Raw genomic sequence first — 144179 nt, 5'->3', positions numbered from 1 at the left:
GCAGCGGCCCTGGGGGTGCCGATGTGACATCCAAATGGCAACATCTGAGGGATACAGTTTACAACATGGCCTTGTCGGTGTTTGGAAGAAGAGCTAGAAACATGAACGACTGGTTCGAAGCTAACTCCAATGAGATGATTCCAGTCATTGAAAAGAAGCGCGCTGCACTCCTGGAGTACAAACGCTCACCGAGCCAGAGTACCCAGCAAGCACTTAGAGAGGCCAGAAGAACAGTACAGCAGACAGCCAGGCGCTGCGCCAACAACCACTGGCTCCAGCTATGCAGCAGCATCCAGACCTGTGCCGACTTTGGTAATCTCAGAGGAATGTACGAGGGTATGAGGAAGGCATTAGGACCCACCCAGAACAAGATGGCACCTCTGAAATCCAAATCTGGTGAAGTCATTGCTGAACAGATGGAGCGCTGGGTTGAGCATTACTCCGAGCTGTACTCATGCGAGAACGTTGTGGTTGACGCAGCCCTCGATGCCGTCGAGCTCCTACCAGTAATGGACGAACTAGATCAAGAACCAACTGTGGATGAACTGAAGAGAGCCATCGACAGCATTGCATCAGGAAAGGCCCCTGGTCAGGATGGTATACCACCAGAGGTAATCAAATGTGCCGCGGACACACTCCTGGAACCCCTACATGAGCTACTGTGCCTGTGCTGGAAAGAGGGTGAGGTTCCACAGGATATGTGCGACACTAACATTATAACCTTGTATAAGAACAAAGGAGACAGAAGCGACTGCAACAACTACTGTGGAATCTCCCTCCTAAGCATCACTGGTAAACTGTTTGCTCGCGTCATTCTTGGCAGACTCCAGAAGATTGCTGAGAGGGTGTACCCCAAATCACAGTGCGAATTCCGCGCAGAGAGGTCTACCGTTGACATGGTCTTCTCTCTAAGGCAGCTGCAGGAGAATAAAGTAGCACTGTTCTTATTTTTATGATTGTATAGTATTGTAACATGAAGGAAAAATATCCAGTGATTTTTTGCGGGGAGTCAGGAAACAGTCAGAATGTTTTAAATTAAAATTAATGGGAATTTCATTTTCAATTTATTAATTTTCACCTAACAAACCATTTTCATAAAATGAATTATGTTCGTAAATGGAGGAATAGGTGTACATTTTCAGAAAAACAGTGGGCTATTGGCACCTAATAAGCACTTGCCATTGCCACTGTTACAGTAATGGTGTGTGTAGACAACCTGATTGCACATCTCAATAACGCATGCAGATATGAATTTCACATGCAACAGTTGCAATTGGGTGTACAAATAAGTATGCAATTGCCAATGTAGATAGTATTAAGTATACAGGTTCCAGTGCTTTGTCTAGACATGTTTCAAAACAGGCAAGTAATGGGACTTCCATCCACTCTATTTGGGATACTTTTCCCATGTTTAATATGGTGACTCCCAAGCTGTGGTTTGTGTACTTTGAGTGATCTGAGACTCACTTCTTTGTGGTCCATGAAGAGCTTGTTGTCCACATGGTGCTGTCTTCCCTTTGCTTCCAATTGCAACATCCATCACAAACAGCAAAAACTTAAACCTTTTGCAGTGTACCTCTCCCACATTCTTCTAGGTGGCTGCAAACGAAAGGTGGGCCACCTGATTGCAAAAGGGAGGCATTGTGCGGCTCATACAGTGGTGAAACCACCAATTCCTGGCTCTGCCATTGACTTAGTGTGTAACTTGAGCAAATCACTTAGAGTTGGTCTCCCCTGACATTAGACACCTTGTGTTCTCTAACTCCAGCTCATGGGGCTCAGGCTGCATCTATTTAATTGTGGTATAGACATTCAGACTTGAATGGCAGCCTGAGCTCTGGGACCATCCCACCTCCCAGGGTCCTAGAACTTTGGCTTCACCCTTAGCCTGAATGCCTATACCTAATCTATGTCTCAGGTTCCCCAGATATGAAATGGGTATCACAGTATCTCCCTTCTCTCACCCTTGGTCTGTCTGGTCTGTTCAGAGGCTTTGGGGCATGGGCTGTTTCTCACTCAGAATATGTCCTTTTGTAGACATCGTTATGATTTATCAGGTTTATTACAGTGGCACTGAGGCACAGGGAAATCATGTCCTTTCTAGGCAACCAGCCATTGCCTATCTGCTGGTCTGAATGTACACAGCAAAGTTCTTCAGATGTGTATTGCCACCTAACAAGGCCCTTTGTCAGTCCAGTAAGCAGCACCCTCCCAAAAAGATAGTCACACTTCCTGTTGAGGTCTTCCCAGAAGCAAACATTTGAAATACAAATACTTAGACAATACTCAAATTTAAACATAAATATGATACTTGCACAAAAATTGGATATACAGCAGCTTATAACATAAAAAGTGATAAGATACAAAGGGTATTTTGTCCAAAACATTTCCAAGTTATGCATATTTGTATGAATAAACCATTCTCCATAAAGCATGGGGAGGGGTCCCATCATGGAGTGGCTCGTTCTTCATGTATGTATTTTTAACCAAGCTGCTGCCCTTCTTGTTGATCCATGTCCTATGAACATTACATAGGTAGAAGAGGACATCTAGTGGTACAAATATACAGTACTAGACAACAATAAGCATGAAGTCATTGTTCACAGCTATTGGCTACTAGATATTGTGCGCAATCTATTTTCACACTCATGGTCTCATTCATCATTGTGATGGGGTCTACAACCAAGTCAGCATATATTACAATTCAGAGAGAAACTAAAATCCCTGGGTGTGTCTGCAAAGAAGAACTTGTTAAAGGCACAACACGGCAGGAGAAGAATTCGAACAAGGGTGCCTGTGAGTGAGAATTCCAATGGGGAGACCAAGGGCCTCACCTGCTCCCTGTCTCGAGAGCGCTGCACAGATATAAAAATTTGGATCCGCAGCTGATCTGCATCCCCAAGAATCAACTTCTAGCCTACCTGTGAGCCACACTTTGTCTTTTATCTGTGTTCGCACTGCACCAGCAAGTGATTTCAGTGTGCCTCTCAGGAGAAAGCACCTGTGTGATTGTGTCCTGCCTTAGAGGTCTATGACCTAATGAATGAACACACTATTATTGTTATTATTATAATTTTAAATATCAATCTTATTATACGGAAGGCATCAGAACAAAGAGCCTTTTAATTACAACATGACACAATGTTTCAAGTCAATAATGATGAACAGTCACAAATCAAACTATAAAATAAAAAAGCTTCTGCATATTTAGCTTCTGACTTATAAAGTTGCCACCCTCGGGCCAAGTATACACTAGGCATTAAAGTCAATCGTAGATACACAATTCTAGCTATGGCAATTGCATAGGTAGAATCCACTTATTTAGGTGCTCTAAAGAGGATGGAGAGAAATTGTTCTCAGTGGTGACATATGGCAGAACAAGGAGCAATGGTCTGAAGTTACAGAAGGAGAAGAGTAGGTTGAATATGAAGAAAAACTACTTCACCAGGAGGGTGGTGAAGCTCTGGAATGCGTTGCCTAGAGACATGGTGGATTCTCCTTCCCTAGAGGTTTTTAAGTGCCAGCTTGACAAGGTCCTGGCTGGGATGACTTAGTCAGGGTTGATCCTGCTTGAAGCAGGGAGCTGGACTAGATGCCCTTCTAAGGTCCCTTCCAGCCCTATGACTCTATGATCTACAATTGACTTACCTGGCTGTCTTCACAGTGGGAGGGCGATGACAGAAATTATCCCATCAATGCCCCTTACTTCTCACACTAAGAGGGTTGGACTGTCGATCCCAGATAGTTCGATTTTGCACATCTCTACCAGGCATGTGAAATCAAACCCCAGAAGATTGACCCCGGCAGGGTCAATCTTCCATGTAGTGAAGACACACCCTCATCATTCAGCAAGCTCAGTTTCTTTGCACCAGCCCTTTGGCTTAGGTATTTACTGTTGTCCCCTGTAGCTGTTTATGTGTTGGGGAAATTAGCAGTGTGTTTCCATCCAGTGGCTGGGCAGGGAGCCTTCGCCTCCTTGTCCTGCAACTGTCAGTCTCCCTGCTCAGTGCTTCCTGCTGTGGTTGGCATTATTCCATTGAGATAAAGCCCCACTGAGGTCTCAGTCAATAAAGCTGTTTGCAGCGTGTGGTGTGGTGCTGAGAAGAAAATGCCATGAGTACTAACGCCATGACGTCCCTAGCCTTGGCTTGCTAGAAGATGGGAGTGGGTGGCAGTGGAAGTGGATCCTTTGATGATTCCCTGTTCTGTTCATTCCCTCTGGGACAGCTGGCACTGGCCATTGTTGGAAGACAGAGTACTGGGCTAGATAGATCTTTGGCCTAACCCAGCATAGCTGTTCTTGCATATTTTCTAGCCACCCACACAGGGCTTAATTTTTGCCAGGACTGAGCTCTGGCACTTCTTCAAAGCTAATGAAGCACTGCAGGGCTACATGGAGATTTCATTTCCCCTTGGCAGAAGTGGTGCAGTTGCACCATTAAATAGGTTTTTAGGCTGTATGTTCCCAGCTGCAGAGCTGCATCAATATACAGTGAGTGCTGCATACTGAGAGGTTTGTTCCTCCACCTTCTCTGGAAGCAGGATCTCAAAGGCCAAGCAGCAGTCTGCAGTTAGGACTCTCTGAGTTTGCAGAAGCAGCTGCCTCCTTCTCCAGCTGACCCGGTACAGCAGTAATGGAGTCTGTAGAAACTTCCTAAACTGCTTTTCTGCTTAACCTGCAATGAGCAGACGGTGGTGGGGGGAAGGATTTTAATGCTTATGTTGATCTATCTCCTCCCTTTTCTCTGTGTATAGAAACAGAAGGAGGAATATTTAGTCTCCTTCTGTGGGGAGGGAGAGTCACAGAGAGGGGTTAGAATGTATCTTCACAAAACAAACCTGCAGTTCTCTAGCACTTTGAAGACTAACAAAATAATGTATTAAGTGATGAGCTTTCGTGGGACAGACCCACTTCTTCAGATCTGGAAAATTCTGTGGCGGGAGAGAAAATGTAAAAATGGGGACGGGGGACAGACTTTGCTGTGTGTCTTGATCTGTCACATCTCTCTGGGAGCAGGGAAGTTTTGTATCTCTTTGACGTATACCAAGGTGTGATACGTAACCAGAAAGGGTTAAGCATCCTGCAGGACAAATGACTCAGACTCAACCTGTGGGTACATACTGGTAGATCATTTTCGTGTGTTTGCAGGTATATTGTTAGCAGTTCACAGTGTCTTCAAACTGGTTCTTGTCTATGCTGTGAATGGCAGAAAGCAATTACCTTATGTTAATCATTACAACTAATGGTGATGCTTAAGAAAGAGGCCTACAGTAATCTCTTGATTTACACAGAGGTTGCATTTACACAGAGGTTGCATAAACTGAATTTCGTGTAAATTGGGGGGGGGGGTTGTGGGAACAGGCAGCTGGGGGAAGTGTGAGGGGGGGAAGCCACACGGCTCCTGCCTTCTCCCAGGTGGGGCACACAGAGCTGCTTGCCCAGCGGTTTCTGAGGAACCGCAATCAGCTGTGTGCGAGTGGGGCTCCCCAGCTTGGGAACCTGGGGCACAGACAGCTGGTTGCAGCACCGGTTCCCCCAGCTGCGCAGCAAGCCTCTGTCTGTGTGCTGGGCTCCTCATCTGGGAGTACCAGCACTGCAAGCAGCTGTCTGTCACGGATGGCAGCCTGACTGGCAGCTGTTGCCCCTGACAGGAAACTGCTCCAGGCAGGGGCAGCAGCTTTGAGTCAGGCGGCTGTACCTGACAGCAGCGTTTTTCCTTGCTCCTGTCAGGGATGGCTACCTGACTCGAGGCTGCTGCCCTTGACAGAACTGGCTGCCACCACTGACAGGAACAGTTTCCTGATCCTGTCACGGACAACAAGAGTCAGGCTGCTGCCCCTGACAAAAGTGGTTTCCTGCTCCTGTAAGGGGTGGCAGTCGCGTAAACTCAAGACGTGCAACTTGATTACACGTATCTTGAGGGTTTATTGTATTTGGAAGTCTCCAGGATTGCCCATAGTTCATCTCAAGGCTCTGAACTGTGGAGGGAAGCCTGGAGCTATATAAAGAGCCTGGGGATTTGATCCTTTCATCTGACAGCTGCATAAAAATTCAATGGGGGTAGTTTGAGTCATAAGATTTGAGCTCCAGCTGGGATCTATCCTGAAATATGGACATTGGACAATAACCTACGGACTAAGGCCCAGCCTATACTAGACCAAAAAAGTGGATCTAAGATATGCAATTCCAGCTACAACAATTGTGTAGCTAGAATCAACACATCCTAGATCAACTTTTCTGGCTGTGCCCACAGTGGGAGGCTGATGGGAGAAACTCTCCCACTTACCCTTACTCTTTGTGGTAATAGACTGTAAAGCCCTGGTGTTTCGATTTAGTGCATCCCCACTAGGCATGCTAAATCAAACCCTAGGAGATTGACCCTGACGGAGCTGATCTTCTGGTAAGTGTAGACATGCCCTATTTCTATAAGAATTCTTTGCAACTACAAAGCTCACCCTCTCCATTATGAATCTGACCTTAGAACTGTACTCATGACAGTATTCAGATTGATCTTTTAACCAGCATTTTCTCTCTTTTCTTATTTAAGTACATTTTAGTTTAGTTAATAAACATTGGCCTGAAGTATGTATCTGCGATACGATTCAAAACATTCACGGACCTGGGAAGGTGCGTATCTGATCCTTTGGGATTGGCAGAACTTTATTTAACTTGGTGTCTCTGTGGAGGCCTAAGGCTGGATTGCTTTAAGATAACTGTGTTGTTGGTGTCTGGGTAACCAGTCAGGTATCATAGAGACTGTTTTGGTAACTCTAAGTATTGGACTATCCGCCGACTTTGGGGAGTGGCTCTCCCATTTTTTTGCAGCTTGTCCCCAATTGAATAACCTCTGTTGGTTCCCCTGGTCAGAGCAGGAATTTCATATCTGTAAATGGTCAGTGACCTGCAAACCTGGTGAACAACACAATCACATACACAACTGCAGATAGCTACAGATATAAAGTGGATATCTGTGGATTTGCAAGGCTCTACCTATCTCCAAATCAAAGCTGTTGGCCCAGTGGCATGGGCCCCTTGAAACAGTGAGACAGACTGGAAGTGTAAATTACAAAGATTGCCAGCCTGGGAAAGACTGGGGAGCTGGAGCTAGGGCTGCTGGGATGTAGCAGCACCCTCTGACTTGAAGTGGTTTCCATAATATGCAGGATTTACAATTTTGTTCAAGGGCTCTCGGCACCCCCACCTTTATAAATTGTTCTAGTGCCATTGGGAAAACCACCCAAATATATAATGTCACCAGCCTGAAGGCATGGAAGGAACAGGAGGGACTCTTCATCTCTCAGTTCCCTCCTGACCCCAAACTCAGGCCCGGTGATATGATGGTTCCCCAGTCAGGAAAGGCTCAAAAGCTGAACAGGAACAGCAGGTACATAAACTCATCAGAACTTTCCTCTCCATTATTTTCAGCCACACCTGGCCAGACATGCCTAGTAGGTCTGTCATGTAGGAATGGAACCCATCCAGAAAGTGCCAGAAAGCCTGTGAACAAAAAGTGTGCAACAAGAACTATTACATTGGTAAGAAGTGACTCAGGAGAAAACATAATTTGGGGTGGCTTTATAACTGTGCCTGATACTTTGATAAACCCGAAGGTCCCAAGGTCAGGACCCAGTGGAGTAGGTCAGTCTGGCCTTGTAGACTCCCCCGCCCCATGCTTCTTTGTAGTGTCAGAAACTCTGGGGGAGCAACTGAGATCCCTAAATCTATTTGCCTCAGATCCCTAAATGGCCCCCTCCAAGACTGGACTCACAACCCTGGGTTCAGAAGGCCACTGCTCAAACCACTGAGCTATCCCTCCCCTTTACAGAGAACTTATGGAAGACTGGTGAGGTTCCAGAGAACTAGACAAAGGCAAACACAGTACCTTTCTTTAAAAGGGGGGAACAAAGAGGATACAGATTTATAGACCAATCAGCCTGACTTCTATACCTGGAAAGTTAAGAGCAATAGATTATTAAAAAGCAATGTGTTGGCACCTGAGGATAATAAGGTAATGAGGTAATAAAGTAAGGTAATAAGATAATAAAAAATAGCCAACTGGGATTTGTCAAGAACAAACTAAACTTTTTTTTCCCTTTTTTGAAATGATTACTAGCCTACGCTATGGAAAGAGGCTATATCTTTGTGAAGCTTTTGACACAATCCTATGTGACCTTCTCATAAGCATACAAGGGATGCGTGGTCTAGATTAAATTATTTTAAAGGGGTGCATAACTGGCTGATGGTACATATTCAGTGCTAGTTATCAATGGTTCATTCTCAAAATGGGGGGATCTTTGTAATGGGGTTCTCCCAGCATCCATCCAGGGTTCACTACTATTCAATTTTTTCACTAATGACCTGTGTAACACAGTAGAGAGTTTACTTATAAAATTTGTGGATGACACTAAGCTGGGTGGAGTTGCTAACACTGTGGAGGGCAGGATTAGAATTCAAACAACCTTGACAATTAGAGAATTGGTCAGAAATTTACAAAATGAAATGCAATTAAAGCTATGCAAAATAGTACACTTTGAAAGGAAAAATCAAATGCACTGTAACAGCACAGTGGCCACCTCTATTTTAAGCAAGACATGAGAAGTAATTCTCCTCTGCTCTGCTCTGATTAGGCCTCAACTGGTGTGTTGTGTCCAGTTCTGTGTGCCACATTTCAAGAAAGACGTGGCAAAATTAGAGAGAATGCAGATTAAAGGTCTAGAAGACATGACCTATGATGGATGATTAAAAGAATTAGGTTTGTTTAGTTTAGAAAAGAGAAGACTAAGAGGGGACTTAATAACAGTTTTCAGGTACCTACAAGACTGCTACAAGGAGGAGGGAGGAAAATTGTTCTCCTTGACCTTTTGGTAGGACAAGCAGCAATTGCCATAAATTGCAGCAAAGGAAGTTTAGACTGGACATTAGGAAAAACTTCCTAACCATCAGGGTGCTTAAGCACTGGAATAAACTGCCAAGGAGGTTGTAGAATTTCTATCACTGGAGATTTTTAAGATCAGGTTAGACAAACACTTGTAAAGCATGATCTAGAGGGTGCTTGGTCCTCCCAGGAATGCAGGGGCCTGGACTTGATGACCTCTCAAGATCTCTTCCAGTTACAGTAGTCTATGATTCTGTGACTCAGCTCTTCAGACAAGACATGCACTGTCTATAAATGAAAAGGAACAGCCCCTCTCCAGGGTATACAGCCTTTAACTTGTCCCAGCTCTGGGTATTGGGTAATACTCCCAGGATTTTCTTCCTGGAGACACTGTCTTCTCATAAAGCTCAGTCTTAACAACCACTCAGGAGCTTCTTCTTAGCTTACCCAGACCCTGACTACATTGAGCTGTCAAGGATCCCGCTGCTCTTCTAGCCAGCCAGTAATCTGGTACTCCAGGGGGCACACCCTGCTTCCTTCCCCAGCCCCACTCCCCAAAAATGCCATGGTGAGGAGAGGCCTCAGCCCAGCAGTCATCAGTCCAGATCTCAGGGTCCTGGCTGCCAATCTCACACCTGCCTCTTAGCCCCCAGCCCTGTCTGGGCTCCTCTCCCAGAGACATGGCCCTGCTCTGGGCCCCAATGAGTAGAGGTAGGGGCTTGTGGGAAGGAGTGGGGCAGAGCAGAGGAAGAAAGAGCTGTGCCTGGAGAAAATGGGGGGTGTTCTAGGCAGCAACTAGCTACTGCTCTGTTCTACAACTCCTTTTGTATGGCCCTATTGGTCCCTGATTGGCTATTCTCTGTAGCCTCTCTCATTGGCTGATTCCCTGCAATCACTCTTGCCCACTTTGAGGACTTCTTTTCTGCTGCTCTCTGTGACATAGTGTGGCAGGACTCTAAGGCCTCCAGTGGGTGCCTCTGGTTCTAGTCCAATCTTTCACATGCATGAAGAGCACCTCTGGGCCTAGGCCAACCTGTCACACACACAAACACAAAATGAGGTTTGACTGGCTAGCCAGGAGCAGCGCTGAAAGAGATCTGGCGATAATGGATCAAAACTGCAATATGAGTCAACAATGTGATGCAGTTGGAAAATAGGTTACTATCATTCTGGGGCATCATAACAAGAGTGTTGGAAATAAGACTCTGGAAGTAATGGTCCCATTCTGCTAGTCATTAGTGAGACCTCAGCTGAGGTACTGAGTCCATTTCTGGGCAGCACAGTGAAGAAAAGATGTGGACAATTTGGAAGGAGTCCAAAGGAAAGCAACCAAAAGGATGAAACCTGAGCTATGGGGCAAGGTTAAAAAACCTGGGCATGTTTAGTCTTGTGGAAAGAAGACAGGGGGACTGATAAATTTTCAAATATGTTAAAGCCTGTTATAAAGAGGACAGTGCTCAGCTGTTCTCCATGTGCACTGAAGTAGGACATGGAGGCCAAACACTGACATATTCATAGCTTGGATCTGCCTGGCTTGCTTGTGGATTAGTGTTCCTAACATCAGTATTAGAATGATAGCAAAAGGTGCATGTTTGGACTCTGTTGAATGCCTGTGAGTTACTGCTGCATTAACCTTTCTTGTGATACCTGTGTTCAATATTGTAATATAAAATTTGAGAGGTTTTGTTGTGCGCCTCTGTGACTGTACGAACTGCCACCCAAGAGAGGGACATTGATTGGTGTAAAGACTTGCTCTTCAGCAGAAATTGATATGCCCCTTCCAACAGCAGAGATCAGTGGATACCAGACAGACTCTCATTGGATCTTGCAAGTGCAAACACCCTACCTTGCAGTTGAGAGTAGGAATCTCCATCATTGGAAATATTTAAAGGTAGGTTAGATAAACATCTGCCACGGATGGTCTGTCAACACCTGCTCCTGCCAAGAGGGCTGGGGACTGGATGCAATGACCCCCACAAGGTCTCTTCCTATTCTAGTATTCTGTGGTTCTAATTGTTCTGCTCCACTCCTTGTGAAGATGAGTCATGAAAGTGAACTCCCATCAAGTGAGTTTGCAGCTCAGCATAGGGTAGGAGAGGGATTAAAAACATCCCCGAACAAAGGAACTAAGCAACCCCTGTTTTCTTTCTCCTGCATTTGCTGTTCCAGTTTCAGCCTCCAGAGGGCAATGATCCTTCAAAAAATGGCACAAAAAGAAAGCCCTGAAAGGGAAGCCTCCCCTGTTGTTTACCAAGCAGCAGAAAAAAATTTAAAAAATAGAAAGGGTGGAAATAAAGCCAGGGAAGGGAATTGTCTGCAGCTGTTCATATTCTGTGATTAAATATTTGACCACCTCACAGGATCACACAATACTTCAACAGTCTCTCAGGGGTAGCTACGTTAGTCTGTAGCTTCACAAAAAAAACCCCAAGCAGTCGTGTTGCACCTTAAAGACTAACACATTTATTTATTAGGAAATGAGCTGTCATGGGTAAGACCTGAAGTTTGGAAAATGGAGAAAGGATAAGTCCCATCGCACCACAGGGAGAGCACATGTATTATCCCCCCTGGTGATTTAGCCCGAGATCTAACTCATCTCCCTAGATCTCAGGTTTTTCAAAGAGATGCTAAAAGCATTGTGTTCTGAACTTCTCATGCAATCTCCTCAACAGCTGGTTTGCAAGACACAATTGGTTTATGTAAAAGACAAGCCCAGCAAATTACCCTTTTATATTTAAATATATATCAACTATCCTATGTAAGCTGCTTTAGGAAAAGAGTTCCAAGGGCACCATTTCAGGAGGGCAGGGCAGGTAGCAGCCATGCATATCAGGGCACCACTTGTTCCTCCTCCTGGTCCCCTGACTGTCAGGGAGTAAGGGAAAAGTACATAGCTTGTGTGAATCATTCTTCTGCCCCCTCCCCTCCCCTCCCCAGCCAGGAGTGAGAGGCAAGTACACACAAGCTGTGTACCTTTCCCTTACTCCCTGACAGTCAGGGGACTGGGAGGAGGAACAAGTGGTGTCCTGGTATGCTTGGAAACACAAACAAAACCTCCTGAAACACAAAAGCTGTGTACTTTCCCCTCGCTCCCTGACAGTCAGAGGAATGAAAAGAACAAGTGGCATCCAAATACACAAGGCTGCTGCCCCCTCACCACTGTACATTTTGTCATCACTTACACCAGTGCAAAATGGGAAACAATGCTATGAACTCATAATGAGAGAGTGTAAATGTCCACCCGAGGTTCATAGTAACAGAAAATCAAGCCTAACTAATTCCATCCTCAAGGCTAAGATGTGTAACGGCTTTGGTTGCCTGCGTTTTGAATGTGCACCTCTAAAAGGCCTGATTTTCAGACATCACTGAGTACATGCGCTCTGAAAATTAGGCCCCTTTCTCAAACTGAGCACCCAAAAATCGGTCCGTGCAAAATTCTGGTTACTTTGGAAAAATTTGGCTGGGCACCATTCACCTTTCTACCTAAACTTATTGTTGCTGTCAGACATTACAGAGCCAGCTTCCTCAGTGGACCACTGGTATATTGTATTTGTACTGTGACAAAGCTCCAGCCATATCCCATGGGTCCTGCATGTGTAGATAGTTATTTTATGCCTCACAGGTGTGCTGGGCCCTCCATACTACCTTTTACTTTTTTCTGAAGGCCAAAGTCACAGCTTACTGAGCCATCCTCATCATTAGCACAGTAAAAGCAGTAGAGTGAACCCCTTTCGTAACCCTTCCTCTCTTTCCAGGAGTAGACTCTGTGTGGCATGGGAAGAGTTGAGGGGAAAGCCAGGCCTACCTACTACACCAGGTGTCCAGCCCAGGAACCCTAGGTAATGACAACTGATGGAGTATTTTCCATAGCCCCAATACATCAGCCTTTTTCCTGGGCCACTTCCTCGAACACTCCCCTAATACCTTCTCACTGGTACCTGAGCAAACCTACCAGCAATTTTTGCTCAACTCACCACACTCCCTTCACTCAACTCTCTGCCCGCCCCCCCCCCAAACCTTTCAAACTAGCACAGCAGGCCTCAATTGGCTGCAGGTACCCGGTTCGTCTTCAGGCTAGCTCTGGTACCTACCTTGACTGCATGGTAGCAGTCTCCAGCAGTTTATTCAGGGAAGAGAAAACTATCCACCCCACTTCCAGTAAATCTACCCTCCACCAGACTACTGTCACCAGCTGCCTTGGGTCTGTCTCAGTACACACATGTGTATAAAGAAATCTGCTACTTACTTGGGAACAAAAATACTGTGTCTACCTGCCACTTGTATCAGCCAGAATTTATACAATCAGACATTAAATCCAGATTTGTCTGCCGGCAGCTGCCCCCTCCTTAATTTCCTGGAACAACAAAAATGAATCTTAGCGTCTGAGAGATGCAGCATCAATACAAAATTCTTCGTCCTGGGAGCACAGCCAATCTCAGCTATAGCAACATTATGTGCCAAATAAAAAACCATGAGACTTGCTCAAAACAACAAGATGAAAGAAAAAAAAAGAACCAAATGATTTAATGTGGGTCTTTTATGTACTGTTGCTTTCTGAGCCTCGAGGACATACTAAGGTCATGTTTTCTGCTTTTCTCTGCAAACCTGAGGACCTGAAACATTTTTCCAATAAAAGCTGATAGTGCATCTACACTACAGACCGTATGGTGACATAGTTATGCCAGCCTAGCCCCCTAGCTTACATGCAGTCTGCACACACAGACAGTTTTTTTCTGTTGGCCTAACACTAACACCTTCCAAAACAAAGCCCTTTTTGCTCTGACCTGGTATAGCACAAGCTGCTTTAGCATACAGGGTAAGAGGGAAATCCTGCAGCCAGCTATGAGGGCGTAAACTGTCTTGGGGGCTGGCTGACTGCGGTGCTCAGCTTGGTTTGTGCCTTGACCATGGAGGGCTTGAGTCCTTCTGATGCACTGAGCAGGGGTCAGACAACATAGGGTCTGGGTTAATCTGGACAAGCATCACAGGAGTGGGACTGCGGGGGTGACTCAGAGCATCGCACAAGTTAGTTCTGTCTGCACTGCAGTGTGGACAGCAGGGGCGGCACACTGAGCTAACTGGCTATAAACAGCAACATTGCCATCACAACAGAGGTGAGCGGCTCACATGGGTCCCCAGGGCTTGAGCAGGATGGTTCTGGAGAGCTAGTCCACACCACAGTTACATGGCTGCAGGCAAACCCACTCAGGGACAGCTACATGTGTGGCAGTTATGCCTCCTGTGGCAGCTTGGATGGATCCAGAGGGAAACGCACCCCCTGACCCCAAAATCCTGGAGGGGGGACAGGCTAGGGACCAGCAGCTGGCAGGGCCAGAACCTGTGGGCAGCCTGATAGGTAGCAGTGAGGGGAGTGGAGCAATAGGGCTCTAGCCTGCCCTTGGGTTGCTAACTCTCCAGGATTTTAGTCTCCCGGAATTAAAGATTAATCTTTAACTAAAGATTACGTTGTGTGATGAAACGTCTGGGACTATGTCCGTCCCGAACTGGCAACCCAGCTCCGCCTCAAAAACGTTCGTCAGACCTGACCTGCGGGGGCAGTGTTCAGGATTGTGCTTTGAGATAACCTTGGTTGCCTCATAGAAATCTGCACACGTATAAACTAGGTTTAACGAGTGAGTGCAGGATTTACCTGTCATCTTGCCAGAGGATGCATGGATACCCATCACCATGGTATCAGGGCACATTCCATGTCAATGGATCATCATCCTGAGCTCCTAACAGGCTTCATAACATCTTCAGAACTCTCTGCTTCCTGGGCTGGGGCAGGCTTGTTGGTTTTGTTGTTATTGCTCATTATATTCCACAATTCAAAATGTTTATAAGGCTGAAAACAGGTGCCACAAAAAAGTTCCTGGCTAAAACCTCAAGCCCAGCTTTCACCAGCTTCAGGAGACACTGTGCACTAGTTCTTTGAAGAAGGCAACTCAAGTATTCAGGAATCAGTGCCCATGTTTCTTATTGCTGGTGGTGCTATAGTTCACAAGGAGTGACATTCCCTGCACAACTCAGGATCAAAGGGGATGTTCAAAATGTCACCTTGCCTTGCTAGTTCATCACAGGGTGGTGAAAACATCCTTGAGACGTTTCCAGCTCCCTAGTGCTAACTATTTTCCAAACACAAAACATGCCAAGTGCCTGACTTGTGAACCACCAGAGTGAAACCATTTACTGGCTGAAGGGCTGATTCAGTAAAGCTTCAGAGATTTAATTGCCTGCATGAAAGTGCTCAGAAGTTCCTTCAGATCTTTTTGAATCCAGACTATGGGCTTTCTGTTCACAAGCTGAGCTCTGACAGCAGGAGTCAATCTACATAAATTGGGTTGCAATAATCACATCTATGCCTTAATTGGGAATCTCTGGTGCTTGCTGCAGGTAATAAGGTATCAGAGCAAATATAGAACTTTGAGGTCAGTTTGAATTTAAGCGAAGGCTGCCAACATCTTCGTTAGTGTGGTTTGACTAGGACGAGTATTAAACTACGTAGGATTTTGATAGTAGTGACAAATGACTTTAGACCTCGAAGCTTTCTGCAGTCTACAAGCACCTAGACAGATGACAATACTGGCTCTAGTACATATATGCCTTTTCATTTTCAGAAGAATATTGAAATTGCTTCTTTGAATGTAAAAAAAAAAATTGTCTGAAGCTTCAAAATTAGTGAAGGATTAGTTAAAATCCTGGGATTTCAGAGGGGGAGTTACCCTGAGATTCCCTTTTCTTGCTGTGGAATGCCATGAATGAGTGACACCTGTAAGATGCACTGCCAGAGTTAGCACTGTGCTCAGTCTCTTTGTTGATTAGCAGAAAGCAGCAGCACTGAAGGCCAGAGGCGAAGATGGAATGGGGTCCCTGGCTCCTTGAGGTGGGTCCAGTGGTGGAAGGAGTGGGGCTTAGGGCAGTCAGCCCTGCCCCGCCTTCAGAGCAGTGCATGGAGCAGCAGCACAGCAACTGCCCCATTTGCCCCCGCCCCCTTCCCATGTTGACAGACCTGGGGGAAAGCGAAATATTGCTCCGACCTGCCAAGCTTTTGGATCCAGTCCACGGCCAACCGGGACCCTCAGGCCCTTACCCCAAGCTGCCTTCTGCACCCAGCCTCTGTCCCAGACCCCACAACCGCACCATAGACAAGTGACCGCTTACCAAAGCCTTGGAGTGGCCCCCTATCAAAAACTAGGGCCCACCCCGTTGGTGGTCAATGATGAAACACAGCCATCCCAAGCACGCTTTTTTTCTCGGCTGCATGTCTCCCAGAAGAGACCACATGTAATCCATTGCTGCATAAAAGGCCATATTATCAATGCCGAACACCTCCTAGCAGCATATTCCTAGCATGACTGAAATGCTAGCGCATACATACAATTGCTAGCAAAATCACTGCAGACATTCATGCCAGATGCTCCTTGTCATTGTAATGCATGATCTTCACCTGGGTGAACTGCATTTTTAAGGGCTGTCTGTCATAGCCAGTGACGCCATCATGGCACCAGCTGTACTCCCATGTGCTCTGACCTGCAAGGAGTAAGGCCATGAACAGACAGTGGGTTCTGGATAACCTGTCACTGAGGTCTAGATCCTAGGAAAACATGCGCTTCTGGGCCCCTCACTGGCCTGCTGAATTACATCCATGGATGTATAAGACACCTGCCTCACACAGCTGCACTAGTGAGTTATCCACCCAAGCAATGCAGTTCCTGCCATAAGGATGCTGCTTAGTTAACCCTCTCATAGCCAGACCATCCAGTGACTGGCTTCCACTGCTTGGACATGGCCCTGTTAGCCCTTTTGTGTCTGGCTACCTTGCAATGTTCTCTCTAATTTTTTCCATCGGTGGGGTGGAATAAATTTCAATGTGTGCACCGAGGCATGTGCGGATGTGCACTGCCGGCTGTGGGTGCTTTGCTAATCGGCTGTGTGGCAGCTGAATCTCTTCTGGGAGGCCGCCCAAGTGCTCAGCTTAAAGGGAACACTGCTCCATGTGTCCCTGCTGCTCCTCTGCCAGCTGCCTGCCCCCGCTGGAATTCTCTGGTGCTCTCCGTAACCTGTAGCACATCTTGAGGCTGTCTCTGTGGGCAGAACAGAAGGGAAGAGGCTGCTGGAGGAGAAGCCGGGCTGGTGGGCCCCTGAGGTACAGCCCTACCTCACCGCAGCAGTGAGGAAGAGGAGGACACTGCCCACTCATGTTAGGTGCAGTCACACTCCTCCACCCTGGCTGTCCGGCTCTGGGACTCTGGCACCAGTTAAAACTCCATTCACTCACATTTGCCCTGGTCACCCCATCAGGTGCTGAGTCACAGCCCTGGGCACTGGGTCCATTCCCCAGTCACACTTTCTGAACAGCGGGAGCCATGCCAGCCACCTCTGAGAGCCTGAACTCAGCAGGGGCACATGAAGGGGGCAATGGCAGGGGTCCCAGACCCATGCCCCTTGGCCCCTGAGCAGCGCTGGGTGGCATAACGGCAGAGCCCCTTTCCTGGGCCGAAGGGTGGCCAGGCCAAATCTGAGTGAGTGATGTGACGACCAGGTGCAGTCACATCACCTTTCTGCCACCAGGGGTTGTGACTCAGCACTCCGGAGCCACAAGACCAGTGGGCCTCTGCCCCCCCCCACATTCCTGATCACAATGCCACTCATATCTGAGCTGCTTAATCTCTCTTCCTTCACAATGGCTGGGAAGCCAGGCCAACTGTTAGTGGGTGAGGCTGTGACCATGAAGGCTGGGACTGTAAATGTGTCAGGGTCAACTGGAATTGCCATCCCAGGCTATTCAGGTTGGACCCCCCACCCCTCCATAATGTGAGCCATAGACACATGTAATTTGCCTCTGTGTTTACCTGCCCCTGCACCCCCAGCAAACAGATGCCCAAGGACTAGAGATGGCTTTCTGCGCAGGTCTTGATTTCACTGCATGTATTTTACCATGTTATGTAAAATGGGATGATTTGTACAAAGGTTTCATTTGGTTTGGCTGAAGGACATAACTGCTGATCAACAGAGCTGTTCCTCTCTTAATTAGAGGGTGCTTTGTCAGCAATAAATGCTTTCACATTAGTCATCTGTACATTGGGCTCCATCATTTATTTTGAGTGACTCATCCTCCAGGTTCTCCTCCCTACAAAGCAATATCTCCTTTATGGCGCAACAGTCATGGAAAATTTCACTGTCACAGGAAAGGCTCTTGTGGCTACCTTATTACTTGGCACCTCTTAGCTCTTGCAAACAGGCCCTTGCACTTTCCATGCCCTACCTGCTTTACTAAGCATGGTGCAAGTCCTTTCTTGCTCACTCCATTGCTTTTCATTTCTCCATGCTGTGTTTTGCTAGACTAGAGGACTGCACACTCCATTGCTTACACAGGTCAAGTGTACTTCCAACTGGGCCCTCACCCCTGCTACCCTGGCCCTGCGTGACCATCCAGCACCCTTTTGATTTTGGAAGAGTCAGAACACTGTAAGGGCCTGATTTCTACTGTATTAGTGGGGAAGGGTCCAACTGGAGATGGGAGGGGAAGGCCTTCGTATGAGTGACAGGTCAGAAGCTCAGCTGTAGAAGACAGTGGGGTGAGAGGCCTGGCTGGAGCTGAGGATGTGAGGATGAGGTGTAGTTTGGCTGAGGAGGGGCTGGCTGGGAGAGGGGGGACACATTGCAGGTGAGCTGCAGGCCACAGTTGAGGGGGTGAGAGCACAGCCTGACTGGAGTGTAGGCCCACAGACTGTGTCGCAGACCCTGGAAGTTGCCTGGTGCTCTAAACCAAATCCCTAACCTTACACCCTGTGACTCTGCTCCCCTACCTCAGACTTCTGGGGGCAGAGCCTCCGCCTGAATCCCGAGGGAGCAGAAGGACAGGTCAGGTTTTTTGGAGTCATGGCATTATGAAAGGCCATCGAGCTGAATGTGGCTCTTGGCTTCGCTTGGCCAGCTACCAGTCTGTGTGTCAGCATGACAAATGGTAGCCCCAGAGACCAGGTATCTCCCCAACCTCTGTGATCATTATTAGCTATCAACTTAATAAGCTAAGACTGTGAACTGCTACTGCTTGACTGGGTTGGTCCCAGCAAACAAGGCAGATACACATAGACCAGGAAAACATGCAGAAATTTGCAGCCTCGGCCTATATTAGACCTATGCTGTGGCTAAGTAGAGATCTTGAATTTCCACAGCTGTGAGGTTCTGTGATTCTATTTAAGAGCAGATTAGACAACCATCTGTCAGGGATGATATAGACAGTGCTTGGTCCTGCCATGAGGGCCGGGGACTGGACTCAATGACCTTTTGAGGTCCCTTCCAGTTCTAGTGTTCTATGGTTCCCTCTTCTGAGGGCCTTTTTTGGTCTGGTGGCTCCACTTGCTCTCCCAGGATTAACAGGAACAAGCTGTAAATTAAATTAAATAAAAAAAGGGAGAGGAACAGGGCACAAAGGGAACTGAAACAGGGACTCTGCTATCATCCATGACTGCACTTGCTTTTAACACACAGGGTCAAGATTTTCAGAACTAATGCATGGTTCTGAGTGTCACTACTCTGGGCTGCCCTACCCAAGAACCCTTAAATGGGCCTTGTTTTTTAGAGGATGGATGACATGTGCAAGTCTGTTTCTCTGGAGATGCCAAACCCAAACCAGAGACACCTAAAATCACTAGTCATATTTGAAGTTATTGATCTCACTGTTATTTCTTTTCTCATCAGCCCTAGTATGTTTATAATTATTTATTGTTAATTATTATTTTGCAACCAGAATGAGCAAGACCTATGTTTGAATCATCCTCAGTTCCTGGATAACCTCCCTCCTCTCTGCTCATCCTATTTATTTCCCACAGCCTTCCATTGCTGATCTCTGTTTTCCACATTCACTCTAACACCTGGTCTTGGATCACTTGTGTACCTCAGCCTGTACATTCCTGAGGACCGGGGGGGGGGCGGATTGTCACCCTACATGGGTGCTTACAAGCCATGCTCTCTTATGTCAGGGGATCAGTAATGCCAGCAGTTCAGGTTTTTTTATGTGGTTGAAGCCATATGGGCATAGCCATACCAAATGTACCCTATTGCTAATTTTCTAATTATCTACCCTGATGCAGCTGAGACCCACTGCAGAGGATCATTTGTGCAGGATGACAAATTTGTAAACTGAACCTTAAGAATCCATGGAACATTCAGCAACCCAATATCTGACCCAGCTCCTCCGACCGTGTTCATTGACACAGCTTCACTGACTTCTTTTCAGCTATGCAGATTAACACCGGATGGGGAGGTAGAAAACGCCTCCTTCAGGGGAGGTCCCCTGAGCGATAACCAGGCAGTGAACTGGAGTAGTCATCTGGAAAGTAAAAGCAAAACACGGACTTTAGAGCTCCCAAAGAACACAGGTTATGATTGGTTCTGGGAGGAATGCAACCAGCCCGTCACTGAATGAGACAACTGCATGGGAGTGCGATTACAGGAAACTGTACTGACAAGAGAGGAGACAAGAGGAAGCTCACCGAGAATCACATGGAACTCAGAGCAGTGCCATTAGAGACAAAGAAATGACTGACTGCTGTCATGTCATTCTGAGCATTTGTATGCCAGACAGAGACACCGTACACTGGTAATGAGAATAAAAATCATAATAAATAGTCACTTTTTGGCAAAAATATCCATTTATTGAAAAACAAATTTGATGGAAAATTGGCATTTTGAATAAACTATCTGTGGAGAATTGTGATTACTTTTAAAAAAACTACTTTGAAATCGCAAGTATTTTGAATTAGTCAGGCAACTGAAGTGCTTCATGGGAGTTTAGTTCAGCCACCATATCTCCATTCTCCTCTCTGAGCTGGGCTCCACAGTAGGACTAGAGCCAAAGTTGACTACACAACATACTTATCTACAAAATGGAAACTATTCCAAGTCATGGTTACACATAGATCTAACTAAAACAAAAAGCAGTCAAGTAGCACTTTGAAGACTAGCAAAATAATTTATTAGGTGAGCTTTCGTAGGACAGACCCACTTCTTCAGACCATAGCCATAGATCTAATTGTGGGAGAGGGACATCTGCTTTCTGCCTGTAAGGCTATGTCTATATTAGGCAAAGTAAATTGACTGAAGATACGCAATTCGAGCTACGCAATTGTGTAGCTAGAATCGATGTAGCTGTGCTCAGCTTACTTGGCCGTCCTTACTGAAGAAGGTCAACAGGAGAGTTTCTTCCTTTTTGTCATGTCTTGCAAAAGGTAGAGGGGTCAACTGTGACCCAAGAGGTTGATTTTGCATATCACAATTGTGAAAGCACAATTGGAACTGAAGCTGGCAAGGGATGTGAAGAGTAACAAGAAGGGTTTCAACAGGCATGTGAACAATAAATGGCTTATCAGAGAAGGTGTGGGGCCATTACTGGATGAGGGAGGTAACCTAGTGACAGATGATGCAGGAAAAGCTGAAGTACTCAATGCTTTTTTTGCCTCAGACTTCACAGACAAAGTCAACTTCCCAATGATGGTCCTAGATAATGCAGTACAGGAAGGTGGAGGGCAGCCATCTGTGGGGAAGGAACAAGTTCTGAGCTATCTAGAAAAACTAGATGTGCACAAGTCCATGGGTCTGGATTTAATGAACCCCAGGGTACTGAGGGAATTGGCAGAGGTCATTGCTGAACCTTTGGCCATTATCCTTGAAGACTCTTGGAAATCGGGGGAGATACTGGATGACTGGAAGAAGGCAAACGTAGTGCCCATCTTTAAAAAAAGGAAAGAAGGACAATCCAGGGAACTATAGACCTGTCAGCCTTACATCAGTCCCTGGGAAAATAAGGGAGGGAATCCTCAAGGAATCTATTTTGAAGCACTTGGAAGAGGGGAAAGTGATCAAAAGTAGCCAACATGGATTCACCAGGGGCAAGTCCTGCCTCACCAATCTGATCAGCTTCTATGACGACGTAACAAGCTCTGTGGACATGAGGAAGTCAGTGGATGTGATATACCTTGACTTCAGCAAGGCTTTTGATACGGTCTCCCACAACATTCTTGTCCATAAGTTAAGGAAATACAGATTGGATCCTTGGACTATAAGATGGATAGAAAGCTGGCTTGATGGTCGGGCCCAACAGGTAGTGGTCAATGGCTCAATATCTGGATGGCAGTCTGTTTTAAGTGGAGTGCCGCAAGGCTCGGTTCTGGGGCCGGTGTTATTCAACATCTTTATTAATGACCTGGATGAGGGACCAGGTTGCACCCTAAGCAAGTTTGCGGATGACACATAACTAGGGGGAGAGGTAGATACATTGGAGGGTAGAGAGAGAATCCAGAGGGACCTGGATAAATTGGAGGACTGGGCCAAAAGAAATCTGATGCGGTTCAATAAGGAGAAGTGTAGAGTCCTGCACCTGGGGCAGAAGAATCCCAAACATTGTTACAGGCTGGGGACCGACTGGCTCAGCAGCAGTACGATGGAAAGGGACCTAGCGGTTATGGTGGATGAAAGGCTGGATATGAGTAAACAGTGTGTCCTTGTAGCCAAGAACGCTAACGGCATACTGAGGTGTATTAGGAGGAGCATTTTGAGCAGATCTAGAGAAATAGTTATTCCTTTTTATTCAGCACTGGTGAGGCCACATCCGGAATATTGTGTCCAGTTTTGGGCCCCCAGTATAAAAAGGATGTGGATTTGCTGGAGCAGGTTCAGCAAAGGGCAACAAAAGTGATTAAGGGTCTGGAGCACAAAACCTATGAGGATAGGCTGAGGGATTTGGGCTTGTTTAGTTTACAGAAGAGAAGACAGAGGTGATTTAATAGCAGCCTTCAACTTCCTGAAGGGGAGCTCTAAAGAGGAGGGTGAGAAATTGTTCTCAGTGGTGTCAGATGGCGGAACAAGGAGTAATGGTCAGAAGTTGAAGAGGGAAAGGTGTAGGTTAGATATTAGGAAAAACTTGTTCACAAGGTGGGTGGTGAAGCATTGAAATGTGTTGCCTAGAGAGGTGGTGGATTCTCCATCCCTTGAGGTTTTTAAGTCCCGGCTGGACAAGGTCCTGGCTGGGATGACTTAGTAAGGGTTGATCCTGCTTGAAGCAGGGGGCTTAACGAGATGACCTCCTGAGGTCCCTTCCAGCCCTATGATTCTGTGATCCCTACCAGACACATGAAATTGAACTCTAGAAGATCAGCCTTAAGTGGTTTGATCTTCTGGGCTAGAGGAGACATAGGCTTAGCCTTAAACTAAGAAGGAGCCGTACCTGCAGGCAAAGAACTCACAGGCTGGGAGAAAAGAACAGCCTGAGAAACCAGGTGAGGAATCAGCTGAGAAGGAACGAGAGGGCTATTTACATCTGTATCAGGTGTGGGAGTCAAACTTGTCTTCATCAAAAGGGGCAACGAGAGTAACTCTCACTTTGTCTTGTTGAATTTTCAACAGGGTCTTGGATAGAAGAGAAAACTGGGAAAAGTCATACAAAAGGTCCCTGTCCCATGGGAGGATGAGGGCAACTCCCAGCCGATGCCTGGGGTAGTAACATGGACATTTCTTGTTCCAGTAAATAGCAAAGAGATCTGCAGTCAGGTCCCCCCAAAGAGCAAATAGGTGTGAAAACAGATCTGTGTTAAATTCTCACTCACGGTTGTCGGGAAGTCTGATGGAGGCTATCAGCTGTCACTTTCTGCATCCCTGGCAGACAGATAACTAGGATGAGCACCTTGTGAGGGATGCACCATTTCCAAAGTCCGAGTGCTTCCTTGAAGAGGGAGGACAAAGAAACCAAAGCCAGCTACTCTTTATGCTAACGATGCAGCTAAGGACAACGAGACAGACGGTGAGGGAGGGAGAACACCTGCCTGGGTTCAATGGACACTGATATCAAGAATCTGCAGTTAGAGGTGCACAGGCCTACACACACCTGCAGTGGAGCACCCACAGAGGCACTGCTCAAAGAAGAACTTAATTTTCAGACTACATTTTTTTATTTTGCAAATTTCCATTGAAAAACTAAAATTTCCTTTGAGGACAGAAAAGCAACCCTCAACTATATTTGACCAATTCTAGACACCCCTACACTTGGGGCAGCGTTCCCTCTCATTTTTTCCATCCATGGGTGGAATAAATTTTGTTATGTGCACCAAGGCATGTGTAGATGTGCACCACCAACGCAAACACATGCTGATGGCTGTGGGTGCTCTGCTAATCAGCTGGCTGGCACCTGAATCTCTTCTGGGCAGCCACCCAAGCACTCAGCTTCCAAGGAATACTGCTGGGAGGATGCACTGCATGCAGGGGCTCTGCCTGGAGATGCTCTTGTCTAGTACATGGGTCACATTGGCATTGCTTTTGTAGCATGCAGCTTTGCCCATTGAATGAAGGGAGAGAATGTTTCCAGAATTTGAATGTTCCTGCTTCCTCTGACTTCTAGATTCATAGGGTGCAATTCATCTCTCACACCATCAGTGTCTTAACGTAGCTCCAATGACCTGAATGGAGGGCACCGCCCATTTAAGTGTGAAGAGAACTATGCCCATTATGCATTATTTCTATATGAGTTCTTGTTACCAGTCCTGAGCAAGATGGGGCCTCTGCTGTGCTAGGTGCTGTACATAAACACGGTGAGAAAGAGCCTCTGCCCTGAAGAGCTTACAATCAACATACACTTGCAACATGTAAAGATGGAGAAAGGCCATATAATCCTCATTTTACAGATGAGCAACTGAGACACAGAACAGTTAAAGGTCAGATTTTCAGAAGACCTTTAGGGACAGATTTTCAGTTCTTGGGACCCACAAATGGGGCCAGGTTTTCAAAGTATCTGAGCCCCCTTTAAGGGACGTTAGTAAGGTCCATACCCAAAAACACGCTTAGCAGCCAGCAACTCCGATGCATCACACACAGTGTCAAGTGGGAAGCTCAGCTCTTGAGCATAAGTTACTTGTCTAAATTCTCATTACAGGGCACTTGGCAGCAGAACCAGGAGAGGCGCTCAGGACTCATAACCCCAACTCAGTACTGTAGCCACAAGGCCACTCTCCTGTTCAGCTATTATCAGCTAATAGCTTCACAGCCTAAGTAATGCCTTTTTGCTTTACTGATGTAGGGAATGTGGCAGAAGGAATGCAGTGCTGCTGAAGGCTGGGAGGAATGAGTCTCCCAGAGGTCATCTGCATGAGAATGCAAAAGGTGTGTATGTGTGATACCTTTTCAGGCAAAGCCTAATGGGTAGCAAGTAAGCCATGAGATTTGGTCTATTGTAAACATGTAGTTGTAAAATCACAATTTAAGCTGACACTTAAGGTGAGAGTTGTGAGATCTCACCAATGCTCTGGGTTGTTGTGGGGGGGACAGGGCAGTCGCCTTAGCTGTGTAAGACATTGATTACACAGGGCTCCCTGGTTTAAAGCATTGTGAGAGAGCAAGGGGAGGGGTATGGGTTGAGCCAGCTTGCTGAGTGCCTTGGCCCTGCCTATGCCTTGGCTATATAGCTATAAGCCTGGCTTGACTAACCCTCCCCACCTGTTAAAAGATAGAGCTGGATACTAGGGTGTTTGTGAAACCCCACACTAGAGATACCAAGAGCTGAAATCACAGAGTGGCAGCTGAGGCCACACAGCTGAAATCACTGGGTTCTGCCTTAGGGCAGTCCCAAGCAGTGGGGTTAGGACTGGCGGACAACAGCAGGACCAGCGGGCGGCTGGTAGGAGCGACGACGGCGACCGGCGGGCGGCCGGTAGGAGCGGCGGCGGTGGCAGACGACGGCGGCAACCGGCGGGTGGCTGGTGACAGCAAGGGGAGGCTACAGACAAGTGGACAGCTAGTATTGCCCTGGTGATGTATCTGTGGGCTTTGAGTTTGGGACTGCACCGCAGAGGGTACACCCTGTAACTGTGTGTGTGTGGAAAAGGGCCCAGAGCCCCAGCAAGAGACTGGGTTCTACTGCATATGGGGATGGTATCTGGGTAAAAGGGGTTTTGTCTCTTCTGTGCTGAGATATATTGCATCTGTCGCTGTAACCTTGGGGTAGGTTACGGTCATTAAACAAGCCATTTCTATCTCAGACTCTGTGCTTGCGAGGAGGGGGAGAACTGCCTTACAGGCACCCAGCACGGGGGTGAAATTGTCCCAGGCCACTGGGTGGGGGCTCGAGCCGGTTGATTGTATCCTTGATAGGAAAACCCCACAAGAGTTGAACCCGGCCCTTCTGGCAGGCATCTGGCATTAACAGAAGGGTTACACTGAGTGGGGGAGTGACACTGTGAGGGTGGAATGCTGGGACTAAGAAGACACGGGTTTATTCCCAGTTTAGCCTCTGGCTTTCTGTGTGACATTAGGTAAGTACTTTTGCTTCTCTGTGCCTCAGTTCTCCCAGCTGTAGAACAGGAATATTGACAGCAATCTCTGTAAAGCACTTTGAGCTCCAGAAATGTCGAGAGTTAGGTATTATTACTGTTAATGAAAAGGACCACGAAGACTAGAATGTAGAAAGTTCCCCCCATCATGCATGAAAACACACTGAACAAAACAACAAAAGCAGTGCAAGGACCAGGGAATCCAATCTCTCAGATCAATACCCTGCCCAGGATCCTCCTGGGTCCCACACTGAGCTCTGAGATGCTCTGGTGAAAGCCATTGTGCAGAGAAGCTGGTTTGGGAAATGAAATACATCATGATTAGCTCCTTTCATATACGATTAGAATGAAGTTAATCAAATGCATGCTGGAAACAGAGCAGATGATTGAAATTGACATTTAGGCCATGAAGGCTTCTCAGAGCCATGTGGAAAACAGGAGGAACCAAGCATCAGTGCTCATATCGTTAAAGATATATAGGTGTTTTTGCATCCAGCATTGACCAGTCAAAGGTCTAACTCCCACTGGGGAGCTGGGTCTCAGTGGCTAAGGCCGGGGACAGCAACCTTTCCAAGGCAGAGTGCCGAAATTTGGCCCCTATGTACAGCCCGAGTGCTGATGATATTTTAAAGTCACTAAGGCCGTGTCTACACTAGCCCCAAACTTCGAAATGGCCATGCAAATGGCCATTTTGAAGTTTACTAATGAGGTGCTGAAATACATATTCAGTGCCTCATTAGCATGCAGGCGGCCGCGGCAGTTCAAAATTGACAGGGCTCGCAGCCGCGCGGCTCGTCCAGACAGGGCACCTTTTCGAAAGGACCCCGCCTACTTCGAAGTCCCCTTATTCCCATCTGCTCATAGGAATAAGGGGACTTCAAAGTAGCATGGCCATTTCAAAGTTTGGGGCTAGTGTAGACACGGCTTAACAGTCCTACTTAAAACAGCTTCATTAATAAATAAAGATGCAGAGCTTGAACATTTAGGTGGCAATTGGTAACATTAGCTGGTCTTTTTTTAACCCACCGGCATAACTTTAACTTAAATGAACTTAAACTTTAATGAAGTTGAACTTGTTTTAACTTTGAGCAAGTGCCTAGCTGCATGGGGAGAAAAGGATGTGGCTGAGTTCCCATCTCATGTGCTGATGAAAATTGGCATGGGTGCCACTCTTGGCACCCTCAGCCAGATGTTGCTGACCCCTCGGCTAAGGCCTGGTCTGAATTAGAAAAGTAAGTCAATTTAATTTCATTGGTCAGACATATGAAAAATCCAGCCCCTGAGCAGGGATGTTAACCCAATCTAGTCCCCACGTAGACAGTGCTAGGCTGACAGAAAAATTCTTCTCTCACCCTATCTATCACTTCTCAGGGAAGTGGATTACCTATGCCTACCTGCTGTTGCCATAGGTAGTGTCTGCAGATAAATGCTACAGCAGTGCACCTGTAGCATTTTAAGTGTCCTTAGACAGCTAAGTCCCAACATCAAAAGTGACTTGGGCATGGAGGTCTGAAAATACCTTTAAAAATCTGCTTGCAACATCCTAGCCAAACACAACCAGGAGGCCAAAGTGAAGTTACCACAAATTCTTTCTTCACTGTGCGTAGAGTTTCCAAATGGTACCCTGAAAAATATTGACTTCTTCCTACTCGCTGTTTTCCCACCTGCTCAAGTGGAATGATGCATCTCCTTTCTTCAGCACTGTCAGATCTATGAACATAAAGTGCATTTGTCAATCTCAACAAATTACTTCCTCAAAATCTTTGTGCTGCTCAGAAATCTCCCCCTCTTCACACTGCCCACTCTTGTCACCACTGGTGTTTTCTTTCTTGCCCTGGCTTCTGAAATCATGTGATCTCATGAGACTCTCAGTGTCCTATTAAATAAAAATACTCCGTAGCCCTGGGGGTTACAGAGGGAAGCTGCAAGCATGGCCTTTACAGGTTCCAAGTGCAAAAGACCAGTTCTGAGGACCCAACCTTTTTTTTTTTAACTTCATGGTTTTTAACTGCTCTTATGATTTAGAACAGGCGTAAGCAAAACAGCAGGGTGGGCCCATGAAATTTCATAATGGGGGTGCAGCACAATCAGCTGCTGGGTCTCAGTCTCATCCATCTCATTACAAATGTAGACATATGTTATAGTTTTTACGTCAGTGTAGTCACATTTATCTACCGATTAATAGTTTTACATTCTACATCATTTCTTTCACATGCGGGGAGGTGTATGAACATGGCAGAAATTTCTGTTGGTTTGGATTATATTAGGCATGTTGCAGGGGTGCGGGGAAATTGCAGGGATGAAAAGTGGGGCCTGATGTAAAAAGCTCGCTCACCCCTGATTTAGAAGGGGGCCAGCTCTTGATTCTGGGGCCATTGATCCTGCTGTCTGGGAGGGACATTATTGAGATGTTAATCCCACGAGTCCACACTGCAGAGCAGGTGAGATTTTTTTAAGCTTCTGTGGATGTAGCTAATGTGTGTTCCGCTTTGAAATGTTGGCAAGGCAAAGTGTGAAGCTAGTGGGATGGGTCGGAATCTGCTGTGATACAAATACACCCATCTGGCCTGGTTGGGTTCATTTGATCTGTCTGATTCCTGAAGAATGGCCAGGGACCATGTGCCTAGATGTGGGGGCTAGAGATTCATCTCAGTTTCCACCACAAGGGCTGTGCTTCCTGGTGCTGACATCACCCACAAGCAGATGCTTAAGATTAATCATCATAAAAATGGAATAGCATATTTTTTGCTGAGTCATGCGATGCCAGACAGGAAGCACCCATGTTCACAGAGTAGGGGGCAGGCGTGCTTTGCTACAGAACCAAATCCCACCGAGAAACTGTGCTCTCTGTCACCAGCTAGGAAAGACTTTACCCCTGCAAGTGTTTTGGGGCAAATGCCCACTACCTTAGCACGATGGGCATTAAAGTAATTGAGTTCAGTGTTCACTGCTAGGCTGAGCATGATGCATTTTGTGGGGAAAAGGACAGGAAGGGCCTACTGCCAAACCTTTAATTACTACGGTGCATAAGGGAGAGAGAGAATAGCTTGCTGCACAAATGAAGGCTGGCTGTCAGACACTGGCTTGGCTCGGTACACGGGTTGACTGCCTGTTAGTGGAATGATTGATGAAAGGGCTAACCAAGCCTGCAGAGCATCCAGCTCTGACAGGGAGCCATCTGACGAGAGCCACTTCACTCCTGCAGAAACAGCTCGGCCTTGGGACCTGCTTGCAGATCTTAAACAAGCCAAGCTGCTGTTCAATTGACTGTTCCTCCCATTAATCCCCAGGAAATGGCCTGCCTCACCCACTGTTATTGCTTAATTAGAGAAGTGGATGGCTTAGCGTTACATGGGGATCATACATCGTGTAGCAACAATATTTCTTACACGGTAAATGGCCATTTAGTTGTCCAGTAAGCGCAGTTAATGGTGAGATAGTTTCATTATAGGGCTGTCTCCTACTATCAGTTGTAAGCAGAATCTGCTGTTGACTTCAATCGGGAATTCCAGTAAAAAATCCTTATGGTAAGATCCCATGGAGCAGGCTAATTGCTGCCTTTTCAGTTGGAGTGCAGCCATGAGACCCAACCAAGCCACGTTCCAGACCGCCTACTTAGGGATTTCTTCCACTCTCCTTGAAAGCATCTGGTACTGAGCAAATGCAGAGGGAATATGAGACCATATGGACCACCCTGGGTATGATTCCCCTCTTTCAATGTTTAGGCATCAAACCTCCCCTGCAAGTTTTGGGAAGTTCAAATCAGGACTGAACCTTACATCTGGTACTTCTTTCTATTGTGAGCTGATCCCAGAGATGCACAGGACTGGACACTGGGTTTTGGAGCCTAATGCTGCAGCTCAAGCTTCTCTCTAGAACACAGGTTGCAGGAAGACCTGTGCCAAAGAATTCACTTTATTTTGAAAACTTGCCTTAGCCAGATCTGAAAGTGTACTGAGGAAGAGAGGGTGTGGGTGTTGGGGAGGGGAGTCAGCCCTATCTTCCAGTTTTGTGCTGTGTTGAAGTTATCACCACACAGCTGCAAAGTTCATGCATTCTCATACCTAGTTCCCCACTGCCCAAGTGTCTGTGGCTGTGCCCATAAAGAGAGAAAATGCAGCTCTGGAACCAACCATAAACTAACACTTTGCTCCGTGAGTAGCAGCTAGAGGCCCAAGGCAAGGTTTAAAATCCCATTCTATGGAGTTCTGTAAGTGTCTAATAAATAATAAAAGAGTCCCTGCCCCACAGTGTTTGCAATCTAGGCAAAATATTCTTTTCACAGCAAATACCCTCATTTTCACAGCCAAATGGAAGTCTGTAAGATCTCAGTGATAAGATATCATAGAAGTGGGGTTTGCAGAATGGCTCAGCATTGACTTAACTTTCTCCCTTTAGGGCCCATGGGAGTAATATTATTATTGCCCTTACCTTTCCATATGGCCTAGGATTAGCCAAAGCACACAGGTGCCTTGGTAATATCACTGCCTGGAGACCAATCAGCCATAGCTAAGAGTTGCCTTTGCTGGGTGACACACAGAAGGGTCAGAGGTTAGGGTAGTTTAGAGGTCTACTTGGAAGATTATTAGTAAAAATGAGCTGGACACCTCCTGAGTACATGCCCTTTGGTGGGACTTCCAGATCTGCAGGCCTCGGGCTCAGACTTTCTTCTGCTGCTTCAGTCCCTGCAAGAACCCAACAAGTGCACAAACATGGAAAATGATGGGGATAGAGCAAGACTGGGGTTGATGAAGGTCTGCTCCAAGGACTCGTCCTCCTAGCCTTACTTAACGTATCAGTTATGCTTATTCCTCTGATCCACAGCAAACCTTTCCTAGTTCACTCCTATGGAAACCCCCTCAAGGTCTGAAGGTTAACGCTTGGTCTACACAAGGAAGGTAAGTTGATTGCAGATATACAATTCTAGATATGGCAACTGAGTAGCTAGAATCAACTTACCTACAATTCACTTACCTGACCTTACTAAGGAAGGTGATAGCAGTGAGTACAGGGTCACTTTGGCTCATCTCCCCCAGTGGTGTAAAGTCAAACCCCAGAAGATCAATCCTGAGTGGGTCGATCTTCTGAGTAATGTAGACATAGCCTCAGTTTACAGCCTCACAGAGCCACGTATTTTAAGGCCAGAAAGGAACACTAGGACAGTGGCTCTTGAGGTTTTATTGACTTCAGTGGGACTTGGAGGGACTCGTGTTTAAATCCAATAGTAGGTGCATTACCATATGTAAGGAGCTGAGCCCTGGTGCTTTATAATACAATTCCAGAAAGGAGGATTGATTTGGTTCTTTGCTTCATCATCGGATACAGCAGACAAACCAATTAAGTGTTTTTTTATTTAAAATATTATTTCTGAAGAACTGGTCTCGGCAGACCGGCAAAGAAAAATAAAAGCTTTCAAGGTTGGCCTATTTTAAAAGCTAACAAGGTTGACATGATCTCTAATACTTAGAGCTTTGCTGTCTCCTCCTCTTTATTTCTGCCTCTTTGGACACTTGTCATACTGCACCCACATTTAGCGACCTTCACATACCTGCTTTACCTAAGAAGGACCCCTGCAAAGTCCATAGGGGCAATGCATGACCCTGCCTGGAGCAACTTGCAAGATCAGGGCCATTCATTGAGCCCATGTTTCTTTCTGCAAAATTGCAGATGCTGAAGGGGATGCCACGTTTTAAAAAGCATCCCTTAATGTTCTGGGTCCAGCTGTGCTCTGCGCTTAGTATGTTTCATTTTAAACAATTGAACATATAACAACAACAAAATCTAGTTAGGGACGGGTGGGGGATTTTGTTGTCTGGAGTGGGTTTTTTTTTCTTGAGAAGCCTTTCAGCAAAAAATGTTAGCAACGAATCCCTGACAAATGTGCCCTGAAAACATTTTTAACCACAGTACGTGACAAGTGCACCAGCAAATCTGCTGCATTAAGGAGGATCCAATTTTAGTTGTGCTGCCCATTGCGGAGAACATTTTTACAAGGCAGGAAGAGGGAAAGGAGAGCAAGGCAGAGCATGTTTTTAAAGGAGCCCAAATTATACAGAATTGAGGGTGAGAGCTGCAAAGGTACCTAGAGTTAAGTATCTAATAGATTATTTACACTGTAATTAGACAACCATGGCTAGCCAGTGCCAGCTGACTCAGGGTCCCAGGGCTCAAGCTACTGGGCTGTTTAACTGGGGTGTAGCTGTTTGACTTGTCCTAGAACCAGAGCTCTAAAACCTTGCAAAGGTCCCACAGCCTGGGTTGCAGCCTGAGCTCATGTTTACTCCACAATTAGCATGACTCAACTGGCATGGGCCAGCCCCAGCTTTCTACCTGCAGAGTAGACACATAGTAAACCTCAGATTTAGGTGCCTACATCCCAGTTCTGGGTCCACTGTCACTCAAAAATTGCCCACTGAACCATGGAGGTGCCTAAACTTTCTCAGCACCCACACTTCCACCTCTGAGAAAGACCACTGCTGGGTTCCCACGTAAGTCTCAGCAGAAATCACAAACCGGGAGAAGATAGGCATTCAACCACTTGTCTCATGGGCAGGACCCAATCTGGTCAGCAGCTTCAGAACATGCCTACCAGATCAGGTCCCATTCAATTTCTGGTGAGAGGAGGAGCTTATAACCTAATACTGTTAGCCCGGTTGTTCAAGCACTCATCTCAGACATGGAAGCTTCATTTCCCCCTCTTGCCACAGGGAAAGAAATGATTTGAAGAGTGGGTCTTCTACTGCCTCTCAGAGGCGGCCTTTAAGCACCAAACTATGGGATAGTGGGCAAGGGGAGGGGCTCAAATCACTCCTTTTGAAGATCTTCCTTGTGAAACCATTACCTAAGCATTGAGCTAGAGAGAAAGAGAGCAGGAATGACTATAGTCCAGTGGGAGAGACCATAAGGGCAGCTCCATGGGAGGTGGGAGCTCAAGGCTCAGTACTCAGCTCCACTCACTCCATTATTTATCCAATGCAAAATGGCTTTAACTGGAGGCTCCCCTCTCCCGAGAATTTCATAACTTGGAGAACTCTTTGGAAAGGTTGGAGACCCTAGTCAAATCATTTCTGGCAAAGAGAGGAGTTGAACCTACATCTCCACCGCATCTGCGTGCTCTAGCTCCCAGCTAACAATTATCAGCAGTCTATTTTTCCACTTTCCCTCTCAGTTTTGTGTAGCATGAGGCAGGCACCTAACACATTCCCTCAAGCACAGGTGCTGACACTCTCACGTCCCTGTGTGTGCTTGACCTGCTCTGCCCCAGACCCCACTTCCAATCACTTCTTCCTTCTGCCTCACCAACTACATCCCACTCTCTCCTTCCTCTTGCGCCCAATGCCTCCAGTATGCCACGGCTGATCCATGGTGAGTGGGAGGCGCTGAAGGGAGGAGCTGATCAGCAGGGTTGCCAGGGGACATTGAGAATCCCCTGTTTTTTTCCAGGGCTGCTCCATGGCCCTCCAGAAATGCATAAGCCCCACGTAGCTGGGGGTCACGTCACTACTCACTAAGCAGAATCAGGTGCCTATGGCTTAGCATACACCCTTCTCATTGGGATCTTCCACAAGCTAGCTCAAAAGGCTCCCTTGCATGAATCCCATGTGAAGGCACTTGGTACCTCTCCCTGTGCATTGCCTAGGAAGCCTACTATGTGAATCGGCTTTATGGATTACCATGTTCTTCCTGTGTCATTCTAGGTGTCTCAGCATTGCAATGCCTTAGTCCCTTTGTGGATCCCACCCTTAGGGTATGTCTACACTATGGGGCAATGTTGACCTAAGGTACACAACTCCACCTACGTGAAGAGTGTAGCTGGAGTCAACATAAGTTAGATCAAGTTGCTACAGGGTCTCCACTGCAGGGGGTCAACAAGAGTTTCTCTCATCCACTTCTAGAGCTAGTGGAGTACTGGAGTGTTCAGGAACACGATTTTTGTTAGACCAGCTAAATTAACTCCCAGCAATTGACCGCCCCAGTTCCAATCTCAGTAAGCGGAGACCTGAAGTTCCAGAAGGCTCAGTAGCATCATGTATGCAGCCATAATTCTCCTTACTCTCACATCTTTTTGTTTGCTTAACGGTAACAAGAACGAATAATTAGCAGACTCATAATGGCATTCTAGACTGAAAATAATCTGTGCCTGAGAATGAATGTGGAGTGTAAACTATCAGCCTTAAAGATTACATAAATTAGATTAAAAAAACATTAGGTCATAATCCCTCAGGCATCAATGCAGAATTTTTCCCTTGTCTGGTCCAGACCTGATATCCTGGGTGTGTCTCTTGTTGGCATGCAAAAGCAGATGAGTCACAGCAGTACAACTGTAGAGGTGCGTATCTTGAAACAGGGAAGAGGGGAAAAATGGCTGGAGGCATACTACTTCAATCCAATCCAAAGTGTGGAATCATTTGTTACCCATGTGTTTTTTTGTCCCCAGACCAATCTGTTAACGGACCAGCTTTTCATGTCTGGAGATAGGGTTTAAATTCTACTTCAGGGCAGTAGTAAAATGAGTTCTGGTGCCCAACAATCTATGTAGGTACTTCCATGAGGCTTGTCATTGTAGTACAGAAATCCTTGGTGGACATTAGCCCACATTAAGGCTGGCTAGGATAGGAAAGTTACTTTACCTATAACTGGAGGTTCTTTCAGATGCATGGGCCTCTCTACATTCCACATGTGGGATATGCATTTGCACCCATATCCCTGAGTCCAGAATTTTTGGCAACCTGTTCATATTAGCCCACACCTGCACCATAGCTCCCCTCATGCTCTGAGCTGAGAGCTTGAAAAGGCAGTGTGGACCAACACATCTCCAGGTTCTCATTCTCAACACAGTTCAAACAAACAATGTATAGCAGACAAGATGGAGGGAGGTAGCCAATACAGCGAAGGACCTAACATGTCAAAGAAACTCCAGGGCCTGATAAGCAGTCTCCATTCCTTCTGCAAGTGATGGTCCCTAAGTGTCTTCCACAAGCAAGAGATTAACAATCATTAATGGGAGGGAAGGCATACCTTAAGAAGTGACTCTCCCATTTGTGATTTGTGCGAAAATGTCAGCGCAGGCAGTCCACTAGCGAATTCTGCACTCCTGGTAAATAAGCGGTTGCTAAGAAATATAAGAAACATTAGTATTGCCATTCTAGGTCACACCAATAGACCATCTTGCTCAGAACCTGGTCTTCCAACAGTGGCTGGCACCAGACACTTCAGGGCAACGAACAGAACAGGGCAATAATCAACTGACGTATCTTCCGTCTTCCAAGCTAAACATCTGGCAGTCAATCATATTCAGCTTTCCAAAGCCACCAGCTGAGGTTCAGGAGAAAACAAGTGTGTGGAATGGGAACTTCTGCTTCTTTGCACAAATGTGCGTCATTTTGTTGCTCAATCACTCAATTTTGTGATCTCCTTTTGTAACTCTGCTGAATTAACTATATTGAGTAATTTTGAATTCTCTGCAAACTTTGCCACATTGCTGTTCACCCCCTTTCCCAGATAATTTATAAATATGTTGAACAGCACAGGTCCAGTACAGAGCCTTGTGGGACCCACCTATTTACCTTTCTCTGTTATAAAAAACTGACCCTTTATTCTCACTCGTTTCCCCTCTTCAGTCACTTACTGATCCATGAGAGGACCCTCCCTCTTATGCTTACCTTCCTGAAGAGTCTTTTGTATCATGTGAAAGACTTTCTAAAAGTCCAGGTACACTATATCCACTGGATCAACCTACTCCACATATTTGTAGACCTCAAAGAGTTCTAACAGACTGATGAAGTATGATTTCCCTTTACAAAGACAGCATTGACTTTTATTCCCAAATGGTCGTCAATTATATGTCTGATAATTCCATTCTTGGTTTCAAGGGTTGTCATAGCCAGGGGTGGTAGCAGGGATAAAGCTCCCACTATCTATAAAATGCTCCCCTGGCACATGCTCAAAATAAGAGCAGCGGCTCAACACATTCCACATGCGCTTATATTCTACAGTAAACTCTTTCCTAGCTGGCATTCTATCATCTGGAACTCTCTAGTAACGGGCAATTTAATTCTAAGTAAATTTTAGTTATGTTTTCCATGAGTACAATATAGAAAAGTCAGTACAAATAAATACAGCAAATACAGTACAAGTGTACCATGCACAATACTACTGCTGGTGGAAAATCAGTACTCTGCATACATTTTTGTTTCTAATATCTGATCCTGTTTTTCTTTAGTGTTATGCATTGCTAGTTATACCTCTCTGTTACCTAGAATAGTTGGATATCCAGCAACCTCCTCCTGGTCCCAGGGCTGCCAGATATGAAAATTTAACTGTACTTACATGTATGAAAAGGGTTTTTTATATTTTTATATATATAAAAATTTAACTGAAATTTTCATTGGTTTGGATTACATTAGACAGGCTGGGGGCCCTGCTAATTGCAGGGATGAAAAGCAGGGCCTGATGTAAAAAATTTGCTCACCTGAGGTATAAGCTGCAGTCAGGAGCTAGCTGTCTGCATGCAACTATGAGCTCATCACCATTCCCGCCCTCTCTGAACTGTGGAGGTTCTCTACTGTATGATGATGAGATAACCACAGAAGTTCTGGTATGATTTTGTAAGTTACTGACCACTACAAACCTCGATGAAAACCAATTTACAGTCCAGCAAGGTACTAAGCATTTTGCACCCCATACAGATCTGCATCATGAAAGCAAGGTAGGGGAAAAAAAAAATGACAGAATGAGAGGCACAGAGGTAATATGAGCTGAAAACACTAGGGCTAGATCCTCTAACCTAGTTAGATGACTAATTCCCATTGACTTCAATGGGCAAGCCCAGATCCCTCAATGGAAGTTAGGAGCCTAAATACCTTTAAGTGACAGCTATTTAGGTGTCTAACTCCCATGGACTTAGTGTGTAATGGTTACATGACTGGAAGTCAGTATTGCCTATGCAAGAATGGTAATTGAAACTAATTAGCTCCTAGATACCCCAGTTGTGGTTAAGGCCCTAAAGTACACAAACATAGTAAGAGAGACCCCTTCCTGAAGAGCTTATATGGTAAACAGACAAGGAGCAGACGACATGTAGTTATCCCCATTTTATAGATGGGCAATTGAGGGTATGTCTACACAGAAGGCTTATTTCAAAATAGCTAAATGCTATTTCAGAATACATTTTTGTGTGTAACAGCATTATTTTGAAATAAGCTATTTCAAAATGCATCGTCTAAATCCATAAAACTTATTTAGAAATAGAGCCATTGGTCACGCTATGTCTTTTTTCAAAATAGGTGCTGTTAGAACAGGGAATATTACCTATTTCAAAATAGGTACTATTCCTTATGAAATGAGGTTTACCAATTTTAAAATAAGACAGCTGCTATTCCGAGCTTATTCAAAATAGTGGTTGCATTGTGTAGACACTCGGGCCGTGTCTACACTATCCTCCTCCTTTAAAGGGGAAATGGAAATGACAGATGGAGGAATATCAATGAGGCTCTGCCATGCCTATACAGTGCCTCATTAACATAACAGCAGCCATGTGAATTTCAAAGCCACTAACTTCGAAGTGCTGAGAGGCAGTCTAGCCATGGGCACTTCAAAATATGTGCTCAATTTCAAAATTCCCTTAGCCCCAATTTATTTTGGGTATAAGGGAATTTTGAAGTTGGGTGTATATTTCAAAGCGCCCACGGCTAGACTACCTGTCAGCACTTTGAAGTTAGCGGCTTCGAAATTCACACACCGACCGTTATGCTAATGAGGTGCTGCATATGCATGAAATACCCTCATTGATATTCCTCAGCCTGTGTAAGTTTCCACACCCCCTTTGAAAAAGAGGGCTAGCGTAGACACATCTTAGGTTAGGTACTCTGAAATAACAGCTACTATTTCCAAAGAACTTTGCTGTGAAGACGTACGTGGAGTCACAGCAAGATCAAGTGGTGTTCCCTGTTTCCCACAGGGAGTGACAGACCTGAGAACTGAACCCTGATTTCCTGACTCCTAGTCCAGTGCCTTAAATTTAACACCATTTTCCTCTGAACTAGCACAGAATTACTAATGGATTTTAATACCAGTTGTTAGCCACAGGGTCTTGATAAAATTAACATCAAGTCAATGGCTCTCCAGATGTCAACAAATATTGGGTAGCTAAAACAATGAGAAGTCCTGCGGCACATTATAGACTAAACAGATTTATTTTCTCTCTCCTTTTGGCTTAACTGACAACGCCTTACAGGGAACAAAAAGCCCTTGTTAAGAATTTATCACCTCACTGCTTGGAATCATAATCCTGTTTCTAACAACACAATTAGTTGCTGTGGAGATTATGACATCGTCACAGAGAATTGACTTTGGGTGGGGAGTAAGCAACAGATCTTCATATCCCTCTTCCCCAGCATCTTCTTTTTTTTTGTGGGTGGGTGGGTGTGTGTCCTGATTAATGAAGAATGAGGAAGCGCCCCCCCGCCCCCTTGCTGGATTGTACATAAGTAGTAGGAGTACAGTAACAGAGAGAAAGCTGTGCTCGTCTATATACTATCTACTTGACTGCTTTTTTGTTTTGATAGTAGTAGTACAGTATCTTAAAACCAGTTTCCCCACAGAACAGCAGCAGCTATTTTACTGATAGTGAAACTAACAGGTTTTTCACCCCGGCCTCTGGGTTTACAGCACATTAATGAATATTAGTAATAGAGTGGTAGCCATATTAGTCTGTATCTGCAAAAACAACAAGAAAGTCTCTAAAGGTGCCTCAGGACAACAGATATTATGGAGCATAAACTGTCGTGGGCAAAGACCCACTTCATGAGAAGACTCTGTCACCACGGCGGTTACTTTAAGCAACAGGCAAAACAGCGGCACAGTGTGTAGGCACAACAGAAATAACTACACTGTAGGGGCCTTGTGCTATCTCAAATCCATCACAGGACAAAGTGGGTCTTTGCCCATGAAAGCTTATGCTCCATAATATCTGTTAGTCTATAAGGTGCCACAGGACTTTTTAGTGAATATTAGAAAACTCCCTAAAGCCAAAGAACACAAACTTGCCCAATAAAAGGTGTGTTCTCAGCTATTTTGTGCATATAAGTACCTCAAACTTAGAGAATGACCTTTAATACAAACAGTATCTAAGAACAGCAAATGATACACACATTGTCACAGTAGTAGTAAAACACATACTAAAAGAATTACAAATTAGAGACTGGGGCCCCACCTTCCCACATTTGTGCCACTTAGACCTTGACTGGACCTTGGTTCTCTGGCCCACATTTACTTGGAGATTTAAAATTGGAACAAGGTTATGACAGCGAAAATGCCATTTAATTCAAGAGCATTCAGAGCCACAGGGAATGATGTGGCGGCAGCAGAGATGTTATGGTTTGAAGAAGAAAGCAGAAGAGTTCACTGTTCAATAGGAACAGTGTTTTTTCCTCAAGACAGGCTGTGCCTTCGATTCCCTGTGACCCAGCCTCAGGCAGCTTTATTAAGCCAGAACACCTACAAATCACCACATCCCTTCCAGGAATGTTCACACAATTCTTTCTACCAGGCCAAGGATTTCTCTGTCCCTGTTAAACCTGTTCGCCACATCTCCAGTGACAGGAAACAGGAAGTCTGTTTTCAATCATTTATGCTCCATGTTACGTAAGGCTGACGTGCAAGACAAGGAAAAACAAGTGACTTTGCAAAAGGGAACCGAGGTAACTCTCTCTTGCTAGGGCTTGCTGAGGAGGAGCAAATGATTCTCCTAGAAAGTCTACTGGCACTGAGCGGTGAGAGAGGAGACCTGATTTCTGTTCACTCTAGTCTCAGCTCAGTCACTGGACCTGGCAAGTGCAGCAGAGCTGATAGCTGCTGTGGGCCTGGAGACAGGGTTAGGGAGGGGAGGAGAGTCAGCCCTGGGCCTTCCTCATGCTCCCTCAGAGCCATGGCACAGCACTTGGCTGCATTTCAAAGGGGCCTGGGACAACTGCCCCCTTTTCCCCCCACCATTGTGGGCCTGGGTGAGTGGCCTCAAGCAACTCACTTGGCCGCTCTCTGTGCCTCTGTTCTCCTTCCCTTTTGTGTCTGTCTTGTTTACTTTGGAAGTGACCTCTTCAGGCTAAAACATCCCTCTCTTCCCTCAATTAGCACATCCACATTCTGGATGTCTTATCAAGCAAACAGAGCTACAAAGAGCAGCCATTTTCATAACAGTCAGTCTGGTCTGCTCCTGTCATGCTGGGTTTCCGTTTCCCTTATAAAACCCTGGATAGTCAGGGAAAGGATTCATTATTTTCCAAGGTGCTGAGCACCCACAATGACAAGTGAAGTTACATGGAGCTACAAGAGCTCAGACATTAAGAATGCTCCCATTTTCAAGATATGTAGCACTTAAAAGACAAACAAAATGATTTATTCAGTGATGAGCTTTTGTGGGACAGACCCACTTCAGACACTCTCATTTCCAATACAGACTGACATTTGTAAGTACAGAGGACCAAAAAAATTGCAATAAAAACTGACAGATCAAATACACAGGAGGGGGATAGGAGGGATGATAACATCCCCCAGCCCTCATCCCCCTCCTATGTATTTTGATTTGTCTGTTTTTGTTGCAATTTTTGTTTGTTTGTTTGTTTGTTTTTGGTCGCCTGTACATACATCAGTCTATTGGAAATGAGCTTGAACTGATGAAGTGGATCTGTTCCACAAAAGCTCATCAATGAATAAATCATTGTGTTAGTCTTTTAAGCGCTACATTTCTGCTGTTCTGTTTTGTTGGAGTACAAGCTAACATGGCTACCTCTCTGTTACCATTTTAAAGACGAACCACAACACAACCATGAGTTAAATCCAGGTTTTTCCACTAACAGCTGGAAAGTTTTATACATCAGCGGCCAGGCAGCATAAAAATAAATTTTAACTAGCTTTTTTAAAAAAAAAAATCCCCTCTGGGCTTCTGTTGGCACAGCTCAGTTCACTGAAACATTACAACCAGGATGGGGAACCGATGGCCCATGGGCCGAATCAGGCCTCTGCACTACTTTGATTTGGGCTGTATTGAGGCTTGTGGCTTCCTACCACCACAGTTGCCCCGACCAAAGAAAAAAAAAGTTTCCCCACCCCTGCCTGGGATTCAGAGGGACTGTATCTACACTTGTACTTCTCTTTTGAAAGAGGAATGAAAATGAGGGGAATCAAATGCAAATGAGGCACTCATTTACCATCTCTCTTTTCCATCCGAGATTCTTTAAAAAAAAAACAAAAAAAAAAACAGCATAGACGGGGCTCTTTAGAAAATAAGCCCCACCTTCAAAAGATGGGGTTTATTTTCAGAAGAGCGCCATCTACGCTGCTTTTTTCTTTCAAGAGAATCTCTGATGAAGAGATTATGCAAATAAAGCAAGTGATACATAAAATAGTGCTTCATTTGGCATTTTCAATTTCCCTCATTTGCATTCCTTTTTCAAAAGATAAATGCAAGTGTAGACACAGCCAGGGACACTGTGTACTAGGTGCTAAGTTCACAAAGGGCTACATCATTTTAAAATAGTAAAATTTATTTATATGTTGAATAGCCCCAATCACTTAGCCAGGGAGAACATGAAGTACAGAAACCTGTCTCCATTTTTGCTGTGTACCTTGCCTTTAAAACTCTGAAGCAAGCTGTCATGGCTGAACACTGGCTTTACTGACCATGTCTGAATGAAAGGCTCTGGGGAGCTGTTGATTATTATGAAACTAAACTGGTTACATAGAGCTCAACGCTATTAAAAACACACATCACCATACTTATCAGGCTAAACTGCTCAAAGGCAAGCCTGGCCCATTGTTCTAAACTCGCAGACACTCCAAGGTTTATTTACCTTCAGCTAGAGATTGGGATTAAGGATTTATTTTTTTATTGTACCATCCAGCCTAGTCCCTGAATCAGGTCCATCTTCTATGCCTAGAATATCCCCCGTGAACCATCACAAAGGTCACGTCTATACTAACAAACAATGCTTAGTACTCACTGGATGCAGCAGACCCAATCTATGGTTAGACAGAAAGCATCAGTCTCCAAGGCTATCAGTTAGGCATTGGATTTGCCTTCACTCCCACAAGCTCCCCGAAAAGAGTCCCCATATCAAGCTGGTAGTCATAGCTACATAAATACATCACACAGATTGCCAACAGGGCATACTCCCAACTACTTTGTTAGCTTCTCTGCGGCAGTGCCCCCATCTCTGCTAGGGGTGGTATTGAGAACTGCAGCAGGTGTACAAATTGCAGATTACACACCTGTTAAAAGTACATACATGACTGACCAGCTGTCACCAGGGCGATTATTTTAAGCAACTGGAAAAACAGTGGCACAATGTGTAGGCACACAAAAAATAACTACACTGTAGGGGCCTGGTGCTATTTCAAATCCAACAGAGACCAGGACACTGAGCTAAGCTAAGACAATTCAAGATCAAAGGGCAAAAAGGGAAGGAACACACGTCAACGGACACATCACCATTACCACAAAAACAGCTCTGTTCAACTTGTACAGGTGCACAACAAAGGGGAAGGGGAAGCCACAAAGCCATCCTTGCCAGCCAGCAGCAGCCAGTTTGACAGCTGTTTTGCTATTTCAGTTTTGTCTAAGCTTCACTGGTTTAACCACAGGGTTGACCATAGGGGATAGTGAAATTTCAAAGTGAAACAGCAAGCAGAATTCTCTCAAGGCCTGTACCTGACTTTCAATCACCAGTATCTATACAGTGATAGCATTCCAGCCATGCAGTGTCCTTTATATGGATTTTTGTGGCTTCACTTTGTGCTTCCAAGTCATGAGCTCATCAGTCCTACCCCACTGCTTGGGACTCTCTCTACAAAGAACTGCTTCAGTCTGAAGTGCTCACACCTACCATGGGGTGGTAACTGTGTCAAACTGAACATGGACAAACACATGCTTGTTGCTGACCCATCTCCCCACAATGTAGCATTCCAAATCCGAGTAGCTCTAAGCTAAAACTCTTAAAAGGCTGCCAAAAAATTTCCTTTGTTTCATCTCCCACCAGAAAGCCTATGTTGGTGGAGCAGGGATACAGCCACTCCTGAACTTCTGACAGGATAATCACTCATTAGGTTAGAAAAGTAAGTTAGTTTACACAACCAGAAAGGAAAGATTCTTTTTTCCAACATTCACTGTACTGTGACAAAGTCCTCAGTCTGCTTTTTGAAGAACTCAATGTATAAACTGAGGATGGTGGGTCACCTTTAGATATTGTGACAAAGTCAGCCCTATTCCTGGGCCTCTAGCCTCTACTCAGTCCACTGGGCCCACTTACCCTCACTGGGGCAAGAGGTGGTCTGGGGGGAACCTGGCCCCCACCCACTCATGCTGGGTTCTGGCCCAGGGACGCTATGCGGCTGCTAGTAGGGAGGGCTGGCTCCCTTAGCCCTTGGTGCAGCAGCTCTTCTCCCTGGTCCACTTCCCCACACAATTCCGCCTGGTACCTTCTTCAAGCTGTAACGAGTCCCCCTCTCTCACCATGATGCAGCTCCTCTCTCTCCCTCTGCAGTGCCTGGTGTTCCTGTTCTGCTCCTTTCCAACCTGCTTTCTCTCACTGTTTCTGGTCTCCTTGCCTCTCCCCATCCTTCCCACTATGAAGGGTTTTTAAAGGCCTCTTATTAGTCCAGTCATTGGGGCCAGCTGGCCTCAGTTAGGCTGAGCTACCTCCCACCCAGCTGCCTGTGATTGTGTTGCAGGCCCTTCTGTTTGTTTGGGCTCCCCCATGAGGGGCCCTCCACCCTGGCCCTGCCACAGAGGGAAAGCGTGTGTGTGTGATCTCTAGCACCTGTCTTTCCCAGAGGGACACAAGAGGCAGTCTCAACATATTTGACTCACATTTTAAAAAAAATAGTTCAGACACGATGCCCAAATGCCGGAGCTTTTATTGCCATTTGCTTGCCATGATGTATAGACAGTATGCAGCAGCCATTCTAACCTAGCACACAAGAGGAAGGGAACACACAGATCTAGTAGTAACACCTTTTAGTGTTACAAGGTGAGGGAGGCAATCCCACCAACAGAAGTTGGGCCACTAAAACATATTACACATCCCCATCCTTGTGTTTCTAATGCCCTGGGACCAGCCCAGCTATGCCAACACTGGGTTTCTGTCAGTTTGCGTTCTCTATTCCTTTACATCAATAAATTTATTTAATCTGTTCATGTGCTTGTGTTCCACTCTGTTTCGGTATTTATCGTGCTATACAGGGAAACATTTGGGATGCCTACAGCACCTCAGTTAGAACATCTCCATGTTCTTCTTGCTAGGAAGGCAAGGGATTCTGTGACCCTCCCATGCTCAGCAACTCTCATTCCACCAGGGTTCTACTTGTAGAACAGAATGGCCCCAGGAGCCATTATTTATGAGCTGTGATTCTAAATAGGGACATTAACAACATAATTTAATCATCAGTTCTTTGTCACTGAACTCATTGAGGTAGTTGCTGAGACCAGGAGCATGCCCAGATTAATACTAAAATTGCAACAATCAACCTCAGAAGCCACATCAGCCGTATGCGCCTGCAAGTTGCACACAGTTATCCATTCTACAGTCCACCACCAAATCCCAGTGTCCTGGCCTCTTCCTACTGCACTCCCAGAGCCTTCTACCAATGGCTGGGCTGTTCATTCACTCAAGCATGGAAGGTCTCAGAGGTGTAGCCATGTTAGTCTGTAGCTTCACAAACAAGCAGCTGTGCAGCACCTTATAGACTGGTAATGAGCTTTTGTAGGTAATACTCACTTATCCAATCATCTGAAGAAGTGGGTCTTACTCATGAAAGCACATTACCTTATGTATCTGTTAGACTTGGTAGATCCTAATGTGAAATGGTGCTAAGATAAACACCTTCCATGCCTAACAAGCAGTCATATAGCACCTTAGAGACCATCTCCTCCTACTGAACTCCTAGGATGCCCCTATCTATCATGTGGTCCATATATTTTAATTCCTTAACATGGCTTGAGTCAGCCTTCGAAAAATGTAGCCAATTACCAGCCAGAAGTAAAAGAAAAGAAATAGATGCCTCCCAATATTGAGGGGTAACATGGTGAGAAGTCTCCCCCTCCCAACATGCTGGGAACAAAGATGATTCTATCTTTCACTAAGGTTGGATGTGTTCACCTCTGCCTTTGCCATTTACTGCATATATGGTACCAGACTCAGCCACCTAATGGTAAGTTAAGTTCAGCCTTAGGTAAACTGAGGTGCAGCAATGGAACCTGGAGGCCTGGATTATCTGGACTAGGTTCTTGTTCGAAGAGGAAAGTGCCGATTCCTGACACAAAGCTCCATTCCTCACCTCTGTGGCAGTCCACATATCCAAAACCACCAACACAAATGAAGAGAACGTATAAACATTCTTGGGTATGAATTTAATGCAACAGTTTCATTTAAGACAATCACCCGTTAGGCCTAGATCACGTACGCAGATCTTCAAAACCAAGCTTCAATCTTAGCACGAGTTCAAATGCCCCAGATCAAAACTATGGCTTATTGAAACAAATTCCAATTACCTAGTTCACAGCATTGATTTGGAGATACCCAACCCACACAGCAAAGCATCACAGAAGTTAACACAGAAACATGTCAAGTAACAAACATCTAGTATTTATTAATAAATTAGTACACTGGAAGGCAACTTTTCCATATGAGAGCTCCCTTTTTCATTACCTTGCCCCATCCAAATGCCACCTTTCTATAAGAGTTCTCCACACTGAGCATATTACACTGTTCATTACAAGAATATAACGGTTGCAAATATAATCAAATCATTCTTACAATTCAGCCTTTCTGGTTTTTGCTTTTTTTTAATTTTTTTTTCCCCTAATAAAAAGTGAAATGTGATTAGAGAGAGACTGCTAAGAGCGGGCAAGTTCTTCAGAACCTTACCTCTGGGCCAAAAATCTGTATAAAAAAACCTTAAACAAAAGAGAGACAACTGTAAAAGCATAGCTCAGTAAGTCTTGTAATCACAAGGAGAGCGGCACCACCCGGGCTCCCCCTCATCTGCCAGAGTTCAGCACCAGTGCTGAGATGATCTATACAAGACCTGCTTGTTGCAAGACAAGATACTCCTTGTTGCACATGGTACATTCAGATGCAGGCCAAGTGACTTCCTTATAGTCCTGAAGGCTGGAGGAATTAAGCCATTTATTTTCTTTCACACATTTCTGCTTTAGCTTAAAGAAGCACAAGTAATCAAGCATTCTACGCATTGTCCAGGTGAAAACCATACAATAAATAATGGCGGTAGTAAAATCTCAGCAAGGAATATGAACTATACAATGAGACATTAAAAAAGTCAACTCAAGAAAAAAACAAAAACTAAAAGCTAGTTGCCTTAGAGAGTAACAGACAACACAATTCTCACGTTTCCTCATTTTCCACCATGGAGGAGGGGAAGACAGAGGGAAGGAAGGTTTGTGGAAAAGAAAGTTACGTTAGAGTAAACCGATATGATAAAAACTAGAATGAGTTCAGAACTATTCCAGATTCGATGTGTAAGTGACTCCGGATTCGTGGTCTTTAGTTAATGAACTGGGTTTTAAAGTGCATTAAATGAATGACTGGAATGAAAACAAAAATAATTCAGAAGGGGACAGAGTGTGCCAAGATTTTAATTCTGCAAGAAAGGTAAGCAAGGAAGGTGCAATGTTTGTAAACCACTCCTTCCAGAAACAAGAGAAACCTTAAGAAAATACTGGCCATGTATTCTACAAAAAAAACCAAAAAAAAAAAAAACCACACAGCCTGCATGTTGTCAATCATCTTTAACAAGTGCCAAGCTAGTACTAGCAAGATTCAGAGTGTACAGTGGCCAATGTCTACAATAGATCAGGAAGGTGACTATAGACAGAGTCCAGCAGTGTTTGGCTGGCTTCCTGGCTCTTGACTCCAGCAATTTCAAATAGCCTGTCCAGCTTATCCTCTGCCTGCGGAATCTCTTCGATCACATGGAGCTCCTCAGGATTTAGGATGTGCAGCATGTCATCAAAGATGGGTTGCAGGTCACATGGGTCCAACCGCACCTGACGCAACACTGTGTCTTTCTTTTCTGTGAAGGGAAGGGATTAATGGTTAACGTACTTTATGCTGGAAGAGCACCCTCTTTGAGAGAAGACAAGTAACAAATACATTCACACCTTGGAGACTTCTCTCCCCACTCCCTGCCTTTAGGGAGAAGGCCACAACTTGCTAAGAACAGGAAAGATGTGAGTAGGTGTTAGTCATAGAAACTAGAGATGGAAAAAGCCTACTGAGTCACCCATCCAAACCCTTGCCATGGCAGCACCATTCCTTACAGCATATATGCTAGTGCTAAATTACAAGGACAGACAAATCACGGGAAAGAGAGGCCAAAATCCAGAGTGCGCTACAGTCTATTGGCTTCAGTAGTTTTTCCAGAGTCAGATTACTTTGTGTACTCAAGTGTAGATGACTTACGTTAGGTTCCAAAGAGCCACACTTCAAATTACAAGTGACTTTAAAGTACAATCTGTAAGTCATGCAACAGGGAAGGGGTCCAAGCATTAGAATCTCCCCTCTTGGATCTCTGAGATGCCAGATCTCCCAATAATAACTAGGAAAGAGATAATAAATCATCATCATGGGAAATCACCATGATGAAACTTACCCTGCATCAAAAAGACAGCAAATTTAAAAATAAATTCAGGTTATAGACCTGCCAATTTTGTAGTTTTTATAGACACATTTTCCCATTTAAAAAAAGTCTCTCCCACAAATGGAAGGAAATGTATTGATTGAATACCTGGGGAAAACATTTAAATCAGCCGCACTGCTGCACCCAGTGCGACCCCAACGGGTAATTTATCAATTTCCAGGTGCAAGTCGTCACTAAAGCCATCTCCTGTTTGAGATATGAGATGTTATGCATAGCAATAGTAAACAAAATTTGAGAAGAGTGATTTTTAAGTTGAGAGTCCCTGTAAAGCACTTTGTCCTTTCTACTCTGGTCTTCATAGCATGAAGAGCCTATGCTGTCAACTCAATCATCTCTCCAATGGATACTCAAACTGTGCTTATTCTAGTGACAAGATGCTTCCAATTACTCATCATGCTGCTCTGGAAAAAAAAGACTTGCAGACAGGTGTGCCAACTTGGGTACCTTTGGTAATAAAAGAGCCGGTTCGGCTGAGTGGAGAGGAGCCGCTGGAAGCGGAATCACAGCGCAGAAGAGGTTCCGATTCATCTACAAAGAAGCCCTTGTTCTTCTCCAAAGGAGACGGCTCCACAGTGAGGATGGTGGCACCAGGAGGTTTCGCAGCTGGACTGGCAACAGGACAGAGAGGGCTGGGACTCACCGGAAGGGCCTGTTTGTCAGTTTCTAGCTGTGAGGACAAAAGTGGGTGATTTGTTATGCAAAACCTAAAACAAAGTTCATGTTCAGAACCATTTGCATCTCAATACACCAAACAGAGACCGGGGACAGGGCATTAATATTTCAACTTTAGGGAGGCTGTAGCCCATTTTTAGCGAAGTTCAGAGTAAAAACACACAATAGCTCCATGTTTTACCTGAGTTCATAGTAGCATGATAGACTTCTCCTCAAGGACAACTGAAAGTAACTAATGGAAATGACTCATTCTCAAAAAGTTCTCTCTCCCTATGAACCTGTCCCAGTAAACAGGGAACAAAGCAGAGACCTCAAAATGATGAGGTCTAAATTAGCTGTTAGCATTCAAGTCCTGGAGTCATTAAGGTTAGTTCTTTGAAAACATCCAATCAATGTGCAGCAGCAGTCAAAAAAGAGCACTAGAAAAAGGATAGTTAACATGCAGATAATATACAGGTTGCACCTCCCTTGTCCGGCACCCTCCAGATGTGAGGGCTGCCAGATGAGTGGATTTTGTGGACAAGGGGAAGTCAGGCTGGCTGCCCGGAGAGAAGTCTCCACTCCTGCAGGCCTCCCCCTCCCTGACCCCTGCTCCGTCATCAGGCAGAGGTCCCCATGGCAGGGGCTGTATTCCCAGCCACCTCCCAGCTGTAGGACTGCCATGATCCCTGCGGCTGGTGTTGCCATCATGGCTGTGCGCCCCAGCCAGCTCCCAGCAGTGAGGCTGCCAGCCACAGCTGCTCTCTGGTCCAGCAACATCCATTGTCCTGCCAGATGAGGGAGTTTAAACCTGTGTTACTGTACAAATCCAAGGTGTTCTCTCACCTTGAATACTGCATCCACTGCTGGTCACTTTATTTCCAAAAAGACGCATTAGAAATGGAAAAGGTACAGAGAAAGGCAACAAAATTATTAGGGGTATGGAAACACCTTCTGAATAAGGAAAGATTACAAAGTCTGTGATTTCTGAGTTTGGAAAAAGCCTAATAAAAGTGGGGAAGAATCTATAAAATGATGAACAACACGAAAAAAAAAGTGTTACCTACTTCACATAACACAAGAGCCAATGAAACATGAACAAATGTACTTAACAGGCAGCAGCTTTAGAATAAACAAAAGGAAGTATTTGTTCACATAATGCACAGTTAACAGGGGGAGCTCATTGCCAGGGGACGTTGTGAAGGTCAAAACTATTACAAATAAATTAGGTAAGCTCTTGAAGGATTGTGTTAAGTAAGAAGCTCGCTCCATACAGCCCTCTACACATGCTAGAAATGGTGAAATGATGTTTGTGGTATTAACTCCGCAGCCTGACCCAATAAGACACACGACACCTGCAGGCACTCCTTTACATTCATACAAATGTCTTCCACACCTAACAGACAAAGAGACATTTGTTTCCACACTGTGGTTCTCAGAACTTTGCACTGATCTTGCCTACTGTGAATCTGTTATGTAATTTCATTCTGTGTGCACAAACAATTTACCACCTACCAATATCTGTCGAACCACCCACCTCATTTCTATCAATTCATGAAACTAGCTTTTAATCTCGTTCTACTGTAATAAAAATTTCTTTCAGAGGGACACAGAAGATTTGTTCTACTTCAACATGTTTTGTAATATAGTTTACAGCAGTGGCTAATTTAAAAAAAAAAAAAGAGAGACTTTATACACGCCATTAAAATGCCCCACATGATTCTGTACAATTTGTTCACAAGTGTTAGACTATCGTATTTAACTGAGAAAAAGACCACCAGTAAAGAAGCAGGGTAGTAAACCAGGATGTTTCCCAAGAAGCATCCTACAGGACAGAGTATTTACCTTCACAAATATGTCGACTCCTCAGATTACATGTTTGCAGTTTTGGAAGAGTTAGACATCTGTTCAATAGCCAGTTGAATTTAAATTTAATAATTGGACATACACATCTCCTAGAACTGGAAGGGAACTTGGGAGATCATCTAGTCCAGTCCCCTGCCCTCTTGGGGGACCAAACACCATCCCTAACATCTATTTGCCCCATCCCTAAATGGCCTCCACAAGGATTGGGCTCACAACCCCGGGTTTAGCAAGCCAATGCTCAAACCACTGAGCTATCCCTTGCACCCAGTTACAAGAAGGTCTGAAGAATAAGAGTCGTGAAGAGACTGAACCAAAAAGATAGAGCTGCTGAACACTTAACACTCCCTAACACTACTCTGAACACTAAATAAATCTCAAATAGCTGCTAAAGCATTCAAGAAGGTGTGGTTTTCTAGAACGTAAAAGCCGCAGAGCCCGAACTGTTTGTAACTTATTGTTCACTTATTAGGCAAAGTAAATAGGATGCTGGAACATGTGTTAATGTTTAAATAAGGTAAGATAGAGGACAGAGTGTTCAGAAGGAAAGTAAAACACTACTTTGGAGAACTATTAATAGTAGGGCTATCAAGGAATTAAAAATTAATCATATGAATAATAGCATACAGTTATTTAAATATTTTGGATGTTTTCTACATTTACAAATATATTTATTTCAATTAAACCACAAAATACTAAGTCCTCACTATTCTTACTTACATGAATGAAAAATATTCATTTTTTTTCCCAGTGCAAATATTTGTAACAAAGGTACTGTTGTGCAATCTCTATTATGAAAGTCAAACTTACCTTGCACACAATACTAAGAATAACTGCACTCAAAAACAGAAGTGTCAAACTTCAGAGCCTACAAGTCCACTCAGTCCTATTTCTCTGTCAGCCGGTCCCTCAGACAAACAAGTTTGTTTACATTTCCAGGAGATAATGCTGCCTGCTTCTTATTTACAATGCCACCTGAAAGTGATAACAAGTGTTCACTTGGTACTGTTCTAGCTGGAGTCCCAAGATATCGATGTGCCAGACGTGCTCAAGTCATACGTCCCTTCACGCTTCAACCACTGCAACAATGGATTCTGTCTGAAAATGATCCAAACAGTGCAGAGGGATGGGCATTATTTTCATAATCTGAGTCAGATCACAGCAGCAGGTGGCCAATTTTCTTTTTTGGTCGTTTGGGTTCTGTAGTTTCTCTACCAGAGTGCTGCTCTTTTAAGTCATTTGAAAGGATATTCCATAACTCCTCTCACTTAGATCTTAGAAGGCACTCCAGATTCTTAAACCCTGAGTTGAGCAGTATACGTATTTGCAAAAATCTCACATCTGTGCCTTTCAGTTTAGTGAAATCTGCAGTGAAAGCATTCTTAAAATAAAGAACATGCACTGGGTCATTATCAGACACTGTTATAACATGGAATACATGATAATGTGTGTAAAATAGAGCACACATGCAATTCTCTGCCAAGGAGTTCAGCTACAAATTTAATTAGGTCATTTTTTAAAATGAGCACAATCAGCATGGAGGCATGTCCTCTGGAATGGTGGCAACAGCATGAAGGGGCATAGCACATACGGCAGAAAACTACCTTACAATGCTAGCTACAAAAGTACCATACAAATGTTTGCTCTCACTTTCAGGAAACACTGTACATAAGAAGCAGGCAGCATTATATCCCATAATTGTAAACAAACTTGTTTGTCTGAGCGATTGGCTGAAGAAGTAGGACTGAGTGAACTTGAAGGCTCCAAAGTTTTACATTGCTCTGTTTTTGAGTGCAGTTATGTAACAAAAATCTAGATTTGTAAGATGCCCTTTCACAAGGAAGTCATGAATAGTTGTATGAGATGAACTGAAAAACAGTATTTCTTTCATTTCATTTTACAGTGCAAATATTTGTTATAAAATAATAATGAAGAACATTGTACATTTTGTATTCTGTGTTGCAACTGAAATCAATGTACCTGAAAATATAGAAAAAAACACCCAAAAGTATTCAATTAACTTCAGTTGGTGTTCTATTTGTAGTAATGAGAGGCTTGATGTAAGGCTAAAAGCCTAGAACAACAATCAATGCTTTGTTAACTTAAGCAAAGCTAAAGAAAGGCCTCAAGCCTGAACAACAGTAGGTTAAAATCAAAAACTGTGCTAGGTAAAATTCTGCCCACAGGAATGCAGCAAGAGACAGAGCTGGTAAGTCACAGGGCCTAAAAGCACATAAAAACACCTAAAAAGCACCTAGAGCCAGGCACTAAGTTATACACAAACACATCCTGGTTAGTACCAGGCACTCCCCATAGGTAACAGCTTATCACCAGGTACATTCCAACCCAAGTTCAGGAACAGGTCATAATGACAGCATGATGGATAGTGTTGTTTTGATGGTACCACCATTATCCCCCAAGTTAACGGGCAGATATAGTTACATTAAGGGGTGTCAACGTATTACAAGCAGGGGGTCGTACCTGGATATGTAACTTGTTTACACCTGTGTATAAGTGTGTGTAACAGGGACTGCATCAAGCAACGTAGGGGATGACAGAGTCCCCTTGCTGTCAACAGAGTCGCATACATTGTCACGTCGTAGGCATGTACCAATGTAAACTGTTGAGTCATATTGGAGACTCATGAGGGTGTTGGAGACCGTACATCAACAAACCTGGCTCCAATGCCTTCTTACCTTGCTTGATTTGTGGTTCTTGGGGGGCTCTCGGAGGCCTGCAGTGCTGGCTAACTGCAGGGTCTACACTGTTGTCCAAAGAGAGCACACACATGTGGACAAAGTGATTAACATCAAAAGGGAGCAGACTGGACATCCGAGCACCATTCGGATAGAGACTCCCAACCACACTATTAACAGTGTGATTAACCGACAACCCTATTTAATAAACAAACCTGCTTTCTAGTCTTATTTTTAAAGCATTAGTCTAAACAAGTGCCATACACTTCCAGTCCTAAGCTGGGGTCGTCGTGTTGTATTCAGGTGAGCACTGCCCCATGAGTAGCTATGTTATAGAAGCGAGAAACACAATTCCCGTCCACAGTTTATCCTGTACCAGGGACTCCTTGGAGAGTGAAGGCAGCAGCAGGATCTGCATCCATCTGATCATGAACAGCCACATGGATGACAGTTGTCTGGGATTCTGGAACTCTAGATTCTACTCTCAGCTCTTTCCAGGCTTCCAGCGCACCTCTGGCCATGACAGCCTCTATGCCTACGCTACCCTAATTAGTGGAAAATGGAAGCAACACAACCTATGCACCCCACAACTGGTTAGCATTTACAGTTACTTATAGAGAAGGCTCTATGGAACTCTATATTCCCACTCCCCTTTTTGTATTCTGCTGAGGAGCCTTACATTAGTCATTGTTGCAACAGTCTAATGATGGTGGAAGCAAATAAAACAAGAGCAGCCTCACTGCACTGGGAATCACCATATCTAACCAGAGAGGCATTCACTGCCACTGACCCACAGTTACCTCACCAAGCACTTACACATTTGGTTTTCACACGGAAACCAGTTTCTGGCTTTGATGAATCAGTAACCCTCTGCAATGAAGCATGATGAAATTGCACAAGGGGCATGGGGCCAATTTTTCTCAGTTACTGAAGCACTGCAAAAAAAACAACCTTATCTTCTACTTCCTACTATTCCAAGCCCTTTAACTTCCAGGTTGCAAGTACTTCAGTGACACATCCTCCTACCTCTCCTCAGTCCCTGAAAGTAACATGGCAACGAGAATTGGCATTAAGGCAAAACAAGCATCTTCAAGCTTGCTGGCCAACCAGACACAGATTTCTGCTGTTATCCACAGGACTTGCTTCCTAAAGGCAGCTGTGGAGGTTTTCTACAATGACCTTCAGCCAACAACCATCTGCTGAGAGCCTCCCTGCAGCCTGTGTTTTTACAGCTGTTTCTTTATTTTGGCTGAAAATGCTTTATTGCCTTTATCACACTGCAGCACTAGATAGTCTTCACAATAATTTATCAGCCAGTTCAACTGATCTTTATGTATGGATATGTATTTATTCATTTATAACCACTTCTAGACACTGCTCATGGCACCTGACTGGCACAGAGAGCAGTGTCTGAAGTTTAGTGATCTTAAATAGAGGGGAGAGGAAGATTTATAACTGAGCTATTTCCCAAGGGGAAACTGTAAGACACCAAGAAAAAACTCTGAGGCCTGTACCTGACCACCCTTGCTTTTATCCCACCCCATCTGGTACTTTCATGAATCAGATCAATCACTCTCAATCAGATTGTGGGCAAATACCCAGAAGAACTTGTCAGGTCTTTCCTATTCGTGTTGGCCCATAGCTTTTATTGGATTATGAAAGACACTCCAGAATTTATCATTTGATAAATCACCAATGTCTCCAAAGTTATGGAAGACTTTGATTTGCCAGGTGGGGAATTTAACAAACGCTGCTGGACTTCTGGTAATTTTAGCTTTGCATCAACCCTTAATGGTTATTATTCTTAAACTTAGCAGTAACTTTCAGAAGCAAGAGGTGAGCACAAGAAAAGCAACTAATTCATGGCTCTGAACTGTAGCTAGAAAGATTACCAGGCCCTCCTCATTGCAATAAGCCTGTCAGGAGTTTTCTGGAAATGCCAGTGAATTTCCAAGGCCTTTGAAATCAATGGTGATTCTATTGCAAAGCAGGCCATATGACTCTCTGAATACCTTGCTTTATAAAAATGGAAAGCTCTGGAAGTTAAGAAAAAACACTGGGCTCAGCAAAATCCAATTCACATTTGTACAAAGCTGCATTCATACTGGGACATCGGAAGACTCAAGTGAACTCAAATGTGCATTTGCAGTCCCCGCATGGAAAGGAACAAAGCAGTCAAGTAGCACTTTAAAGACTAGCAAAATAGTATATTAGGTGAGCTTTCGTGGGACTGTCCCACGAAAGCTCACCTAATATACTATTTTGCTAGTCTTTAAAGTGCTACTTGACTGCTTTTTGTTTTGATAGCGTATAGACTAGCACAGCCTACTCTCTGTTACTATGTTTTGACACAGTAGCTGTTTGGATTTTTTTTTACACACCACTGAAAGGCATACGTTGCACTATCTGCATTCCCTCGGCACAAGTCTAGTTGTAGGTGCTTTGTTAAGGAACGCATTTGCTATCTCTTCAGCATACAGAGAGCTTCCGATAGCATAATAGGTTTAAAACTTATTTGCAGCTCATGAACAAGCATTAACAGAAGAACTGGTCTCACTGGAACCGGAACAGCACGTGCATTGTTTTTGTTATTAAACTACAGTCAAGGGAAGTAAAATATTTGGACTTGAAGATTAAGAAGAGGCCTGAGGGTAAGTTTTAATTAAGTTGTACTGGGCAATTGCACACTGCCAGTGAAGAAGCAGCTACCTTTATTCTGGTGAAGTGGCAGTTTTCTTACTTAGCACCAAACTAAGGGAACTAGTATTTTTATGGCCAAGGTAGCAACTGGCTGTGGTCAGTGAAGAAAATCTCAAGAGACAGAGACTTTGTGGACCTTCATTTAGGTGACGGCCCATACCTCTCTGCATCAGACACTAGATATATCCTTGTAGGGGATGACCTGAACGAAACAGAGGACAGCCCGGTCAATTCCAAGCCATGTGAGAGGAGGTACTCCGCGCACACAGTGCAACAGACTGGACGTGGTTCACAAGATGGCTCTGTGCTGTACCACCTGGACTACAATTCTCTCTCAAAACACTTAACTGCCATTAAAACAAATAAGCCCCCCGCGCAGGTGAGGAAGAGATACCCAGATAAATTGTGTACATGTTTAATCCGCACTAGCTTCTCTGTTTTACAATAATCCAAATTACAGTTTCCATGTGATCCGCACCAGTGGAGGAAGTAAAGTTACTTAAATGCCCACAGCCTAGCAGTTTTAACCACTGGGATGTTGGAAAGTTCATTACATTAAGTTTCTGTGCAGAATTTTATATGCCAGTTCTCCTCCCAGTCTTCTTCCAAGCTCCAAGACCATTCTCATCAATAGATGAATTTCAGGACACTCCTCCAAGCTACAGGTTGAACCCCTCTAGTCCAGCACCCTTGAGACCTGACTGGTGCTGAACAAATTTGCCAGACCATGGGAGGTCAATATTGTCTAGCACATTACCACCACTTACTGGGCTCCTAGAAGACATTTAGGGGTAAATTACAGCTAATAGCAGAACAAAACAGAGTCAGGACTGGTGGCTGTAAACAAACTTCATGGGACCACAGGAAACCTGGCCACAACCATATGTGGTCACCTGGCTAAGTAAAATCATACTGGATTACGGACGTTGCCAGATGAGAGGGCCAGACTAGAGAGGTTCAACCTCTACAGTATTCTATATTCATGTTCATTAAGGGGACAGATTTTATTTCTGAAAGCTCTTATCCATTCAAAATCAGTCAACTGCTAACATTATCTGGACTGCCAGTCAAAAGCAAGAGTTCTGTGTGTACTGAAAGACAAACAGCTGGATTCTCCCTATTATACTCTTACACAATTTTCCTGTCCTGGAACTAAGGCTGCATTTACACTGCTTATTTCAAAAGATGCTATTCTGGAACAGGGTTGCTACACACAAGAATGCATTTAGAAATAGCACCCAGCTATTTTGAAATAGCACGTCGGACACATACTGCCTATTTGGAAATAGTGCCATTGGTGCCCATTATAGCTTATTTAAAAATAGCGCTATCCTGTGTCTTCACAGAGCCTATTTAAAAAAATAGTTATTCTGAAATAGGCACCCGCTATTTTGATTGTATTTTGAAATAGAAGGTGCCTAGGGTTATTTTGAAATAGTTATTTATTTATTATAAATTATTTAAAATTTATTATAAAATTTATTGAAATATATTGAAATAAAATTATTTATTTTGAAATAACTCTGTAGTGTAGACATAGCCTACGTCACTGCTCTGCAACAGGCATGCCATGAAGTGGTGCTTAGCGTGCCTCAGAGCCATGCGTTGGAGTGCCGTCCACCGCTCTGTGCGCATGCCTTACCACTTGGTGGGAAGAAGCACGTGGCGAGTCACTGGACTTGAGTTAGAGTGTGGGGGCTGAGGATTGGCTTAGAGGGAGGACCTGGAGGTGACCGTTTCTGCGGGATAGGTGGAGCATTGGATTATAGCAGGGAACTGACGATGCCTGGCTCTGGGGGAGGGGGAGAGGAGTGGGTTATATATACACACTGGGTGTGCCGTGAAAATCTACAAAAATTCTCACACCTGGTCTCCTGTACATAAGAAGCAGAGAGATGACAGAGACCGATAGGTGTGCATGCAAGTGTGTAATACCAATGATACTGGTTCTACAAACTCTTCCCTAAAAAAGAGCGTTTAAAAATCCAGGTTTTCCACACCTATGGTTTTAGCATGTACCAGAGACAAGACACAGCCTCAGCAGGGATGACCTGAATGAAATCAGGGACAGCTACGTTGAAGCTGCTCTTGAAATGTTAAGCTGTTTGCAGCAAGGACTGTATTTGAGCCCTGTATAATGCCAAGTACTTTGCGATCACTAATTTCGACGTGCATTGGTCTAAGACTTCCTGAAGCGTGTGTGCAGGACTCAGCTGTAATGGTATTAAGTTTAACATGAAACGAGTCATGACTGGGAGTATCTGTTCCAACACTCTGTCTTTAGATCAGACACTGTAGTTCAGACACCAAATTAGGGATCTCAGACCGCACATCAAACTTTGAGGGTTTGTCTGCATCACAAATATAATCAATGCTAGTTGTATCCTGACAGCCTTGAACTTCCCAAAAGACTTTGTAAAAAGACTACATGGACACTACAAGCATAAACTGCACTAACCTCTCTAGATTTGGACCAGGACAGGTTTGAAATCTTCGACATGTTTCCCTAGCATGGTTAGAGAATAGCACTGTCCCACCCACACTAGGAACTCAGTATTAACACTGTGCCCCAGAGGTCAGCAATCCCCAGTACGGATGATAAGAGTGGCACACGAGTCAAATTTTCATCGGTATGCTTGGCGGGGGCTCAGCCCTGCCCTTCCTCCCCCATGCAGCTGGCAACTTGCTCAAAGCCTGTGGATTAACAGAAGACGAGCTAATGCTACCAACCACCGCCTGAATAAATAAAGATTCAGGACTTTACCGTTTATTAATGAAGCTGTTGTAAGTAGGACTATTAGTGACTTTAAAAAGTACCACCAGCCCTCAGACCATTAATAAAAAGGTCAAGAAGTCAAATTTTGGAACTTTGCCTCGGAAAGGTTGCTGACCTCTGTTATACCCAAAGCCTACCATGCATCATGCTGTGAAGGAGGACCCTCAGCGTAACTGCTTTCACTAGAAAATGAGATTCAAGGCCCACAGTATGTACAGAAGGAGAACACGCAAAGTCCTTCATATAGTCTTGTAGTCCCACCTGTACTAATTTACTGGATGGTAGAGCACTACTCAGATCACAAAACAGATTCCCAAAACCCCAACCAATATTCAGCCACACTCAAAACACACCCTAAGCTGATCTTGTTTGACTCATGTTTCTCCTGATGACTTGCCTTTATCTAAATTTTGGTCTCATTACACTCCACTTTGGCATACTGGGTGGTTAAATAAATCACATTCCCGAACTTCAGAGAAAAAAATATGTTTTCACAGACACTTGTTATTTAATTGTCTTTGTGTTTCAAACACTCACTAAACAGACTGGCCCGTGTGCAGCGTTTAATTCCTTCCCAACTCAAACCTCGCAAGTGAGGAAGTTAGCTCTAACCCGCCTTCTGAAATTGCCTAGTTGCATTTCGCTAAGAGGGGAAATAAATCAATTCAAGAACTAGGAGTCTGACACAGCAAAAGATTTGGGCTACGCTCAAAAAGAGATGCTTAAAAAGCCCCAGACCTAAGGGGTTTGAGCTCTGATAAAAGGAAGTAACAGAACAAATGAATCTTGGAGCAGCTGCAATCCTGCTTCATGTGGAACTTTCACATCCTCTTTTCCTTCACAAACATCCTTATGAGAAAAGCTGCAGAAACAAAACGTCACAAAGCCAATCAGGTCAGAAACAGAATCTAGAGCCCAAATATGACAAAAACTCAAGATGTTTAGACTGAAGCCCTGAATGTCCCTTCTGCTAACCACCCCTTAAAAAAATTGTACCTGGGAGAACAAGTAGCAGGGGCCTCAGTGCCGTAAGTAACACAAATAGTGCTGTCATGAGGATGCTTGCTGACCATAATCTAAACTCTAAAAAATACTTCAGCTGAGTCCAGTAACATCTCAAAAAGTTAAGTTAGGGATACGAGTAATAAAGCAGCCCAAGCTCTAGGGCAGGGGTGGCCAACATGTGGCCTGCAGGCCAGAATCTGGCCCACAAAGCCAGAATTGGTGCCACTTTACCCAAGCCAGCTGAAGTGACAGCCGGCTGCGGGGTGTGGGTCAGCTGCATGTGGCACTTTAAGGAGCCATCTGTGGCTCTGGATGCTGCTGCCGCAGACTCCTCCTCCATGCTGAAATAAATAATGGAACTCAATTTAATTGGTTTAATGGCCAGCAGGGACCTGTTGATTAAACCACTTAAATTGCGTTCCATTATTTTAGGGCAGCAAGGCAGAATGCCACCCGTGCTGCAGGCGGGGGAAGGGAGAATGAGAGCTGGGTGGAGCCGCACAGTTGTGCTGAGGTGGCTGCAGTCGCCATGAAGGAACAGCAGCTGTATGGGGAACCCTTCTTCTGAGGTAGTTTAATCCTGGGTTTTGGGCTATTTCACATTCGGCCCCCTGAACATATCAAAAAAAGTGCCATGTGGCCCCCAATGCTGCCCTAGAACATACGAGTGCCTATAGTTCTCAGGCACAGTTATTTCAGTAAATCTGACACACTATGCAATGCTGCTAATTAAAGTTAGCTGCATTCTGCAGCCAGTGTGGAGATATTTAGGGTCACGCTGCAAGATATTAGGGCCAGACTTAGGCTACCCTTGAAAAGATCAACAGGATACTGGCCTACTAGCAACAAACAGGGCATTAGGCTGCTAAACAGACCACTGCAAAAGACCTTATGCCCAAACAAAACCCAAGTATATCTTTACGTAATGACACATACGTAAAGCAAGTTATTAGTAAAGCTCTTTGGGCTGAATGCTACTGGGATTCTGGGAAGAGCAAATACTCTACAACAGGGGTGAGCAAACTTTTTATGTCAGGCCCCACTTCTCGTTATTTCTTGTATATATAATACGGAGCACAGGTGGTCTTCTCGTCTATCCTCCCTGTGGAAGGAAGGGGTCTGCGGAGGGATCGTCAAATCACAGAGGTAAATGCGTGGTTATGTAGGTGGCGTAGCAGGGAAAGGGAAGTTACTCACCTGTAGTAACGATGGTTCTTCGAGATGTGTCCCCGTGGGTGCTCCGCAATAGGTGTCGGGCTCGCCCGGCGCTGCAGATAGGAAATCTTCCAGCAGTTTCTCCTGGATTGCACATGCGCCAGCGCGCGCCGCCCCCCTGCGCGCCCCCGGCCGCGTGCATGATCCGGTCCCCGCCAGTTCCTTGACCAACCGCCTCGGATGCTCCTGAAAAACACTAGACAGAGATTCGAAGCGGGGAGGATGGGCGGGTGGTGGAGCACCCACGGGGACACATCTCGAAGAAAGAGAAGTTACTCACTGTAGTAACGGTGGTTCTTCGAGATGTGTCCCTGTGGGTGCTCCATGTTAGTTGTCAGGCTTGCCCCAGCGCCACAGGTCGGATCTTCCAAGCAGTTTCTACCGGACTGCGCATGCGCCTGTGTGCGCCGCTCCCTTGCGCGCTCCCGGCCACACGTGCGATCCGGTCCCCGCCAGTTCCTTGACCAACCGCCTCTGATGCTCCTGCAAAACACTAAACATGGATCCGAAGTGGGGAGGATGGGCGGGTGGTGGAGCACCCACGGGGACACATCTCGAAGAACCACCATTACTACGGTGAGTAACTTCTCTTTCTTCTTCGAGTATCCCCGTGGGTGCTCCACGTTAGGTGACGACCCAGCAGTAACCCAAAATAGGAGATGGGTAATCGGATCATGGGCAGCTTGTCCCCGAGAAGACCGCTGTCGAGAGACGGGTATCCGCTTAGAATACCCTGTGTAGGGCATAATGCTTGGCGAAGGTGTCATAGGATGACCATGTCGCCGCTCTGCAGATGTCTTTTAGCGCAATGCCCTTGAAAAAGGCTGTTGAGGCCGCCACTGCCCTAGTGGAGTGAGCCCTGGGTGTGGCCAGTAAAGGAGTCTTTTTGAGTTTGCAGCACATTTTTATGCAGGATACGATGTGCTTCAAGATTCTCTGCGAAGAGAGACCTTCTCCTTTTGATTTGGGAGCGAGAGAGACTAGGAGTTTATCCGTTTTCCGGAAGGACTTAGTCCTGTCTATATAGAAAGCCAGCGCCCTCCTCACGTCCAGGAGGCGTAGGCGCGCCTCTTTGTTCGCGTTATGAGGCTTTGGATAACGAGGGTAAAACTATAGGTTCGTTAATACGAAACTCTGAAGAAACTTTGGGAACAAAGGCTGGATGCAGCCGTAAGGTTACCGCCTCCTTGGAAATTATTGTGCAGGGTGGCGTTGCCATGACTGCCGCAAGCTCGCTCACCCTGCGAGCTGACGTGATTGCAAGAAGGAAGGTCATCTTTATCGTAAGGAGATGGAGGGAAACTGTGGCTAAGGGTTCAAACGGTGGTCCCGTTAGCGCATTAAGAACCAGGTCCAAGCTCCACGAAGGTGGAAGCGGTTTCCGAGGGGGGTATAGGTTTACCAGCCCTTTGAGGAACCTGGTAACCATGGGATGGGCAAACACCGTGTGCCCTTCCTCTTCATGTCAGAAAGCCGATATAGCAGCAAGGTGGACCTTCAACGAGGATAGGAAGAGTCCGCCTCTCCTGAGGTCCAATAAATACTCTAGTATTACAGGTATAGGCACAGCAAGGGGGGCTAATTGCTTGGTAGAACACCATGCAGTGAATCCAGTCGATTTTGCTTATAGGGCTTCCTGGTGGAAGACCTCCTGCTACTTTCTAGGACTTGTTGCACTCCCTCCGTACGCGTGCTCTCTAGGGAGCTGAGCCATGGATTAACCACGCTTGCAGTCGCAGGCCTCGGGGGTGTGGATGCACTATGGACCCCTGGGCTGCGTGAGCAGATCCGCCGCCACCGGGAGGGGCATCGGTGGACGGTCCGACATGCACAGGAGGAAGGGGAACCATTGCTGTCGATCCCATGTTGGGACTACTAGGATCATTCGGCTTTCTCTCTCCTGGCTTTCTGCAAGACTTTGTGCATAAGCACTGTGGGAGTAAAGGCGTAGAGCAGGGGGCCCCTCCACGAGATCGTGAATGCATCCCCCAGTGGCCCCCGTCCCAGTCCTGCCCTGGAGCCGTATTGTGGGCACTTCTTGTGTTGAGTGGCAAACAGGTCTACCTGGGGAAAACCCCATGTGTGAAAAATCAGTCATAGCAGATCGGGACGGATCTGCCACTCGTGTGTGAGTGTGAAGCACCTGCTCAGCTAGTCTGCCTTCACATTGTGAGCGCCTGGTAAATACGAGGCTTTCAAGGTTATATTGTTGGCGATGTACCAGTTCCACAATCGGACTGCTTCCGCACATGAGGCACGGGACCGAGCTCCTCCTTGTCGATTTATATAAAACATGGTGGAGGTATTGTCTGTACTGATCCCGACTACTTGCCTTGTATATGGTCTCGAAAGTGTTTGCAGGCATTGAACACTGCTCTGAGCTCCAGTATATTTATGTGCAGTGACTGTTCCGTGGAGGACCACAGTCTTTGCGTCACCTTTTCGCACGTGTGCTCCCCACCCTATGTGGGAGGCGTCGGTAGTGAGAAAAACAGATATTTGTGGTTGGTGAAAGGACACCCCTGCGAGCATGTTCTTGGGGTTCACCCCCCATTGGAGGGATCTGCGCACCTCTGTCGTGCGCGACACCACCCTGTGGACAGTGTGTGCTGCCGGTTTGTAGATGCTCGCCAGCCAGTGTTGCATGCTGCGCCTATGCAAATCGGGCACTCTGTACCACAAACGTTGCTGCTGCCATGTGGCCCAGCAGCTGTAAGCACATCAGAACCGGCACCGTAGGGCTGAAGGTGATGTTTTCACGAGGGAACCAATGGCGCGAAAGCGGGCATCTGGTAGATAAACCCTTGCTGTGATGGAATTTATAAGTGCCCCTATGAACTCTATGTCCTGTGCGGGGTCTATCTTTGATTTTGCCAGATTGATGACCAGGCTCAGCGAAGAAAACGTGTCTGCTGTGACGCGTATCATGCGAAGTACCTCCTCCTTCAAGGCCCCTTTCAGCAGGCAGTCGTCCAGATATGGGAATATAAACACCCCCTGTCTGTGCAGGTAGGCTGACACCACTGCCAAGGTCTTGGTGAAGACTCTGGGGGCCGAGGAGAGGCCGAACAGCAGAACCTTGTACTGAAAATGTTCTTTGTCTACCATAACCCGGAGAAAACGCCTGTGAGCCGGGTGAATAGTTATGTGGAAATACGCGTCTTGTAAGTCGAGGGCTGCAAACCAATCTCCATCGTCCAGTGCCGTAAGTATAGAGGTGACTGTGATCATCCGAAAGCGTTGCTTGCGCAAGTACCTTGAAGATCTAGGCTGGGGCTCCAGCCTCCTGTCTTTTTCTCTGTGAGGAAGTACCTTGAGTAGAACCCTTTCCCTCGGACTTGCTCCGGTACTCTTTCCACTGCCCCTATAAGCAGAAGATGGCCTACCTCCTGCTTGAGTCTCACTTCGTGGGAGGCGTCCTTTAGGTGGGGTCTGGGTGGAGGTCGTGGCGGTGGGAGCGACTGAAAGGGAATCACGTAACCCGTGGCTATGATCTCCAGTACCCATTTGTCTGTGGTGATCTTTTGCCACTGGTCGTAGAATGGTCGGAGACGATGGTGGAACAGTAGCTTCAGATGACATTGCGCGATGGTAGCGATAGTGCAGCCCTCGATCTGTGTGTCAAACTTGGGGCCTTTGGCCCTGCCCCAAGGACGCACGGCTCTGTTGAGAACGTCGCCTGGGAGTTCTGTACTGTTGGTGCTGTTGATGTCACCCTTGCTTGTAGCCCCTGTGGTACTGGGGACGCTGTGGTTGATACTGCAAACAGCTTCTGCGTGTCAAAGGGGAGATCAACGATCTTCGCCTACATATCCCTCGGGATACCCGATGTCTGGAGCCAGGACTCCCTGCTGATGACCACTGCTGTAGCTGTTGAGCGTGCTGCCATATCCGCAACGACTAGGGCGATCTGAACTCCCGTCCTCGAGGCTGCGTAGCCTTCTTGCACGATAGCCTCGAGCACCGGCTTCTTGTCCTCTGGAAGCGAGTCCATGAGGGAGGTTAACCTAGAGTAGTTGTCGAAATTGTGGTTCGCTAGATGCGCGGCGTAATTCGCCATTCTCAACAGTAGGGTGGAGGAGGAGTAGACCTTTCTGCCGAACAGCTCTAGTTTCTTGGCATCTTTGTCCATTCCCCCTTTTGAACTGAGACTTTTTTTTTTTTTTTTTCGATCTCTGTTGAGACGATTCTGCCACCAGAGAATTTGGTTGCAGGTGGCTGAATAGGAACTCCATGCCCTTCGCTGGCACGATGTATTTCTTGTCTGCTCTCTCGTGGACAGGCGGAATAGTCGCAGGGGTCTGCCATATCGTGGTGGCGGACTCCAAGATTGCTTCGTCAAGCGGTATGGCTATTTTAGAGGAGGCCGGAGGTCTCAGATTTTTAAGGAGCTTATGGTGGTTCTCTTGCACCTCTGCTGTCTGGATACCTTGCGTGAAGGCCACCCTTTTAAACAGCTCTTGGAACTGTTTGAAATCGTCCGGAGGATGGACGTCCCCCGGGGCCATAGCCTCATCCGGGGAGGACAACAAGGAACCGCTAGGGTATGCGCCTCTCTGGACCCCTCCGGGTCCTGTTGATGGTGGTACATCCGCTCGCTAGAAGGTTGCGAGCTAAAATCCCGGGGTTCCAGAACTAACTCCCCTTGAGATATATGAGTCTCTGTCCCCGTTCGCGATTGCCCTCAGGGATACGGAACCGTCAGTGGGGATCTGTCCCTGGTAGTATGCGTATGGTGTCTATGTCCCGCATGATAGGGGCGACCATGGCAACACGGGCACTGCTCCTGGGATGGTGACCTGGACCACTCCCTTGGTGCATACCCCCTACATCTGGGGGAGCGAGATCTTCTGGAGACTTGGGACGCTGGGGAGACTGATTTGTGATAGTACTCAAGTGGCTCGAAGCCCAAGAAGGGCGAAGGTGGTCCAAGCCATGGGGAGGCTGGCTATAGAAATGGAGATGGGGGCTCCAGATAGGCAAGGGGTGACCACTGCCTTCTCGTTGGAGTCCGCAGCACGAGCGGAGGGCTCAGAGAAAGCAGCTCTGCAGCCCTGTATGGAGAGGAACTGCGGTGCTGTGTTTTCTGTGCTGCCTTTCCCCTCCCCTGTGGGGGTGGCTCCGCCCCCTGACACGTCAGGGATCTCGGCCCCGTAGTCTGCACTGCGCTTGGCACGCTCCTCAGCGGTGCTCTGCGGACCGTCTCCCCCGGTGCCTGCAGGCCACGTGCCTGTGCGCTCTGCGCCACTGGTTCCCCGGGGGTCGGTGCCGCTGTTTGCGGTGCCGTCAGTTCCGGCGCTTGCTTGGCCGCCACCCTGCCCTCGGTGCAGGGCGGCTGTTTGATCATCGGAGGCTGAACCTCCGCCACGTGCGTCTCCGGGCCGCCGCCGCTCAGCTATAGCTGCGGCTGTGCGCTCCACCCGTCCCGCTCGCTGTTGCTGCCGGCAGAGATCGGGTTGGGGAGATTTTCCTCCGTTTTTGCGCTGATGGGGTTAGGGACACGGCTTTCCTTTTATGGGCCCCAGAGGGTCCCTCCTGCTGCGGCCGCTCCGGCACATCTGGCTGGAGGGCCTTGTCACACAGCAGCATTCTCAACTGCATTTCCCTGTCCTTCCTTGCTCTGGCTGTTAACTTGGCGCAGAAGGAACATTTCTGAGTGACATGGGATTCCCCCAAGCACCTTTTGCACTGACTGTGCCCATCAGATGCTGGCATCGCGGCACAACTCACACTTCTTGAATCCTGAAAAGGACATTGTGGTGAGTCTGAGTTGTTAATAGGGTACTTAGCACCTTCTCTGTGCTTGTTCCCCTCTCAGATAAAGCCTGCCGCGGCATGAGGGCTAATGGCCCTAGGCTCCTGGCCTCCGGTGCTCCGCTTGTTACTAGGATTGGAAGCTTTGAATTCCTTTCCTTCCTTTGTTTTTTTTTTTTGAAAACAGCCGCCGACTAACAATCTAAGACTGAAGAAACTTTAAAACAATTTAAAATGTTAAATACGCTAACTCTGGTTGTAGCATGAGCGGATTCCGTCTGCAGCCGATGGCGGTTAAAGAGGAACTGGTGGAGACCGGATCGCGCACGTGGCCGGGAGCGCGCAAAGGAGCGGCGCGCACCGGTGCATGTGTGGTCCAGCAGAAACTGTTTGGAAGATCCGACCTGCGGCGCCGGGGCAAGCCCAACATCTAACGTGGAGCACCCACGGAGACACTCAAAAGAAGAACCATAGTTACTACAGATGAGTAACTTCCCCTTCTTCTTCGAGTGGTCCCCGTGGGTGCTCCACAATAGGTGACTACCCAGCAGTAACCCAAGTAAGGAGGTGGGTAATTGGTTTACATGCAGCTTGCCCCTGAGAGGACTGCTGTCGACAGACGGGTATCCTCTCAGAATACCCGAGGCAGGTCATAATGCTTGGTGAAGGTGTCATAGGATGACCAGGTCGCCGCTCTACAGATGTCTGTTAACGCAACGCCCTTGAAGAAGGCTGTTGACGCCGCCACCACCCTGGTGGAGTGAGCCCTGGGCAGGGCAAGCAAAGGAGTCTTTCGAAGTTCGAAGCACATTTTTATACAGGACACAATGTGCTTTGAGATTCTCCGGGAAGAGAGACCTTCTCCTTTTGACCCGGGAGCGAGAGAGACTAGAAGCCTGTCCATTTTCCAGAAGGACTTAGTTCTGTCTGTGTAGAAGGCCAACACCCTCCTCACATTTAGGAGATGCAAGCGTGCCTCCTTGCCGGAGCTGTGAGGCTTCGGGTAAAACGAGGGTAAAACTATTGGCTCATTAAGATTGGACTCCGGAGAGACTTTTTGGAACAAAGGCTGGGTGCAGCCTTAAGGTTACCGCCTCCTTTGAGAATACTGTGCAGTGCGGCGTTGCCATCACTGCTGCGAGCTCACTCACCCTGCTGGCTGACATAGTTGCAAGGAGGAAGGTTGTTTTTAATCATAAGGAGACGTATGGGAACTGTGGCTAATGGTTCAAAAGGTGGACCCGATAGCGTGCTGAGCACCAAGCCCAAAATTCCATGATGGTGGAAGCGGTTTCCGAGGAGGGTAGAGGTTTACCAGCCCCTTCAAGAGCCTGGTAACGATAGGATGGGCGAATACCATGGGCCCATACCATGGGCCCTTCCTCTGTATGCCGGAAAGGCTGATATAGCGGCGAGGTGGACCTTTAGTGAGGATAGAGAAAGCCCGCCTCTCTTGAGGTCCAGTAAGTATTCTAATATTACAGGTATAGGAATATCAAGGGGAGCTAACTGCTTGGCGGAACACCAGGCTGTGAAACGAGTCCATTTGTGCTTGTAAGTCCTCCTGGTGGAGGTCCTTCGGCTACATTCCAGGGACTTGTTGTGCTCCCTCCGTACATGTGCTCTTTAAGGAGCTGAGCCATGGATTAGCCATGCTTGTAGGTGCAGGCCTTAAGGGTGCGGGTGCACTATGGACCCTTGAGCCCGCGGGAGAAAGTCCGGCGCCACCGGTAGAGGGAGTGGTGGGCGGTCCGACACGCGCAGAAGCAAGGGAAACCATTGCTGCCGTACCCAAGCGGGACTATGAGTATCGTGCGAGCTCTCGCCCTTCTGGCTTTGTGCAAGACCTTGCGGATAAGCACTGAGGGGGAAACGCGTAAAGTAGGGAGCCCTTCCATGAAAAACATCAATGCATCCCCCAGGGACCCCTGCCCCACTCCTTCTCTGAAGCAGTGCTGGGGACAATTTTTTTTTTTTTTTTGTTGTACTGGGTGGCAAACAGATCGATTTGGGGAAACCCCCAAGTATGAAAAATGCGCTGTAGCAGATCGGAGCGGATCTGCCATTCGTCTGAGATTGCGAAGTGCCTGCTCAGCTGGTCTGCATTCACGTTGTGCACGCCCGGCAAGTACGAGGCTTTCAACATTATGTTGTTGGCGATGCACTGATTCCACAATCGGAGTGCTTCCGCACATAGGGCATGGGATCATGCTCCTCCTTATCGATTGATGTAGACCATAGTGGAGGTATTGTCAGTATTGAGTCCCGACTATTTTGCCATGCAAGTAATCTCGAAAATGTTTGCAGGCGTTCAACTCTGCTCTGAGCTCCAGTATGGATATGTGCAGTGTCCGTTCTGCAGGGGGACCATAGCCCTTGCGTTACCTTGTCGCCGATGTGCGCTCCCCATCCCATGTGGGAGGCGTCGGTAGTAAGAAAAATAGAAATTTGTGGTTGGTGAAAAGGCACCCCTACTAGCAGATTCTCGGGGTTTTCTCACCATGCCAGGGATCTGCGCACCTCTGTTGCGGGCGACACCACCCTGTGGACAGTGTGGGATGCCGGTTTGTAAACGCTCGCCAGCCAATGCTACGGGCTTGACATGTGCAACCTGGCATTCTGTACCACAAACGTCGCTGCCGCCATATGGCCCCGCAGCTGTAGGCACGGTAAGATCGGCACCGTGGGGCTGTATGTAATGACTTGCACCAGCAAACTGATTGCGCGGAAGTGGGCGTCAGGTAGGTGCACCCTTGCTGTGTAAGTTTATGCGTGCGCCTATGAACTCTATATGTTGTGTGGGTTTGGACTTTGACTTCGCGACATTGATGACTAGGCCCAGCGAAGAAACGTGTCCGCTGTGACGCGTATCATGCGTGAGACCTCTGCCTTCGAGGTCCCTTTTAGCAGGCAGTCGCCCAGATATGGGAAAAATAAACACCCCCTGTCTGTGCAGGTAGGCTGACACCACTGCCAGGGTTTTGGTAAAGACTCTGGGGGCCGAGGAGAGGCCAAACAGAAGGACCCTGTGCTGGAAGCGCTCCTGGCCGACTGTGAAGCGGAGGAAGCGTCTCTGTGCCGGGTGGATTGTTATATTAAAGTAAGCATCTCGCAAGTTGAGTGCTGCAACCCAGTCTCCATCGTCCAGTGCCATGAGTATCAAGGCAACTGTGATCATCCGAAACCATTGCTTGTGCAAGTAACGGTTGAGGCCCCAAAGATCTAAGATTGGCCTCCGGTGTCCCGTTTTCTTCTCCGATAGGAAGTAGCGTGAATAAAAACCTTCCCGTGGAATTATTCCGGCACTCTTTCCACCGCACTTGTGAACATAAGATGGGTTACCTTCTGCTTGAGCCTCGCCTCGTGGCAGCGCCCCTGAGGTGAGGCCTGGTGGGAGGCTTCGTCGGTGGAAGCGACTGGGAGGGGATTGTGTAGCCGTGGCTATGATCTCCAGCACCCATATGTCTGTGGTGATCTTTTGCCATTGGGAGTGGAACGGTCTGAGGCGATGATGGAACATGAGATCAGAGTGGCATTGAGCGAGGGTATTGATAGTGCAGCCCCCAACATACCCATCAAACTTGTTGCCTTTAAGGCCTGACCCGAGGGCGTATGGCTTTGTTGAGACCGTTGCCTAGGGGTTCTGTACTGTTGCCGCTATTGATAAAGCCCTTGGCCGTAGCCCCGTTGATATTGAGAACGCTGTGGTTGTAAGCGTAGCATCTTTGCTGAGGATAAAATTTTTCCCTCCTGTATGGGGGAGTATAAATGCCCTAGCTTCTAAGTGTAGCTCTCGAGTCCTTACTGGAGTGAGGGACCGAGTCAGTTGAGTCTGCAAAACAGCTTTTGTGTATCAAAGGGAAGGTCCACGATCTTCGCCTGTAGGTCCCTCGAGATACCCGACATCTAGGGCCAGGATTCTCTCTGCATGACCACTGCTGTAGCCGTTGAGCGTGCCGCTGTGTCCACCGCGTCCAGGGCAATCTGGACTCCCGTCTGCGATGCTGCGTAGCCCTCTTGAACAATCGCATTTAACACCGGCTTTTTGTCTTCCGGGAGTGAATCCATAAGGGGAGTAAGCCCGGAGTAATTATCAAAATTATGGTTTGCTAGGTGTGCCCATAATTTGCCATTCTCAATAGCAGGATAGGAGAGGAATATACCTTCCTGCCCAACAGCTCTACCTTCTTAGCATCTTTGTCTGATCCCCCGATTTGTACTGAGAAGCCTTTGACCTCTGCTGGGACGACCCGACCACCAAAGAATTTGGTTGTGGGTGACTGAAGAGGAACTTCATGCCCTCTGCCGGGACGAAGTATTTCTTATCCGCTCTCCCATTCGTAGGCGGAACAGAGGCCGGAGTCTGCCATATAGCAATGGCTGACTCCAGAATGGCTTCGTCCAGCGGAATAGGAATTTTGGATGAAGCCGGGGGTCTCAGATTTTTCAGGAGTTTGTGATGTTTCTCCTGCACCTCTGCTGTTTAAATGTCATGCGTGAGAGCCACTCTTTAAAACAGCTCCAGAAACTGTTTAAAGTCATCCCGGGGAGAGAGATCCCCGGGGGCCATGGCCTCATCTGGGGAGGATGAGGAGGAACCCCTAAGGTAAACCTCCCTTGAACCCTCGGGTTCCCGCGGGCGATGACACACTTGCTCGCTGGAGGATTGTGAAGGAAAGTCTCGGGGTTCTAAATTTAACTCCCCTTGAGACAACTGTGTTTCTGTTCCCGATCGGGAGCGCCCACGAGGGTATTGAGTGGCCGGGGTGGGGACCTGCCCCTGGGTGCAGGCCTGTGGTTTGTCTGTGTCCAGACTGATAGGGACGACCATGGCAGCATGGCAAGGGTCCGGAGATGGAGACCTGGACCACTCACGGGGTGTGTACCCCCGATGTCTGGGAGAGCGAGACCTCCGCGGCGACACCAATAGAGGTGAAACTGGCTTGTGACAGTACTCCAGGGGGATCCAATCCCAGAAAAAATGGTGACGGTGGCCCAAGCCATGGTGACATCGGTTGGAGAAACGGAGAAGGCTTTTTTTTTTTTTTTTCCTTTGATGGGCCAGTGGAGACACAGGCCTTCAGTGTAGCGTGTGTATCACAGGGGGAGGGCTTGGTGTTAACAGCAGCGCAGCCCTGTCCAGACATGGACTGCGGTGCCGGGTTTTTGATGTTGCCTTGCCCCTCCGCTGCAGGGCTGGCACCACCCCCTCCCCTGCCGGAAATCTCGGCCCCGCTGTTACCCGCGCAGCACCGAAGCTGACGGTGCCGAGCGCGGCGCTATCCCCCTCCGGTGCCTGCAGGCTCCGTGCCTGGCACCCCTGCACCGCTGGCGCCGCGGGGGTCTGTGCCGCCTGTGACGGTGCCGCCGCCTGAGTATGCAGCCGGTAGCTGTGTGCTCCGCTTGTCCTGCTTGCTGCAGATGCACGGCAAGGATCGAGCCGGGAGAGTTCCCTCCATTTCTGCACTGAGGCGGGGGTGTCAGAGCACAGTGAGAACGCGGCCGGGTAGCCTGCAATTCCCGCAGGCGTCGGATGCCTTCGCTATGCCCCACGGAGGCCGGCATAGCTTCACAGCATGACTCACGCTGTGTAAAACCTGAAGAGGCCAACGTGGTGAGTCCTTTATTGTAAAGAGGGTACTTAGCACTTAATCCGGGCCTTTCACGTCCGCTCTGTTCTTCTCCGCTACTCTCTTTTTCCTTTTTTTTTTTTTGCTGGTATTCTCTTTGTCTTTGCTTTCTCTCTTCTTTTTTTTTTTTAAAATTACTGAAAAACAACAAATTACACATGGGAAAAAAACCACTAAGTAATCTGACTCTGGCCTTAGCCTGAGTGGATTCCATCTGCAGCCGATGGCGGTTGAGAAGCATCTGGTGGGGACCGGATCGTGCACGCAGCCGGGGTTGCGCAGGGGGGCGGCGCGCGCCGGCACATGCGCGATCCAGGAGAAACTGCTGGAAGATTTCCGATCTGCGGCGCTGGTCGAGCCCGACACCTATTGTGGAGCACCCACGGGGACCACTCGAAGAAGGATGTGGTTTGTTTGACCACGGGATTCTGTTTCGTGAACAGGGATTGCTGAGAAGAGACTGGATGCACCTCACTGAAAGAGGGAAGAGCATCTTTGTGGGCAGGCTTGCAAACCCAGTGAGGAGAACTTTAAACTAGGTTTGTCGGGGGAAGGTGACAAGCTCAGAGGTAAGTGGGGAAGGAGGAGGGAACAATCAAGTGGGTTTCCTGGGTGAAGAGGAGAACGTGGGCCAATCCGCCCCTTCTCTAAGATGCTTGTACACTAATGTCAGAAGCCTGGGGAACAAACAGGAAGAATTAGAGGCCCTGGCACAGTCACACACGTATGAGGTGGTTGGAATAATGGAGACTTGGTGGGACGATTTGCATGACTGAAGCACGGTCATGGAAGGTTATAAATTGTTTCGGAAGGACAGACAAGGGAGAAAAGGCGGAGGAGTTGCGCTCTATGTGAGGGAGCAGTGTGATTGCTCAGAGCTCCAGTATGAGGAAGGAGAAAATCCAGTTGAGTGTCTTTGGGTTAAGCTTAGAGGTGAAAGTAACAGAGGTGATGTTGTAGTTGGTGTCTGTTATAGGCCCCCAGATCAGGGAGATGAGATAGATGAGGCTTTCTTCAGGCAGCTTAGTAAAGCTTCCAAATCACAGGCCCTGGTTCTCATGGGAGACTTTTATCATCCAGACATTTGTTGGGAGACCAACAGAGCAGCACACAGACAATCCAGGAAGTTTTTGGAGAATGTTGGGGAAAACTTCTTGGTACAAGTGCTGAAGGAACCGACCAGGGGCCGTGCGCAACTTGACCTGTTGCTCACAAACAGGGAAGAACTAGTAGAAGAAATAGAAGTGGGAGGGAACCTGGGCTGCAGCGACCATGAGATCGTAGATTTCAGGATCCGGACGAAAGGAAGAAGGGTGAGCAGTAACATACAGACCCTTGATTTCAGAAAAGCAGACTTTGACTCCCTAAGAGGCTGGATGAGCAGGATCCCTTGGGAAATGAAGATGAAGGGGAAAAGAGTTGAAAAGAACTGGAAGTATTTTAAAGAAGTCTTACTGAAGGCACAGGAACAAAATCCTGCTGCGAAGTAAGAAATGCAAACATGGTAGGCAACCAGCTTGGCTTAACAGGGAAATCCTTAGTCAGCTTAAATTCAAAAAGCATGCATACAAGAAATGGAAACGTGCACAGTTGACTAAGGAGGAGTATAAACATATGGCTGGAGAATGCCAGCCAGTAATCAGGAAAGCGAAAGCACAATTGGAACTGCAGCTGGCAAGGGATGTGAAAAGTAATAAGAAGGGTTTCTACAGGCATGTGAACAATGAACAGGTTATCAGAGAAGGTGTGGGGCTATTACTTGATGAGGGAGGTAACCTAGTGACAGATGATGGAGGAAAAGCTGAAGTACTCAATGCTTTTTTTGCCTCAGTCTTCACAGACAAAGTCAACTTCCCAATGATGGTCCTAGATGATGCAGTATGAGAAGGTGGAGGGCAGCCATCTGTGGGGAAGGAACAAGTTCTGAGCTATCTAGAAAAACTAGATGTCCACAAGTCCATGGGTCTGGATTTAATGCACCCCAGCGTACTGAGGGAATTGGCAGAGGTCATTGCTGACCCTTTGGCCATTATCCTTGAAGACTCTTGGAAATCGGGGAAGATACCGGATGACTGGAAGAAGGCAAATGTAGGGGAAAGTGATCAAAAGTCGCCAACATGGATTCACCAGGGGCAAGTCCTGCCTCACCAATCATCAGCTTCTATGACGACGTAACAAGCTCTGTGGACATGAGGAAGTCAGCGGATGTGATATACCTTGACTTCAGCAAGGCTTTTGATATGGTCTCCCACAACATTCTTGTCCATAAGTTAAGGAAATATGGATTGGATCCTTGGACTATAAGATGGATAGAAAGCTGGCTTGATGGTCAGGCCCAACGGGTAGTGGTCAATGGCTCAATATCTGGATGGCGGTCTGTTTCAAGTGGAGTGCCGCAACACTTGGTTCTGGGGCCGGTGTTATTCAACGTCTTTATTAATGATCTGGATGAGGGACTGGGTTGCACCCTCAGCAAGTTTGTGGATGACACAAAACTAGGGGAAGAGGTAGGTATGTTGGACGTTAGAGAGAGAATCCAGAGTGACCTGGATAAATTGGAGGACTGAGCCAAAAGAAATCTGATGTGGTTCAATTAGGAGAAGTGTGGAGTCCTGCACCTGGGGCGGAAGAATCCCAAGCATTGTTACAGGCTGGGGACCGACTGGCTCAGCAGCAGTACAGTGGAAAGGGACCTAGGGGTTACAGTGGATGAAAGGCTGGATATGAGTAAACAGTGTGCCCTTGTAGCCAAGAACGCTAACGGCATACTGGGGTGCATTAGGAGGAGCATTTCAAGCAGATCTAGAGAAGTAGTTATTCCTCTTTATTCGGCACTGGTGAGGCCACATCTGGAATAGTGTCCAGTTTTGGGCCCCCCAGTATAAAAAGGATGTGGATTTGCTAGAGCAGGTTCAGCAAAGGGCAACAAAAATGCTTAAGGGTCTGGAGCACAAGACCTATGAGGATAGGCTGAGGGATTAGGGCTTGTTAATTTACAGAAGAGAAGACTTAGGGGTGATTTAATAGCAGCTTTCAACTGTCTGAAGTGGAGCTCTAAAGAGGAGGGTGAGAAATTGTTCTCACTGATGTCAGATGGCAGAACAAGGAGTAATGGTCAGAAGTGGAAGAAGGAAAGGTGTAGGTTAGATATTAGGAAAAACTTCTTCACAAGGCAGGTGGTGAAGCACTGGAATGTGTTGCCTGGGGAGGTGGTGGATTCTCCATCCCTCGAGGTTTTTAAGTCCCGGCTGGACACGGTCCTGGCTGGGATGACTTAGGAGGGGTTGATCCTGCTTGAAGCAGGGGGCTGGACTGGATGACCTCCTGAGGTCCGTTCCAGCCCTATGATTCTGATCCCTGAAATTATCAGCCCGTTTCCCCACCATCTGTCTAATGTAATCCAAACCAAAAGACGTCAGTTATGTTCATATGAAAAACACGCCTTTTGGCACACATAAGAAAATAAATATGCAGAATGAAAAACAATTAGTTGGTATATAAACGTGAATACACAGACATAAAAACTCTAATATTTCCACATTTTCCATGAGACAGATGAGCCTGACACTCATGCAGCTATCATGCTGCATCCCCCTTTACACAATTTCACACACAACCCAAGGGTGGCCCCCCTCACTTTGCTTACCCCTGCTTTGCAATGTGCCAACAGACAACAGAACCTATTGTATAAAAAACAGTCATGAATTCTCCCCCACAGGACAAGCCTGGAATGGAGACATTGTGGAATGGACTCTCTCTCGCTTGCGAACAATGTTCAAATCAGGCACATGCTTTCCCAGCTCATCAAGGAGGCCAGAGCTCATTAGGATCTGGGCATGTGCGCCCCTCAAAGTTCTTCCCAGGGCTGTTCTGCTCTTTGCTCCTTTTCACAGCAGGTACAAAAAGTGAGCCAGAGGGCTAATCTAGCTTTAACCTAAATTCACTAAGTGTGATGTAAGATTGGCATAACCTTACAGAGCAACAAACCTAGCAAGCATTCAACACAAATTGTTGTCTTAAGGAAAATGCTCTTGGCTCCATATCATGCTGCTCTCCACAAACAGATTTAAATTAATCCCATGATTCTGAATTAATAGTAATGGTAGTAATTATTTGCATGATGGTGATGCCCAAAGACTCCCATTGAGACTGGGGCCCTGGACAAACCCCAGAAAGAATCCTTGCATTGAAGGTAAAGCAGATGGAGTATAAAGAGTAACCTTGAAGAAAGTCTTATTTCCTCGGTTCCCCACTGACAACATAGGGACAAGGACTTCCCCACCTGGCTAATATGTTCTGAGGGCAACATCATTGTAGCTCAGTCATGACAGTGAGGGAGTGTAGCCAGACAGAAACCCCCCCGCCCCCCTTTTTGCTCTACTCCATCTTGCCTTCCCTAGGTGCTGCAGAGCATGAAAGGGTGAAAAGGAATAGCCCAGTTCCGGAATGCCCGAGAGCGCAGATGGGCTTATCTTAGCCACAGCCTTTGAAGCTCCGGAGCAAAGCTGAGAACAATGGGCTAACTAACAGCCAGGCCTCGGACTGCCCTTGGCTAATTACCATCAGTTGATTCACCAGGACACTTGTCCCAGACAGGAGGAAAATCTCCTGGCCCATTAAGACACAAATGCCCCTAACTGTCTACCTCACAGGTGTGAACTACACCCTTGAACTCCCTGTGAGAGCCAGTATCAGACAGTTGTAATTCAATTAAACCAAGGAAGAAGCCTATGTGACCCAATGGGTATAAAAGAGGGGTCCGGCAGACCCCTATTTGAGCTCCAATCATCTTTCCTGCCGGACAGAAGAGTGGGGGTCTCCCCAGGTCCCTGGGCACGCTCGACTCCTGGAAAAAAGGACAAAGGACTTCTTCCCAAGGGATTGAGAGAGAAAAACTGGCCAAGCCACGTTGGTAATGCAGGGGTAAGAATAAGACCTGTTAGGTATTTTACTTTTTATTTCTTTTGCACGCATTTAACAAGTATAGATCTGTGAATTCAAAAGTATAGATCTATGAATTAGAGTGTATGCTAGCTATTTGTAATCAAAGTATAAACCTTGTAACAATTGTAACCACAAGAACTTAACTCGCTAGCTAAACAAACATTGTAAACAGTAAGAGCTTAACTTGTTAGATAAATAAACAAAGTAATTGATAAGTGGTAACCTGACTCCTCCTGTCCTGTGCAAACCCAAACACAAAACAAAGAACCTAGCTGCTTTTCAGCGGCTCTCAGCTGGTCACTAGTGAGGTCTGCCCTGGCAGTTGAAATCTCCTATTAATACAAGGGCATAGTGGCATCTCACCTGACCATCGGCTAACAGGGAGACCATGCAAGTCCCCAAGATGCTGCGTGCTTTGTTATGCAGATTTGGAGTGGGGATTTTTAAGCGCTGGATACAACCAGGGAGTCGGAAAAAGAAAGAAGGGGAAGAGGAATGGTCACAGCTTGTCACTGATTCTACCACAATTAGTGGGTTGGATTTTGTAGGCACTGTGCCAAAAGGAGTCTTACGGATGCACTGGAAGAAGGATGGAGATATGAGAGCAACAGAGTTGAGATTTCAGGTTAATTCCCAAGTCTCTAGCATACCCTCCTGTGCTGAGGTACGGACACATGCTAGTACACTACTCATGTGAGACAAGAGCAGAGCATGGCCAGAGCAGGCTAATGGGGGGTGGGAGGCGGGGGGATGAGAACTTCTGCCGTTAGGTGACCCATTGCCAGATGTTCTGTGGCAGTACAGATGCTATTCATGTAGGAGGGCCGCTACAGAAGGAGACAGGTTTGATAATCCCAGTGGTGACACTCATCCAATGAGATCTGGTTTCACTGGCAGCTTTTCTGGAAGCCTCTCTAAGGAGACCAAAGGTGGAATCAGCATGTTACTCTGTTGCTCCTCTGTCACAGCTGGTCCACACGCAATACAATTGGGGAAGTGTCTGTGTTACTTCCCATGATGTAGCAATGTGCTGGTTAGGGGATTTCTGATACCAGAATTCTCAGTGAAAATACATCACAGGCATGAGTATTCCCTGACTTTGTCCTCTTGGGGCTCCTATACTTGGAACTAGGCCTTTAAGAAAAGTTAGTACAGGTGCAAAGAAACGAATGGTTTCTCACACCTGGGAAGTTTGTACAAGGTTCAAGAGTGTTCATTGCCAGGCACTGTACTACGCACACAGCTAAAACAAAGCAAGTTCTTCTGGAACAGGGCAGCTTCATCCCAGTAACAGCTCCTGGGAAAGCCAACGAAGGCAAGTTTTACAGGCCAGTTACAGCATTTCACTTTATCGCTGTTTCTCAACCCTGCCCTGGGAGGGGCCACCTGTAGGGGAGCAAACATTTCTGATTCTGCCTGTTTTAGTCATTGGCCAGGAATACCAGTTTGGAGGGGAAGGGGTGAGATCACTTTCTACTCCACAGGTGAAAAGCAGCTGCCCCATCAAGAATTTGAATTCGACACAGTCTGGAATTGCTGAGCAAATCTGTTCTAATGAAAGGTGCAAATGAATTCCGTGGCAGTAATGTGACTTCGGTGTCACTCCCAGCCCCCCAATGGTTGCGTCCATTTAGATCAAATCTTAAAGGTTGTTTGCAAGGGGGACATTTGAGTTTAGGTAAGGTTCATTTAAGTGACCCAGAAACCAGTAGGATACTTTCCTCTCACTTATCTCCCCACATACCCCTTTTCTTACCCTCCATCCTAGTGAGAATACTTGGGGTAAGCCTGTTCAGCCATAGTAATAACTTACACAACACACCAGGCTTCAATCTCAGATCCATACCCCTGAGGGCCCTTTTAGCATTCATTTAGCATGCCAGATGTTGCCTCAGCATGCTAATTAGCCCCATACGTTAAGTGGCTATATTGTTGTGTGGAGTACTGACCAGCAGAGACAAATGCCTTGACCAAAAAAGATGGCTCGATAAGACTACCTTGCCCCCATTGTCTTGCTAATGTCCTAGGAGTAGTGCAGCTCTAATTGCACTGCAGCCTCCAAAAAAAAAAAAAAAAAAGGGACTTCCCGTGCCGTAAGCCTGACTGGCAGAGCACACTCACATATTACAATGGAGAGAAAGTGAGAGATGAGGTCAGGGATAAGGTGTTTAAGGTCCCAGCATGGATGTCTGTCTTAAGATAAACAAGAACTCCAGCAAAGGGATTAATTTTAAGACTGACCGTGCCTTGCCAAAGAGCAGCAGGAAAAAGAAGATAAAAGTTTCTCATCGGGCCAGTGGGTAAACTGGAATGGTAAATGAGAAGCCACAAAGTATCATCAATAAGGTAATCTCCAAAAGCAGAGGACACTCCCAGCCTAAACCTCACCTGGCAGGCTACAGTCAGTGAACTGAAGCTGCAAGCTCCTCAGAGACGTTTCTCTGCAATGTACAGCCCCTGCCATGGTGCTGTCACAGAAGATAAGCTTGCTGCTATGTTAAGAAGTCAATACACCACAACTTACTAATTTATCTGGGATAAATAACTCCCGTCCCTTCAAACACAGACCTAAACTGGTTACAGTAAAACAAGTTCTCTAACAAAAGAGCTGAGATTAAGTGATACAAAGTTAGAAAGATTAAAAAGCAGAGATGGCTACCAAGCAAATACAAGTGAAAACACATGTCTGCAAGTCAAACTTATTCAAGCAAGACAGTCATTGGATAAAAGACACCATCTTGAGCAATCTACTTTCCAGCTTTTACTGGCCAGGATGCATCAAAGAGATCAAACTGATAGTTTTGTTTCCTAAAATGAAGGATAGAGATGGGGCTTCTCTGTTTGGTATATTCCGAAATAGATTTCTCTGGCTTTCATGTCAGGTAGGCTTCCTGGAGACTGAGTGTCCTGTGTCTTTCCAGGATGCAGAGACAAGTTAATTTTCTGTCTCCCAAGGATGGAACATGGATGATTACACCCACTGGGTAAGCTCTATGGGTTTGTTTACTGATAGTATGTAAAATGGAGCAAACCCACATTCCTTTATCTAGGACAGACCTGCTTATCTCCATCTAGACTAGGCTGTCTTACCTTAAACATGGTCTAGCAACATCATACAGAGGTATTCATAGCTTAATATAGAAAGTTAACACGTGACCATTATAATGACCGTAATGTTATGAACTTTCTTACGACACCTCATAAGGTGTATTTTACACAAGTATATCAGTAGTGTACAGCAGGTGAACATAGTGGTGCCTACAGCCATAGCAGGGGCAAGTGGAGGAAGGTGATTAAAAAAAAATCTAACAAACTGAAATAAAATTGTCCACCCCAGCTTAAAATATCTTAAAAAAAAAAAATGAACCATGAAAGTGGCACAGATTGAATTCCTGTAGACAACCCTAATACAGCTCACTGAAGAGATTAGTGACCTAATTTCACTACTTTCCAGGAAAGCAGCCCAGTGCCACTGTTAGAAAGCAATCATTAGAGGCTTGAGGGTAGATTGCTAGCCTGCAAATGCCATATGAGGTTTGAAACAGAACACAGCACTATTTAGAAAGGGAATCCTTTCAGAGTTGCTGCTTGGAGGTTTTATTTTAAATGACATCTTGATATGTGGCAAATATCTTCTCTGGGAGTCTCACAGAGTTCTGTTCCAGGGAGTTAAAGCCCTTTCCGGCTCCTATGCCACGTTCTTTATTTCCAAAAGTTATGCCAAGAGCTGCCGTTTTCCATCAATAGGCTGACTAGAGTTCTTATCAAACTGTATTGTTTCCTGGGCAACATGCAAGCTAGTTTCCTCAATACATCCTCACTCTGCCAGGGCCAGGCATATGCGGATGGTTAGGCAGCAGAGCATGGCTTTCCTATTCACTTTTTAAGATGGATAGTAACAAAGACGTAGCCGTGTTAGTCTGCATTCTAGCAGAACAAACAGCCGTTACATAGCACTTCAGAGACTAGCAGAACAGTGTATTAGGTGATGAGCTTTCATGGAATGCATGCAAAGAAACGTGTGTGTTGATCTTACCAATGCACGTAAGTTTTAGGCCAAGTCCCACTTGCAGGGCACAAGGAATTCCACTGACTCCACTGAGTTTACATGTGTGAGTAAATCTAAAGGGTCTGGATCCTACCTATGACATCCAACTCATGGTCTTGTCAGTGTGTAAGATATTGGAGGCAGGGGAAGACTCATGTATGCTTGTGTGGTTTACAGAACAGAGCTCTGAACCTGACTGGCACATCTGGATGCCTCCACAACAAAATAAGGCCCAGGGCTTAGGTTTTTGAAGATATTTGAGGGAATTTTGACACTCAACTCCCATTTACAAGAAACAAAAAGGCAGTCCTGGAGCACTTTAAAGACTAACAATATAATTTAATGGTGATGAGCTTTCGTGGGCCATTACCATCAGGATTTTCCAAGTCTGAAGAAGTGGATCTGTCCCACAAAAGCTCATCACCTAATAAATTACATCCAGTGTGCAGTACGCTCCCTGTTTGCCACACATGGTGAGCAGGGCAGAGGGATGCGGCAAATGCAGCTCAGGAGAGCCACGTGTGGGGCACCCTTCCTGCTGCTCTGCACACGTCCCATCACTTCATGGGACAAGCATGTGGTGGCACCAACGAATGAGGCTCTAAGCTGTGACCCCACATGGCAGCGACTCCAGCCACAAGGAAGCAGTTCCAGTGAGTAATCTCGGGGGGAGGCAGCTGCAAGGGGCATGTAATGTTCCACTGAATTTCTTTTTGACACCACTGAATTATATAGTTAGTCTTTAAAGTGCTATAAGACTGCTCTTTTGTTACATGAAGACACTGCCTAACAGAGTTACCCCTCAGACCATTTATGAGAAGTGAGCACCCAAATCTCTTGCCTGAATGACTAAAGTTATCAGGTGTTTATAGAGAAGCCCAAGTAGAAACAGCTTGATTCTCAAAAGGTGTTTAGAGATTATCTGTGAGCTCGAGGTAGCTCAACACCTAAAGACAAGCTTTTAGGTGTCCAAAATTAGCAGACAATGAAAAGTGAGGCTTTTAAACGCTTCACCACCTGAAAAATGCACACCTTGATAGTTTTTTTCTGATTTGTCAACTTTGATTACTGTTTTTGGTTCTCTATGCCTTAAATATTGAGTCTGTTCTGGTCTGGCTATGGTATGAAGAAGTGGCTCTGTCCCACAAAAGCTCACCTAACAAATTATTTTGTTAGTCTTTAAAGTGCTACTTGACTGCCCTTTTGTTTTGAAAAATTGTAGCGATTCTTGTTTTCTTTCTAAAGCTTGTTTCAGAAGATCAGTCAGTGTTGTGCATGAAATTGCATGATATGCTGCCTCTACCATTAATTAAAGACTTGTTTAATCTACAACATCGTTGTCAGCTCTCACATCGCATGTTGTGGATAAGTTTATTAGATGGGGGGATTCTTGTAGAGCAACGTCTCTCAAGCTTTCCAAACTACTGTATCCTTTTTGGGAGTCTAACTGATCTTGCCTCCTCCCCCCAGATTTCATCCCCACTTAAATGTACTATCAAATGTAGGTAGTCCGTCGTGTCCAACGATGTCTTGAGCTTGCACAGGCTCATCGGTTGTGGACTCACATGTGGCTGAGTCGTCCAAGCTTTGAACGGCACAAGCATTCACAGTGGCGGCAAGGGAATTGTCCTGGCTCTGTTGGTGCAGCTGCTGCTGTTGCTTCCTTCCTCTCACAAGCATCAATGAGGTGTATGCGCCACTGCTCTTCAAAGTTGTCATATGCGTGTCGTATGAGCGCATGCCAGCCTGTTCAGTCTTTTGCGTGCTGCTCTAGCTGATCTGGTTTTAAACCAGAAAGAGCAATGTTGGCCTTCATGCAGTCTTTATATCTCTTGTGAGGCCTACCTTGATTCCTTTTGCCCTGGGAGACTTCACCATAGAGGAGTTGCTTAGGGATTCTTCACTCCTCCATTTGTATGACATGCCCTGTCCAGCGAAGCTGGGCTTTCAGAATCGTGGCTTCAATGCTCATGGTTCCTGCTCTGTCCAGGACTTCCAAGTTCGTAACTCTGTCCTGCCATCAAATGTGCAGTATTGACCTCAGGCTGCGTGTGTGGAAGGGCTCCAGCGGTTTTATGTTTTCTGTACAAGGTCCAGGTTTCAGAGCCATACAGGAGACCAGTCAGGACTACAGCCTCGTACACATTCAGTTTAGTGGACTTTCGGATATTGTGCTGATTCAACACTCGCGCTCTCAGATGTCCTACTGCCTAGCAGATTCTGGCATTGATTTCTTTGTCAAGGGAGCCATCGTTGGCTATCACACTGCCAAGGTACTTCAACTCCTCTACTGTTTTTAACTGCTCCTTCAATAAAGATAGAAGTGGGGAAAACAGCAGATCCTGGAGCAGGTTGAAACAGTACCTCAGTCTTTCCTAGGCTGATGGTCAAACCAAAGAGGCAAGTGGCATCAGCAAATTTGTTGACGATGAGCTGGAGATCAGATTTCTTGTGTGCCATAAGTGCACAGTCATCAGCAAGAAGTGCTTCAAGGATGAGCTTCTCACACGTCTCTATTTTAGTGTTCAAACGAAGCAGGTCGAAAAGCAACCCCTCAAGTCCGTATTTTATGTAGACGCCATGGTCCAGGTCCCTAAATGTGTGGCTGAGGACGCACATGAAAAAGAGGTTGAATAAAACTGGGGCCAGCATGCACCCTTGCTTCTCACCATTCAATATCTCAAATGGATCTGAGGACTTGCCATTTGAAAGAACAAAGCCAGTCATATCATCGTGAAACAGGCGTATGAGGTTAATGAATCTTCTCGGACAGCCATGTTTTGACAGGATAATCCACAGGGCTTCTCTGCTGAAGGTGTGAAATGCCTTGGTCAGGTCTAAAGACAGCGCACAGATCCAAGTTCTACTCTATGCACTTTTCCTGGACCTGACGAACAGCAAAGATCATGTCAATGGTGCTGCGGCCTGGGCGAAAACCACACTGTGCTTCTGGTAGGTGCTCCTCTGAGATGAGGATATACTAAATATACTATACTTGCTTACAAAAATCAGACACAGAAACACAAACATGTCTCAGCACACTCTTCCTGAAAAATTGCTGATATTCTCATTACCACCATAAAATTATAAAATAAAATTGTAATAACTGTATTCACCTTCCTGTGTATAGTATAGAAAGCAGTATACACAAGTCATCATAAGAAACTTTAGTTTGTACTGAGTTTACTAATGCTTTTTATGCAGCTGGTTGTAAAAATAAGCAAACAAACATCAAGATGAGTCACCTTATCCCCTCCATACCCTGAGGGTATAGACTTGATTGAGAACCACTATAGTACAGGACCTGGAGGGAGTTTCATGGTCCTTAGAGAACGTGATTATCATCTTGTCTCAGGCCACACCCTGTGTCAACCCAGATGTGACTTGTTGCAAAGACAATGGAACCTTCTGAACTAGTTTTTAACTGGAAAGAACACAGGGGCTTGACTTGACCTGTTTGCATATACAAATTAAATAGTGTTTAGAATCACACAGAAGAGTGGTAAGAAAAAGATTAGAGCAAATATTGTGAGCAACTCTTAGGGTTACCCCAATTTGAGGTTACCAGGTAAGGTTTGTGTTTGGAAGCCTTCACCCATCACTGTAGCTTGATACTTGACACTGTAGCCTCGTTACCCTGACATCCATGCTCCTAAGACTCAGATTATAGATGGCACTTGCTCCTATTTCCTATCAGCAAATAAGTATTTCCTAGGCTTCAGCAAGATTTACTAAAATCAGTATGGGGCAAATCCCCAAGTTCTAAGGGCTCCAGCCACCTGTGCCATATGAATCAGGAAAAAAAAAGAAAAGTAAGTATCTGAAATATCCAATTCCCTAAAGCAATAGTCCACCACCTGCCATGCAAAAGCCCACAGTAAGACAGTGACCTATCAGCATTCTCGAGAGATGAACACAATCTAGTTACAAACAGCACAGCCACAGTAGTTCTCACTTGTGTTCAAACAATGTCCCTTCCCAGAAACAGTTTCAGGGAACAAGCCTGTAATTGGTTATGTTCTTATAGTAAATAGGTCACTTTAGCAATTTTCTGAAAGATGCACTCAGGGTCCATATAAAGCTATTTGCTATCTAAAATTTCTCCTCTTACTCTGTCTCCTGTCTTGTGATGTTATAATATGACTAGTTTTCTGGTCCAAAATCTTTCATGGTAGTCAAGAGCTGAATTTCTACTGTAAACATCTGAAAAAAGTGTTCTCGCTTTCTTTCCATGGTGAAAAGCAGCAGCAAAAGGCTCCAACCTACTTACCCTTTCAAACCAAGGTTCTCTCCCGACTAAAATTTAAAAAGGTAAAATTAGACAAACATTTTAGTTTACATATTCCTAGCACCTTTAAATCCTCTGAGACAAAATTATAGATATCTTTTTAAAATATTCCCATGAAAGATTTTAAAGTGCTTCTATGCACTAAGCATCTGAATTTCTTATCATATTTGAAGCAAGACAGTCCTCCTCTGATAGCCTTACACAGGGCAAGCACAAGTTCTCTGCATTGCAGTGGGTTTACATAAAGCACTCCCTCCCAGGAATTTGACACGACTACAACAGATTAAAAAATATACACCAAAGCATACAGGACTGGATTTTACATATAATTATGCTTTTCTCTGAGATTTTTAAATTTTGGAAGCAAGAAGTCTTGGAGAACGGCATGCAGATCAGACAGTTACATATTTTAGGTTATTTAGATTACATTAGAATAGAAGCTGTTGCGCTGAACACTGCAAGACAAAACTATTCATTATTTAAACATGCGGCTCTGTGCACAAATGACTCTGGTAGGGTTACAACTGGGAGGCCCTATACACCCAAGTATCTCTCGAATATTAACGCAGACCCTAAGCACAAAGTCATCATTATAAAGTGTACAACAACCTGCTATTGCAATACATGGCTCCTAGATCAACCAAACATCAAGAAGCACCTGATATTGAGACTGCTCCAGAAATGGCTGCTTTTGATGAATACCATAAAAGGTACTTACACTCTTTGCAGTTTACTTCCTGTAAGAAAGAGTTTCTCGTCCTATATGCAATAGCACCCCAGTAACTCTAACTTCGAGAATCTGAAGACGTTTTCTCCGCTGTCATAAATGGCTCAGAATTTATTTAACTGGAGATCGTCCTCCAGGGGTTCGATTTCACAGGTTTAGTAGGGTTGCACTAAAAATCAACCACTTCTTGCTCTTCCATTGACCCCACTACTCTACAGGGTCACAAGGAGAAAGGGATGTTATTGGGAGAGTTTCTCCTGTCGACCTCCCACTGTGGGGATGCTGCAGAAATTGTTTATTGTAGGTTGACTCAAGCTACGCTATTCCTGTAGCTGGAGTTGCATATCTTAAGCGAACTCTCTCCGTAAGCACAGACGTGCCCTTACAGATGCTTCATATACCCTTCTACAGTGCACCTAGAGATGAGAGGGACAGGGGTCTGTCTGCATACAGTGTTGCATGGGAATGCCACTCGAGGAAAACTCAACCATGCAGTGCAGTTTAAGGCCCCACAGAAAGGCTGCACTGACAGAAGCTGCCCTAGGGGATGTAAGGGATCTTTAGTTAACCTGGAGTCTAAACATGTTCACCCCAAAGTCATTGGCAAGATGTACACAGGAGCTGAGCCAAACTCTGGGGCTGTACTGTATACAAATTCTGAAGTCCACAAGATGCTTTGCAATGACCTATCAGGTTGATGTAGGTCATTTCATTAGGACTCGTCTCCACAGAGACAGCACTGCAGTGAAGACACTACTATGCCAATGACAGAGCAGCTTTCCATTGGCCCAGGTAATCTGTCACTCTTGGAGGCGGTAGCTATGTCAACAGAAGAAGCTCTCCCGTTGAGACTGCGCTGTCTCTATGGCTGGGTCTACATTTACCTTCAATATTGATGGCTCCTATGCCATTTTAGATACACCAATTGCATACCAAAAACCAATGTTGCAGCCGTCGATATTTGTCCCTGTCCCAACTGCAGAATGCTGATAGGAGCGCTCCTTAATCCTTACAGCTTGCAAGGAGTTCTGGGATTAACAGTGACCCCAGAATGCACCATTTTGTGCGTGAGCAAAATGGCAAGCCAGAAGACTGAACCAAAGCAATCGACTTTCTGCGGTGAGTGTAGACCCCAGCCTATGGGGGTTAGTTTGATATAACTGAACTGCAGAGGGGCATGGATTTTTTAACATCCCTGAGCAGCATGCTTATATCAACATAGGTCTGTACGTAGACTTGGTAGGACAGACTAGTGAAGGGACCTGCAACCTCTGGCTCTTTGAAGACTTCTTTGTGGCTCCTGATGCTATAATTGCAAAATAAAGAAAACACCCTCCTCGTTATTTGATAAACGGTGAACGTCTTAATATCCCAACAATGAACAACTCACAACTAAATAGTAAACAAGATGTGATCTTGAAAAACTGGATAACTTCCCCTTTAATATGTGCACTGCATTGTGGGATGTGTGCTGTTCTTAAAATAGAGGTTACAAAAAGTATGGTTTGATGTTATTTATTAAAGACCGTCTCTTATTAACATGGGCTGCAATTCTTGAATTATTGAGTATTTTACCAAATTCAGAAAAAAAATGGCTTTTCTTGCTCTTTTGGTCACCGACCCCTGGACTAATGAGTATTTCTGTCATTGAAAGTGCAATGAAGAACTGCCTCTGCAACCACCATACACTTTACCTGGGCTGTGTCTTCCATCAGGCCTCTGATCTTCTCCACGACATCGTTACGTCTGTGCTGACGCAGAGCACTGATGAGCTGAGCAAGACTGGCTTCAGGGCCTCGGATAGTCCACTGCTGTAAGGCAGCATACGCCCTTTCATGGTCTGCGGAGTAGCCATTGGAGAAAGCGGCCATCTCACGGTCACTTGCGTTGCACAGGAACTGGTAGATATCTTTCCACTGGCTTCCCACCTGAGCCGCTACGAGCTTCAAAATGTCAATGCCTGTTGGACAGAAGGGGAGGAGATGAAACAGCAGTTTCCAGCCCTGCAGCCTCTTGACAGTTAAACATCCAAGCATTTACATCTTGTTTTAGCAGAAGGGTGGGCTTCACCTAATAGGTGACTTGACTACATTTGACTAAGTCTTGCATTAGCAATAAAGAATGCTTGTGATACTGGGTAGCACACAACTTCCCAGTGATTTGCTTCAACACTCATTGGCCATGTCTACACTAGCCAAAAACTTCAAAATGGCCATGCAAATGGCCATTTCGAAGTTTACTAATGAAGCGCTGAAATACATATTCAGCGCCTCATTAGCACGTAGGCAGCCACAGCACTTCGAAATTGACGCGCCTCGCCGCCGCGCGGCTCATCCAGACAGGGCTCCTTTTCAAAAGGACCCTGGCTACTTTGAAGTCCCCTTATTCCTATCTGCTATTAGCCAAGGGGAGGAAGGGTGTCCCTAGCCTCTGACTGTCACAGGCTGGAGATGGATGGAAGGAGACAAATTGCTTGATCATTGTCTTCAGTACACCCCCTCTAGGGCACCTGGCACTGGCCACTGTCAGCAGACAGGCTACTGGGCTAGATGGACCTTTGGTCTGACCCAGTATGGACATTTTTAATCCATGTAATTCTCAGAGATGGATTTGTGTATCTAAAACAAATTTTACCTCCTAGTATAGACCCAGCCTTAGTCTCCAGCTGCAGAAACAAAGAAGAGTTCTGTGGTATCCTAAAGGCTAAAGATTTATTTGGGCATAAGTTTTGGGAATAAACACTTTGAAAGCTTATGCTCAAATAAATCTGTTAGTCCTTAAGGTGCTCCAGGACTCCTATGTTTTTTCTTATGCAGAGATATCTTCTAAAATTAGCTACAAGAATTGAGCAATGGCTGATACGAACAAGCTTCCTCCTGATAGCTGTATGGCCATATTACAGCTGGCCTACTGGCCTTTCACTGACTGGTTTGATTTGAAATAGGGATGCCACACATTTCAAAGTGGATTCTCATGAAAGGGGCATGGGTTATATCCAGCCTTCTGCTTCATGATCTTATCTAGGTCATCCAGTAGTGAGGAAATCCACTTATGCATTGCATTCAGCACTGCTAGTCAACTGCAACCACCTATGGATTACTCTGGTGTGAAGAGACACTTTGCAAAGAAGAGTGATTATTTTGCAATGCTGCACAGAAGCAGTGAAGCTGTGACATGAGAGAGCTACTGATGTGTTAGGGTTCACCTCAACTCTTCTTTACAATTAAGTTACAGGTGCTTTCCCAATTATTAAAGCCCCATTACAATGAGAGATTGTACTGGTTACCACCACCTGTAAACTTTTGCTCTGCTGTGGAACCACTAGAAAGACTGTTAAATGCTTGAGTTTTAGAAGACAAAGTCCTCACATGAAATGCTTCACACAAAGTAATCCAAGTTTTCTATTAAAGAGCCCTTTACCCCATCTTCTATCACCCACCATGTCTCAAAACAGAGCAGAAGAGACTTACAAAACTACCAACACAATATCCTCTCACCATGACACTTTAGAAGGGATATACTACAAGCCAAATCCATCTATCTGGGGAGAAAGAATTAGCAAGTACAGACTGCGAAATGAAAAACTTTAAGATGCTGTTTGGAGCAAGGAAAACCTTCCTCCCCTCCGCGCCTTTTCAAAGAGAGATGAGCTCAGCAAAATCCATCTTAAGCAACCGCACAAGGGGTCCACGCAACTGGTTTTCAAACAAGCAGGTCTTCATACAAGTTTTCCCAGGGTGGACCACATCTTAAAGATTCCTCAGTCTTTTCATTTCATGATCACACAGACCACTTCCCCTCCCATTTACAGTCACATAACATCTTTGTGGCAACTACAGTAACAGAGAAACACTTTCCAGTGGGATCTGATTTAATAGCCATGGCAATGCAATTTTTAGACTAGGCAAAAACCCTAGTCCGTGCATTTCTACACTCGGGACTGAAAAATGAAGCCACAAATTATGAAATGACACTCAACAGAATCATAATCGCAAGATTTAAAAAATATTTGATTAATCACCATTTTATTATTAAACAATATTAAAATACAATTTTAATTTTATTATATATGTTTGCCGACATTTTCCAAACTACCGATTTCAGCTACAACAAAGAATACAAAGTGTACAGTGCTCACATAAATGTCTTGATCAGTATAAAAGTTAAATGGGCTAAAGAGATCATTCTACATAAACTGTTGGGAAAAAAAATCACTTTCAAACTACTCCCTAGCTTCACTCAACACTTTTCAATATTTCAAGGAATAGGCACTATGTTACTAAGTTAGTCTAAACCCCCCATGTGATCCACTTCCCATTTACAGTATCACAAAAGTGCCAACTCACATTTTAAATACAAATATTTACACACATTTATTACCCACCATATTTAAGTAAGGGAAAGATCCAGTATTAAGATTTATGGAAGTCAAATTTAGTTTACCATAGATCATGTTAAGATCTGGAGGTTGTTCCCCAAAACTGTAACTCTTTGAAAAATCACTACAAACTGTCCTCCTGCCCACACATGGCCAGCATTTTAATAGTAAAATCCTGGTGATGTCTCACTCCCATGATTTTCATAATACCAGGGTGTCATAGAACAGCTGTACTTGTAGAATTTACACAGAAACCCATACTGGCTAGACTGTCAGCCAGCACTTTAATGGAGTGGGCCATTCTGCTAATGATCTGAAAGTCTGTGCTTTACTGAAAAGGAACTTTAAGAATCACCTATAAGGAGAGAGAGAGAGAGTGAGGAGCTCTCTTTTGTATTCAAATTCGACACATGAACACGTGGTTTGAACCAGGATGCCAATTACCTAGCCCATTATAAGGAGTGTTTTACATACTTTGTTTTACCTGACTCGACTCTCCCCCTCAGCGCCCCTCTTCTCTTCCGATTTGTCCACCTTGATTACAATTTTTCTGATTTGTCAACCCTGATAACTATTTTTGGTTCTCTGTGTCTTAAATATTCAGTCTGTTCTGGTATGCATATGGTCTCAAGAAGTGGGTCTATCCCATGAAAGCTCATCACCTAAAAAATTATTTTGTTAGTGCTACTGGACTGCTTTTTTTGTTTTGATAGAATATAGACTAACAAATCTCTCTCTCTCTCTGCTACTATAGGAACAGCTATGTTTGCAATATGAGTTAAGTAAGGACAGTTAAACAAGTACAAACAGTCACTAAATAGTTAATGACAAAGTATTTTTCTTGAAATATTTCCCGAAAGAAAGGTTAAAGGCCTTATTTAGATGTGTGACGTTGCTGTAGACGTCTTGGTTGGAGGATATTAGGGACAAGATGAGTGAGCTACTCTCTTTTTTGTAGGTCCAACTTCTGTTAGTCAGAGAGAGACGCTTTCGAGCTTACACAGCAGCTCTCAATAGCCCTTTATAAGCTGAAAAGCTTCTCTCTCTTACCAACCAAAGAAGTCAGACCTATAAAAAGTATTACCTCACCCAATGCAGCTCTTACTAATATTTAGAATGTGTCACAGCAACACGTGCTACAAGCTACACATCAAGGAGCTGCTTCTGAAGAAGCTCATTATTAGTGCTTTCACAATATTTTAAAGAATCAATCGCAAGATTTAAAAAAATATTTGATTAATCACCATTATTAAACAATATTAAAATAATAATTTTATTTTATTATATATGTTTGCCGACATTTTCCGAAATACTGATTTCAGCTACAACAAAGAACACAAAGTGTACAGTGCTCACTTTTCTTAACCACAAATGTACGTACTTCAAAAAAAAAATACACAAAATGGCGCTTTTCAATTAGTATCATATAGGTATTTTAGCTCAATATCTATCTTGCAAGTGCAACTCACAAATGTAGAGCTATTATATTTTGCATGGTGTCAAGTATCGGAGGGGTAGCTGTGTTAGTCTGGATCTGTAACAGCAACGAAGGGTCCTGTGGCACCTTATAAGGCTAACAGAAAAGTTTTGAGCATGAGCTTTCGTGAGCACAGACTCATTTCAGACGATGAAGTGAGTCTGTGTTCAAGAAAGCTCATGCTCAAAACTTTTCTGTTAGCCTATAAGGTGCCACAGGACCCTTCGTTGCAGTTATATTTTGCATAACTGCACTCAAAAACAAACCAATGTGTAAGGTGACCATCCATACCATTTTCGGCGGGACGGTCCTACATTTGGGATGCCCAAAAGGCATCCTGACTTATTTTATGTCAGAACATTCTCTATGCAACAGAGGGAGCCAGCCGAGGCTTGGGAAAGGGAGCTTTAGTGCTTACAAGTCAAAGTATGAAAGGGTATATAAGTGTTCAAACTTTTAACATATCTAGCATGTTAACACCTTGCAACATCAGCTACAACTCTCAGGTGAGATTATAAATAAGAAGTGGGCTGAATTATGTCCCATAAATGTAAACAAACTCATTTTAGCAATTGACTGAACAAGAAGTAGGACTGAGTGGACTTCTATAAGATGAACTGAAAAATAATTTGTTTTGCTTTAATCACATGTATTAACTGCAATTAACTGACAGCCCTACTTATTATTAGCCCAAAAATCAGCAGGATAGGATGACTATTTCCATTTTTGGGTTGCCTCTACTTAAGTATGCCAGGAAGATTTGATTTACCACCATCTTGAAGGAAGCTGCACAGTTTGTTGTTCTAAACTGCTAAGTGCTATGTTTGCAGTTGCTAGAGAAGAGTTGTGACAAAAGCTGTTGTACTTTATGACTGTGATCCATTAATCGAAGTCACTATTTTTTAAATGCTGGTATTACGTATTTTCAGCCGCAAGACTGTCATGGGGCAGTTACAGAAACTAAGAGGCCATAGTAATGAAGTTAACAACTCCAAAATAACAAGAAGTCTGGTGGCACTTTATAGACTAACAGATATTTTGGAGCATAAGCTTTCGTGGCCAAAGACCCGCTTCATCCAAAATATCTGTTAGTCTATAAGGTGCCACAAGACGTCTTCTTAGTCTTGAAGCTACAGACTAACACGGCTACCTCTGATACTTAACTCCAAAAATAAGTAACTTTTCCAGTTGAACAGATGATCTAGTACTTCTTAACTTAGTGATCATATATTTATAAATCCCAGCAAATGTACAATACAAAACCAAAACCTTTAATCTCCAGATGTCTATCTTTCCTGTTCTGCCCAGACAACCTATCCTCCAGAGCAAACTCCATGAGCATCCAACCCATTTATAGCTGGAGAGAAGGACAACCATAAGATAATATATTAAGCTGGTTACAAACAAAAAACAGAAAAACAACCAGCTATCAGGTTCAGAGGGAAAAATATAGTCTGTTTTGGAGATTTAAGCAGAGGAAAGGCTATTACAGATCACTGAAAGCCACAATTAGTGAGAAACATCAGCACCAAAGTATTGTGAATTCTTGTACTTTAGCCATGCCACTCAAAATCTCAAAGCACCAGGATATGGCTAATATCACTTAGCTATGCCTTAATCCCACTTTAGTCTACTATTCTCCCAAGCAATGAAAAGCTCAAAAAATATTAGGTTAAAATCTTTTCAAAACTTTTGGGGTACAAAATTATCAACCCCACTAAAGACAAAATAGCCACTGTTAAGAAAACCCAACACACTATATTCAGCTAATCTCAGATGTATCGCATACTACAGACAAGAAAGGATGAGCTAGTAGTTATGGCACTTGCCTAAGACTCAGGAGAACTGAATTCAAGTTTCAGCTCTAATAAAGACCTCCTGGACAACCTTGGACAAGTCCCATTTGTGAAACAGGGATAACAGCACTTCCCCATGTCTCAATGGGTGCAGAGAGAAGGAATGAAATAGAAGGGGATCTGATACTATGTCAATGAGGGTCATGTAAGAATTTAAGTTTACCTCAGACTGTTCTGTCCACCAGCTGTAAATGCGGAGTAAGTGCCCCAGCTGCAAACCAGTATTATTACACTTGATGGAAACTTTGCTAACAGCCTGCTGTTCCAAAAGAAATCCTCCAAACAGGTAAGGAAACATAATTTGACATTTTACTGTCCTGGTGAATTAGCTATAGCAGTTTGTGTGTTAAGGCATTACTCAGTTCTGGGCTAGATGTGCCCATCCAGATAGATCAACATCAAACCTTATTTTCTCACACAACGATGTTCAGGGAAGATCTCAGCTGGTGCCCCCTTACACAAACCTATTTAGCAACTGTGTTCTTGAACAAGACTTTGCTATCTACAACCTTTTGTACACTAATATTGATGTTTACAAGTTTAGTAAGCTTAAATCACAGTTTGCTAGTGCCATACATATGAATAGTTCCATGGGTTACGCATGCTTATATCCTCTAGAAATGTCATTAACATTTCATGTTAAGATACAACATCCCATGAAGGGCTTAATAGTGTCTAAAGCCTGTAGGAACTGTTCCACTGACAAGTGAGAGTCGTGAAATTTTAGCCTTATGCTATTCCCAAAGGGTGAGACCTTGTGAATTAGAAGTAATTTTTGAAATCTTAGCTTCACCTCATGCACGATATTGAACAAACACAGAAAAGACAGAAAGAACCAATTCAGTTTCAGCCAGCCAGAAGACCATTACATCCACTGTTCTGAAAAATAAGATTAAGACTATTACATAACAAGTCCCTGGTGCATGCTGCCAAGTTGAGATGAATATTATTTGAGCCATTTAGTGCAACTTCGTACACCTATTACTTCAAAAACACTTGTTAATGCTCATAAGCAGCTTTAGTCATACCATCTGCATATTTCCAGAAAACACACCAAATTAGCACTAAGCATAGAATTATAGCTTCCTATTTTAAACAAGAACATGTACATGAAGTAAACTGTAGTATTAAAACTGTTTATTCAAATGCTCACTCATGTTTTGGACAGTAAAGTTTCATACAGCAGCTACCTATGTTCCCTGTAAGTTGTGCAGCTGCACAGCAGCCTAGTAAGCAACATGCAAGAACACAGGGAAGCCCCTAAGCCAAAACTTGCTGGGGCTGAAGAAGGGGTAGTTTGAACTCAACTTTGGCCTGGACATGCTGCAGGTAGGGCAGGCGCCAATTGGTCCAAATTCTCATGCCATCGTAGAAGTAGTATGGTTTCTATTTTTATGCCTCAGGGCGGAGAGGGCTCTGATGGCTCAGAGTAGGGGTAGGCAATAAGCCGATGGTTGTTTGCCCCAGCAGCACTTTATTTACCTGCATGACTGCAGGTATGGCTGCTTGCCACTCCCACCAGCGGAGGATTACTGTTCCCGGTCAGTGGGATCTGTGGGACACGGCATGGATTGGGACACTGCTTCCCAAGCTCCCAATGGCTGGAAGCAGCAATCTGCGGCCAATAGGAGCTGCAAGTGGCAGGACCTGCACACACATGGTTGAATAAAACATCAGGGAACCACCAGGTTCTGACCCCATTGAACTGTCTCCAGCCTGCAGGCTGCTTACTGCCCACCCTGGTATAGAGTCATGAAAGAGCAACGACTATTGGGCACCTCCTGCTGGCCCAGTCGACACACTCCAGGAGGTAATGTGTGCAGAGACTTGTTGTAGTCTGTGCTGACGCACACACCTTGGCCATGGAGAAAAGGTGTTGTGATGGGTTGTCACTGGGCAATGAAAGGTCGCTGCTAAGATAGAACCATCAGTGACCAAGCCTGGCTTCCCCTCCCCCAACCTAAATTCATAGAATCAAAGAACACAGGAACGGGAAGGGACCTCAGGATTTCATTAAGTCCAGTTCCCTGCCCTCCTCAGCCCCAGTCCAGAGCTGCTGTGGCCCAACTCCCGAGCCCCTCATCCCTGGTCCCAGCTTAGAATCCATACCCCAAGTCAGATCCCTCAACTCACCCTCCCATACACATCCCAACCCTCTGCCCCGCCCTGACACCCCTCATCTCTGGCCCCCCAGCCCAGTCCCGCTGCAATGGCACCAACCATGGTGCTGAGGTCAACACCAATGAAGTAGACACAGGCAGCTCCACGATGATCACCACTTCCTGTCTTCGTTTCAGTGGTGGGGCGCGCAGTGATGACGACGGTGGTGAGCCCGGGTTTGCTGGCGCCCCCGGCACCATTAAAGGCACTCCAACGGCCTGGCTCTGCGCCTCATGAAGTGCCAACAGGGTCCAGAAGGGCCACTGCTGCGTCACCTGTGAAGCCGATGGCCAAACCTGTATTGTCCGAGTGATGACTATGGTGCAACCTTCTCGAGCTGCTCCTCCGTCCAGAGCTCGAGTAAAAAGAAGTCCAACCCCAACACCGATACAGAAGCAGATGGACCATGGCGGGGCCCTCAGACTCAGCACTGATGTTACGCACCCCAAGGACAGTGCTGGAGTATAGGGCACATGAAACTGGCCCACAATCTGCTGGGTTGGCACTGGAGTGCTCAGCACTGAATACAGTGCTGGTGTTATCTGAGTGCAGGGGTTGGCACTGGTGTCACATCCAGGAGCTTCAATTGCCACAGTACTGAAATGGAGCATCTGCCCTCCATAGACTAAAAAGGACCCGGCACCATCATCTGCAAAAGTCCTTGTGCCTCTCGAAACACCTCCGGCATTGAGGGCAAGTCCCGCACCTGCAGGTTCTAGCTCCATACCGGCTTCACTGGACACGCTTTCTGCCCTTCGACAGTGGGCGCTGGAGCCTTGGACTTGAGGCCGCCCCACTTTGACTTCAGTGAGTGATGCCCCTCGTGCGTCCTCCTCTTCATCAGCACGGGACATTGATGCCTATGGTGCCGAGAAGGTGCCGGCGCCTGCACCCGCTCTCGGTGCCAAGAGTCCTTAGGCGGAACCATGGTTGATGTCACCGGTGCACTTTGCACCAAGGAGGCTCCATTCTCTGCTCCTGCTGGAGACCCTGGAGGCTTAAGAGCCGCCTCCATTAAGAGGACTTTAAGGAGTTGGGCCCTATCTTTCAAAGTTCTGGGCTTAAAGACCTTACAATTGGACAGCACTCACGCAAGTGCCCTTCCCCCAAGCAAATCAAACAGGCTGAATGGGGGTCACTTTTGGGCATGTGTTTGCCACATTTTGAACAAGTCTTAAAGCCTGGGGAGCCAGGCATTCCCCAGCGCTGAGGCAGATGGACAGCCCTGCCTTGGCTATTAGCTAAAACACTAAGTAACTATCAAGTACTGAAACTATTTACACTTCAAGAAGTGTTCACACTACAGTAGGCTACTAGCTAAAGAACTGAGCAGAGAAAGCAAGAGCTCCAACAACCAGCAGTGCAGCTAGAAGCAACAGAAGGGCAGGAGTCGGGGAGGTGGGATTCAAGCAGTGCTTATATTGGTCTCCATATCGGCACCACTCCAAGCTGCACTGACCCTGTGGCTACTAGCTAGGGCAAAAAGCTTCCAGCGACTGGGCATGTGCCCGCGTACACCCAACTTGGAATGGACATGAGCAATCACTCGAAGAAGAGCCATTATTAGATTTAACATCTTACACAGATACCAGGTACCTGCAACACCCACTGAATGTAGGAAGACGGAAGGTGTTAAAGTACTTTTAAGTTTTACAGTAAACTTTGATCCACACTATTTAGCACTGAAACAAACAATGAGGCTGGCCACAGGTTCCAACTCATACCTAAGGCTAAACCAGCTAAGTATATTTGTCAATGTTTAGGATTTTGTCACCTGCCTCCCACTCCTCCACTCAAAACAGACCCAATGCCTCTGACCATCTCCCTTGCTGCTGTGTTCTTCACATGAAGACAAAAGGAAGAATCAACCGAGAGATGTTGCTAGAATTGGTTCTTTACTCTCTGGCAGTTACCCAGGCACGTCACCCCAATCAGTCCATCTTTCATGGGCCCTATTCATTCAGGAAGAGACTGGAATTAAAGCTGCATGACCCTTATTGTGATAACCAAGGACACACAAATGTACCCCGCTAGCCTTGGGTTCACACCTGGAAACTAAGCTTGAAGTGTTACCTCTAACCATTTCCAGATTTACCACCTTTTGCAGCCTTCAGAGAAGCACACAGGTTATTTTCCCTAAAGAGTCCAGGGGATTCAGAACCCTATTTTCCACTAAACAAGCAGCCAAGGTTTGCAATGCAAAATGCCTGAGTCTCACAACTTATTTCATTGTTGGGATGTGGGAGGACTTGAATCTCACAAAATGAGGCCCCCCTCCCCCAAGCAAAGCAGTTAAATTAACATTTCACCATTGTGACTGAATTAGCACTCATCCATTAAAAGATATTACCTAACCCACGTTGTCTTTCTTACATTCCGAGATCAGCACAGCTATTATAACATTGCAAACATATTTGATGAATGACACTACAGAATCAGGCAGAGTGGGATAGATTCTTGCAGTGCCCATCCCAAAAGAGTTATGTCACAATTTTACACATTCTCCAATGCCTTGTGTTGGTGTTGTGGTGATTCTGCATGCTGCTTAAAGTAGCACTTCTCTCCAGGCAGCGCTCCTGTAAGCACTGTCTCACAGGCGTGACCAGTCTTTCCTTTATTTATCTTCAACAGTGAAATGGAAGTTTTTCCAGTTGCTGTAAGCGTCTTTGTCAGTCATAAGCTACTCTGGAGTTCTCAGCGTTCTCCATGAATTAGACTTTTGTTTCAATGCAGCAGTTATTCATTCCAGTGCTGAAACATACTTAGTCATCAAGAAAGTCTGCATAACGCCTGTGTGTTTTAATGACTTTCTTTATCTATTCTTGAACAAATCTTAATCATCTCCCATAAGTCTGATTTTTACAGGCTGGCCATTAAGGCTACGTCTACACTAGAGAGCTTTGTTGACAGAACTCATGGAGCACATACACACAAAACCACTTTGTCAACAGAAAAGGTCAACAATAAAGCCATGTAGATGCTCGGGCGGGGGGTGACCTTTTGTCGACAGAGTGGATGAAAAGATCAATCTGCTTTTAGGCATAGACATGATCCGTTAAAAGAAGTTGTGTCACAATGTCTCTTCCAACAGTAACTTCTGCAGACAGATTCGTCTAGTGTTGACAGAGCCTAATAGTGCCCTTTGTTGATCATTCACGCTCAAGGCTGGCTTCTCTCTCCAGTTTAACTAAGGATCAATACTGCTAAATATACTCAGGGCTTATCTATTCTTCAGTGCTGTAGCAGCATGCCTGCACAGCTGTGGTGTTTGGGGTAGACCACTGGTTCTCACTCTATTTATCACTTTGGGCACCAGACAGCAGCACTGGATGGTCAGGCAGCTCAGAACCTGCCATGCCAGCTGGGCATTGGGACCCCACCTCACAAGTCAGGTAGTCTTTAGTATACAGCTTGGCCACAGCTGTGCACTAAAGAGGCAACGTTCAGCCCGTGGGTTGAAAACCACAGATGTAGACACTTCCTACACAGATGGAAGAGTTTCTCCTCTAGGCACTGGTATCCTACCTTCCAGAAAGGCAGTTTGTATGTCAACAGGAGAAGCCTCCAGTCCACACAGCCCTGTCTACACCAGATGTTCGGTCAGTACAACTATGTTGCTCAGGGGTGTGTAGTACAGACTTAAGTCTGTAGTGTGGCCCAGGCACTTTCATTTTCTTTATGTACACACACACACACCCTTGCAAGCTCCACTGTAGGAAGTATGGAACATTTATTTCTACATAGCTGTGCGCTACACTCCGTATTATGAGACTGCCTGCAAGGGTTACATGAAATCCCTGAAATCTCAGGGCCTGAAAACTCAGTCTCTGCACAGCTGAGCTTTGCTTTTCCATTCCTATAAAGACAGGATTTTGGTGGGTTAATGCTCTTTCCATGCTGTTCAGTAACACGTGAACAAAATCCTCAGTCCAAACACTGTAGTGGGAGCACAGGTAAAAGGCTTAGAGCCAGACAGTGAAGATGGCCATATGCCAAGAGCGGCGTTAGTTTGGAAGGAAGTTAGGCTACAAAACCCTCGCAAAAATGAATGACATGCTGCCAGAGAGAGCAATATTAACGCACTAAGCCACTGAAGGAATCTTTCTTCTCCATCAAAAAAGCATTGCAGGATGGGAAACGTGCTGATTTAAGATACCGAACAATTCCTAAGCGCGAGATTGGAAGTCATATGGGGAGTTATGACCAGCCAAAGAAGGTATAAAAATAATTTTGTGATTAGCCATCATTGAGCCTGGGACACACACACACACACACACACACACTGCAAGAATCACAGTGGCTATAACTGCATTTCATTACGCAACAACCACTGTTCACCATCTCTGCCTCCCACCACCACCACCACAGCTGGTGAATACTTACAGATTCTGCTTCTTCTACTTTTCCCAGGGGAAAAAAAAAATATATATATATATAAAAACTAAAACAAAACCAAACACCTGTGTAATTCAGATAAGTTACTGTATGGAAGTGACTTGCACAGCCATCCTGCTCGTTTGGTTTGGTGAAGAAGAAAATATATATCCACTCATACAGTACAAGCACCTTATGGAATTTTCACAGCTTGCTCAGAAGTCATCTTAACTAATTGTAGACTATAAACTGGTAACAACTTAGAAACTCAAACACAGCAACAGAAACTGTACTATGAACTAAACACCCAGGAGGACACTGCTAGTCCTAACATTAAAGTCTTCCCATCACACAAGACACCCCAAGACCAATAATCTGGAGGAAGGCAGGGAAAAAGACCAGGGAAAAAATTCTGATGTATCCATCACATGGACAAGTAGATACCTCCCGTACAATCCCACCTCTACAGGAGAAATCACACTCTCCTCTCTCCTGCCTGTTTCAATGCGCATGGGAGGCAAGGTTTGTCTCTGATCTGTCAAACCCCAGGGTCAACTTCTCTCTCTAGTCCTTATCCAGATGCGGCAAATCAAAGCCAAAACACACATCCTCACTCAAGGAGCGAGCTGAGTGTGCTGCTGCCTGTTGGCATGGTTAGAACTTTAGAGAAGATTTCTCCCACAGGGTAAGGCTGCTGAGGGTTTTTTGTCCAGTGAAGAGGTCTGCTCATACTAGGCATACATGGATGCTGAGCACTTTCACGTGCCACCCCGTGCCACCCCCAGCTTTACAGCAGCAGTCTGCAACAGGAATTCAAAATTCACCACACTTGGGGTTGTCGTCTTTCCATATTCACCACATTATGTTGTGCAAAACTTTACTAAATATTAGAACAAGAAATACCATCTAGCCTTTGAATTTGCACCAGACTGCGAGACGACGTAATAATCACAGACACAAGTAAGATAACATGACTCATTGCAGCAAAGGCAGGCTAACTACAGAAAGGCTTTGAGCCGCAAGTAGCCTGTAACACCTATCCCCTAGCGTGGGTGGGAGTGGCAAGGCTCCAGCTGTTCCCTGCAAATAGCGCACAGACAGTGGCGCTGCCCCCCACGTGTTAGAGGGTGTGATACCAACCCCCCATCTTTGCCATGCCCTGCAGTGCTCCCTTTCAGTGCAGGCGGTGTCATTGCCCACAGGGGTTCCCCAGTGGTTGGCAAGCTGCCACGCCTGGAAGAGCAGCTGTGCTAATCATCTTGAGCATGCGAGACAAATCTGAAGACCTATTTTTCTGAGATAGGTATGCACGCGTTCGCCACAATGCAGCGTCCTATTTGCCACATGGGGCGAGTAGCAAATGTATCAGACACCATGGCTTTATAGCTAAGCCCCTCCCGAGCTGAGCCAGTTCAGCGTCTGTGTTGCTCTGCAGGGAGGTGGTAACCCCCACTCTGTCTTGGATGGAGTTGACTAGAATAGAATTACTGGCACAGCAGGATGTGGTGATGGGGAGTCCCAGAGGGCACTATGGCAGGGCCCAATGGCTTAATCTGCACACTGGGAGACGACCTCAAGGGCATGTCTAATTTAACCTACCACAACTACCTTAACTTATTTCATTGTTAGCCAAAGTATGTGGCTGTTTCTTATGAAGTGCTCATTCTGAAGCCAGATGATTACAATTATCTGCCAGGGCTCAGTAACAAAGAGATGTGCATGTACTACAGCAGGGGTCAGCAACCCCCGGCATGCACACCACATGCAAGCCTGACAGTCAGCGGGGAACCCCTGTGGGCACTGACACCACCTGTGCTGAAAAGGGGCACTGCAGGGCCTGGCAAGGATGGAGGTTTGCAAGATGGGCATGCAAGCCCAGTTACAGTGGCATGCGGCTGGAGCTCAGCCCCGCCCCTCCTCCCCACATCCAGCATGGGGCTGGAGCGAGAGTCCCTACCATGGAACCCCCACTAGAGCCCCTGCCACATACACACCCTCCCCACCACAGCACAGGGCTGGGACCAGAGCCCCCACTGTGGAGCCCCTGCCAGAGCATGGGGCTGGAACTGGAGCTGCTGTTTCCTGGGCCCACTCCCCACCCCCACAGCAGAGGATTGGGTCCAGAACCCCCATCAGAGCCCCCACCCTCCCACACCTCCTGCATCACAGGGCTGAGACTGGAACCCCCACTGCATGTCTTTTGAAGTCCCTTATAGGCAAGCTTTCTGTGCCTTGATTTGCCCAGTCCTCTGTGAAGCTGGGAGAGTGCCCTATCTAGGGCATGCTTTGTAATGCATGAATAAATGTCTGTGAAGTTGGGGGAAAGGCACTATAACAGTACATGATAGTAACAAGGTTGGTCATTTACTTTGTCATTTCACAAAACAGTCAAACTGTTCCTTTAGCTAACACTTTCTTTTTGGAACAAAACCTATTTGGCCCATTTATTTAACGCTATATGCACAGCTATGACACATAACAGGGTCACTGCCAAGCATTCAACACTCCTTGTTAAGATCAAGTGGAGTGTAGTCTAGCAATTGTCCTAACAACGAATTTGTATTTGATGTCTCCATACTCCATTTTGACCTGTTAAAAAGAGTAAGGTTCCCGAGTGTCCAAATGGTAGAGTTCTGCATCTTGATGTAGGTAGGACTATTAGTGACTTTAAAAGTATCACCGGCACTCACACCATACATAGGAGATCAAAAGGTCAAAGTTCAGCACTCTGCCTCTAAAAGGTTGCTGACCCTGTACTTCAGCGTAGGCAGACAGGATGGACAGAAGAGGCAGTCGAGTAACAAAGAACCAGTCTTTAGACATGCCTGTGTAAGGGTTCTTGAGAACAACGCTACGAGATATGGGATTATTCCCACATCTTCCTGATTATGTTTAGCCTTACGCCAAACAAAAGTTGCCATCTTTTTTACTCACTGAGCACTTTCTGAAGTCTTGAATCCTACAGAAAATCTCAGACAAGCAACTCTGTATGTTCCCTTCCACATTTAGAGCAGTGGTGGGCTCTTCTGCCCACCTCACCTGCCTCTCGTGCTGGGAGCCCTGGACTTACCCACTCACAGAACATCCAGAGTACTGTGAACCAGCTGATTTGTGCCCTGTGCCACTCCTTCCCCTCCTGATTGAAGGTGTTCAAGGTCTGGGAAGGTGGGGGGAGCAGAGACAGGGCGTGAGTTGGCCAATTTATGGCACCCCAGGAAATGCCAGGAGGGAGCAGGAGGACAAGGGATGGGGCACACTCAGGGAGGAAGCAGGCAGAGGCCAGGTGGGGGATTAAGGGAAGGGATGGAATGGTGGCAGGGTCTGCAGTGGAGGAGAGGGTTGAGAAGCCCTTGGCAAAATGAGAAGTGACGCACATATAAAGCAAGGGCACACGTGAGGTGTGTGCTGGTTGCACACAACCTTGTGAGAGTCGTTCTCCTCCTCTGCTGCTTTGTTACTTGTGCCAGCAATTTAATGTGCCCCCAATAACAGATCCTTTTGTATTGAAAAGGCATATTAGACAAGGAGAATCAAGTGTGATGTATTCGTTCTTATCCTTGAGGCTATGATTAGTGCATGCACCCAATTTCAATCTTGCAGCCCACAGAGATGAAGGAGAGACACTCATGCAGCCCACTCACTGGCCCTGGCTGCCCAACACTCATCTAGAGGCTACACAGTTCAAGGAACGCATGTCACAAAGGAATTACTAGGCATACGGACATCTAACCAGTAAAACAAACAGGATTCTACATCCCTACATGTCATGGGGTAAGTTAGCCCCAATTACCCTAAGTCCAGGAATACCGTGAAAGCAGCGATGGGAAAAATTTACAGCCCAGGTCAAGGGACACTTCAGCTGAAGCAGAAATCAGAGAAGCACAATGTAGGGGACTTGGGATTTCATACAGCTACAATTTCACTGCTCATCTAGATGAAAGAAAGACAGTCCAAGCTTAACAGACCAGAGAGACATCGGCAGATAATTAAGTTGCAGTTGCCAGAGTAGAAACTGCTTTCAAATGAGCTCTCCGCTTCACTTGTCTATTTTGGCAGGTAGACAGACATTAATCCCGTTCTCAGCCACTGCGCCTGCCAGAGACCCAGAGATTTACATGTATCCACAACAGGCTGTTCCTTCATAGACAACTTCAAGTATGCTATTTTGCCGTTTCTGTCTATGCCCTTTAGTAAGGTGTACATTAGACCAACAGGCCACTCAAAAATATCCAGAGATTCATCAGATCCCTTTCATACCACCGCACCAACTAACCAAAAAATGACAGTCGCTGAAATAAAAGATTATTGCTTTAAGTACGTGCACTCGCACTTGTTCAATGGCCAAATCCCACTTATTCACACAAATAAACCATAAAAGTCAGCATGACAATCGACAGCCAGGATCAAACCCTCTCATTCTACCACTTCAGATGACCAACCTGTTGGATAAGATCAGTGGTAAGTACCAAACTTCCATGGCTTGAAAGCAAGGCACTAGTGTGAATAACTTGCATTCACAGCTATGATGCTAACTATTCACAGTAGTATTTCCAATAGCAACCTCTTTAATCCTCTTACTATACAGTTACGTGAATTTTACATTTGTATCTGTACTAAGCTCCTCAACCTTTGTCCTTCTGATAAGGCTTTGGTGATATACACTGCAAAATCTATTTCTGGATTGCGTTTATTGTGCACTTGCTACCTCTCAGTTAAGCTGAAGGCTGAGGGATGGAAATAATTCCCCTCCTTTGCACAATACTTTTAGACTCAGGAAGAAGAGTGTATTTTAGAGATGGTACTTTGCAAAGTAACTTATGGCAAAAACTCAATTATCTTCTGCTTTACAAGGGCAATTTACCCACCTTTGATAATCGCAGGGGTGGCAGACATCCCACTTATTTGACACTTCCCAGAGGTTTTTTCCCCCTCTGTCCCCCTCCTCCTCCACCCTGTTCTTATTTAATTTTTATATTTAGCTGATTACTCAGTTTTTCCTCCATTCTGCTCCAGAATCTGAAGTGTGTTTTTTCCCCCACAAACGCGCATTACCTAATAAATAAAATTTGTTAATCTTTAAGGTGCTACAGGACTGCTTAATTTGTGTCAAGAAAGCATAATATGCCCTGATTTTAACTACAGGTTGCACATCCCTTGTCCGCCATTATTGGGGTCTGACTTGTCCCAAACAAGAGAATTTGCCAGTCCAAGGGAAATCCCCTGGCCCTGTGCCCTGGTGGGCTGCTGCAAACCCAGACCTTGTTCCCACAGGGCTGTCAGGTTCTCCTGCTCTGGACCCACTCTCCCCAGCCTGACGCTCCAGTCATGACCCTGTACCGCCCATGGGGCTGCAGTGTGGTTCCGGCGCTGGCTCCATGCTCCTTGGGGCCGGGGCTACTGCAGGCTGTTGCCCCGACTGTGGCTGCAGAGGTTGTTGCCCCTGGCCATCCCTCCTACGCTCTCTGGCCCATGCATGTTGCTGGTTTTAAGAAGTGCAGCCTGTAATGCAGAATGCTTCAATAAGCTCATGACAAACACACTCAACAACAGAGGTTCATGCTGAAGAGCGATTCAAGAAAGAAGTTTCAAGCACAGGTGTGATCTGAATGGGCAGCTACCGAGAAAAGGCATTTAGATCTGACCCCTTTCCAGACTGCTTCCTGCTTACATGGGGAACAGGTTTTACACCTCCTCTGCCAAGTCAGCCCAGCTACGAAAAGGCAAAAGGGATGCTATTCTGGCTCACCACGTCAAAGGAAATCCTAGCCTTGCCTGAACTAGAGCAAAAGTTATTCCTGGTTTTTGCTAGATCAGAAAGAACCCTTCTTGGCTTGCAGATCCTAGCCTGAGTTTGCAGGGCTAGCAATTAAGAAAACATTTTTACTTGAAAGTGGTTCACATGAGACATGGAGTCTGAGTGATTTTTTTAAAAAAATATACAGAATTCCAGCATATCAAATCACACACTGCTATGACTATGGGGCCACTGGGCCAAACCTGAGCAGCACCACAACCTTGCATGGCTGGTCACAATCCCCAGGATGGGGAGTCCTGCCCTATGGGACAGGCACTGCTGCTGCAAGATGGGTTCACTTTTTCATCTTCTCTCATCCAAGACACCCATGCTGTACATGGACAAGATCAGCATTGCGATGCCACGGTGAAGGGTGCACAGATGTAACACGACGGTGCAAAAAACCCCAAAAAGCAGCTGGCATTCGCTATAATAAAATGTTTGCGAAACACTGATCTAACGATCCGGTCACAAAACCATGAGACAGGAATGGCAGAGTTCTTCCTCCGCATTGCTCCAATACTAACCAGCTGCCTGGCCTGGGGCAAACAAAATCCTCTACATTTCTGTTCCGTAAAATGGAGAGTATGTAACTCTCAAAGGAGTTTTAAGGATTTAAGACTTTAATGAGCACGTTTCTGACTAAATGTTAGAGAAAAGTGCACTATAGTGTTTGGATTAAAGGAAAACAAGCTGCTAACAGAGCTACTAAATCTTCACCTCTTCTCTTACCATTTTAATGGAGCCCCTCAGTTGGAGTTTTACAGATTTAATTCACACTCAGATAATCTACTACTGCACGTTCTCCACAGCAGCAAGTCTCAATACCCTAGTGAGGCGAGGAAGCACTACAGCAGGGTCTCAACATTTGCAAGGGTTCTGTGTTGAGAACCCTCGCAAATGCTGAATTTCACAAATACGGGGCTCAGAACCCCAAGGGAAGCAGCAGCTACCTGGAGCCCTGGGAAGTCATGGCTGCTGGCACTCCCTTCCCAGGGATCTGGGGAAGCCACGGCCACTGGCCCTCCCTACCTGGGGCCCCAGGGAAGCAGCAGCTACCAGCATTCCCAAAGACTTGAATTTGCAAAACTTAGGTTCATGAATGTTGAGACCCTAGTGTACATATTAAAAAACCTGAGGCATGATTAAGCAGTTGGCCCAAGATCACACAGGAAACAAAACCCTGGGTGCCTAAGTCTGTATTCTTCTACCATCCACAGGTGCTATTTCTTCCCTTGCACTTGAGAACTTAACTTTGTATATCTGGCTTTAAGATCAGGTGCTAAAGACCTCATGTACACCTAGTATCTAGACTTGGTGCAGTCTAGGTATTGATCTATTTTGATTTTTCACAATAGTCCTTTAATCTTCACACACACATCAAACCCATGCTCACAACAATCTGCCTATACTTTCAGTAAACTGCTTCCGCCTCTATTTGTTTAAAACCCTTCCCCTCACTTGTAGTATATCCCTCATAGCTCTGTAAAGCACTGGATTACAGGGGAGATGTGTTTTAAACTGAAGATCTACAACAAGTCATTTGCACCTAAACTACTCATTTTTATACTGGTATTTTAACTTGAGAAATAATGGTAAATGTGGCACTCTCTGCAAATAACTAGCTTTTACACAACTCCCTGCAAGCCAAGTGTAGATGGAACATGAATTTTCAACATTTCAGAAATTTGATTTTAGTTTAAAACATTAATAAATCCCAAAGCTAATATAAACCAAGCCATTTGGAAAAATGTAAGATTTGCCATACTGGCTCATGCCATAGTTCATCCTACCCATACCAGGTGTGTCTACACAGGCACAAATCTTTGAAATAGCCATGCTAATGGCCATTTCGAAGATTACTAATGAGGCGCTGAGTTGAATATTCAGCACCTCATTAGCATTAGGACGCTTCCAGCCATGGGGCTTCGAAAGTGCTGCTTTCGAAAGCGTGTGGCTTGGCGCGGCTACACTAGGGGTCCTTTTCAAAAGGACCCACACCTTTCGAAATCCCCTTATTCCCATCAGTGAATATTATTCCAATGGCTATTTTGAAGATTTGTGCCCATGTAGACACAGCCACCCTCTCTCCGAGGGTGCCTATATCAGAATTTCAGGAGGAGCTTGTCGAACAGCTACGGAGAGATCTACCCATCTTTCACTTGCAGCTTCTTGTAGTCAGGGGCCAGGTCTACATTAGACATTAAAGTTGATTGTAGATATGCAATTGTAGCTATGGCAGTTGCAAAGCTACAACTGACTTATCTATAATCAACCTTCCAGCCCATGCTCTCAGAGGAAAGTCAACAGACTGTCAGTTTCCCTTACTCCTACCAATATTGAAGAGTACAGGGGTCAAATGTTGACCCCTGATTGTTCCATTTCACGTGTCCCTACTAAACATACAAAACTAAACCCTGGAAGAGCGACCCTAAACAGGTCACTCTTCCAGGTAGTAGAGACATATCACAAGATTTAGGGCTGCCCTGACCATGGATTTGTGTCCTTGATCATCTTGACTAATAGTTACTGATGGAGTTATTCCTCATAAAATTACCCAATTATTTTTTTGAATCCAGTTACACTTCTGACTGTCACAATATCCCACATAAATGAATTACAGTTAGCTGTGCATTATGTGGAAAGAGTACTTCATTTTGTTTATATGAAATCTGCTGCTTGATAATTTCATTGGATGGCCCTTGGCTTTTGTATTGTGCAAAAGACTAAACACCACTTTCTCAGCAAACGTCATGATTTTAGGGACCTCTCTCATATCCCCCCCATTAATCATCTCTTTTCTAAGTTGAACAGCCCTTTTTATTCTTTCCCAATACGGAAGCCATTCCGTCACCTTAGTTATCTTTGCCCTTCTCTGAATCTTTTCCTGTTCACACCTTCTCTCTTTCTTGAGATTGGTTGACCAAAACTGACACAGTATTCAAGGTGTGAATGCATCCTGAAGTTACATACTGGCATTTTGGTATCTTTGGTCTTATTTTTCTATCCCTTTTTATATCATTCCTAGCCCACTGAACCATTTGATCACTGCTGTGCACTGAATGGAAGTTTTTGGGAGCTATCAATGGCCATTGAAAGCTCTTTCCTGGATGATGACAGTTAACTTGGAATGCATCACTGAATACGTGTAGATAGGATTCCCGCCCCCGCCCCCCCCAATGTGCACAACTTTGCACTTAATATTGAATGTCATCTGATATTTTATTGCTCAGTCATGAAGATCTGAGAGATCTATCTGGAACTCCTCGCAGTCAGCTTTGGACTTACCACACTAATAAGATTGTTCAAAATAGATATTAGCCCCAGTTTAGGACTTGGGCAATCAGATCTAGTGACACCTATTGAGACCACAAAGCAAAATAGTTGCAGTGACTGAAAGAGTTGTTCACTTGACTTCTCTTAAGTGCAGTGTTTTTTGTAAGCACGTGGAGAAGGAGCTGCTCCCATACCAAAGTTTTATTCCTGAAAGTGTGCCACTGCCATCACTCAAAGCAGCAACAGTAAAAGCAGCTGAGCTCTTGCGTCATCATAGTATTGTGCCTCTGTCGCTAAAACATTTATGAACCTTTGAAACACTTTTTGCCCGAAAATTGTTCGCGTGAGGTAGGGAGTCATTGAGAGATTAAAAAATATGAAATTCCAAAATGCCAGGTCACCCTTGCAGAATCACACTTCAAAACAACATTCCTTTGTTTCCAGTGTACATTCTGCTGTTGTGGGCACAGTTTCCCACAAGTGTTACCCTCTTTGCTGAGCTGTCATACAATCTGCAGAAACAATGAGAGCTCTCTTTTGGAACAGCTGTTTTCCACCCTACCATTAAATTGCCCAGAGGCTTTACCACTTGGTCCAATAATTTTACATATGACCAAGGAGGAGACTTCATTTTTCAAGCTGTTTGTTCAAGGCCTCCTGATCAATCTTTCAGTAGATTACATCACCACCCCTGCTGCGAGATCCTCACGTAATCCCTTTTCTGCAGATAGCTTCCTTCATACCATTTCTGAGGTAAAAATCAGCCACATGCTTCCTCTATACCTTGCACCCTTTCCGTCCCAGATTTCCATCTCTGAAACTAGGTAGCCTGACAACATTAGGCAGCAGGGGTATTTGGTCTTAAATTAGACTACATGGGTTAAAGCCTTGCCTCATTCATATCGATAGCAGGAGTTTCATTATTTCAGTGGAGTCATGATTTTGCTCCATAAACTTTTCTTGGGGATGACCCAGTGTCATTTTTGCATGATATAGCGGTCTAGCCTATAGGAAACCCTGCCTTACAGCTTGCAAATATCTATTATTAAAGAATGTCTCTTGCTCCCATTTTCCTACATGTGCCTCTATTAAAAGAGCACAGCTTAGATCGAGTCAGGTCTGGTTAAACACAGCCAGCATGATGCTACTTGGAATCAGACAGCTAGATGGCGGACACAGGAGAAAGGAGAAATATACTCTATTTGCAGCACCATCACTGTTCATAAATGTTGCCGGTGTTAGTGACAGATAACTTTTGATGATGTTCTGTGCCTTGGAAGAAAGGAATCAACTGTTCTACTGAAGGCCTGGTAAAAGAGGCAGCTATAGATGGTCATGTATCAGCTGGACCGAGACTGAAAATTGTTCAGTTTTCTAGTTTTTGTCCAACTTCGTAATTCTTTTCACCCCCCAGATCTGAATGTGTGGCAAGATATTTTAGAGCCTTATGATTATGTCCTTCCCTCAGTGGTTAGTCACTAATCTGCCATTAACACAACCCACGCTGAACAACAGCCTCCTATCTCTATTTTGTTTGATATGTCACAAGTAACAGCAGATGCCGCCCAGGCTGGATGTTGTAGAAAGCATGTAGCAGATGAGGCCCAAGTGACAACGATGAGGAATGCCTTCCCTATCATCTGGAAAACCAGAATGGGTTTTCCGTTTCTCCCACACAATGAGTGGAGAAGTGAAGCAGTGAGTTTTGCTCTCATTTTCAGCCTCAAGATGGGTATGAAAATAGACACTGAACCTCAAGGTTAGCTACTGTCAAGGTCCATCTGGTTAACAATTGCTTTTTACTAATTTGCAAACCTGGATTGCCCCAGATAATAAACTTAGTTTAATAGCCTGAGTTGTGTTGAGCATTGCAGTGGTCCAAGTCTTCAGCAGCCGTGTTGTGTGTTATGCAAAGATTGTTTTGTTGTTGAAAACCCAGCGCAGGATTTGACATTTGCAAGATCTGGACCATGCAAAATGTGTCACTCCTCTATTTTGGTTGCTATTTTTGGAGTAGTAGACAATTGTATAAGACAGTTTGGGTTGGGCATTAGTCAATACATACAATACACGAGGTACTGGGACTTGAGCATCTATGGAGTGTTTAGATTAGCAGCTCTGCTGACTGTTGTCTTGCTGTTAGACTGCCAAAGGCCTATGTAAATCACAACAGTGTCCGTTTCCACCCACAACACTTTAATCCTGATCTAGAGGAACTACCTAAGGGACCCCATCAGCAGCTTCGTGCCTCCTTTGGAGAGGCCAGCCAGGCTGAGCAGTTCGATCCCATTACCAAACCCCACCCAAACCATGAGTTTACAGTGGTGGATTAAATTTATCCACGTGTTTCAAGGTTCTGGAGCAGGTGACCATTCAGGTTACATAACTGTAATCCATGTCAGTATTACAGCAAGAGCAAGTCTGGAGCACTTCAGCTTTCTCAGCTTTGTTTTCCTGAGGCACCCTCACTTCTGTCAAGAGTGACTTCAATGCAAGGGTAAAAGACAATACAGTGGAAATACTGAGGAATGTGTTCTGCAACAGATTGGTCCATCAAAGCCAAATCTTCCAGGTCAATACAGCAATAAGGAATTTGGATACTACCCTATTAAAGAACTGAGTTCTAGGTCACCAAGACACCACAGTTGCAAGCCACCAACCACATTAAAATTAATGAGCAGTCTATTCTATTTTAACCCAAAATGATTTTGTCTGCATTCACAATTAAACAAAATATTAATTGGTTTCTGCTTATTTTCTCTTGTAGAAAATTGTACAACACACACATTGCAGGTTATTAGAGCAGGACCAGCTTTCCCATCACAGAGGTCCAATCCCACCCTGATCGATATAAATGGCAGGTGCTGGAGTCTCTGCCTTGCCCGTTGCACTGACCCAAAGCACTGCCTCCCAACCTCTGACAAACACTATGTCACTACACCAAGTACAAGCTCCTTCTTCGCATTGTCCAGTCCCCCCACACATCACTCTCCCCCACACGTCCATGAAACATGCCAACTTCTGGCTGTCTCTATTTGACCAATTCTGTTCTAGCCACCCACTGATTCCGAGCATCTCTGCATCATACCTTTCTCCAAGCAGCCACCTCTGCACCACCTCCACAGAAATGCACAGCCCTTGATCAACTACGAAAATCCTGGCGTGGCCCTTACTCAAAAATTCTTGCACACACCTGTAGTGCAGGGTCTGGGACTGAGGCTGGTTACAGAAGGGAGCGTGGGGTAAGGTACAGGGGTCTGGGGTCAGAGAGGGAGTTTGGGTGAAGGAGGGGATTGTGATCCAGGCAGGGGATTGGGGTACAGGATCTGGGAGGGTGTACAGGTGCAGAAGAAAAGTCTGTCCTGGGGGAGCGTATATAGGAGAGGGTGCAGGGTTTGGGTGTGAGTTATGGCCTGGGGCAGAGGGTTTGGGTGGTGACCTGGGCAGGGAGCTGGAGTGGCAGATACATGATCTGGCCAGGAGGCACTTAACTAGCAGGCTCCCAGCCAGTAACCCAGTGGCAGGCTCCCTGCCTGTTGCAGCCCCTGAACGCTCAAAGCGGCCGGCTACTGGGGCCTTGTGCCTCTTTGCACCATGTGCCCTGGGTGGGGGGAGGGCTTCAAACACTGCCCCCAACCCTCATCACAATTCTTGCAGCTCCCATTGTGCTGCAGGTGGGTTTAAAATGTTTAAAATTCACCCCCAAGTTCCACCCTGCCTGCTAAGGCACAGCTACTTCTCAGGCCAGTCACTGGGATGCTGCTCTGTGCAGCACAGCCGCTGTCTGCGATAGAAGTTAGCTGGTGACAGTGGCAGGCAGCCAACCCTCACCAGATGCCAGGCACAGGGGCAGAGCGAGCTAGAGTAGTGCTTCTCACTTTTTTTCTTTTTAATGTGAAGTACCCCTTTAAAAAAATAATCCCTCCCCCACAACTTCTCCCGTGTACCCCTAAGGGCACACATACCACCAGTTGAAAACATGGTCCGAAGGTAATCCATGGTCTTGAAATAAGCACCATTCAATATTTCCAGATTACTGCATCCTTTGCAGGAGTCCAATTTGTTTTGCATACCACCAAGTTACACCTCACTTAAAAACAACTTACTGACAAAAACATGCAAAAATATTACAGAAGATGACTATTAAAAACCTGCTGACTTTCTACCACCTTATCAAATAAATTAATTGGAACAGAAATGTCATACTTACATTTCAGCGTAAGGCATATGAACCAGTAGAAACAAGTCATTATATGAATGAACTTTTAGATTGTACTGACTTGACTAGTGTTTTTTTTTTTAATGTAGCCTGTCGTAAAACTGGGCAAACATCTAGATGAGTTGGTGTACCCCCTGGAAGACCTCTGTGTACCACAAGAGTACACATACCCCTGGCTGAGAAACACTGAGCTCGAGTCCTTCATCCTCCCCTCAGCCTGCTCAGCTAATCTCCAGCTCACCCCTCCAAATATCTAAGGTGCTCATTACATAAATACCTTCATTTAACACCTGGTACTCAAGTTCACTCATCTTAGGATTCAGATGTGTAGCATTTGAATACAAGCCCATGAGTGGAGCCTGCAAACCCACAGATAGCTGCTGACCATTTCTGCAGCTTGGATGCAGATACAAATTTCAAATCCATGCAGGGGTCTAAAGATAGGACTTCAAAAGGTGGGGAAATACCTGTCTGCAGCTCATTGCATACAAGGCTGTTTCCCTTCCCTTGAGATCCTGTATTCCCTCATATAGAAAGAAAGGGGAGGTGACAGATCAAGCCAAGATACAAAATCTTTCATGCACCTATTGTCACATTTTAAGCAGCTCAGCAATGGAAGAAACCTTTCCTGACTTCAATGTTGTATCATGCCAGTTGGAGGCAGCTGTGTCTGCAAAGACAGACCTACTCAGAAGCAGTCTAAGGATACGTGACACCGAAGACATTTCCTCTACCTCCATTTCCAGAGAAGCAGGTAATGGAAGGGGAAAGGAAGAATATTTAGTGAGGCTCAGAAACCTGAGATAATGGACACAGCAGGATAAAAGCTTACGATTGACTCACTAAAAATGACAGATTGTAGATCATTGCCATCTGTAACCAACAAAGGATCAGATACATTTTTAACACAGAAGAGGCCTGGATGAGTCCTGCAGGTGACTAACCAGAAAAGGAAGGAGCATTATTCCACAAATAATTGCTGCATTCCCCAGGGCAGATAGTTTCTCGGTTGCTATTACTCACCATGCCCATTGCAGTAGTAAATCCACTTCTCTCGGTTTTGAGTGGGAGTAACAGATTTTTTCAGAGCAGCCTTTTCCACAATGGCACTGGGATCTTGCCGGGGACCCTTCTTCAGGGTCCGTGAGCTTTTGCGAACACTGCACACCACTATGACCACGAGAACGAGTAGCAGAAACAAGACGATCATCCATGGTAAGTGTTCATTGATATCAAAATGCTTGTGGGCGTTCTGTCGTGGTGGACCTCTCTTGGGGGGCATGTAGGGAACACTTGATTTTTCACCACTTGTCATCTCCAGTGCTGGCTGCAGTTTCAGAATGGATGGGTTGTGTTTGTGGTAATAATTTTGCTGGTGGTTCGTAGCCCTGGAGTTGGAGATGGTTTCGTTGGAACCATCTGTCCCATTCTCTGAGGTTTGATTGTAAATGCCTGTTGGTTCCATCGTGCTGTTGTATGCATTTGGTCTAGGAGAGGCAGCAAAGCTGGAAACTGAAGAATTGATACCTGTGAATGACAGAGGAACGTGAGGTTCATGACCGTTCTGTTTATTTTTTTCAATCTTAAGCCACACAAAAATCCCACAACTGGGAAAACAACATCTCATGCTTCCTTGTAAGGTCCACAACCACAGACTTTGAGAGTCATATTTGTCTAGAACCTTGACTTTCAGTTTTAACTACACAACAAAAAACACAAAGTTTGCATCTTACTAACTAGTCTGTGCACCTTATCTCCAATCACAACACTGACTTAATTTGTTAGATACTTATTGTGAAAACCCCCCATTAAAGACCCCCACATTAAAGTTTAGAGATGTCAATTTATATTCAGCCTAAGTTTTAGACTCTTCTTTAAAAATAAAGCCCCAAGCTTTTACAAACTTAAAGTTAACAAGAAAGTTTTCAAACCACTAAAGCATTCACCCATAATCTCTGTACGCCAAATACTGCAGAAGTTAAAATCAAACTGAAACCAACGTAACTGATTTTGGTAAGAGAAATGCAGAAAGCAAAACATAAGTAGCTGCAAGATATCCATTTCAGGAACCTACTTGGTCTTGAGAGAGACTTGAGATCCTTTGTTGAGAAAGTATCCCTTTTTGAATGAATGTGCCCATTTCTAGTGTATTTTCATTACTCATCTCAGTTACTTTTCTATCATGAATAGACTTGCACATTCGTGACAGCCCTCAATTTTTAGCCAATCTTTTCAGAATTACAAGGCTTGCAAAAGGATAGGCAATAGCAGCGCAGCAGGGAGTGCAACCCACCAGCATACTCACAAAGCTAGGCTAGTATTCCTGAGATTGTTCCTATTCCCAGTCCTGCTAGTGACAGCTTGTAACTTTTTGTAGCCATTTAACCTCTGCCTCAGTTTATCGATAAACTGGACATGAGTGCTGTGCATATTTGAGAATTACAAATTACGACTACTATATCTAGTAATTGCTAGGGTTCACCTAGGGAGAAAACTGAAGTAGAATGGACGAGGTTTGAGAGTAACTAGAAATCTGGAGTGCTGCAACGTGAGAACACCCCATTTTGAGATCCGTTAACAAGGCATATTTGATAGGTAGCACTGAGAACTCACCCTCTGCATATCAGATCCCTTTTCTTTTCCGGCATAGTAAATAATCAAAATGAGAACTATTTGATAGAGATTGGGAGCATCTTGTATTTTTGATCATGTTAAGGCAAGTAAAGTTGAATATGAAATGCAAATTTTCCCCACCTTGGGGAAACCTTAGCTATAAAAAAAATAAAATTTAATAAGGACATTGCACTCCAGACTTAATAGAAATACCCAAGCAGCTCACTTGAAGATAGGCCATCAAAAATACTGCTGCAGATAAAACAGAGGTTCTAGGGAGATACAGCTGCAAGCTTCCAACTCTCCTGCAGAAACCACTGTTGGAATAAGGCCTTCCCTGTTCCATCTTGTTGGTTTAGTACAGGTGGGAGTGAACTCCCTTTTTAGCATGTTTCCAAACTATGTTATAGCCTTAGAGAGCAGCAGCACAGTTTGAGCCCATCAATGGTGCAACAGCAAATGCAGTTTTAACAGCATGAAGACGACTAGAGTTGTACAGTTGGGTCCCCCAAACTGAACAGCTGGATCCTTGCTTCACTGCAGCAACAAAACAGGCTTAAATTACATCCTTTTAGAGGGAAAAATTTACCTTCGGGAACGTAAGTGGTAGATGGAACGTCGGCATTTACATCATCCTCTTCTGGACCATATGAAGACACAACTGTGTTAGGAAGAGATGACAGAAACCCACAGGTGTTATCACTTTCCTTTGTTCCTGCCTTTATCACTACCATGTTCTTCTTCAAGCAGTTCATGTACATTTTGCATCTCATCACACTGGAAGGCACATCAGAAAAGGTACCACGAGGGCAAGGTTTACATTTAACATCTTCAGTCTCCGTTCCTTTTTTCCGCACACCCCAACCAACAGGGCAGACTGAATAAGGGAAACAGGTGTCATTAAACTGAAATGTGCTGGATGGGCAAGTGCACTCGCGGTCAGTAAAGCCAGTACAGGGTGTTTTCTCAACCATTGGCAGTTCGCAAGGTTTGCGACAAACGTGGCATCTCTCTATACCAGTCTCATGCTTAGTAAAGGTACCATGTGCACAGGGGCTACACTCTCTTAAGGTTGTCTTTGTGCAGTGCTTAGACACGTAGGATCCTGCTGGACATTTGTCACAGATCAGCTCCTTGTTGGTGGCACGGTCAAGGTGGTGATATTTGCTAGAGAGGCTTATGGCGTTTTGTTGAGAAGTCAGCTTTGACTGAGCACCAGTGGTGCCAAAGAACACAAGCACCTGAAAGAGAAATATGCAAGATATCAATAAACAAACAGTTACAGTGAGTCCTAAGTTGGCTCCATCCCCTCACCAACAAGTATTTAGATAACAAAGGACAATCATCCAAGGTAACCATATGGAACTGAGACAGGCTCAGCTGTTCCCAGCAACTGAGGGCAGACCACAGAGGAGGGAGGCCAAGATGAAGTTCTAGTTAATATTTAGGGAAGAACCAACCACTCTGGCTAGTGTTTAGCAGAAGAGAGAATGGATGTACAGCAGGAGTGGCTGACCCACGGCTCGAGCTGTATGTGGGCCTTTGCTCCACGAAACGTGGCTCCTGCTCAGAGCTGCATGCCTGGACTGCTCACCGCCACTCTTCGCACGTGCCCTGGCACCTGAAGAGAGACGTGCCTGGCTGCAGTGAGACCCAGGCACTGGGTTAGAGCAGGGGGAGAACGGATGTTGGGGGGCCTGGATCCAGGGGGATGAGAGGGGGTGGGGTTAGAGCAGGGGGCTGAGGGTGCCTGGCTCTGTAGGAATGGGGAGGGCATTGAGCCATGCATTTATATTCATTTTTATACATGTACTTGTATGTATATGTATGTGGCTCTATCCACAGCTATTTTGGCCCTTATCTGTAACTGGCTGGCCACCCTGATGTACTGTATTTATCTGGTGCCTGGCTGCAACAAGGAGTGGACTTTAAAGCAATGTTGAGGCAAATGTGCTTATAGCACCTTCCATTTAGTCTGAGTAGCACAATGTAAGCACTACCTCCCATCCTGAAGGGACTACAACCGAAATAAGACTAGATGACCTGCAAGTTGTTTTTAAACACCATGAATTTCAGCAGTATACACTTAATGCTCCAAACAGAGGAGTGCACAATAGCTTTACATTTTGGAGGTGAGAGTTTCAACTAAGACTTGCACTATACTTTAGTTGGGCTGACAGAGCTCCAGCAGTCAGGAACATGCTAAAAACCCCGATACACTTCCCCGAACCTCACCCACACGGCTATGCCAATACAAACTCCAGTGCCGACGGAGCTAGCTCAACTAAAGAGAGATTCCATCAACACAGCAAACTGTGGGGACACAAAAACTCGTCTGTCACCATACACTGTGTCTACGCTCGACGGCAAAGCTGAGGGACCTACAGCCCACGGGCTAGATTTACAACCCAGCTTACTTTGATGTGGGCCATGGCAAATCTCTGAGCTTGGTGCCTCCCTTCCTGTGGGGCTCGAGCGTGAGTGGCACTGTAGTGAGCCACCGCTGACTCAGAGGCAGAGGAGGCTGCACAGAAGCCCAGGTGGGCGGGCCCGGAGCCAGAACACCAGGGGCCTGCCCCTCCGAGAGCAGGGCCTAGAGCCAGAAGGGCCAGGGGCAGGGCTCGGGACCCATTAAAGCCTGGGCCTCCAGGCAGGGAGGGAGGGCCTGCGCAAGCTCCCCGGCACCAGGGACAGAGGGTGTGCCGCCGCCCGGCCGGGCCGGAGTAGCAAGCCCCCAGCGGCCTAGAGCAACCACGGATCCAGATGCCCCAGGGGGACTACCCAGACTTCCCAGACCTGCCAGGACCCTTGCGCCGGTAGAGACCCCCCGCCTTGAAGGAAACCCTGGGTCCTGCCAGTCCAACGAGGGCTAGCGACCCTGAGGCCCCAGGAGCGGCCTGCCCCGGAGCTCTGGCGGGCCCCTGCAGCCCCCAGGCCCAGGATTGCCTCGGGCCCACCGTGCTACCACCGCCAGACTACCCCAATGATGTGGACATGACTGACTGGCCGGAGCCCCAAAGGTAGACGACTTGGATGAAGCCGACCCCGCGGGACCCCCTGACCAGATGGACTGGGACCTTCCCCCAACGGAGGTGGAAGTAGGAAGTGGCCCAGGGAATGCTGCACCAGAACCCATGGCGTTGTGTTGGGGCCTGGATCCCCACCGCTGTGGTCATGTGTAAGCGACCCACAGGGCCCCGGGCCAGGTCGCAGTGGAGTGGGAGGGCCTGCGACCCCCTACCCACCTCCTTCACAGGCTAAGCCCTTGCTGGGCTTGTGCTCCAAACCCTGGTACTGCTGCCCCGCCCCAAACTGAGGGCTGGGCCGGGCTTGTACTATAAACTGTGAACTGCTGCCCACCCTGAAGGAAAGGCTGGGCCTGTCTTGTAACCCTTTTTGTTGCTGCACCGCCCTGAAGGAAGGGCTGGGCCTGTGTTGCAACCCTTTTGTTGCTATGCCGCCCTGAGCCAAGGGCTGGGCCTCCCAGGACCGCCAGTGTGGCTGCGGTCCCCTCCGGAGCTACAGGCACTGCCCTAGCTCCGGACACCTACAGGCACCCAGTGCCCTGAGTTGAGCATGAGAGAGATGGCTTTTTTGGTTACTTATGTGCAGCCCCAACTGATTTTTATGCGGGTCAGTGGCCCCTGATAGAAAAGAAGATTCCCCAGCCCTGCTCTATGGAGTGAAACTAACATAACTCTGTTGACAGACATGCTGGCGTACCTCTCTATTAAGTAACAAAAGCAGATGCTGAAGAAATTGTGCATATCAGCCCCAAATATAGGGACAGAGAGGTTTTGCAAACTGACCAGCAATTGGACCAGTGAGTCACATTCATTCACATAAAAGGCAGGCAGACCTCCACACCAACATGTTTTAAAACTGGATTAAGTTACTAAGTTTTTCACACTATAATAAAATAAAATTCAGGATTGATAACAGGAGTTTGTTAATACATGCCATTGTATTAGTGTTTTAGCCTCAAACTGCTATGATCGAGGCATTGCATTAAGATACTGACTTTCAGATGGCCCTAAATGTGGCAAGACAAATCCTGTTTAAACGGATAAAAATTATGTCTTATACGTTGTTAGTCACACCCTATATCTTGCTGTAATGCACTTGTGCTGCACATGGGACATGGGTTCCATTCCCCATTACAGTTATTTGGGCTAACAGCAACATTTTTTTAAGGCACTGAACTGCCATGCAGCAAACCAGGATTTGATTCTGACTAAACTGAGATTGTGAATTATTCTTCGATACTTAAAATTTTCTGTGTGTGTCCAGGACTTCATTCTGCACACACACACACTTACTTGGTTACCCCAGCTTTCACTCTTCAAATGTAGGCAAGCGTACCAAGTCTCCTATTGATTTCAGATAAGAGGTACCAATCAATCAATGTTCACTCTAAGGTTTTCCATTCATGTGTAGAATAAATTTTTTGTGCACCAATGCACATGCAAATATGTACCACCAATAGCAACACAAAAAACAAGCTGGTGGCAGTCTGCTCATCAGCTGGGAGATTTGAATTTCACCTGAACAGCTGCACAAGTGCACAATTTACTGGGAAGACTGGTGCCCATGGAATATAAAATCCAATTCGAACAGAAAGAGTATCAGTGGAGAAGGCCATTGAAACACCATACCCCATCGTAGGGTATCATGTGAGAAGTGTAGAGTTCCTGAAGACAACTTTAACATACAGTAAAGTCTTTCATATCTGTCAGCCCTGGGAATGGGAAGTTGCTGGATATTTGGCTATTCTGGGTAATAGAGAGATACACCTAGCAATGCCTAACACTGAAGCAAATCAAGATTAGGTATTAAGAAACAAATGCATACAGAGTACTTTAGTTACCCACAACAGTAGTATTGAACAATGTAAACTTATACCACATTTGCTGTATTTGTATTTACTTTTACGATACTGTACATATGGAAAAAGTAACTAAAATTTACTTATGGGTAAAATGCTGGTTATTTGAAACTTCCGGATAACTGAATGCTGTGTATGAAAGAGGTTACTGAAGTTACAACATGGACAGGTGAGATTTATTTATCAAAGTCAAAATTACTTGAGAAGAGTTGCAGACCCTTTTGGAAACCTTACACAAGAAAGTGTGCAGAACTGCTGAGGTCTGCAGACCACGGGTTGAAAGCTACTACTTTAGAAACCAAGTTTGGGAGTTCAGTTATTACACTGATGAAAGATTAATTAAATACTGAAAAGAATACTGGGGTTGAGACTAATAAAACCAATGTATTTTAATCAACCAGCTGAGGTCATACATCACTTTGCTGTATTATATAGCTACTGGCTCTTGCTCTGCTACCTATTCTGGGAAATCAGCCAAGAGAAAATACATTTAAAACCCAACAAACATGACTCTGCAAAAATGTTACCAGTGGAACAACAAATTATACTGCATCATTTTTGGTGCAGTCTCCGGCTTCCTGGAAAAGTGTGCTCAGTCTAGCACATTTGCATTTCCTCAGCTAAATAATTCACAGCCAAGGATATCTACAAAACACATAATATTTTATAAAGGAGCGATTACTTACGTACAGAAGTTGACAAGGCTGCTTCAGCTGACCTGCCAGTACATCAAACGATTGTTCTGACAGTAAATATAAGATAACAAAAACTCATCCCCTTCCCAGTACAGAAATAAAGTCTCTTGCTACAGAAAGGGAAACTCCATACTTGGGCCTGGTCTACACATAGAACTTAGGCTGACTTAGCTAGGTAGCGCAGGAAAATCTCACCCCCCAAACCATGCTTCCTAAAGCCAACCTAAACCGCGGCATAAACACCACTAGGGTCAACGGAAGAATTCCGCCACCAGTCTAGCTTGTGTCTTTCAAACAGGTGGATTAACTACCACAACAGAAAAACTCTCCCAGTGCCATAGAAGCATCAACACTGCACCACCACATTGACGCAGCTGCAGTGCCCTAGTGATGCCCTGCAGAGCCTCTAAAGTAGACAAGTCCTCAGGGTACGACACCACTATGGAAGCTATAAACACAGCCTACAGGGCGCTTTATCTGTTAGTGAAAGAATACCTCCCTCCCCCCTACCCCCCCACAGCTCAAATGGTCCAACCGATATTGACCTGCCTTTGATTTGCTGTCCGCCTCTAGCATAAGGAAAATATATGCTTTGCTCTTTCAGATTATGTATTTGTTGACAGGGTTTAAAATCTAGCCCCATCCAGGGAAGAGATTTTGGCCAGGCAAATGGTAAAAGGAAGCCACTCACTGCTTTCCAGTGCGTCAAGAAGGGTAGAGTTTTGTCTGGGAGTGGGAGGAAAAAGGGTAAAGATTTCAGAAAGCCACAAGATATACTTTTCCAAAGAGAAGGTCCAAACAGCACAGGTACTAGCTGTAGCTGGTGTAAGGCCTTTTCTGCCTCTCAGAATTCTGCTGCCCAGCATGAAAGAGCAAAATTGGGTGAGGGAGCAAGCAGAGTGGCTCAGTGGATATCTTGAGGCAAGTAAGGATATATCATTGTAAACTAAAATGGGGGCAAGATGGAGGTAACACCTTGCAAGGTATTTTACACGCTGTCTAGTAGCGATAGAGAGGAAAGAAATGTTTCAAAATATTGGTTTATTAATGGTCTTGAAAGGCAGCTCAATAAAAACAGACTCAATTGACTGAAAAGAGGGTTCTTCTTAAAAAGACAAAAAAAACCTAGTATTTTCTACGTTAGATTTTCCCAGACTTTGCCCAACCCCAGAGCTATCTTAGCAACCCACCAGGCTTCCAGGGAACCAAGTCTCACTGAACTGTAGCAGAATACATATGCATTCCCCTGATTACACAAAGGGAAGGAGTGGATTGGAGAAGGCTGCTCTGGTCAAGGTAGAACGCTGAATGGTGGGATTTACAGTTTAGAGGGATTGCATGTCCACATGTTTTACAACACGACACAGTTGCAGGCCACTGCTGGCCCACACCTCTGCATGAGCATACAAGTTACTAGGCTTCTAAAAGGGATAGGCAACTCTACTTACAATTTATTTCACATAACCCTTCACAATCAACTGCACAATTACATACATGGGCACGTTATGTGGCCTAACCCATACTAAGCCCTTTAATTTGTATTGTCTTCCCCTCGCTGTGGTAATTTTCTGGCAAGCACGCCAATAAATTAACCCAAACAAACTGACACTGGTGACTTCCAGTAGGAGTTATATGAGCACACCGGGGCAGAATTTAGCTCAGAGCCATTTTGCAGCAGTTCAGCTATACACAGGATTTTATCAAAGCAGCAGTGAGCCCACCTGATCTCACTAACACCCAACCATAGGTGGTAGGATGGTAGCAAACCAGGGCAGGGTACTTCACTGGCTGTGTGTGATCCTTAAAGGCATATTAAGATACTGCAAATGTAATCAAGACAATTCACTTATTTGTGGGCATCAAAGAGATGTTAAAGGAGGCTAATAGACCAGGGCCCATTTCTATTCATAAAAGATCAAGGAAAGCACAGTGTGTCTATATCCTGTAACTTTAATTAACCTTAAGATCAAAGAGTGTACATATTGTTTGAATCTAATGAATATTACCTATAGTGTCTTCAGCTTATCTAGCCTTGATATCGTCAATGACCAGCAACTGCCTCTTTTTAAAATGAGTGTAGCTGAATTATTTTAATATCCTCAGGAAATAGAACGTTAACTTCAAAGTGTGGGTCCCTGGTGGGCTCAGCAATGAGGAGGCTTCCAACACATGCTGTGCTCAGAACATTTCTTTTGGTTAAGAAAAAGACTTCCCGCTTGATCCTGCCTTCTCCACCACCTTAACAAAAAAAAAAAGCAGTCATGTACCACTTTTAATACTAACAAAACAATTTTATTAGGTAGTGACCTTTCCCGGGGCAGACCCACTTCTCCAGAGCTGCAGATGGTAGTGCTGTACTGAAACCATCTGCAGCTCTGGAGAAGTGGGTCTGCCCCAGGAAAGGTCACTACCTAATAACATTGTTTTGTTAGTCTTAAAAGCGGTACCTGACTGCTTTTTTATTTTGTTAAGCTACAAACTAACACGGCTACCTCTCTGTTACTGTTCTCCCCCATCTGCTGAACTTTAATGGGAAGTATGAGCCATTGAATGGAGCTCCCCCAAGTAATTACTTGGGATTCACAAAAGATTGATGGAAAGACTAAGACTCTACAGCTGAGCTTTTTTTTTTGGATGGATCAGCAAAATCTACTACAAAAACTGGCAGATTTAATGTCATTATTATCCTGATCTACAAACTCTGAAATCAGTTGTCACATACATGATTCATTTTAACCTCTTAATTGTCTTCACTTTTTTATATTAAGGAACCCTTAGTTTGTAGTCTCAGAGGTTAGTCTGTAGCTTCACAAACAAGCTACAAGTCCTGTAACACCTTACAGACTTAGAAAAACAGGTCTTACCCACAAAAGCTCATGACCTATCAAATTTGTTAGTCTTTAAGGTGCACTGTAGCACTGCTTGTCTTTAGTTTATAGTTACTAGAGGACTGGTTACTGGCATGATTTTGGGGAAACATCCAACATAGATTTAGATCTGGGCAATGTGTCTGATTCTTTGGAACAAGAAGGATCCTTATATGTGACTTTTGGTTTCAATGATCATTTATTACAGACATCTGGGCTGTCTGGGTAATACATGAGAGGCTACAGGGCCTGAGACTGTTCGTGGGTTTCTAATAATCAGCCCGGTATTTTGGAAGTGCACACTTGTTGACTTGGCAAAAATCTAATGATGGAACATAACACCATTTGGGGGTACACACCCTGTATTTTGGCAGCCTGATCCAAGATTGTTGTGTTCCATAACACAAAGTTTGAGAGAAGGTCTCCTCTCTTTATATTTAAGAATCACTGCAAACAATGTTGGGTAAAAGCCCCACGTGACAGGTTTGCAGATCTGAGCCTGAAGACTGTTCTTACCCATGTCAGGAGGAGCAACAAACAGCAAATGTATTCCAAGCAGGTTTTTTTGTTTTTTTTTTTATTCTAAGCAGGATTTGCTTTAAAAAAAAAAAAAAAAAACACTGATGTTTTTTATACTTTTTCCCAGTGGTAACGGCACTAAATTTACCACATTTTCAGCTCTGGTCTCTGGACAACAGTTTTATAAAGTCTCCAACATTTGAATTACAGTATGCAAGGCTTCACCTTATTAAGGGAGGACTCTGCCAAGATTTATGTGAAGATGTTGTGCCTCCTACAACAAAATCAGCAAATCTCTGTAGTTTGTGCTTTTGACAGTACTTTTACAGATACAGGTTAAACCTCTTTTATCTAAGAATCTCTGGTCCAGCAACATCCATGGTCCAGCAGGGTACGTCCAAGAGTGTTGTGAGAGAGACAGAACTGCGGGGGGAAGGGGCAGTTGAGACATTGCTCATAGAGGACACAGTCAAGGGCGTAAGGCTATAACTCCTTATTTCCTGTTCACCATAACTATTTCCTGATTTTTGTCCCACTACAGTGTCTTTGTAGTGGGCCTTAGGATTGTTATGAGCTGCTTCTTTGTTCCTCCTGCTCCTACACATTTTCTTTAGCGGTACGGGGACAAGTCGTGCTCTGAAATGCATGCAGCTATTAAAAGAGATGGTAAGAGAAATCTCACGGATTGTCTATGTCCCAAAACTATTTTATTGTATAGCTGTAACAGAGACAAGGTGACTGACGCAACATATTTCATTAGATCAACTTCTGTTGGTGACAGAAGTTTTTTGGCTACAATCCTACATACGTACATGGTTAAAACAAACAAGCAGTCATGCAGCACTATCCTGGAACTTTTCCTTGTAACAAGCCCCATTGCCAACTTTGTTCACATATGTATTCTGGAGATACCATCACTGGACCTAGCCATGGTAATTACAGAATCATGGGCACATTCTCCTGTTCCTCAACTAACATCATTTATGTCATCATGTGCCCACAATGCCCACACACCATGTACATAGGACCAACTGCAAACACTCTTTAGTGAAGAATAAAGGGACATAGAACAGAAAAAAAAAAACAACTCCAAATACACAAACCTGACAGCCAGCACCTTCAGGTCTTTAACAGAATGGCCCACTCCATTAAAATTTGTGCTCCTCTGAAAAGGGACTTCAACAACCGTCTAGAGGGAATTGCTCAGAACTAACGGATATTCAAATTTGACGCATTAACACCTGGTTTGAACAAGGACAGCAATTACGTCACCCATTATAAGGACTCTTACATACTTTGATGTTTTATCTAACTCAACTTCCCCACTTCACACCCCCTCTGCTCTTCTGATTTGTCAACCTCGATCATTTCTGGACCGCTGTGCTACATACAGAGTCTGTTCTGAAATGGGTCTGTCCCACAAAAGCTCATCATCTAATAAATTATTTTGTTGAAGTCCTACATGACTGCTGTTTTGTTTTGATAGAATACAGACTAACATGGCTATCGCTCTGTCATTATTCAACATTCATGGTTGTTACAGTAGCTAAGTCTGTGAGGGAAGAATGGTCTCTCTTCCCTTCTCCGCCTCCTCATAGAATAAGTATGTGGCCTTTGCTTTAACAGAGGAATCTATGGTTAAATTAGTACTTGGTAGTTTACCCTATCAGTATAAATTTAAAATAACAACAACACCCTCTAAGTCCCCAAAATATGGGGCCGCCCCACATCAACATTCTATTCTTCCTCTCCTTCCTATCCCATTAAGCAATTAGTTGACACTGGAAAAAGCTATTCACATTTTGCTCATTGCTGCTGTATGTGTACACACACACACACACACGCACATCCACCCACCCCCAGCATGCAGAAGCTTACTGCAGCCCCAGGCATTGTAACCTACCCAGTCCACACCTTCTCCAAGATGGCAAATATTCTGTTGCGTTCGGATTACATTTCTCACTAATCAAATAAAAAACCTTGCCTGAAGCAACTTTTCCCCCAGAAGGTTCCACCTTATTCTCAATTTCCTGACCAAGATGGTTTTCTGCCTTCAAAGTTGCAGGCTCAGAGGCGTTAAGTGGCGCCTTTTTCACAAAAACGTTCTCAGCTAGGCGAATACCGGGTGGAGATGAACTCAGACTGTGTCAGGCTCCATTCATGTCACTTGATGTTCCCTTCCTGCTGCCAGAGGATCTCTGATGTGTGGGCAGTAAACCCTTGATTTTACAATCCCCGATTTAGCGGACTTCTGAAACAGACAACCCCATTGTAACCACCGTCTGCTGGGATCTGTAAAATCCTATCACCGTCCTCCCTGTCCAAAAAAAAAAGTTGAGACTTACCGCTGCCACCCAGAGGGGCCGCCGCCGGTGCCGTACTGTTGTGCGTGGCTGGAGGCTCTGACATTGACACCAAAGCCACCATGCACTCCTCCCACCAGGGCTGGGGCACATATGCAAGTGCTGTCTGCCTGCATATGCATCCCATCCCTGGTGAGAGGGGCGCATAGCAGCTCCAGTGTTGAGGACGGCTCCTCCAGCTCCAGCCACGCAGCAGGCTCCAGCAGCCACAGTCTGGTGAGTCCCTGGTGCCGGGGGGCAAGCAGGGAGACACGGACTGGGGCTGCGGGAGCCGGGGTTGTAAACCCTCGGATTTAAAAGACTTTCGGGATTAACGGACAACTGTCCCTCCCATTAGTCCATTAAATCAAGTGTTTACTGTGGTATAATCAGCTCCTAACCCCAATGTCAGCCCCGTGTTCTTGGGGCATGTGTCAGACCTGCTTCTTGCTAGTTCCCCAATGCAGAAGGGCACAACTTTCCCAGATCCTGACTCATGCGGCGGGGCTCGGACCCCATCTCTAACCTTACTCAGAAGGGAGGCCAGGGATGGGGGTGAGACCCCACAGATATAACAGGCCCTATAGGTTATGGTAGGCACACAAGATATGTAGCAGGCTTGGACACTACTGGGGGAGCACAAACCCCAGATCTAGCTTACAGGGAGACTGGGAGGGGGGCTCAGACACCCCAGAAAGGCCAGGTCCCCCAAAACCCAGCTCATATTAGGAGACCGGTGAGAGGAGTTCAGACCTCCCAGACCCTGGCACATGCACACAGCCTCAGACGCCAGCTGGCTTAAGCTATCCTGCTGGTGTATAACTGAGGACTAGAAATCCTATTAACTGTCTGCGCAGAGAGTTCAATGTAAGCTATTAGACATGTGAACAGGCTCACAAGCGCAGTCCCATGCCCAACCAGGGAAGCAACTCTTCCAAATAAGGTTGGAATTTGACCCCCGCCCCAGAAGTGGTGGGTGCCATACAGCCTGTTGAGGTAACTCAGATGCCTAAAACCTGGTACAGTGACCTGAGCTTTACAATGGTCTCTATCTGGAAGCAAAAATCAAGTACAGTAAACACTGGAAACATGCAGCTTCAAGTTCCGCATAACTCACTTTAACACAAGTTAAGCACAAATGGAAGCTGCTCTGTGGCCCCTTCTCCCTGTCTTCCCCCAGCGGTGCGACTGTCAGGATGACAGCTGCACCACTGGAGGAAGGCAGGGAGAAGCAGCCGGGAAACTGACCAGGCCTAGTGAGCTGGTCAGTTTCCCAGTCCCGCAAGCGGACAGGAGCTGGGAACCAAGTGCCAGCCTGGTTCCCTCTCCCCTCGGACTTGCATGAAAAATTCAAATTACACTGGGGTTGCAGGAACACAACCCCAGTGTAACTCAAGTGTTTACTGTATAAAAAGGCTTCCTCACCCACCAAGGGGTTGGTTCTTTGGAACACCTGGGTCAAGCAGCCCCAAATCTGGATCATTAACAAAACCCTTTGCCCCTTGAGACCCCTTTCAAACTGCCCAGAAATTTGGTAATCATCTAGATTTCAGACCACTTAGAAGAACCAAGCTTTAAACAGAAAGGTGGCCTTCACGTCACAAGAGCAAACCAACCACTCTGCTGCAACAGTGGGACTTGATTAACTTTCAGACAGGAAAGGGAGCACTCCTGTTTTCCCAGATCAAAAGGAAGAAGCTGTGGAATGGTATATATTACTCACATCATGCACTAATCACTAGTATCACTAGCTAGCTCATTTCTTCCATTTATGAGCACCTTCCTCACGGTACATTCAGTCTGGTCCAGTGACTAAGAACCTAACCTGGCACTCTGAGCTTGGAGTCCAGCGTCTCTTTTCGGCTCTATCACCTCTTGTCCAGAGTGGCACCTAATCTCTGTCCCTCCCACTCTCAAAGCCCTAGTCTATAATAGGAAATTAGGTCAGTATGACTAAATCATGCATGTGTGAAAAGTCCACACCCCCAAAAGACTCCATTAAACTGATCCAACCCTAGACTCAGGCATCTGACTAAGTGGGTCTTTGCCCACAAAAGCTTATGCTCCAAAATTTCCATTAGTCTATAAGGTGCCACAGGACTTTTTGTTGTTTTTGAGGATTCAGTAACATGGCTACCTCTCTGATACTTAACCCCAGGAGTTGATAGCACTAGGCCAGGGGGCTGCAACCTGCAGGCTCTGGAGCTGCACACATCTCTTTAAGGACTTCTTTGTGGCTCCAGACTCTATAAATGCAAAGTTAAAAAAAAAAAAAAAAACTTGATTTTTGATAAATGGTGACCATCTAAAAGCCCAGAAGTGACAACTCATATCTGAATACCAAATGATATGCACCTTGAAATGTTGGTTAACTCCCCCCACCATCCTCCAGACAGAGAGAAAAGACTCAGGAGTGAAAAATCAGGAAGACAGTGGTAAAGTGGGAGAAAACAGAATATGTAAAATTTTTGTGACTGTCCTGCTGTACACATACATCACATGCAAACCACTGTGTGCATGCTATTCTTCAAACAGGGGTTACATAAGGTACAATTTCACTTTATTTATTGGGAACCATCTGGCATTCACATACTTTGCAGCTCTTGAATAATGAGTTTTTCACCCGAATTCTAAAAAAATGGCTCTTCTTGATATTTTGGTTGCTGACCCCTGCACTAGGTCAAGCAAATTCTCCAGGTAACTTAGTCCCCCCCTCATGGGGAAGTTCAGCAGAACCCCTCCTATCAAATTAGCTAGTACCTTCACTGAAGTGCTGCAGTGATGCTACTGCAGCATGCTAGACTTAGACAAGCACTAATCCTTAATGTGTGGACTGTCCTTTATGCTACAAGACAGTGGGGCCCAGATCTCCACTGAGGTCTCTGTACACCACTGCTATACAAGTAATTGGGATACTTCAGTAACAATTTTCAATTTGAAGCGTTAATACAGACAACTACACTTCTAGAAAAAGAAGGAAGCTGCCTGTATGTAGCGTTTTCTAGTCAACATGAGCGCCATTTGAAGCAAATGGGTCAGTTTGTTTATTGTGCATTTAACCCAGAACACAGGAGCATTTCCATAAATTAAAACAGAGCTATTAAGCGTACACCAATGAACAGCTGGGATTCTGGTACACTGAGCACTCACACCAAATTTGCCAGATGAAAACCCAGCTGTATCAGCCACTGCCCCATCTCCAATTCACCTGTGCATGCACTAACTAGGTGGAAATAAGAAATCAATAGCTGAAGCTCACAGTCAGTTAGGTTGGTAGGCATGTACCAGAACTAGCCTTTAGCAAGACAATTGAGTGCAGGCTGCCAGTCACAAAAGCCCAAGGTACAGGTTTGGAAGCCAGAACTGCCCAGAATGTCCAGTTTTTCCATTTGTTCTCCACTCCCTGAACCAGCACACAAAGCTAACAATGCTTGTGTAAATTAGCATGGGAAAGATTCGGGTGATGACAATGTGACAGCCAGAAACTACAATTGGACATTAGTTAAACATTAAGTCAGTGTTGATAACAGATTTCTCATTCCCATGACTTTACTCAGTAATGTCAAAAACCAGCTCTAACTAGCTGACCAAGATGCCTAATACTTCTAATATCAACAGTTGCAGGACCATAGGCATAATGAACTAAATTTTAGAGCATAATTCAGTTTATTACTCACACACCAAAGAATGGATTATGTGAGAAAATATGCGGAAAAATCTACCTTGTGCAAGATACAGCTAATGAGTATATTGGATTTCAAGTGGTTGCTTCAGCGCTATTCTTAATCCCCAATATGTACACTGCTTCAGTGGGCAAAAAAAATTCTGCAACCAGTGTGAATAAGACTTGACACCCCAATCCCTTCCGCCACACAATGAGCTATTTACTGTTAGAAAAGTAGTTATGGTTCAATTCTAATTGTGCACCAGAACATCTTTCGCGTCACAAGATGAACTTTCATGAATTTCTAGTCCATTCAAGTATCTTAAGGATTTAAGCATCAAGGCAGCAGACATTTGGAAGCACTACAAGGTAGCTTTAACTAGCACTAATTGGGTGACATTGGTGTAACACTCGCAGACCCTGGTCATGTGTGGGCAGAATTGAACCTGAGCCCTCTGGAGGCAAAGCATATGAGCCTCTATCCTTCCTTCTTTAAGTGCCATGCCAACTGGTGTAGGTGATCATGACCCTCCACCCCATCTATTCCGAGTACTTTCTAGCATTTTTACAGTGCTTCCGTGCCGTAACCAGGAAGTAATACTATCCCATAATTTCTCTCACTACCTACCCCTACCCTGTTTACCATCTAATTTCCCTGTCGTTACTAGGTGCTCAAGTCTTAATTTCTTCATTACATGTGCCATAAATTTTGCTTGTCTTGTCCTTGTTCTCACCAGCAACCATCTCCTACACTGTGCTTCAATCAAAACGGACTCATCTGTCCTCTTAGCTGTCTATGGAATATGCAACATCTTTAAAAACCACATTTTTATGGCTTCAATGGACTTCTCAACTTGTTTGCTGATTGTCCAACACTTCTATAACAAGAGCTAAAATCCAGCTGGCTGTTAGCTGAGGCTGCAGAGCAGATTTATTTTCTCTGCAAGTGCTCTCAATTCCTCTAGACAGGATAGTACATACATTACACCCAGATGTGTGTAGGTTACATGGGGAAAGAAGGAAATTCTGGCTGTATGTCAGGATGTTTCCATCAGCTCCAGCAATGCTGTCCCTATTTGATTTGCTTCATTAGCAAATGTTTCTTCCCAGAGTCATACTTGTCACCCTCTCACCTTCACTCCACCTCAGAAATTCTGCCCTTCTCTACATATTCCCCCTCAAATGCCCTCTGCTCAGCCTGCTTCTTCTCTGGTTTCCCCCCCACTCCCCGGCTCTATACAATCTGGGTTCTTATTTCCTACTGGAATCTGAAGAAGGTCTCACCCACAATAGCTCATTACCTAATAAATAAAATAGTTAGTCTTTAAGATGTTACAGGACTGCTTGTTTTTTGTGATGCTACAAACTAACATAGCTACTCCTCTGGGACTAGCCACTACGGAGTGTTGCACTGAACCCTATGCAAACTCTGCCGGTGCCCTCTTGCCAAGATGCAAAATCCCGCCGCCCTGCAAGACAACCTAAAACCTAGCTGTAAAACTGAAATGTACCAGTCCAGAGCTTCCTGATGCCTTTTAATCTCTATCTTCCTTCCCCTTCATCTCCACGTGGTGTTTGTTACCACCATGGCTGCATCTACACTACATTGCCCTTTCAAAAGGGAATGCAAATGAGAGATTAGAAATCTAAATGAGGTACATATTTACATACCTTGCTCATTTGCATATTCCCATGTGAACTCACTTCCGGAAGAACCTTTTCTGGAAGCAAAAACAGCCACGTAGACAGGGTTCCTTTGAAAATAAACCCATATTCAAAAGAATCCTTCTGCCTATTGTGTTTCAGAAAAAGGTTCTTTCTGAAACAGGGTTTATTTGCAAAGGAACTCTGTCTACACAGCTGTTTCTGCTTCCAGAAAAGAAATCATGTGAGAATTGCAGAGGAGTGAGATGTAAATTTATGTTTCACTGGCATTTCCGATCTCTTTCATTTGCATTCCCCTTTCAAAAGGTGGATGTAGCATAGATGCAGCCCAAACATTTTCTTGGTTTCAAACGAGGTTTCTGCCAACTGAGCCTCATGCTTACCATGGCATGTAGTCCTCCTGTGGCTACTTATGGCAGTAAGGAGGATGACAAACTCTCCAGGGCTGAGATACTGTATCTGTTACTATACTCACTCCTCTTGCAACTACTGTGGTCCACTTTAGGAGCTGATACACTTAAGAGAATCAAGCGACCACTCAAGCGACCAGTCAATCAAGCGACCACTCAAGCGACCAGGGAGCTTTGCGACCGGGTGCTGGCAAACAGGGTGCGTGCTAACAGGAGGGAGTTTGGAGAGGGGAGTTTAGAGGGGGAGCTTGGAGGGAGCCAGTGACTTACTTCTGTTGCCCTTAAACTAAATCCTTTATAACAACCTCTATCTGAAACATTTAATTAACCCTCGTATATAACTAGAGTAGGAAATGGAGGCAGAAGCCCAGCAGCAGAGTGGGGGCTATCCTGTTTATTGTGTCGAGTGCAGTATGTATGACTACCTACCCTGTGGGCGGGTGGCGTATGTGTGCGCTCGATGCAAGGAGCTCCTGGCCCTCAGAGACCGAGTGCGTGCTTTGGAGGCCAGGGTGGCTGAACTGGAGGAGCTAAGGAAGGCAGAGGTGTTTGTGGATGAGACTTTCCGGGACATAGTAGGGCTGTCCCACCTCCAATCTGACAGTCCTGAGGCTGTTACGGAGGATGAAAGGCTCAGGGAAGGAGAGCAGTCAAGGGGAGCAGAGGGAAACCATCCTGTAGTTGGGACCCTCCTTCCAGAGGGTGATGTTGTATCCTCTCGTGCCGAGGATACTTCTCCGGGGGAGGGAGCGCCAGCTGTTAGGAAGAAGCAGGTTTTAGTAGTGGGGGATTCCATCATTAGAAATATAGATAGTTGGGTTTGTGATGACCGGGAGAACCGTATGGTGACTTGCCTGCCTGGTGCGAAGGTTGCGGATCTCTCGAGGCATCTAGACAGACTTATGGGCAGTGCTGGGGAGGAGCCGGTCGTCGTGGTACATGTTGGTACCAATGACATAGGGAAGGGTAGAAGAGATGTTCTGGAGGCCAAATTTAGGTTACTAGGAAGGAGACTGAAATCCAGAACATCTTTGGTGGCATTCTCTGAAATGCTTCCAGTTCCACGCGCAGGGCCAGATAGACAGGCAGAACTTCAGAGTCTCAATGCGTGGATGAGACGATGGTGTAGGGAAGAGGGGTTTAGATTTATTAGGAACTGGGGACACTTTTGGGGTAGGGGGAGCCTATACAGGAAGGATGGGCTCCACCTAAATCAAGGTGGATCCAGACTGCTGGCATTAAACATTAAAAAGGACATAGAGCAGTTTTTAAACTAAGAGGTGGGGGAAAGCCGATTGGTGCGGGGGAGCACCTGGATCGGACGGAGACTTCTCTTACACGAGGCTCCATAGACAGGGATTCCCTAGAAGTTAGTCAGATAGGGAACGTGGGAAATAATATATGGGCAAGATCAGATGTGAAACAATCGTGCATAAAAAAATCCACCACGTCTGTGAAAGGCGGACATATAAATAGTGGTAGTTTTCTAACATGCTTTTACACTAATGCTAGGAGTCTGTCTAATAAGATGGGTGAACTGGAGTACCTCATATCAAAGGAGGAAGTTGACATAATAGGCATCTCAGAAACATGGTGGAATGAGGACAATCAGTGGGACACTATCATACCGGGATATAAATTATATCGGAAAGACAGAACAGGTCGTGCGGGTGGCGGAGTGGTACTATATGTGAAGGATAATATAGAATCAAATGAAGTAAAAATCCTAAAGGAATCAAAATGTTCCATAGAATCATTATGGATAACAATTCATTCCTCTAATATGAATATGGCATTAGGAATATATTACCGACCACCTAACCAGGACAGTGATAGTGATGCTGAAATGATGAGGGAGATTAGAGAGGCTATCAAAATAAAAAACACAGTAATAATAGGAGATTTCAATTATCCCCATATTGATTGGGTGCATGTCACCTCAGGACGGGATTCAGAGATTAAATTTCTTGATGCCTTAAATGACTGCTTCTTGGAGCAGCTGGTACAGGAACCCACAAGGGGAGAGTCGATTCTCGATCTAGTCTTGACTGGAACGCAGGATCTGGTCCAAGAGGTAACTGTTACTGGACCGCTTGGAAATAGTGACCACAATATAATAACTTTTAATATTCCTGTGTTGGGAAGAACACCGCAGCGGTCAAACACTCTGGCATTTAATTTCAAAAAGGGGAATTACACTAAAATGAGGAAGCTAGTTAAACAGAAACTAAAAGGTAGAGTAATTAAACTAAAATCCCTGGAAGCTGCATGGAAACTGTTTAAAGACACCATACTAGAGGCCCAACTTAAATGTATACCCCAAATAAAAAAACACAGTAAGAGACCTAACAAAGAACCACCATGGCTAAACAGCCATGTTAAAAAGGCAGTGAGAGAGAAAAGGGCAGCTTTTAAAAAGTGGAAGTCAAATCCTACTGAGGAAAATAGAAAGGAACATAAACACTCCCAAATTAACTGTCATAATGTAGTAAGAAAAGCCAAAAAAGAGTTTGAGGAACAGCTAGCCAAAAATTCAAAAAACAATAGTAAAATGTTTTTTAAATACATTAGAAGCAGGAAGCCTGCTAAAAAAGCAGTGGGGCCCTTGGATGATAAAGATATAAAAGGAGCGATCAAGGAAGACAGTGCCATTGCGGAGCGATTAAATGATTTCTTTGCTTCAGTCTTCACGGCTGAAGATGTTACAGAGGTTCCTAAATCTGAGCCAGCCTTTTTAGGCGACAAATCTGAGGAACTCACTCAGATTGAAGTGACATTAGAGGAGGTTTTGGAATTAATTGATAAGCTGAATAGTAACAAGTCCCCAGGACCAGATGGCATTCACCCAAGGGTTCTGAAAGAACTCAAATGTGAAATTGCGGAGTTATTAACAGTGGTTTGTAACCTATCCTTTAAATCCACTTTGGTACCAAATGACTGGAAGACGGCCAATATAACACCAATATTTAAAAAAGGCTCTAGAGGAGATCCTGGCAATTATAGACCGATAAGTTTAACATCAGTACCAGGCAAATTAGTAGAAACACTAGTAAAGAGTAAAATTGCAAGGCACATAGAAGAGCACGAATTGTTGGGCAAAAGTCAGCATGGTTTCTGCAGAGGGAAGTCGTGTCTGTCTAATCTATTAGAATTCTTTGAAGGGGTTAATAAACATGCGGACAAGGGGCACCCAGTGGACATAATATACCTAGATTTCCAGAAAGCCTTTGACACGGTCCCACACCAAAGGCTTTTATGTAAATTAGGTGGTCATGGGATAGGAGGAAAGGTCCTTTCATGGATCGGGAATTGGTTAAAAGACAGAAAACAAAGGGTGGGAATAAATGGTAAATTTTCACAATGGAGGGGGGTAACTAGTGGTGTTCCCCAGGGCTCAGTCCTGGGACCGATCCTGTTCAACTTGTTCATCAATGATCTGGAAAATGAGGTAAGCAGTGAGGTGGCAAAGTTTGCAGATGACACCAAGTTGTTCAGGACAGTCAAAACCAAAAGGGATTGTGAAGAACTACAAAAAGATCTCAGCAAACTGAGTGATTGGGCAGCAAAATGGCAAATGAAATTTAATGTGGGTAAGTGTAAGGTAATGCATGTTGGAAAAAATAACCCAAATTACACGTACTACATGATGGGGTCAAATTTAGCTACGACAGATCAGGAAAGGGATCTTGGAGTTATAGTGGATAGTTCTCTGAAGACATCCACGCAGTGTGCAGCGGCAGTTAGTAAGGCAAATAGGATGTTAGGAATTATTAAAAAAGGGATCGATAATAAGACAAAAGATATCATACTTCCCCTATATAAAACTATGGTACGCCCACATCTCGAGTACTGCGTGCAGATGTGGTCTCCTCACCTCAAAAAAGATATATTGGCATTAGAAAAGGTTCAGAAAAGGGCGACTAAGATGATTAGGGGCTTGGAAAGGGTCCCATATGGGGAGAGGCTAGAGAGACTGGGACTTTTCAGTTTGGAAAAGAGGCGATTGAGGGGCGATATGATAGAGGTATATAAAATCATGAATGGTGTGGAGAAAGTGAATATAGAAAAATTATTTACCTTTTCCCATAATACAAGAACTAGGGGACACCAAATGAAATTGATGGGTAGTGGGTTCAAAACTAATAAAAGGAAATTTTTCTTCACACAGCGCACAGTCAACCTGTGGAACTCCTTGCCCGAGGCGGCTGTGAAGGCCAGGACTCTATTAGGGTTTAAAAAAGAGCTTGATAAATTTTTGCAGGTCAGGTCCATAAATGGCTATTAGCCAGGGATAAAGTATGGTGCCCTAGCCTTCATAACAAGGGCAGGAGATGGATGGCAGGAGATAAATCACTTGTCTTCTGTTCTCCTTCTCTGGGGCGCCTGGCATTGGCCACCGTCGGCAGATGGGATGCTGGGCTTGATGGACCTTTGGTCTGACCCAGTATGGCCATTCTTATGTTCTTATGTTCTTATGAATCTGCTAGTGGTGCCAATAGAAATTTTTGCTGAACGTGTAGGGGACCCTTAGATAGTGTCCGAGAGGGTCACACAATGTGTCACCTTATTTCTGTAGCCTCTCTCTCTCTCTGACACACACACACACACACACACACACGGTTACTAAGGGAAGATCAAGTCACTGGTAAACTTAGGAAAACACACAGAAAGAAAATCTGAGCCTGGGGCACATGACAGGAAGTTGACAGAAACAGATGATGTGTAGGCAAGGACAGTTATACTTAGCACTGATGCGACAGCTGTCAGTTGCAGAATTGCCTCTGGAGGGCAGTGGCAAAATCTCATCAGCTGGCACACACAAAACCTGGACACCACACTAGTACACGTATGATGGGGAAAATCCTGCGTAAGTAACCAGACAAGCCACCAAGTAAAGTGAGCTTTCACTCATCATATAGGCCACATGAGCAGTTTCATTCATGCAACGCTGGCCCGCTATAATGCATTTTTACTTGTGCTAAGTTCTGTTTAAATCAGGTATAAATTCTGTCACCTGTATGAAAGCGGTAACAGTCCAAATACATATCTTCTTGACAAGCTCTCTACCACCATTAGTATGAATACCTTCTCTTCCCAACGAAGCTATGGATTTTTCACTTTCAGTCCCTTGGGTACTATGTTCTTCTTTTTGCACTTGGAAAGTAAGATGATGTCTGTCTGGACCTGGGTGAGTTTCTTCATATAGTTGATGGACCTCCATTCCAAACAGCTAAATGTAATGCCTTGCATGTTGACTAGTAACAGAGAGGTAGCCCTGTCAGTCTTTCCCAAACAAGGGCAGTTTCAGCTGCCCTAACTACATCCACTTTCCTTCAGATTAGGAGCCTGGAAAAAAAAAAAAAAAAAAAAAGAGCCACCTATGCTATGGACAGGACACCTTCACAAGCTATCAGAGAGGTAGCCATGTTAGTCTGCATCTGCAAAAACACATCCTGTGGCACCTTACAGACTAACAGATTTATTGGTGCATATGCTTTCGTGGGCAAAGACCCACTTCATCCAGGCCTTAAACAGGGAAGCCAGAAGAACACGCCATGCTTTATATATTTTAATGAGTTTTATGAGGAGGCAGTTCTTAAGGAAAGCAAATATTGTGTTGCATATGTGTTGCAGATATTTTAATTAGGTTTGATTTTTTTTTTTTAAATGGAATATATGAATTTTCTTCTAACTTATGGTCTTTTTACGCCTGCTTAGAATAATGACATTTAGGTAGTGTACAGCCTAATTGTAACATGCTAATAAGCCAAAACCATAGCTATCCCCATCTACAGAGACTGCGTGTGACATGAACAGGATTTCCGACAAAGCTGTGATTTGGTCTTGCTCTAGCACACACAGTAAAAATGAGACAAGTGTATAGCGGACCACACATTTCTGTAGCACTTTATGATCCTGACTCATCATAAATACCTACCCTCTCAGGTCCCCCTCCCTGCCTTGAAAAGAGAAACAAAACCACAAGCAGGAAAATGCAAGCAGAAGAATGTGAAAGGAATATTACATAATTACTGACAGAGGTAGCGCCGGAATCACTAATCAAGTTACACTGTTCGTACTAATAGTAGAAACTACAAAGGCATTTTATTTTTATATGTGAATAAGTGCAAGTGTATTTATTCTTGAATACAACCCTCCAGTAAGGTGGTAAGAGTCACTAACCATTTCATCTGTCAGATCAATTACCTTACCAAGTAATAGCCAGGGAAATGCCTCAGGTTCTGAAACTTATGGATAATGTACTTTGTTCCCTGTAGTTTTTGGAGTTTACTCAACCCTTCATTGTGTTGAGGTAAAGCATGCATTTTACTGCTCAGTCTCTGGGAAATTGCCAAAAAAAATCCACATATGCTTGCCTAGGTATTAAAATTATATTTTATTATGCTGCTCAGAGGGATTTGAGTGCTCAATCTTCAGAATTAGACCATGACACACACTGTATTTTGGCAATTTATAAACCTAACTTGACCTTCTAGTTTCTGAAAGTCTCTCTCATTGTGTAAAATATCAGTGTTCTTATAGCTGCATAAGTAATTAATTCCATGTTCCATTTCACACCTTTATGGACTTTGTTTAGCCAGGAATTCCCCATAGGGCCAGCAGTGACTGGCCAATGCCTACCCTGATCCAAAGAACAAATATATTCCTTAACAAGCCACAGTTCACTTGAGTACATAATTTATTTACCATCCACCTGGATGCATTCTGACATACCAGCTTTCTGATCCCTCCTGGGAAGAGAATGGGGATGTGTGTGTATTAAAGGTTTACTTGTGTAAGTCAACATTTAAAGGAACCCTGCATTCAGGCAACAGAAAAGCTCATTGTTAATGTAAGACAGCCAAATGCACTTAGATGTGGTGAGCTTTCACTTCTGTCTACAAGGACTGCAGCAAAAAGTCACATCTCTCTTGTCAAGCATAGAATACATAGTGCCATAGCAACAGCAATGCTCAGATACAGAGTTCTTAAGTCTAGACTGCAAAACTGTTTCCCTATGAATCCGTACTTAGGCTGTTTATACCTGACATAGCAGTCAATTGCTGATATACAACTTTAACTATGCCAATTGCATAGCTAAAAATCGACTTATCAGCAGTCAGCTACTCCGGCTGTCTCCACGGAATTCCTCCAGTCAACCTTCCTCAATCCTCACTGCTCACGAAGAGTTCCATGGTTGACCCCGGAAAGCGCCATTTTGCGCTTGTGCAGAACAAAACCACAGAAGGTTGACCCTGAATGGGTTCATCTTTCCTGGTAGTGTGGCTGTAGACTAAAACCAGAAATTCAAATCCATCACTTGGGCTGCTTCTGCAATTTACCTTGCACAGGGCACTAATCAACTCTGCATGAGCCAAGAAGCAGCCCTGTTAAATGTCTTCAAGATGAGGCTAGCAAAAAGAGTGGAGGATGCTTGGAATGGCAGGGGCTTATTTTATCCGATTGCTATTACATTCCCCCTAATTTCAGTTGTGTTTATTTCCAATGTAACTGGATGTACTGTAATGGTCACATTTGGGGGTTTAAGGCAGGACATCTGCACCTCTGCCATCTCTGAGAAGACAACAGACAACCTATTTTCCTACCAATGCAGGACTGTCCCCTTTGCTAGGTCTTAGAAGTTGAACTGCTGAAGTCCTGACCCTTGTAATGTCTAACCCCTCCCTCGGGAAGTCAATTCCATTGCCTAATAACTACAGCTGTCAGGAATGAATCCCCTGATGTCTGGGCAAGTGCCCTCCCCCAAATCGCATCTTTCTGATTCTAGTGACACCCCCATGGTAGATTTGTGAGCCATGGACAGAAAAAACATGCACAGCTGTGCAGAGATCCCAACAGCCACTCCCCCATCCTCCACCACCTTCCAGCATCCTTCCCACCAATCCAAAAGCAAACCCCACACCCAAACACAGCACCCACGGCTGGGGTGCCCCCTGGTGGGCAGTGGGAGGTGCCAGTTGGTGAAGGGGAGGCACAGAGCCCTGGAGATGCCAGAATGGCTCCAACTCCAAGCTCCTGGAGGAAAAGCAACTCTGAACTCGGCCCCTAACGCCAGGCCCCAGCCGGCGGCTGAAATGGGGGGAACTGAAGGTACCGCTCGGGTTGTGGGGCTCTCAGGAACGCTCTGCAGCAGCGGCTGCAGCATTGTGCAAGACTCACTGCAGCGGCACCCAGGGCTCCGCCGGCCCGGCACCGCGGAACCGCAGCAGCCGGGCCAGCCCGGACAAAGGGTTCGCGGCCCGGCCTCGCCTCGGCGCCCCCAGCCCGCCAAAAGGAGCGCCTCGCCCGCCGCCAGCGACGCGCAGCCCGCCCCTCAGCAACCAGGAGCAGCCCCACAGGGCTCTGACCCCCCACCCGTGCCCGGCAGCCCCCCGCCCTCCCGCGGCAGCTTCCTACCCTACTTAGCCCCATTCAAGGCCACCCCATGCCCTTCCCCCCAGCAGCCCGATCCCCGTGCGCTCTAATCACCTGCAGCAGGCCCCACCCCGAGCGCCCCATTAGCACCCCCCACTCATCAAAACCCTTGTCTTCCCGCGGGCCCCACCCTACCCCCCCGCGGGCCCCATCCCGCCTGACCCATCCGCCCAACCCCCTCCCGGGCCTTAAGCCCCACCCTCGCCTGACTCATCCCCCTCCGGGCCCAGGCCCCCCATCTCGCTCAGCAACACCCCTATGTGCCTTCGCCCGCCCGCCACGTGCCGCGCCGCGCACTCACAATGAGAAGGCTAGAGATGGCTGCGGCTCTCCGGCCGGCCGGAGGGAAGGCGGCGGCGGCGGCGGCGGCGGCGCCGCGGCTGCCCGCGGAGGCCCCCATCGCTGGCGGCGGCAGCGAGGCTCGGCGTGGGGATGTCACAGAGCCATGGAGCCGGGGCCGGGCGGCCGCGAGAGTAGAGAGGGGCGCGCCTCGCCCAGCGCCGCGGTGTGCACGGCGGAAGAGATGCCCATCGGGGCGCGCTCAGCAGCGGCAGCGGCCCGGCGACGCGGCGGTCCCGCTCTCCGGCTCCAGGAGCGCGGGCTGCGGGTCGCACGGGAGCAGGGCCGGGAGCCCGCTTCCCATCGCTCCCGCGGGGCTACGCCCGCCTCACCGGCCGGCTTCAAACTGCCAAAACCCGGCCGGGCGGAGCAGCTACCAGCAGGAGGCGGGAGGGGTGCACACGTGGGGCAGAAAGGGGCGGGATCTTCCTTTTGTTGCGTCACGCAGGGGGGCGTGGCGCCACCCAGCGTTCTGCCTGGGAAGGACAGTTCCAGCCATCCGGACAGCTGCTCTCTCGGCTGCTGAAGTCAAGAGGAACATTTTGTGTTGGACAATCCACTTCTCTGGACCAGGAACCAGCCGGGCCCTGGCTGAATGGGGAGATCCTTTTGGTCCTATCCTGCTGGCCCTCATCCATCCCCACTAGGGGTGAAAGTCACTTACCTTTCTTACAGGTGCTCTCCTATCACAGCTCACCCCCTCGTGTGTGTGTGTGTGTGTGTGTGTGTGTGTGTGTGCGCGCGCGCGCGCACACCTGAGAGAGAGAGAGAAGACCGGACAGTACGGCTGTGCCACATCACATCAGACCTGAACGCATTTCACTGACAAAGTAAAAACTGAAGCGGATGTGTAACGTAAAATATTGTGAATGTCATATATAGAGTTAAAGCAACAACTGATTTTCTGTTATTTGTGCCACTGCATTCCCATTGGAATGTGAGCAGGTGTGGGGAGGCTTAGGGCGGGGCTGCAGGAGTCAGGGCAGAGGGTTAGGTGGGCCGGAGGCTCAGGGCCAGGGGTGGGGTGGGAATGCCACAGGCTCAGGGCTGCAGGATGTGCCAGAGGTTCTGGAGGTTCAGGCCAAGTGGTATCGGGGCAGGGGGTGGAGAATCAGGGTTGGGGGGCTCAGAGCAAGAGGGAGCAAGAGGCTCAGGGGGCAGGGGCATGGGAGGTGCAGGCATCAAGGCGGGGGGCGGAGGGGGAGTTTGTGTGGATCCTGGAGCTGGGTAGCTTTACCTGGCTACAAGAAAGCTGCAGACAATCTCTGTGGGAGCACTGCTGCAGGGAAATTGGCAGCAGTGTGAGAGACCCCCTGGCTTCTTCCCAGAGACTGCTGGCAGTGGTGCACACCTAAGAAGGCCAATAACCTGCCAGCTGCCTCACCTGTCTGGGTATGCAGAGTCCCCAGTGCCAGCCTGCAGCAGCAGGAGCCAGGCTGGGAGAGCACATTGCAAGCTGAGTCCCAGCCAGCTCTTTATACAGCACATCCTGGCTGGCTTTTGCAGGAGTGTGGTGCACTGGGGCCCACCCCTCTACTTTCACCTTTGATCTTGCCATGGAGTGAATGATTAAATAATATTTAGATGCTGATCCCTCATTTATTTATTACTAGATGTACCCAGACTTGCTTGGGTCCTTGACTCTTATTATTTATTTATTTTTTTGTGTGGGGGTCGGAAGGGGAGAGGCAGGGGAGAAATGCAGGCATCAGGAAATGGTGTGGAGGGTGCAGGAAGCTGGGTTTGGAGGGGTTGGGGTGAAGGTTTGGGGGTGAGGAGTGGCTCAGGGCAGGGAGGTGGGAGGCATGGGGGTTGGCTGAAGAGCTGGGACCCAGGGGAAGAGGGTTGCCATCTTCTTAATGGCTGATAACTGGACTGCTAATGTCCTGTCCCTGTACTACATCTTTCTCCATCACTCCACCTTCTTCTCTACCTCTTTCCCACAAACCCACACCCCTGTCACTTGCTTTTTCCCTCTCCCTATCTCTTACAAGATACTTTCCACCTC

At 45.7% G+C, this 144179-nt stretch overlaps 1 protein-coding gene across 1 annotated transcript; it reads right to left on the bottom strand.

The window, feature by feature from the left end:
- Window positions 1–45577: 45577 nt before the first annotated feature.
- Window positions 45578–142535, bottom strand: TNFRSF21 (TNF receptor superfamily member 21). Its single transcript, XM_074988999.1, has 6 exons — window positions 142134–142535; window positions 116939–117590; window positions 114760–115263; window positions 87897–88162; window positions 48350–48572; window positions 45578–47278 (listed from the first exon to the last, which is right to left on the bottom strand). The coding sequence occupies exons 1-6, from the start codon at window positions 142230–142232 to the stop codon at window positions 47049–47051; spliced, it is 1974 nt and encodes a 657-aa protein (XP_074845100.1). The 5' UTR covers window positions 142233–142535; the 3' UTR covers window positions 45578–47048.
- Between the last annotated feature and the right edge of the window lie 1644 nt (window positions 142536–144179).

The sequence above is a fragment of the Carettochelys insculpta genome, chromosome 3, assembly GCF_033958435.1.
Source record: "Carettochelys insculpta isolate YL-2023 chromosome 3, ASM3395843v1, whole genome shotgun sequence".
NCBI classification, from domain to species: domain Eukaryota; kingdom Metazoa; phylum Chordata; order Testudines; family Carettochelyidae; genus Carettochelys; species Carettochelys insculpta.
The sequence above is the reverse complement of the archived record's forward strand: the minus strand, read 5'-3'. Positions and strand labels throughout refer to the sequence as shown.

Bases quoted from the DNA above. Each gene is read 5' to 3' on its own strand.
- TNFRSF21 (XM_074988999.1), bottom strand. From the start codon at position 142,232: ATGGGGGCCTCCGCGGGCAGCCGCGGCGCCGCCGCCGCCGCCGCCGCC. The intron at 48,573-87,896 runs GTAAAGTGTATG...TTGTCCTCACAG, and splicing joins TGATGGAAGACACAGCCCAG to CTAGAAACTGACAAACAGGC. The intron at 47,279-48,349 runs GTACCCAAGTTG...TTCCCTTCACAG, and splicing joins CGGCTCTTTTATTACCAAAG to AAAAGAAAGACACAGTGTTG.